The sequence below is a fragment of the Sceloporus occidentalis genome, unplaced genomic scaffold (assembly GCF_023333645.1).
Source record: "Sceloporus occidentalis isolate IW3139 unplaced genomic scaffold, rSceOcc1.0.p SCAF_7, whole genome shotgun sequence".
Classification (NCBI taxonomy): Eukaryota; Metazoa; Chordata; class Lepidosauria; order Squamata; family Phrynosomatidae; genus Sceloporus; species Sceloporus occidentalis.
The window spans coordinates 68310211-68434453 of record NW_028316987.1 but is presented as its reverse complement, the minus strand read 5'-3'; the positions used below and the strand labels follow the sequence as shown (position 1 = coordinate 68434453).

The window sequence follows — 124243 nt, the reverse complement described above, 5'->3', positions numbered from 1 at the left end:
GGTGGGATTGGGAGGAAAGGAGGGACACCCCGGGGGAGGAAGGGGAGATCGAAGGGGAAAGGAGCAGCACCCCGGGAGAGGAGGGGGGAGATCTGGGGTAAAGGAGGGTCACGCAGTGGCAGGAGAGAAAGATCGGGGGTAGGAGGGACCCATGGGGAGGATTAGGAGCTCAGGGGGGAAGGAGAGACCCAGTGGGAGGAGTGGGAGATTGAGGGGAGGAGGAGGAACCCAGGGGAAGGAATGAAAGTTTGAGCGGGGAAGGAGGGACCCAGGGGAGGAGGGGGAGTTTCACGGGGGGAGGAGAGACCCAGGGGGAAGAGGGGGATATCAGGGGGGGAAAGGAGGGGCCCAGGGGGAGGAGGGGGTCATCGGATGGGAAAGAAGGTACCCAGGACGAGGAGGGGGAGATCGCGGGAAAGGAGAGACCCAGGGGGAGGAGGGGGAGATTGATGGAAGGAGGAGGGTCCCAGGGGGAGGAAGGGAAGTTCGAGCGGGGGAGGAGAGACCAAGGGGGAGGAGGGGGAGTTTGAGGGGGAAAGTAGAGACCCAGGGGAGGAGGGATCCAGTGTGAGGATGGGGAGATCAGGGGAAAAGTAGAGACCCAGGGCAAGGAGGGAGAGATCGAGGGGAGAAGGAAGGACCCAGGGGGAGGAGGGGAAGAGACCCAGGTTAAGGAGGGGGGGAAAGAAGAGACCCAGGTTAAGGAGGGGGAGTTTGAGGGGGGAAGAAGCGACCCAGGGGGAGAAGGGGGAGGAAGGGGAGTTCGAAGGGGGAAAAGAGTGACCCAGGGGGAGAAGGGGGAAGAGAGCCAGATCAGGGGAAAAGGAGAGACCCAGGGGGAGGAGGGGGAGATCGAGGGGAGAAGAAGGGACCCAGGGGAAGGAGAGGAAGTTTGAGGCGGGCAAAGGGGGGAACCTGGGGGAGGAGAAGTTTGAGAGGGGAGGAGGGACCCAGGGGAAGAAGGGGGAGTTTGAGGGGGAAGGAGAGACCTACAGCGAAGGGGGGGAGTTCAGGGGGAAAGGAGTGACCCAGGGTGAGAAGGGGGATGAGGGGGAGGTCGAGAGGGTGGACTTAGGGAGGAGGTGGGATCAGGGGAAAGAAGGGACCCAGGTGGTGGCGGGGGGATTGGGGTTGAAAGGTGGGGCCCAGGGAGATGAGGGGGAGATCAGGGGGTAAAAGAGGATCCCAGGGGGAAGAGCGGGATATCAGGCGGGAAAGGAGGGGCCCAGGGGGAGGAGGGGGAAATCGGGGAAGGAGGGAACCACAGGGAGGAGGGGGAGATTGATGGAAGGAGGAGGGTCCCAGGGGGAGGAAGGGAAGTTCCAGTGGGGGGGGAGAGACCCAGTGTGAGGATGGGGAGATCAGGGGAAAAGTAGAGACCCAGGGCAAGGAGGGAGAGATCAAGGGGAGAAGGAAGGACCCAGGGGGAGGAGGGGAAGAGACCCAGGTTAAGGAGGGGGGAAAGAAGAGACCCAGGTTAAGGAGGGGGGGTTTGAGTGGGAAGGAGTGACCCAGGGGGAGAAGGGGGAGGAGGGGAAGTTCGAGGGGGGAAAGGAGTGACCCAGGGAAGAAGGGGGAGTTTGAGAGGGGAAGGAGAGACCCACAGCAAGTAGGGGGAGTTTGAATGGGGGAAAGGAGTGACCCAGGGTGAGAAGGGGGACAAGGGGGAGGTTGCAAGGACAGACTCAGGGGAGGAGGTGGGATCAGGGGGAAGTAAGGACCCAGGAGGAGGCGGGAGGATTGGGGTTGAAAGGCGTGGCCCAGGGAGATGAGGGGGAGATGAGGGGGTAAAGGAGGAACCCAGGGGGAAGAGGGGGATATCAGGCGGGAAAGGAGGGGCCCAGGGGGAGGATGGGGAAATCGGATGGAAAAAGAGGGACCTAGGGGCAGTAGAGGGAAATCGGGGGGAAGAAGGGACCCAGGGGGAGGAGGAGAAAATCAGGGGGAAATGACTTACCTTTTAAGCAGAAAATCTGCAAAAAAAAACCAGGGTTAGCTTTGATCACTTACCTGATAAATATTTTTGCCTATATAGAAAAAGAAAACAGGGATGTGGAAAATACTAACCTACCACACAGCCCTACTATGAAATCCCAGGGAGCATTTTAAGGGAACTGTTTAAAAATAAAATTCATTCCTTTTCTATTAGCAAACAATCAAAACAACCAAATTTCATTCCTTCTTTATTAGCTTGGAGGCATTTCTAATCTGGCCCAGTTTAACTCTTTCACTCTCTTCCTTTTTGTTCATCTGACCAAGTATTGTTTCCCCAAAATGCATTTAATTATCATTTATGAAGACAAACATGATTATTGGCAATTTCTTACCTGGTAGATGGTTTTGCCTGTCTGAGGGAACACAACAAAAAAGAATGCAGCCAAACTTTCAACAACTAAGTAACCCTTGAAATACTGTAATAGTAACTTTATTTCAATATAATGCATAGCTAAGTTGATTGGAAACTTAACTGAGAAGAATTTGGGGGGGGGGGGGGGGGGAACCATTTAAAAGTAAATCTATAACCATTATCACAACCCAGTTTCATTCCTTCTTTAACAGCTTGGAGGTAATTATAACCTGGCCCAGTTTAATTCTCTCTCTTTCTGTTGATTTGACCAAGTGCTATTTCCCCAAAATGTATTTAGTTATCATTGAAAAAACTCAACATACAAATATGATTATTGGTGATTTCTTACCTGGTAGAAGGCTTTGTTTCTAAGAGAGAACACAGTTAAAAAAGAAAGACACCAAACTTTCAACAACTAAGTAACCCTGTGAATATACACACCCACGATATAATGAAAGAGAACTTTTAATATAATGCATAGCTATACTGACTAGACACTTAACAGGCTAAAATTGGCAACACTTTCTTGTTTCTGGACCACATAATTTTTATAAACCCTGGGAGGCTTACAAATGTCGAACTGAGACTCGTTTTGAGTTCAAAATCTACTCACAGAGACCTCCTTTGGGACCAAGCCCTTTGCCTGCAGGAAGGAAGACAAAATGATGGAAGACAGCAGCCTCCCTCCCTTCCCCGCTCTCTCAATCAGGAGGACTCTTCAGTTGGAACTGCTAGTCAGCCCTACAGAGAGGTCAGGAAGCACAGAGAGAGAGAGATCAGCTCTGACCCTAAGGAGCTATAAGAGTTAAAACTAAACCCAGATTAAACCAACAGGTAAAGATTTCCAAAAGAGCTCTCTCTCTCTCTCTCTCTTCCCAACTGCCCAACATGCCCAACTGCCAACCAGAATGCCCACCAAGGGGAGGTCAGTTGGAGCTTCCAGGGTATTGTTGAGTAAGCGCCATTCATGGTGACCTCAGAGGCATTGTGGAGGTCAGGATTTTAAAGGCAGATGGCTCTTTCTCCATGAAATAAGGCAATTTCTAAACATGCAATAAAGGCAAAGGGGAAACATGATCACAGCAGTAGAGGAGCAATCATTGTGGCTGTCTTGCTGCTAGCCTGGTGGTTTCCTCCAAGCTCACTGGAAGAGATCTTTGGGCAAAAATCAGAATGTATGGCTTTTGAAGATGCTGCTGGACTGCCAATGCCAATCAGCCCTTACTATGGTTGAAGAATGATGGGAGTAGCAGTCCAGGAATGATGGGAGTAGCTATGCATGCTATTCCTGGGTTAGGGGCTGCATATTTTAGGCTGGGAGACGTGACCTTGCAAAAATGGCAAAGGAGTTTAAAAATTTTTAGTGGTGGAATTCTTTAACATTGACTCCAATCATACATGGAGAAAGAAATTCAGAGGTACAGGAGGGGTTCAGGAAAGAAAGAGGCACTAGTGACCATAGTGCAAACATATGATGGTTAATGGAACACCCCAAAGAATTCCAGAAAAATAATCATCACGTACTTTATAGACTATAGCAAAGCATTTGACTGAATAGACCATGAAAAGCTATTCAGAAGAAGGAAGAATGAAGATAGGAGGAAGGAATATCTACAATCTATGATATGTAGATGATACTATTAGCAGAACACATCACAGATTTGGAATAATTACTAATGAAAATCAAAGAAGAAAGTGCAAAAGTAGGCTTCCTGATGAACATAAAGAAAACAAAAATAATGATCATGGAGGATTTACATAAATTCAATCAAGACAATGTGGAAATTGAAAGAGTTAAAGAGCTCCTGCACCTTGGATGAAACACTGATCAGAAAGGTGAATGCAGGACCAAAACACATGGGCAAAATGATGCGGCTTCAGGCCATGTTGGGGGTGTGCCATTTATATGATGCATGTTCCAAATGTGGCCTGAAGCTGTGCCAGGGCCATGTCATTTGCAAAGAACTGGGCCAAGAAGAAGTGGATAGAAGCCGCATCTTCTATCCACGGAGGACCACGGAGACAGCCTGGATTGGGACCAGGCATCGGTTGCTGCAGTCCTGGTGCAAACGGTGCTGGTGCAGCCTCCTGCAGCTCTATGTCGCCCATCTGTTTCTGGCCTGCAGTCAAAAAATTAGAAGAAGACTAGGAATGGGAAAGGCAGCTATGAAGAATCAGACGAAATTCCAAAAGTGTAAAGATACAGTGTGTGGATATATTTTATGCAGCTTCCAGCTCATACGGAAGCTGCGCATGGAGGAAAACAATGGTGTGTGTGCCAATGGCATGCACGCACCATGCCGCCACATGCGCGCGCTCCATTATTTCCTATAGGACTCAAGCATAGACGAATTTCCCCTTATGCAGGGGGATCTGGAATGGATCGTCCACGTAAGGAGAGGGCCCACTGTATAAAATTTAGCATTAAAATTAGAATAGTCCAAGTCATTTTTTTTTTTTTAAGATTGTAAGCCTGAGGGCAGGGAACCGTCTATTATCCCCTCTGTTGTAAACCACCTGGATTCCCAGTAATTGGGCGGCATATAAATAAATCCTATTGTTGTTGTTGTTGTTGTATCCACCATCACCATGTATGGATGCAAGAGCTGGACAGTGAAGAAAGCAGATGAAATGAACAATTAACTCATTTGAGATGTGGTGCTGGTGAAGAGATTATGGAGAGCCAAAAGACAAACAAATGGGTCCTTGAACAGATCAAATCTGATCTCTACTTGGAAGCCAAGATGATCAAACTGAGGCTGTCATACTTTGGTCACATCATGAGATGTGGTACGATTCATTAGAAAAGACAATAATGCTAGGAAAAGTAGAAGGTACTATAAAGAGAGGAAGCCCACACATCAGATGGATAGATTCAATTAGGGAGGTTGCAGACATTAATTTGCAGGACCTAAGAAGGGCAGTGGAGGTCAAGGGGCCTTGGAGATGTCTCATCCACAGGGTTGCCATGAGTTGGGGTAGATTCCAGGGCAGTTAATAACACCAAGAAATACAATTTTATAAAATTTTACTGAATAAATTAAAATTCATAGGCTGACAGCATTCCTTGACAATACATGTAATGTAAGATAAGAAATGCATTTTGTCAAGGCTTAAAAATCCTTTCCTTGCCACAGTGAGTATCTGCAATATCAATCTCAGTTGTATTTATCAGCTGCAGATGGTATGCCAGGTATCAATGCAATGCTAACTTTGAGGTCAGATTACTGTGATGAGCTCTATGCAGGCTGCCTTTCAGATTGTTGTTACCAATCCAAATTTATTCCTAAATGCAGTTATGAGTCCCAACTGTATTAATGAAAGTTTAATAAACCAACACTTACATAAATATCATTGATTGGGATTACTCTGGTTGGGATTTAAGGTTTTATTCTTATCTCAGAGAGTTCTAAATACATTGGGAGCATTTTGTCTTTTCCTATATTATTCTGCCTGCCCACTGAGATCATAGAATCAAAGAGTGGGAAGAGACCACAAAGGCTATCTAGTCTATCCCCTGCTATGCAGGAATTTACAATCCAAACACTCCCAACCATGGGAGATCAGATCATATCTTTGTTAGTGGTGCCATAAATATCCATTATCCAAATGACCCCCTTTTAGCCAACACATGCTAGCGATTTTTTTGCCTACTGATTTAAATAACTGTTTGACTTGTTAACATAGGATGTGGGAAAATCTCCGTCCTACCAACTGTTGATTGCAAGTAGGCCATATTATTTATATAAATCTTTGCAGAATGAGTTGTTTCTGTTGTTTTAAAGCAAAAGGCTCATATGTGAACTCTGTCCTGAAAGCGAACATATACCACTCATGTTAAATGGGAGAAATGAAGGCTGCATCCAGGCAGGCATACCTAAAACCTTCTGTCGCCTGGCTTTTTACTCCCAGTTGGGTGAGCCTGCCTATTTCCCCCTTTGATGTTTTAAAGACAGCTGTTGTACAGATGCTCATTTATCTCTAGCCATTCAAACCTGACAGAGCTTCAAGTCTTTCACCATACATGTTTCAGATGAGGGGTCTGCTATTAGTCTAAGTGTTATGTGAATGTTCATTTATTACATGCAAATCTCACTTGACCAAAGATGTGATGGCAGCATACATGATTCTCCTTTCCCATTCATTTGCTTCTCACAACAATCCTGTGAGGTTCTTTAGGCCAAGAGAAAGTGATTTCCTCAAAGTCCCTGAGTGAGCTGAGTGGCTACCCCGTATTGTGCACAAATAGCTCTACCGCATTTATACATGTGAAAGGGAGTCTTAGTAGATCACAAGCTAAACATGAGTCAGCAGTGTGATGTGGCAGCTAAAAAAGCCAATAGGCTGCATCAATAGGAGTATAGTGGCTAGATCAAGGAAAGTAATAGTACCGCTGTATTCTGCTTTGTCAGACCTCACCTGGAATACTGTGTCCAGTTCTGGGCACCATAGTTCACAATATTGACAAGATGGAATGTGTCCAGAAGAGACAATGATAAAATGTTTGGAAACTGTGCTCTATGAGGAGAGACTTAGGGAGCTGGGTATGTTTAGCTTGGGGAAAATAAGGTTAAGAGTTGATATGATAGCCATGTTTAAATATTTGAAGGGATGTCGTATTGAGGATGGAGCAAGCTTGTTTTCTGCTGTTCCAGGAACTAGAACATGGAGCAATGGATTCAAGCTACAGGAAAGGCGATTCCACCTAAACTTTAGGAAGGACTTCTTGATGATAACAGCGGTTTGACAGTGGAACATGTTGCTTTAGAATATGGTGGCGTCTCCTTCTTTGGTGGTTTTCAAACAGAGGCTGGATGGCCATCTGTTAGGCAGGGGGTTGAACTGGGTGCCCTTGTGGTCTTTTCCAGCTCTTTGATTCTATATCACATAAAACCAATTTTCCTTGAGCAAGATCCTGGAAAATAATAGGCATGTCGGTCAGCAGCCTGGTTAATACAGTCCCAGAGCAGAGCAAATGCTCTTTTTGTTTTGATTTGCATGTTTATGCTCCCCTTGTATAAAGACTACATAAGATGGTACTTTTTATGTGTGTATCATTTGTAGAGCATGTAAGAGCAGACACTTTGCCTGGCACCAGTACGAATTATAAATGTCTCCCAAAGTGTCTGTCATTAGTTAAATATATATAGGCTCATATCACACCATGTGCAAATATGAGAGAGATAAGCTGTAGCCATGGCTTCAGAAATTTGCAAGGTGAATTTGATTGCTTACTTTCAGGAACAGTAAAATTGTGTGCCATAGATCAAGTCCTGTGTTTCTAATTAATGTTTTAAAGAAACTTTGCCATGTTTTTTTAGAGTACTCAGCAGCATCCAGATGGAGGATGACCACATGCTAGAGGAAGCAGAAGGAATGATTAGTTTGCTCAGACAACTGCTTTTCCCGTTTCCAGGGATGGGACGATTTCTTGGTGTGTCTCCTAGAGAGAGACCTCTGAGTTGTAGAGCTGAGTAATCTATCCCACTGCAGATAGATCATTAGCTCCTGGATTGTGTCACCTGAAAGAAAGGATGTTTATACCTTGTCGCTCCAACCATTTACCATTCAGAACTGATCTCATGACTTTACCTCACACAGAGGGGAAATTATTGGTAGACATTCCTTTTCCCTCCATCCATAGGGGGGAAAAGTGGAGGTCATCTCAGAGACCAGAAATGTCCCAGAATGGAAATATTAAGCAGTTGTCTCTCCCTTTCCTTTATACCCTTCTTTTACTCATACTCACTTCTCTTGTTCATTAAAGATGAGGAAAATTTATAGGTATCTATGATTCCTCTCTAGTTTGAGAGGAATCAGAAATGGACAAAGTTGTGCCACTTTTTACTTTCATGATTTTCCCAAAGGTAAAAAGTGGGTCAATTTTGTGACTTTCAGCACAATTAACCCGACATTGTCTGAAAACAATACTGTGATATTCCCTGATTTACATCCCGTTTATCCATGGGATTTGGGGGCTTCCCTCCCATGTGATAAGGTTCCTAGTGATGCCACTGTTCAAAGGATTTATAGTTCTAGATAACATCTCTGAGCTGTAGCACAGGCTGCCATAGAATTCAGATGATATTGTTTGTATTACATGCTTCTTGTACTTATGACTGACCTTTGTTGTTGTCATGTAGGTTTGTGGTATGCAAGATAAGAAATTATCAGCTGTTGCCTTCTTTTATAAGTATGCTGATATTGACATCATAGAAAGCAATAACACTGAGTCTGAAGGTCACTGGTTAGAGGAAATAGTCCATGTTGATGTTATTTTAAATTTTTTTGAATTGCCTCCTTGAACAAATTGTGCCTGTTAATTTCATTTAAATATAGCAGATGATTCCTTTGTAATCTAGAGTAAATATCAGGCAAAGAACTGTTCTAAATATACAGTGGGCCCTTGGTATCTGTTGGGGTTTGATTCCAGGACTCCTTGTGGATTCCAAAATCTGTCGATGCTCAACTTCCTTTAAATACAGTAGTAAAATGGTGTCCCCTAAACAAAATGGCAACATCAAGGTTTGCTTTTTGGTTTTTATTTTCTTTAAAAATGTTTTCAAGCCATTCATAGTTGAATCCGTGGATAAAGAATCCGTGGATACAGAGAGCCGACTGTATATGATCTCTTAAATTATTGCATGTAAGCAAATGAACCAGTACTAAGTGTACACATGTTTGAAATGTATACACTTGGGCAAAAAACAAAAACAAAAAACCACTGTCCTTTAAGAAACTGTTGATTTTACCATGACTGAACAATTCTCTATCTTTAGAGGTAGCTGTTTTTAATTTAATTATTTTGGTGTGACAGCATTTTGTGGTAGTTTAAGCAGACCTTGGAAATATTGGACTACGTCTTCCAAAATCCCTGAGCTGGCATAGTTACTCCAAAGCTGTAGTCAAAAAAACCCAAAACAAAACAAAACAAAAAATACACCTGGGCATGGAGTCATGAGTAAACTGCAGTACTTAAGTCTACATCATCTTCTGTTGTGCCACTTGAATTCTAGGAAGCAATGGTCTCAATTCTGCATTAGCAAAATCCCTGTCCCATCCCATAAGAGCCCAAAATTCATATAGACAGCACACCTGACAAGGGATATGAAATCAACCAATCCATTTTCTCTTCCCTCAGTTATGTGGTTCTATATTAAACTGAGTGGATATGCTGACCTTAAGATAGAGGGCCTAGGCATACGAGGGGGTTAGCCCACAACATTTCCCATTCGCTAGAGTAAAAAAGCAGCAGCAGCAGCAGCAACAACACAATTAGCTGCTAACTTAAGGTAACAAAACCAATGGCTTGACGTGTCTGTCTCACTTTTTTAAATGGGATTATCAGCCCCTACTGCTTATAAATATAAATATTAGGTTAACTGAATCGTAGAATTCTATAGAGCTGGAAAAAGAAGAAAGCAGATGGAATATAGAACCAGAGCTTGTCAAAAGGTAGGTAGACAGGTAGACAGACAGACAGACAGACAGAGATATATTTTGGATTCCACCGATTATGCTTTGCTGGGCAGGGTATTTCCAAAATAGGGAATCCAAAAAAAAGTTGGGAGTCCAAACCTTTGCTCATAGCATGACCTAGGATAACGAAACTGGACCTGTTTGGGCTAGATTAGGATTTCCTGCCTCATGGGCTGTATCTCACACAATTTTAACTGCCTGGCGCCAAAGGAATTCTGGGAATTGTAGTTTTTTGTGGCACCAGAGCTATCTGACAGAGAAAGTTAAATGTCTCACAAAACTACCCAGAATTTCATAGCACTGAGCCATGGCCATTAAAGTAGTGCCAAACTGGATTATTTTTGCAGTGCAGACACACAAATGCAGTCAGATCTGTTGTAGCAACATATTGGCTTCCAAGTTCTGGTTCTTTTTAATGGGGACTTATTCTTTTTTCCTCACATACGCCGCAATCTTATACTAGCTGTAAAAGATATTTCAGCATAGTTTCACTGGATCCCACAGTTACACAAGAGTTCAATAGCTTTAACCACCAAATCAAAAGTGTGACAGAGGTCTCTGTATGTGCTGCTGGAGCAACTATTTGGGCTACAGACGTCATCTGTGCAATTTTGGTAAAGCACCAACAGCTTGCACTATTTTTTCTCTAGCTTAATGCTCCAACATCATTCTGACTTGTATTTAAAAGCAGAAGATTTCTTATGAAACAAATATAATGATATTTAATTGTATATATAAGCTCAATTTGTGAAATAATGTGAAATAATACAGATATCGTTGGAAATAAATTCTGAAAATCTTAACAGGTTTCTTCGTATTCATGCAAATACAGATTTTTGCAGTTTTTTGCTACCTTCACAGATTACAATATAAAAACTTGAGAGTGTTTGTTTTTATATTCATATCCCATGGAGTCCACTCCCCCCCTCCAAGATTGAGAAGTGTAATATTTTTTCTAATGTAGCGCAAGAGCTTTGTTTATATTTTTTCTTCCAAGGCATCAAAGTATTTTCCCCTCCAGGTTGTGGGTTTCATTGTAAAATTGTGACCTATTTTTATTTCAGTTTGTCTGAAAGCACAGAACTTTAATCAGTAGTGATTATAGTAAATCCCTTTGTACAACTGACAGCTGCTGTCTATGTTTATCTTAAGCATAAATGGCTCAGTTCTTTGTATTGTAGAATCCAAACAAGCTTGTGACATGTAGCATAAAGCAAAATGGTAATAATTTAGTTTACTTTAATGGAATGGCTACCAGATCTGTAAATTAACTGCAGGACAATGGGTTAAACATTGCCATCATTCTGCCAAGCTGTTTTCCTATATAGCAAAAAGGGAGAGATTTTACATGATTTCTGCCGTACTTATTTGCTCATTCTTTCATGGAACAAAATGATGGATCTCTTTGATCTAACCATATCACCCCCAATTCTGGTAGAAGAAAGAAAATTAACTTTAAAAGTTGCCTTGTTTAATTCACTAACTATATAATCTCAAATGTACATATCCAGGAGAAAGCCTGGATAAAGTTTTTTCTTCTGAGTTTTATTTATACATAGCAATACACATAATATGTGAGATTAACAACCATAGATAAGAAAAAAAATTGAAGGACAAAAACAAACACAATAAAAGAGAGGGAGGGAGGAATACAATATTTTATACCACAGGTCAATATATTACAGTGAATTAAAAAGAAAGAAAAGAATAAAACAAATGGTTACTTTTTAGCTGATATTTTGATAATTTTGTATAGTTCAGATTATTCTGTGCCCAGAAATAATGAAACCTCTCCAAACTTTATTCTACGAATCTAAGTACTATAGAAAACTGTGATCTGTTAGAATAGAGAACAGATTATCAGAACAGACTGGGTACAATAGAGAAAGTCAGAATAAGTGTGCACAGTAAATGTTTCTTCTGGCCTTCTCCCTTCCAAACACGAATATGGTCTACACTCCTGTATCTTTGTTAGTACTGTCTCAGTGAGCACCATTAGATTCACTACAGAATGCATATGTTTATAATTATGCAAAGAATATTTGATTTATGATTGCTCAATGTGTTTCTACTTCTAGGTTTACTATACTCTTATTTAGTTTGCTGTTATGTGCAACTTTTGGTAACCTAAGATCCTGTTACAGAGTTTTCCTGGCAAGCTTCTTCTGAGCAGGTTTGACTTTGCCTTCCTCAGGGGCTGAAAGCATGTGACTTGCCTAGGGTCACCCAGTGGGTTTCTATGGCCGAGCCATGTGTCAACTTTGTCAACATAAATATGATTGGTAATACTGTACCAGCAATCTGAGATGCTCAAAGGTGGGGATGCAACAAATTCATAGGTACAAAAAAGGACTGAGAGATTATTCATGTAGGTGCAAATTATAAGGTCCATTTTCATTAATTCCTACTTAGCTGTTTGGTTAACAAAATTTCCTAAGGTAATTTGCTTTCCCAGGCATAGTACATATACACTTTGTTTAGATAAAGAGTGAAGAGGTCTCTCACAGGACTGTCAATGCCACGAACTGAAGCTGATTTGAAGGCAGATAACAACATACGACATTTGTTGCAGAGCTCACCTCTGATTTCTCCCAAAATAGTTTTTTCTTCCTCCACCCTCAGGTCAATCCTCAGTGAGTTTATCTATGTTAACATGAAATTATAATGCAGTTTTATGAAGAGGCACTGGAGAGAAGCATTACTTGTGCCAAAGCTGCTATGCGTATCACATCAGGCAACTCTGTATTGCAAATGTAATTCTATTTTATATTTGTTGAACTGTCATAGGTTCCTGGAAGTTACAATAAAAGATGCTATCTGGTGAGACATGCCCTAGGGACACTCTCCTTCGTCCCTAATATGAATTTTAGCACAGAGGACATCAGTTGTGTGTGTGATGCTGGAGTGCTTACAATGGATGTATTCATTCATTCTTACCTTTTGGCATAATTATTACCAGGATGTGGGTTTCAGCTTGGCTTTCAGTCATGTTGTTGTAAGCACTGCATGTGTATTCTGTTTTCTGTGTCACCTTTTCAGCTGCAACTTCCAGAGATCTTCCATACTTAATGGGATGCGTTGAGTTTTCTGCTCTTTGGATCCAGGAATAAATATTTGGTGGGTTGGAGTCTGCTGAGCAGTAAAGCTGGACTGCTTCACCTTTATCGAGTGTAAACACCCTCCCTACCTTCTGGCCTTTGTCAGTATTTATGGTAAGTCCATAGGGTCCATCTTCATGAATTGAATGATAATGGGGGAGAAAGAAAAAAAATCAACTCAACAAAGAACCATAATTTATAGCAAGTGACTGCTGTTACATCAGTTCTTCAATTATAAAACTCCTCTTCCACATACTTATTGGCACTAGGAAAGGAAAAAGGTGAACAAACATCCTTACACAACCAGTCTTGATGCTTCCCCAAGTAATTTCTGGAGGCACTTTATAAGTATTAAAGACTGTGATGATTGCAAAACCTGTTTATTTACAAATATTTAGGTATATCCAGATATACCAGAAGCATCACAAGGGCCAAACTTGATGTGGTGTTAAATGAACATTTGAAGGAAGATTTGTGTGTGTAACAGAAGAAATTTGCATCAGGACTGGTTGTGCAAGGATGCTTGTTTTACCTTTTTCTCTTCCTAGTGCCAATAAGTGTGTTGTTTTCTAAGGTGAATAACAATTTGGGGGGGTAGTGGTTTTGTGGGAATCATAGTAGGAAGAATGATGTGCACAGTGGTCCTCAAAAAAATGCCCCCTTCCTGGCAGCTGTTAACAGAACAAAATATGCACACATATGCACATAAACACCATGGTCTCAGATCCTCCACATCTACCCCAAACAACCACATGTTCTGTAGCTCTCCAAGATTGCTGGTTGACAGTCACATGCAAAAGCTCATGCTTGTTTTTCTTGGCAGATTCAGACTGCAAATCTATTTTTTTTTACCCTTGCCATTTTGTTTTTAGCCACCAATATGTTAGGAGGATGTGACTTGCATTCCAAATTGTAAAAATATTATCTATCCACCTGTGCCTATGAAGCAAGCATCTTTCTTGACAGCACTATATAAATAGTGAGGAAAACGTTCATCTCTTTATTTTGCACAGTGGAATAACATAGCTGTATTACTAAAATACAAACTTTCACATTCTAAACAAGGGTGAAACTCTTATATTTACACAGCAAGGCAAATTGCATAAGATTTCTATTTACAGAAAAAAAGATCAGTAAATTAGTTTAGGAATTGCTTTAGGTAAATAGAGATTATACTACTTGCAGCTGGTTTCTTATTTACTGAATAACCACTCAGTAGAATAGAAACCCAGAGATACTATCTCTGTTTCTCTCTAGGCTTCATATGGCCCACTCTGTGTGAGGCCAAATACAAACTGCATTGATCCTTACTCAACCTGTTCATGTGAATAAAGTGGAAATCTCTTGGGACTGTGCAAATGTAAGTGTCAGCATCCAACTGAGACATAGAAAGGAACATCAATATTTAACATAGGCCCTACAGTTGGTCTGCGGTATGAAGCACCTAGATTTGTTGAGATTGGTATAAGCATTAGCAATCTTCCATCTTGCCATTGCTTCATTTCCTTCTGTTGGATACATTTCCTTTCCTAGCACCAATAACGAAACTCAGAGACTCTACTTTGGGTTTAGATTTGCCTACAGCCCCCCACCCCCCCCCCCCGACTTGACTCTTTTATTCCTGACATGTTTGTCTATATCTGCCCATGTGCAGAGGACTCTGGAAGGGCTTTCTTTATGTGAACCTCCTAGTAGGAATGAGGCAAGTTAAGGTATGAGCTTGCATACACATGACAATAAGGCTAAAAGAAGAATGGCTTAGCACTGCCTCTGCACCAGAAAATGGGAGTTTGTGGTAGCATGCGTTGCAGTCACAAACATGAAAGCGTGTGTGGACTGAAAACCTTTAGACTTAAGAATAGTGTGTAGTGACGTTGCTATAGGAACGCCACTGAAAAAAAGGAAGAGTATAGAATTTGTCTTAATAAATTCAACAGTTGTTGTTGGGAGTCTATCTGGATTGTTCATTGCTATTGCATTTTCAGAGATGTAGCAGTTCCTGGGTAACTTCCCCTCAGTCTCACCTTCTTTGCTCTAATTTCTGTGTAACAGTTTTGACTGGCATTGGTAAGAAGCATGAGGCACAGACATACATCACCATATTATACTCTTACAGTGCTGCTATTCCACTTTTACTGCTCTGGCTGCTTCCTGTTGGATTCTGGGGTTTGTAGTTCAGTGAAGTCTAAGTACTTTCTGGCTGAAAATTCTAAATGACCTTCCCTAAACTACAAATCCCAGAATGCAACAGGAGGAAGCCAGAGCAGTAAAAGTGGAATAGCAGCACTATAAAACTATATAGTGCAGTCATCTCAATGCTTGCTTGTTCATGGTGGAACTTGAACCCGTCCCTCTACTCTGCTGATGTGATATCTCTGACTGGTTACCTCGCAGCACTAGGGTGATATTTCAAACCAAATCCCAGGCCTTATGCAATTGTTACTGTACTGTATATAAAATATTCTGACTCTCTTCGCTTCCTTCTGTCAAGATCATCTTGTGTTCCTCTGGTCACTGGTCATTGCCAGCCCATAACATCTGCCCTGGCAGGAGAATATTTATTTATTCAGAGCAAGGACTAGGTAAATATAAATTTAGCCTTTTTTTAGTTTTTACCATTTTGATAATAAGCACTGTTTCAGATACATGTGAAGTATGTCTTAGAGTTTGGCCTTGCACTGCCCCACCAGAACCCAACTGGGAGGCTGCACTGTTCCTGTTCAACCCCCCTCAGTTTTGCTGTTGCCAAGAGAATTCGGCAGCAAGTGCGATGGCTTTCTATAGGCGAGTTCCAGAACACTTTTAGCACCATATGGCCTTACCACTCTTCTAAGCACTTAAAAGGAAGGAAGGGGGGAAAGATGAGACTTTTCCTCATTTCTGCATGAAAGCATTAGCATGTGCACCACCCTATTCTAGACCAATAGATCAATTCATGGCAAGTTCCGGTATCTAATCTCCATGAGCTCCAGTTTAATTGAAACACAGGCTGCTGTTCACAGACTTCCAGGAATAAACTTGAGTCATATATGTATTGACTCTGAATAGTAACATGTTGTATTAAGAAATTCTAAGAGCACTGGTTCACTGTACTTAGGGGTTTTGGTACATTCATGCAATGTATTAGATTGCGACTAGAGAAACTTGAGACTGCAGTAGTTTCCCACTTGTGTTAATGACAGACTTTGACCAATCAGGGTCACTTGCTGAGCACTTTGTCCTCCAGTGGGTCACCTCCTACCTGTGAGCTCTGAAAAGGATGACTAGACCCAGCTACTTGGCACTGCAAGAAAAGAGACTGTCCAACTCACCAGGCTGGTCTGGTTGGTGTGGAGGGGGAGCCGTCATGCTGCACTGGTCTTTGGGCCCTGGTGCATTGGGCCGGGCTAGAGAGGCCCAGATTGGCTGGCTAGGCTGGGAGGGGTGGCGCTTCCAGCTCAGGGGGCCAGTTCTACAACTTCCAACATACACCGGGAGCAGAAGTGCCGCCTCATCGGCTGGTGCCAGAGTAAGGAAGCAAAAGGATTGGTTGGAAGGCTGGAAGAGGTGGGAAATTCTGGGCCTCCAGGCTTTTGATTGGTGGTTGGGCATATTTAAGGCCATGTGGTGTGGGTGGCCAGTGCCATTGCAGCTCAGCTCTCCCCACCTGCCCTTCCTTTATTTAAGCGTAGGGATGTGCTGTCACAACTTTCCAGGGGCAGTAGCATGGGTCTTGGATCTAATGGGTGTGGTTTCCTGTGCCGTGGAGCACTGGATTGGGAGTCCCTCAGAGGCTTGGGGGTGCTGAGAGTGTTGTGGTCTTGCCATTGAGGGGACAATGCCAAATCAGCATCCCCCGGTAACAAGGGGTAGAGATGCATACGTGTGATCAACTGGTTACTGGAGATGCAAACATGCAATCAGTGTCCCACAGTAACAAGGGGTAGAGATGTGTACATGCGATCAGCCGGTTACCAGAGATGCTAATATGCGATCAACCAGTTACCCCTTTTGTCATCCCAAAGCTTGGCTGTGACTAGGCAAATTGGTTCATCGATCAACAGGCGGGTGGGTCGATGCCAGATCCAGCCCTTATGTGTTTTTGGCTAGCCATAACTGTCAGCTGTATTCAATAAAGTTGTGGTCTTTTCCTTTCAATTGGGCGTATTGTGGTTATTCATTGTTGCACCTCCCTATCCATGGCAAAAAGTAAATAAGGGAACTAAGACTAAATCAGGCTTGCTGGTCTCAAGATATATTATATGAGAGAAGAGTTAATTCAGCACAGATTAGCTGCTCATCTAAAACTCTACGTTGAATGACATCTTTGGCTATGTAGTCCTGCTAGTAGACTAGTTCTAGACAATTTTGCACTGTTTTCTTTCTGCACAAAAGTACAAAAGTGTTTTGATTTTCCACCTTCCCTCTCCTTTTGCAACAAATCGACAAATTACATATAGACCATGACCAGTACTGGTAGAAAAACCCAATCTAAAAGCATTTTAAAATGTTTCAGATAGCATGTACTTAGGTTTTAAGAACATTTTCTACATAATTCTTTCTGGAAATGCAACTTCTTTCCCAGGAACAGTTCTCAGCAGAGGGGACCTTTCAACTCAGTAAAATCTATTTACTAAATGACTTGTAAAATAATAAATCATCATTTCTTAGCAACAATTTACTTCTCTCTGGGAACATGACCAATTGCTCCTGTCACCATGAAACTATTATCCCTCTTGTTTCTGAACAGATGGTGGGTATTTACTGTGAGTGACCTTTATTATTACTGAAACTCATCTGGCAGCAGTGGCATATGGTATGCATAGACCCTGGAACCTGTACTGGGTTCTTATTGAGCCAATGGGTAGCTGGCAAACAGGGTTTATTAGTGTAGTGAATTTATATGGCCTGAAAGCAAAATTCGGTAAATGAGGTCATTGCATGTAATATGCTTTTTGTGCTATTACATGGAGACTTTTCTTCTTCCTAGCCATTGGCTCCATATTTGTGTAAAGTCTTGTCCCAAACCCCCCAAACAAACTCTAAAATCCTAAAATCATTAATTTTGTAAGAAGGATGCTGAATTATTTATTGATATCAACTCTCAGACTTATTGTAAAATTATGAATAGAGAGAGTCACAAATTAACAGCAGCATTTGTAGTAATCCGGATGAACAAATATGACAGTTTTGCTTTCTTCCATATTCATTTTTTTAAAAAAACAACACAAATTAAATTAATGAAGAGAATTGCAAATGTTATCAAAAGCAAAGTGAACACTGATCTCAGCCACATCTTCACAGGCCAATTCAATAGATATAGTTACTGCCACCATGGAGACAATTACGTCATAGGTATCTCACGTGTGGCTTTTAAAGATGAAGAGCCTGTCAATAAAAAAGAAATACTACCATAATGCAGCATCACAAACATAGTGAAATATAGGGATTCATAGATAAACTTTAAAGGTCTAAGCACCCCAGCCCTTTTGTCTGTATGGGTGGATCTGTCAGTTTTAGTTTCTCTAACATTTGGATTTTTAAACTAGTTCTTTCTGTTGTTATTATGAAATTCTTTTCAAAATATGGACAATTTGTATTTTTTTTTAAAAAAAAATAACAACCAGAAAAGAATTTTGTCCATCACTAGCTGTCCTGACATGAAAGTGTGTATTATCAGTTAGTAAGAATGTAGGAAGCATGAAGACAAATCAAAGTATCTGCTGAGAGAAGAATTCATGGTAATGTATGGGGTGTAGATACCTAGAGTGAGCTCACTCAGTGCTGGGTCAGGGGGAATGAACTACAAACTACAGAATTAAAAAGCTAATAGTGTGGTCCAAATAAATTTAGAGTTAGGGCCCAAACAGACAAGCCCCAATAAAGCTGCTTCAGGTCACTTTGGAAGTATGCTGTTTAAATGACACATGCATCTTAAGAGGCCAGAAGCTGCACTAAGGCACGGCTTTGGCACGGCTTCCGGCCTCATAGGAGGCATGCAGCATTTAAACAGCATACCTCCAAAGTGACCGGAAGCAGCTTTATTTTAGCCTGTTTGGGCCCTAAATCATAGTAGATTATGAGGGTTTACCAGAACATGGTATGAGAGTTATTTCATAGTATTATATTGTATAACATCTGAGGTTGGCCCTGTGTTGGAAAACAGTCTCCTAAAGACTTACACTGAGCAGTGCTTGTTCTGAAAACATTTCAAACTAGATTTTTAATGTATCTACAATGTTAGCCCTCCTTTAAGAAGGCTTGGTCACTTCATACCAAAGCTAGACAGACAAACTACAACTTTTTGTTGGCATCAATGTGCTCCCTAGTGTATTGTCTATTATACATTTCTGCCATCCCATTATTTCACATTCTAGAATACATCAAATATGCATCTGTGGAAGTAGGCTCAAGTCTACGAAAGCTTATGCTACCAACTTCTTTCAGTTAATCACAAAGGTGCTACAAGATCCCTTTGCATACCAATTTTCCAGACTAACATGGCTATATCTTTGGATTCTGGAATACAGGAGTTCAAACATATCTGTCCCATGGGGGGGGGGGGACCTAGTTATAGTTACATGCTGCTACATTGCATTGTGTATGTGTATGTGTGGACAGCGTGCACTACATTTTCCAACCCCAGGCTGCATCCCCAGTTGCAGAAAATATTTTTCCCTAGGCCAAAAACAACAATAACAAACCTAATTATTTCAAATGCTTGGCCAAAAATAGAATAATGATCCCTATTTCAGACTGTACAAGATGGTGAAAATTGACCCCAGCTCCTAGCTGCATTATATGGATGAAAAAACAATTGAAATTGTTTGGAGTATGCATGTCCAAACTAATTTTTTAAAAATGTGGTTCTTGATATAATCAATTTACCATATGGAGTAAAGCTTTTTCATTTTATTTTCTCACCTTTCAATATTTCAAGTCCACATTTGAATAAATTATCAGTCTTTGACATGCTTTTCAGAATATGTTTCCAACACCTCCAGAGTAAACAAAGCTTCTTTCAAGAATGGATCAAGTAACCAGTTTACTTACAGCTTGGTTAAACAAAGTTATTTTTCATCACCTTTTATCATGTCCATAAAATCTTTCCAGTATCCAAAATAATATATACTGTATAATTAATGTATATCACCAACCTAGCATGCACTGTTATCTTTTGTTATGTTGTGTATTATGGTGTGTCCAAGATTATACAGATACTTAATAATCTTTACTGCCTGGATAGTCCTATTTGTTTCACAGGTGTCATTTTAAGCAAACATACAGAATTGTCTGCCATCACTGCATATGGAAATAAATGATGATAACAACCTAGGCTTATTTCTCCCTTTGTTAATATAAAATATGGTCTGGCATGAAAAAGGTACTTTAGGCCTCCCAAGGGCTTAGGAATGCTAGTGGACTTCCTCTTTTCTTTTCTTTTGGATGTTTTCTTCAAATCATATTCCCTTTGAATAGCATCCCCTTTCCACTCAATAGCCGCAACTGCTTTTCAGGGTTGATGCTACTATTAGGTAGACTGAGGTGGCCACCTTAGGTGGTGCGTGCGTGCGTGCATGTGTAGCTGGGTAGAGGGAGCAATGTGAACTGCCCTCCAGTCATTCCTTTTGAGCATCACACTAATTTCTGCAGAGTTCCCTATTCATTCTCCCAGTGTCCTTAGCCTGTCACCCTCAAATGCGACAAATGTATTGCCCCATGCTGAAGAAAGACTGCACTTCTAATCCATTTTGGTTTCTGAATTTCAAGCCTATGTGTGTCTTGGTTCACCTTGACTTTTGGACCTAAAACATGAGATGTTCCATATGATATAGGACTCCTGGGAATCCTAGACACCAGGTTGCTGTGAAGTTATAAAAAGGGGAGTGTCAATACTGTATACTATTTGGATCTTTTTGGAGGAAAGATAGGATATAAATGTAACGCATAAATAAAATCTGATGACAAGATACTATTTGTTCACCACGGCATTCAGTTTTTTCTGCTAGCTCTCTTTCATTCTCTCAAACCAGTGAGTAAGCTACCAAAATATATCAGCTACTTACAATATATAGTTGGTGTGATCACGTCACTCTCCATGGCACTGACTGGATTGGTTGCTAAACAACTGTAGTTTCCAACGGCTTCTTTAACAACAGGGGCAATTGAAAGTGTATCTTTGTTTACAGAAAAGGAGTAGTTAGTGCTGGCTTCAATGGGATTTCCATTTTTCATCCACTCGTAAACAACATGTGTCCCCTTTTCCACCGTACATTTTAAAGTGATGTTCCCTCTTTTTTCTACAACTCCAAAAGGAGGGTCAGTGTATATCCGTGGCTTTGTGACAGGAACTGGAACATAAAGAATATCAGAAGTTATTATCAGGACATTTTTGTTGTTAAAATAGGGCAGGTCATTTGCAGTTCAGTGAACTGAGGATGTGTAAGGGCTGGGGGATACCAGATGCATGCACTTATCAGTCTACAATTGCCCAAGAAATGGCTAGCACTATGAATTGTAGCAGTGAGACTCACTTGTCTAAGAGCAATGGGGATATGAGTGCAAGAGCTTCCTTTTTTCAGTCTAATGTCAGGAATCATGCACACACAGATACATATTTTTTGCATGAGGTGTGTCTGTCAGGCTAGATTAATAATAATAAATAAATAAAATTTTTATTTATATGCCGCCCTTCCTACGATCAGGGCGGCTTACAACAATTTAAAAATATACCATAAAATATACAAAAATGCACAGTTACATAATTAAAATCAAACAACAAGCAAAAAAAACCCCATAGCCCAACCTCTTGGCCATGGAAGAGGAGGGAGGCCCACAGGATATTTATTCGGGGAATGCCTGTTGGAATAGGAAGGTTTTAAGATCCTTCCTAAATTGGGCCAGGGTAGTAGACGAGCGGAGCTCTGTGGGCAGCGCATTCCAAAGGGCTGGGGCAGCTATGGAGAACGTCCTCCGAGTGGTGGAGGCCAACCTAGCCCCAGGCACCTTCAGTAGCTGCTGCCCAGACGTTCTGAGGGTGCGGGGCGGAATGTACGGGGAGAGGCGGTCCTTTAGGTATCCTTTAGATTAGGGGTGTGAACCTCCTGTTATTGCTGAACTTCAATTCCTGGCATTTCTTACCATTGGTATGCTGGCATTTTGAGCCCTGCACAGTTCCAATCCCTGGTCAAGATCTGATCAATACTTGTAAGGTTTTGGTTTGTCTGATATTGGTAAGACTTTGGTTTGGAAAACATTTTAAGTCTGAAGCTTTACTAGTAAGATAATATTATGTATTCCAGATTCCCCTCAATGATGGAAAATAAAATATTGTAACCTGTCATCTCCCAGCCTAAATTCTGTCACACTTAACAGAAAACTTTAGGCAATTGGTTCTATTGCCAAATTGTTCTCAATGTCAAGAGGTGCTTTCTAATTGTCAGTCAAAATCTATCCTCCTATAAGTTCAAATCATTAGACCAATTTGTACCCTTGGAGACAGCAGAGAACAAGCCAGCATTCTCCCCCCGTTGTGGCAAGCCTTGAGGTATTTAAAGAGTCTGATCATGTCATTCATCAGTTTTCTCTTTGCCAAGCTGAACATGTCTAGGGGGCAAAACAGATGGCCTTGAAGTGGTGACTTGACGCCACCTCTATCAGCGCCGGACTGGGGCTACAGCAACTGCACACCACGGACTGGATTTGGTACTTTGCTAGCCCTAAAAGAACTGGCAAAATGCTGCTCCTTTTTAGAGCAGCAAAAATCTGCCTTTGCTGCCGTGGTGGCAGCTTTTTTGGGTTTCTTTGGCGCAGTGTGTTTAAACGTGCCAAAGAAATGGCGTGATGCCACCCACCATGTGGGCAGGCAGGTGGGTGGGGTGACATTGGCATTAGGGCAGAGTTAGGGCATGTAGCGTGTGGTCAACATGCCCCCACTCCACCCCGATGCCAATGTTTTATGCTGGTCTGTTTAGACTGTAGGTCCTCCATCCTCTCCTCATATACTTTGTTCTCCATACTTCTTATCATTCTCACTGCCCTTCTCTGAACTAGTTCCAACTTGTTTATGTCCTCCTTAAAATGAGATGCCTAAAACTGAACATAGTACTCCAGAAGAGTTCTGATGAGCACAGAATACAGGGGGACTATTACTTCCCTCTACTTGGAAACTATGCTTCGATAATGCAGGCAAAGTTAGTGTAAAAATAAAAAAGAATAACCCCACCTTAAAAAGAGCACAGTCCTGATCCAAACAGACCCCTGCCCCCATAATAGCAGCTTTTCCAGTCCCTAGAGATCCTTGTCATAGATCTTCCATAATACATTGAGTTGCCCAGTGGATCCCAACATTTTACTTTACTTACCATGAACAGTAACTTGAATAATTGCGCTTGCTGATATTGTCCCATTTCCGTGGATATTGATTTTGACAATGTAATTGCCTTCATCATTTCTTTCTAAAGGCTTTATTAGCAAGGATGCATTCGGAGGCATAAGTGTAAATTTGTACCCAAATTCCAAGTCTGCGATAACTGATTGATTCACAGAGCTAATCAGATATTTTGAGACCGGTGGCTTCTCAAACAACCATATTATCTGAATTTTAGAAATGGTCATGTTGAAAGTGTAGTCAACAAGAAGTCTGAGCGGTTGCCCTTCAGTGCCATGAATTGTATGGGAAGGGACTGTAAGCTTTAATGCAGAACATATACCTGCAGCAGGAACAAAATAAGAAGAAAGATTAAAAAATCTGAAATCCAAAAGGCTGCAAACTGTGTTTGTTCTAGGAAGCATAGCAGTAAGATATAGCATGTCTTGAACACTTTCAGAAACTATCCGTAACGTAGAAATCTCACATTTGTAATAGCTTTGAAATGTCTTTTTTCTTACCACTTTTCACTTCAGCCATCCACATCAACAATTTATAGCACAATTTATTAGTCACACACTGTCTTTTTCAGTTTTTATACTTAAGGAGTTGGAATTAGAAATTAAGCTCATTTTTGCTTGGTTGAAATAAATGGAACAAGCTTGTCAAGATTGACTTAAATGATATTGATTTCAATGCTTCTAAAGCATGACTAACATAAATGTTTATTCAGAAACCACTCTCATCATGGGAGATGGTCATTTTTTGCATTCAGCAGAAGGCACGCTTTGACAACTGTCTCCCCTTGGGAAGAGAACAGAAGTGCTATGACTCCATGTGGAGCAGCATGAAGAAACCCACTACTCTCCAGATTGGTTTCACCTTTCTTTTCTTGTGTGGTAAATTCCCAAGACAGAAAAGTCTGTGATAGCCTCATCCACAATAATTGGTTTTAGCTTATTCACCAGCTTCTGTCTTTCAAGCTAACTGTCCTCCTCAAGCGACACTCTCACTTGTCATTCTATCTGCACTCCCATTTGGTATCCCTTTCCTGATATCATTTATTCTTCTGCTAAGCTAGCCATCTTCGCCCTGTTTCTTTTTAAATGTATTCTTATTTTAACCCTTTGCTTCTGATGATTACACCCACTTGCAGTATTATATAATGAAAACACAGTTGAGCCGATTATCTTTGATGAACTTCTCTGATGCTTAGAGTTCCCAGTTTAAGTACCTATAACATAAAGCTGTGGTTCTAAACAATGGTGTAAGCTTCATGCAGAAAACAGTGGAAACTCTGTATAAGTTAGCATAAACTCATATTAGAGCCACTCTGAGACCCTAAAACTTCCTGTTAAGGGGGACTGGGTTGGCTTTGCATTATTTTTCCACCAGCAAATAAAGGCCTTCCCCTCCCCCCAAAAAAAACCCTCAGGCATGAAAACTGGTTTTCTGCCTCATGTTGAAAAGGCCATGTCTTTAATTTTATTTGTTTTTGTGTTCTGTTTTGAATCAAATTTTCTTCTTAAGCTCCATTTTATTATTATTAATCACCTTGAGAATTTTTTGGTGATCTAAAATAAGTAAAAACATAACAAGCACATTTAGGCTGCTTTGTGTTGAGGACTGCAATCCTTGCTTTTTTCGTTAGATTTCTGCTGGAGCTCTGACCAGCCCCAGTGACAATACTTTGGAAGATCTTCAGTACAGTTGCAGTTGGTGGATCAATGTCAGTGGAGTGATGAATTTGTTTTGGGTTTTAATATGAACTTTGAAAGAACTGTCTCAGGTGATAAAACTATTTTGTAGATTCAGCACCCTAGACAGCTCCTATAGCAACTCAGAGTAAAAACTGGAGCACATTCTCCACCAGTGTTTGCAAAAATGTTGTGCTGTTGGGGAAAATCCCAGAGAAATAGAGAGGGTAGGAAAGTCTGAGATGAAGTGGCAGATAATTTTGTCATCACTGCTAATGATAATGTCATGGTGCTCTATTCCTGTGAGCTCTGGCCTGAATATGCCAGTGTTTATAGATGATGTAAAATAGTAGTTCTATAGCATAAGCAATAAACACACACATCAGATTTGAAATCTCAGCCCTGGCCTGTATTCTCACCTAGGGTGGCTTTGATAATATGTTCATTTCTCAGTTTCAGCATTTCCTCACCACTTTGGTATATGAAGGTAATTAAGACTAGCTTCCCTCATAGGACTGTTATAAAGATTATTGATTGAAAAATGACATTCTAAGGCCCTAGAGGAAGTGCAGCATTCCTGTTTTATTGTAAATGTACCCTTTCTGTCTGAAGAGAAAGGATCACATTTATTATGATCTACAAAGAAACCAATTTTAAAATCTAAATTGAAGACCAGTAGTGATCTGAAACGTGGATACAGATGCACATTCTGCTGCTTGAGCAAACCATGCACTTTCTTAGCTCCTTCAAGGCAGTTTCTCTGTACTGGATATAAACAAGCTGTGTTTTCCAAAGTGACCTCCAAGTGAAGCTCAGCTTGCATTTTGCTTCTACATCCGCCTTTAACTATTATTAAGCAAAACATCACCCTTGTTGACTGGAAACACCCTTCAGCTTTTCTGTTTAAATAAAAAACGGTGACACCATATTTTGAGTTGAAGGCATAAACTAAACTCTCCATGGGAAAAATTCTCTCTCCTTTATTTTTTTAAAGTTCTTTTTACTATCTATTCTAGTAACATCTGTTATAAGCCCAGGTTTAATGCTCTACTTTTAAAGATATGTTTGAGTTTATAGGCCCAGACTTAAAAGTGCAGAATGCTATCACATCAGAATACTATTGTTTTGCTTCTGCTTTTGCAAGATATAGCCTAATTGATATAATTTAACAGCAATAGCAAGTCAGTACTGTGCATACTGTCAGGGGCTCTTCCATGATTTAATGTGCTGAAGGTTGGTCAAGGGAATCACATTGAGTCATATGATCCTTAACTCTTAAAATATTTATAAGGTAAAGTTGTTAGTATGAATTTTCTTGAGGCAACAACAAAAGCCTGACAAAAGACAGATTGTAATATTTATTTATAATGTTTAAGTGGGAATTAGGAGTGCCCAAGAGGATATAAACAGCCCTCCTTGGCCTGCTGTCTTGCAGATATGTTGGACTGCAACATCTATGATCCCCACCCAGACACTCCTGCTGGGCATGATGATTATTACAGCCAAACATCTTTGGAGAGAAGCACATTGGAGAAGGCCAGCATAGGCACTGGTTGAATATGATCCATTTTATCACTCTCCAGTGAGGATGGGAAGCAAATCTGGTTTGTGAGTAAGCAGGAAACAAACGATTTTAGTGAGAGACAGAAAGAGAAAGCGAGAGATGAGTTGTTGGTATTCCCCTCCCCCACGAAATTCACATGCATGGCAGCCTGTATGTATCTGTCAGACATGGGTCTGTCATACATGGAATCAGTCTGAGATCACATTGTAAGAAATATCTGATTCCTTTGACACAGTAAAAAGATAAGGAAGATATTATGTATAAAAGTCAGAATTTCAGTGATTATCTCCTGTTGGTTTTGTGGTACGAGGGATTACTGCCTCCCCCCGCCCTGCTCTCACTTTCACATATAATATAACAAACAGTGGGTGTGGAAATATGTATTAACTGTGTCATGTTTTGTAACCATAGCCCAAATAAAACAAAATCACATTTAACAGAACATCAGATTTATCTTTGTAAATTGTAATTGTAATGTGTAATCATTCTAATAAATATAGAAAGCAGTATTAGCCATATTGGGCATAAGACTAATTCCAAAATCTACCTTAGGTTAGTACCTTTATTAGGCCAACTACAAGGGCATAAAATGTCTGCAAATGTCTGGAATCTGCAGGATCTCTTTGTCAAACAAAATACTGAAGTCATATTGTTTGTGTGGCATATTAAGATGCTGTATACTCAAATAGGGCTCCATCCAACAATGAGATGCTATTAATTTTCACTTGGTGTACCCTTATGGCATATAGGGAATGCAGAAGGCAGAAAAAAATGCTCTTCCATTTTTGAAAATAACAAATTCCACTATAATGTCAAAATTGTCAGCATACTGAAGAGAAACATTGGCCAGGATGGAGACAGTTCTGAGTTATAGCAGGATCCAGTATGATACGGGTGAATCCAGGTGAATCCCAATAGTGTCACAATACTGGATAGAGCCTGATAAGAGTTTCTGCAGACCTTACACCCTCCATTTCAACTTAAGATGCCATGCAGCTAATACAACTTTAAGACAAGTATTTCTCTCCCTCCCTATGCTTGATTTTTGTAACATCTTGCCTACAATACATTTTACTTCAAAGAAAACTTAGCACACTTTGCAGGAATGATCTTACTGACTGTTTGTACTTTATTGAAAATCCAGTAACTTAATTTTTAATGCTGAATGTTTCTTTGTCGATAAAAAGAATCCATGCAACTTTAAGAAATATTGTCATTTTGTTATCATGTGCCTTCAAGTCAACCCTGATTTATGGCAAACATATCCTAGGGCTTCCTTGGCAAGATTTATTCAGAGGGGATTTGCCACAGTTTTTGTTCATGGCTAAGAGAATGTTACCTGCCAAAGGTCACCTAATAGGTTTTCATGGCTGATCAGGGATTCAGACCCTGGTATTCCAGAGTCACAGTGCAACACTAAAACAACTACATCCCACTGGCTGCCCTTGAGAATCACAGAGTTGGAAGAGACCACAAGGACCATCTAGTCAATCTCCTGTCATGCAAGAAGATTCGATCAAAGGACTTCTGACAGGCCCTCCAGCCTCTACTTAAAAATCTCCAAAGAAGGAGACTCCGTCACACCCCAAGGCAGTATATTCCACTGTGGAACAGCTCTTACCATGGGGAAGGTCTTCCTAATGTTTAGGGGAATTTATTTTCCTGTAGGTCGACTCCACTGCTCTGTGCCCTGTTCTCTGGAGCAGCAGAAAACAAATTTGCTCCATCCTCAATATGACATCCTTTCAAATATTTAAATGGGTATCACATCGCCTCTTAACCACCTATAATATTATCTTATTAAATATGGTTTCCTGAAGACTAACAACATTACTTGCCCAACATATTTTCAGCAAAGATAACTGATAAGTGAATTTTTCCTACTGCTTTAAAAACCTGTCAAGAGATTATATATGGTACTCATGTGAATTATAGTATTGTCCTATACATTCTTATGAAGAAGAAACTCATAAGAGTTCAGTCGTGCCCACTCAGCATAAAATTGCAGCCTCCTTAAGTAAAAATGCTGAGATAGTATAATATTCAAGGGAAAGCTTAATACCAACAGTGCCCTTCGAAGTCAATAAACGCATATATATTTCTGTGGAAACTAGTTATAGATTAAGATTTTAAAAGTTCCAAACCAGCTCAAAACTGAGGTTCTGACAGTTTTATATCTATAAAATCACTAAAGTTAATATAACACTGAAAAGTATAATATAAAACCTTACATCTGAACGAAACAGCAGACACAACAATAAGGGATTCAGGATCTTACCTAAGAGTAGAACGTAGATTTTGAATGGCAAGTTATAAAAATGTGGTGCTAAAGGGCTCCATGAAAGCATCCTGCTTCATGCAAAAGGACCCCTTCCTTCTGGTGCACAATGAGAGCTTGGTCCAGCAGCTGTGGGGTATATTTGCTAGGGAAATTAGCAGGGAGTTTATCAGTGTCTACCTTGTCTTGCCTTAGGTGATTTGAATATGTGTATACAAAAGACACAGGGAGTGGGAACACCTGTTGGATTAGTGTTCGACATCTTCATTGCCTTTGACCCTATCATAATTCCCCGCTCCGGTATGTTCACAGCAAACACAGCACATGACAAATGGGGCACAGTGTATGAATCACTCAGTACGGATAAAAAATAAATGAGCCTGGAGCACATATGCAGGTAATGCTCACCTTGGCACAGCATACAGCTGAAGAGCAACAAGATGTGCATGTACTAATTTAGAAATGAAAGTGTTCTTTTAGTTATCTTATCCTGTTAGGAGCAGCAACATATTTTTATACCCTGATTAAGGAATAAATATAAAAGACATTGATTCTTAACCCAAAGGGGAAAATATGTGTAAAATTTATTGCAGTTTAATGTGTATTTCTGTGGTTAATTCTAATGCTAGCTCTGGGATTAGCCATTGGGAAAGATCTCTTCAATTGGAAGGAAAAGGGTGGCAAAAATGAGCAGTTTATTGGGTTAGGAATGACAACCTTTGAGATAAATACATTTGGTCTCTGGGTGGAGGTTTAACAGAATCACTTGTTTGGGGAATGTAAAAAAAATAAGGTGAGGGAAAACCTTTGTTTCTGTTTTTGTTGTTGCTTAATTCTTGAAATAATAATAATAATAATAGTAATACCATAATGGGTATCTGGATGGGGTCTATGGATGGACTAAAGCCTGGAAAAGTTATGTCTTAGCCATCATGAAATTATCTTTTACTAATGAGTTTCTATTGATGTTACTATAGTGCCATTAAACATACAACAAAATGCTTCCTGGTTCACTCAAATTGCCAATTCAGACATCCTCTATTGAAATTCAGACATCTTACCTTGAAAATTCTAAGAAAGATGTGAAAAATACTGGAAGAAGTTCTTTCCTAGCAATTTGTTCTCATTCAGATGCCTTGGATCGTACCTTTCCCAACACAATCCAATTATAGATTGAATTGCTATACTAGCTTGTTACAGGGTGCAGAGAATTAATTAACAATGCCTTTGGCTGCACATGCAGAAGTAATCATTCATGCAGTTCCTCATCCTTCTCTATCTTCCTCTCTCCGAACCATTTGGCCTAAGGTCTCTTTCATGCTACATAGTTATAGTACTTTGATATCACTTTAACTGCCCTGGTCACTTCCCATGGAATCCTGGGATTTGTAGTTTGGTAAGGCACCAAAACTCTCTGCTAGAGAATTCTAAATGCCTCGTAAAAGAGGTATTGGAAAGAGAGACTTAAATCCTGTGCCTAAGCTGGCCACAGAGATCCAGAGAAGCACCTCCTCTTCTAAACTCTCTAAACTCTTCTAAACTTCTAAACACCAAATACCAAACCAGGCAGTGCACAGCTTGTGCTGCTGTTTTAAGCAGCCATCCCAGCAAGACAGCCATCTCCTCTCACATCCCACTTGCACTCACTATGGACCCTATCTCACAGGGTTAAAACCTTGGTTTATCCTTCCCAAATTGAGTCCTAATTTGGGAGGCAGCTGGGTGTTATCGCAAAGAAATGGTAGTTTGTTGTGGTACCAGAGCTTTGCTGCTGGGAGTAGCAGTGAAACAACATCTGGATGGTTACACAATCCCTAAGAATGCCCTAGGGACAAATGTATTATTCCTTCAGCTGAGGGTGTTTCCAAGTTGATCCTTTCCGAATTTCTTCTGTAAATAAATTATGCAGGAAATAAGAAATAGTTGCACTCATTAAAAGGTGCATTTCCTTCTCACTGCATACGCCTGGGCTGGAAGGGGAATAGAATTATATATTTTTTTTAAAAATGGTCTACATCAGCTACATTCAGTGTTCAAGTAAAATTCAACTGCTAGTCCAGCCAGCTTCTGTACAATGTGAGATGTATGAAGCTGCCTTCTTGTCCTTTATCTCAACCAATAAAATGTCTTAGGCTGGCTCTGTCCCAGATCTGCAGCAGAATGTAAGTGTAAATGGTGGTGGTGATGGTTGGGTGCCTTCAACTCCTTTCTAACTTATGGCAACGCTAAGGCAAATCTATCATGGAGTTTCCTTGGCAAGTTTCTTCAGAGGGTGTTTGCCACTGCCATCCTGAGAATGAGAGACTGTGATTTGCCCAAGGTCACCCAGTGGGTTTGCATGGCTGATCTAGGATTTGAACCCTGGTCCTTGGAGCCATAATCCAGCACTCGAACCACTACACCACATAGACTAAATATTTCCCTGCCCCATTTTTCGTTTCTTTGCAGAAACACAAAGATAGGAAATAGTTCACCTTCTGGATCAGTTGTACATTTCAGAGCTAGGAAGTAACTGATATACTAGTTACTGTTGTTAACTGTGTATTTTTGCTGTAATGAGCTGAAATGTTGTCACTTTTTAACCTGTAATGTCCAGGGCAGTAATTCACTACTTTTCAAGGGGAAGACAGAAGGGGAAGTGACACACTGAAACCATGAACTGCACTTAGCAACCCAGATCGAATGGATACACACACAAACACACAATTTTTAAAACGTTAGCCTGCCTTTTCTGCCTTCCGCTGTCCTGTTCAAACAAAACAGACTACTTCTGTTGACAGAAATAGAAAGAGAGTCACAGGACCCTATCACATGGGGTTAAAACCCCAGTTTACCTTTCCCAAATTCGGTCCTAATTCAGGAGGCAGACCGTTGTTATTGCAAAGAAAATGCCACTGAATCGTCACCCGGATCCATCCTGTAAGCCGCCTCAGTGACCATTTTTAGAAGTTCATAGAATCATAGAATCATAGAATCGTAGAGTTGGAAGAGACCACTAGGGCCATCCAGTCCAACCCCCTGCCTTGCAGGAAATCCAGATCAAAGCATCCCTGACAGATGGCCATCCAGCCTCTGTTTAAAGATCTCCAAGGAAGGAGACTCTATCACCTTCTGAGGAAGTGCATTCCACTGTCGAACAGCCCTTACTGTCAGGAAGTTCCTCCTAATGTTCAGGTGGAAGCTTCTGACCTCTAAAAATGGCTGCTGAAGCACTTACAGGACCAGGCTGCACCTGGGATGGACCTGGTGCATTCAGTGGTGATTCTCATAATTCCATAGCATTGAGCCATGGCAGCTAAAGTAGTATTGAGTCAGATTATGTCTGCCATGTGGATGCAGCCTCAGGCAGCGTATTGTACTGTTGAACCACTCTTATCACCAGGAAGTAATTAACATTTAGATGGAATCACTTTTCCTGTAGCTTGAATCCACTGCTCTGTGTCCTGTTCTCTGGAGCAGCAGAAAACAAGCTTGCTCCCTTCTCAATATGACATCCCTTCAAATATTTAAACAGGGCTATCATATCACCTGGTAATCTCCTCTTCTCCAGGCTAAACGAACCCAGCTCCCTAAACCCATAATTCATGGTTTCCAGACTTTTCACCATCCTCTGGACACCCTCTGGACAAATAATGGCCAGAAATCCACCATTCCTTATAATAAGAAATACCCGGCAACTTTAGTGCCTCCCCCCATTACCCCTTTTGTTACTTAGTTCTTTATACCCTACCTTTCTCCTGATATAGGGACGCAAGGCGGCTGTCATGCCTCCAGAGCATCTTTGATGCTCTTGAGACATATATTTAGTTGAGATTATATTAGCTTTTCTATGTATTAGTTTAGAAGGGGAAATAGAGATCCACAGCTTTAAGAAAGGCAAGGATTGTGGGAAATCCCAGGGTCTTATGCTGTCTCCCTCTGGTTAGTTTCAGTGTGTAGTAGATTTCAGCCAAGTCAGACCTGGAGAGAGTATTTTCCTTTGACAAAAAGATAAGTCCACAAAAGAAGAAAGATAGTCCTCAGAAGAAGAAAGATAGAATCCACCAAAAAGAGAGCAAGGTATTTAGGAAGGACTATTGAGAAAAAGGAGATCAGTTTCATGTTTTTGTGTTATAACCAGTAAAGCTTTTAGAAACTTAAGAAATTTGTGGACAAGTCTTTTGTTCTGGCTGTGATCCCGAGAGCCAGAGGCCTTACTACACCCAAAGTCCATAGTATTGCTCTTGGGACAAAACAGCGGCGAACAACAAATTTAAAACAGTACAAGTTAAAAACAATAAAGAAGCATTTAAATGTAGATACAAAGTTTTTTTTAAAAAAACAACCCAATGAAACAATTTTATAAAGTTAAACACATTACACATTAAAAATTAAAATGTATTAAAAACTCTATACAAACCTTAAACTCTGAACTGCACAACATTTAAAAGCCCAACCCTCATTAGCAGTAAAGGTCTGATAGCCCAAGAATGGTTTTACTTGATGGCAAATGGAGAGCAGGAATGGGGCCATGCTGGGAGGCAGGGAGTTCCAGAGCCTGGGAGCAGCCACCAAGAAGGCCCTTTCCCTTGTTCCCACCAAATAAGCCAAAGAGGGTGGCGAGACAGAGAGAAGGGTCTAAACATTGGACTAGTAAATGTTGCTTTAAATTTAAACATTTAAATTTCTATAACCAGCTAGAAGCTCTTTAGCATAAGAAGGCTGCATCCACACGGCAGAGATAACCCTGGTTTGACAGCACTTTTAATTGCCACGGCTCAAAGCTATGGAATTCTGGGAACTGCAGTTTGTTGTGGCAACAGAGCTTTGCCAAATGTCACAGTTCCCAGAATTCCATAGCACTGAGCTCCAACAGTTCAAGGTCCAAAGCACACTGCAGCAATATTCCAGTTTGAAGCTGTTTTTAACTGCTCTGGCTCAGTGCTAGGGAATCCTGGGAACTGTAGCTTTGTTTGACATTTAGCCTTCTCTACCAGAGACTGTAGTTTATTGTGGCCCCAGAGCTTTCTGACAGGGAAGGCTCAATGTTTCACAAAAACTACAGTGCCCAGAATTCCCTAGCATCGAGTTAAAGCGGACTCAAACTGGAATATTTTTGCAGTGTGTTTTGGACCATTGATGTTTTAGGCTGTAAACTTTTTCTTTTAAATGTGCCTTCTGTTTCTCCACTTGATACTTATTAAAATGTGAGGATATTTAATAATAATAATAGTATATGTGTGTGTACACACACATATATGTGTGGATATTTAATGTGTGTGTGTGTGTGTGTGTGTGTGTGTATATATATATATAAAATATAAATATATATTTATAATTTTATTATATTTATAAAATATATATTTATAATTTTGCTTATAATTATTATTTATATAATACTATACATATATATGATGTATATATATATATATATGTATGCACATACATATATATTTAATATATTAATATATATATATGTATATTTTTATATTTATAAAAATATAAAATATGTTTATAATTTTATTTATAATTATTTATAATATATATATAAAATTATACATATATATATATATATATATATACACACACACATAATATATATATGTATAATATAATATATATAATAAAAGATCTGTCATGAGGCTGAAGAGATTAAATGTTAAATATATTATATATTTAAAAGTTTTATATATATATATATATATATATATATATATAATTTATTTAACTTTTAAATATTTAACATATTTAACATTTAATCTCTTCAGCCTCATGACAGATCTTCTTGGGCTCATTATAGAATGGTGGTGATTCAAATACATCTGGCGCCTAAATGGTGCTAAAGAGGATTATCTCCTCAGGGAAAATCCGGGAAACAATGCCCGCAAACCTTTATGGGAGTTGTAGTTCTCCACCGAATTTTTTTCAGGCAGAGCTGAGGGAAAAGGGCCTCCTTCCGGACTACAAATCCCATGAACCCACGGGAAAGTGGAAGACAAGCAGGTCAGGTGACGCACAAAATGGCTTCCCCGTGTCAAAGAGAGCATCACTGAGGCCGGGGCTTGACAGGAGCTGGTGAGAGGAGGGTCGGGTGAGGCTTCGCTGCCATGCAGAAGATCAAGTCCCTCATGACCCGCCAGGTGAGGCGGGGAGAGGCTGAAAAGGCTGAGGCCACAGAGAGCCTGGAGGGATTTGGAGGAAAGGAGCCGCAGCAAGCAATGCGGGGTTGGGTTGGGCGTTGTTGCTGCAGCAGAACAAGGCCGGGACTCCTGGGAAGGGGGCTTTCAAGGAGGAAGGGGTCCCAAGGGGTGTGGGTTAAGGGTGACCACCAGGCGTCCTCACTGCAAAGGAGGACGAGGCGCCATGAAATGGAGGACAGAAATCATTGCTTTTGATTTTAATTTGTATGTATAGTGTTGGTATTTTAGTTTTGAGTTAAGGGATAAGTGGGGATGTAATCTTCAGTTGTTTGTATTATGTATTTATTTATGTATTGTATTGTCACCTGCCTTGATCCTTCTGGAAAGGCGGGATATAAATAAAACCTATTATTATTATTATTATTATTATTATTATAATCAAAGCTGAACACAGCTGTAGAAATATACACTCATGCTTCTTAAGTCATGCTCCGAATGGAGTGCCTTCAAGGAAAGTGTAGGATGTGACTAAAATGCAAGACATGACTCATAGAAGTGTAAACCCATAGTATTTCTCTGAAGATGCCAGCCACAGATGCTGGCGAAGTGTCAGGAAGAAACTCTGTTAGAACATGGCCACATAGCCCGAAAAACCCACAAAAAACTATGGATGCCGGCCGTGAAAGCCTTTACATTGGAATTCAGAGAACTTTGAATCTCTGCGTATAGGAAGGAGTTGAACTAGAGTCCAAGTACAATTGGGGTTCCTTCCAGGTCAATGATTCTGTAATTCATATCTGGGCAAATTTACTTATGGGAATAGCTGAAATATGTATAGGTTTGGTTCTCAAGTGTAGGTTAGTTAAACTATTACATGTCTAGTGTTGCAAAGGAAGGTGGTAAATAAATTTCTTATGTCTTTTTTTCCGTCCCCAAGGGTCTCAAAAGTCCTCAGGAGAGTATTCATGATTTGAGCCCCCTTGAGAACTTCAGGATTCCAAGCAAGGTATGACTGACATATGGATTATTGAGCCCTATCTGTTTTCAGCACTTCTTTGGTTTTATAATGTTCAGTCAAAATGTAATATTGACCTGTTACACTTGTGATTGGTAATGGATAGCCTATGGAAGGGTGGTGTATGGGAGGCTGCTGATTGTTTAAGTGGATCATGATTGTGTTTCTGTCAGGATTTCCACTGTTTTGAAGCAATGCCATCCAGCCAGTTTTATATCAACTGACTTGAGCAACTGGAATGGGAAGAACAGCATAAAGAAAAGGGGAATCAAATGTTTGGTAGCTGGACAACCATGAAAAGTGTGATGCTGATTCGGGGGTAAAAGAAAGTGGTGAAAGATGGCCTGAATCCTATTTACAGTCCTAACTTGAGAAGGCCCATTGAACAAATGGGATTTCCCTGTGTGTTGATGCAATGGCTTTCAACTAATCGACAGTATTTCAGCTGATATTTATGGCATTTCGCCAGATGAAGCAAGTTCACACTTGTCCTTCCTAATCCTTTTCCCAGTATTTAATTAATTAATATCCTGCTTTCTCCCCAGCCCTGAAATGAGACTCAAAGCAGGTTACAGCATAAATTAAAACAGAGCACTTAAAACAGTATGAATTATAAAAGTTTAAAAAGCAAAACTTAAAAAGATTATATTTTGTCAGACACAGACTTTCTAATGGAACTTCATCTGCACTTTCAGCATTTTATCCCATCCTGTTTAATTGAATCTCACATATGTTTATTTTTAAGTTTGGAACTGGGAGGATGGTGACTGAGAATAGAAACTTCTCTGTTGTTGAGCTCCTTGGGAGACTTGCCTGGCACTTCTAGGCACCAGGCAAATATTGTTTATCATGCGCTTTTGAGATCTGTGGGTTTTGATTTTGATCTTTTGATTTTATTTTGAGTTGAACCTGTTTTAGTGCCTCTCAATGATTAATCTCTTGATAATTATTATTGTTGTTCTATAGATTGTGTAGAAAGTCTTTCGACTATAAAGTGAGGTATAGATCTGTGATATATATATATATATATATATATATTGTTGAATCTGCTTTTGTTTGTCTTGCATGAGAGGAACAAAGCCTTCATTTGTAGTACCCTATTCAGTTGTTGCCTGCTTAAACTCACTCTCTCTCTCTCTCTCTGTGTCTGCACATGTGTACATATATATACATAAGTGATTCCGTGTGTTGCCTGCAACAAAGTGTTTTCTGTGTGGAAAATTCCTCTTCAACATACTGGTTAGGATAATTATCAGTTTATCAAGCCGTCTTCCAGGATACACCATTGCATTACTTTCCTGGTCCTCTACAGAGAACTCAGTCTTCTTTAGCCTTTGAACATGCTCAGCTTGTACAGAACTGTTATGAGATTGTTGAGGTTTTGCACCTCTTACAAATTCTTTTTTTTTAAATATCTGCAAATGTTGCAGTTCTCAGCATGCTGGCACCGCCCTCTTGATTCTCTGTGAATCATTTTGTCTTATTGACACTTGCCAGATGATTTTGCATTTGCAAGGCGAGATATGCAAATTCCTTGTATTTCTTGGCATATGCATCTGAGTGCAGGAATTTGTGTGGCTGGTTATGCTGGCATGAATGCTTGAGTGATGAAGGAAGGTCAATATAACTTGGTGGAAGAGTGCATACTATACTTACTTAATATCAGATGAGTAGGTATGCAAAAGTGAGTCTGTGAAGTTTTGAACAGCTACTTTGAATTTTCATGAAAAATATTGTTTATGAACGACTAACACAATCCGATGATATCATTTCTGAGCAGTATGCCCATCAATCCAGTTTAAAATGAGTGTTATGACACTCATTCCACTTGTTGCTTTTTTCTGAAATCAATAAGCATTTGTCACATTATACAGAATATTGAATCTTGGCTGTTGTCAGTGTTCAATCAACATAATAATTCAGTTTGTTTTAATTCTCTGTGTATATTGTATGTCTTCAGGTTTCTGAGTTATAGTGCATTTATGGGGTTTTCTTGGCAAGATTTGTTCAGAGGAGGTTTGCCATTGCCTTCCTTTGATGCTGAGAGTATGTGACTTGTCCAAGGTCACCAAGTGGGTTCATGGGCAAGTAGGAATCGAACCCTGGGTCTCCAGCGTTGTACTCCAGTGTTCAAACCACTACACTACTAGACGCAATATTATACTGTATGTGTGGTTTCTCACTCTGTTTTTTTGTATAACTTATTTGGAATACACATTTAGTTGAGAATAATGCCTTTCCATGAAAACTTATTAATGTTATGAGGAACAAGATTATGCTATCATGGCTGGAAATGAACTAATTTCTATTTAAATTGTATTATTTTTTGATACTGTATAAGCAGGATACATGCATGAATAACATTTGGTAGATAACATAAAACCTTATCAAAGATTATCACATATTGTATATACTCATGTATAAGTCTAGAAATTTTAGTCAAAAAATTGACCCAAAAAACCTTAGTTGACTTACCCACAGGTCAGTGTAAGTACTATATTTTAACTCTTATATTAAAAAAGGAAACATCCTCTGGTGAAAGCCAAGAGTGTAATCTGTCCTGGAAGCATTGTGTCCCCTTTACTCTCTCATCCACCCAGCGTTTAGTATGAACATAAACAGTTATGCCTGCTGGGATTTTGTAAGTTCTTTGACATTCTTTTCCTTTGCTTTATCCTTTAGATCCTTTGCTACATGCCCTTAGGTGTTATCCTTGACTTATCTATGGGTCATAGCAAAGTCTATAATGTTGGCCCCAAAGCCTGCACCACTGTAGTGATGCTACTGCCTTTTTCATGTCTTTAAAAACATCTCAGTGTTGCAAACTATTGGGTTGTGGCACTAAACAAGTTCTCTGCTTGTCCATTTCGTTGCCTCAACCCCACCACAGTTCAAAGCACAACCTGAGCCAACATGTGTACCGTGTGATATTCTTCCACTATCATTTAGTGAAGCCACATGGGCAGGGCATGTGATGAAGCCACATCTCTTGATGGAGATGGCTTTCAGTGTTGTCCTTCTCCCACTGCTGCAGTACATTTTACCCCTGTTGCTGCCACAGCCACTACCATCACTTATATTGGCATAATTTTGGCCCCCAAACCTACTCACATCTCATACATGAGGTCGACCTATAGTTTAGTATATATGGTATTTTGACAAAACAAATAGTTAAAGATTGTATTATCTTATAGTTGCCACAGGGAAGGCTAAAATCTATTCCTTGACTTCAGAAATGGTTGTTATTTGAGGTTCTCATGTAAAAGGTAAATGATAGTCAATAACAGAAATTTGCTTCAGCAGTATAATATTAATGTTGGAGTTGAAAAAAGTATAACTAAAATGGGTGCCTAAAAATATTAAACTTTCTTTTTTTTTAGGAAAAATGTGTTTATTGGAAGGCAACAGTATGTACAAGATGGTCACTGGCTCAGGTGGACAGGGCTAGATTTTATGGGAAGTAACTCAGAAATCTCACAGCTACAATTAAAGCAGTCTGCAACAGTTGCTACCTCACCATATCAGAACGAGGTAGTCATGGGAGGGGGTCTCAGGGTCCTGCTGGCATTATGCTCAAGGAAGGTGGCCTGGAAAGTGGTATTGACAGAATGCCAGTCAAGTCAGCAACATTTCTTTTAAGTCTTATCTCAACGGTTTGTATAAAAATAGAAAAGGCCTAAAGAATTCCTCATTACAAAGCTTCGGACGGCAAATCCTCTGTGTTTTGGAAGTGGACGTCTTAGTGCAGTGATGTCCTGGCTCCTTCCACTACCAGCAGCATTAGCTTTTGTCTCTGGCCTTCATACAAACAATAAAGGAATAGCATTTTTTTCCTTCAGTAATTCGCATAGGGGCCATCCAGGGTTTTACTTCATTAAACATCAAACATTTTACTTCATTATGTGGGTTGTGTTCTCATAGGTGGGCTCCCTGCTCTCATCTGTTAATTAACCAAATTATTGATAACTTTCTCAAATAACTATTGGAGATACCCAGTAGTGCACGCTAGGTCTGGGAAATACAGGTTGAATATCTCTGATCTGGAATTCTGGAATCCAAAATACTCAAAAATCCAAAATTGTGTGGCTGAGATAGTGACATCTTTGTTTCATGCACAAAATTATTAAAATATGTATAAAATTACCTTCAGGCTATGTGTATAAGCTGTATATGAAACATAAATGAATTTCATTGTTAGACTTGGGCCCCATCTTCAAGATATCTCATTATGTATGTACAAATATTTCATAATTCAAAAAGAATCTGAAATCTAACACACTTCTGCTCCCAAGCATTTCCGATAAGGGAAGCTGCTGTATGTGGCCCTCCAAATGACTGCAGTTAGTTGTAGTTAGCATGAACAATGGTCAGGGATGATGGAAGTTCTGGACCAACATCATTTGGAACCTTACAATATGACTAAAGTATGACTGCTGTCATTCATTGGTCTCTGGTATTGCTTTCAGATGACTTGTTAGAAGCCATATTTCAGTCCATACATTCTTGTTCTTACATGCCTTCAAGGCAGCTCAGGCTTATGGCAACCCTATCCAAGTGTTTTCTTGGCAAGATTTGTTGTGATATGGTTTGCCATTGCCTTCATCCAGTGGGTTTCCATGGTTGAATTAGGGATTTGATCTCCTAGATTCCTAGTCCAACATTCAGATCTTTTATCACAGAAAAGATTTAGATTAAGTGGAAAAAATGTATAAGATAACTGGAAAGAGATCTAATGGGGGGGGGGGGGGATGAAGAATTCATATAGAGGCAGAGGATCAAGAAGTAAAAAGGAAACGAAGGTCTGATGGACTAAATTAGCTCCAAATCATCAAAGGGAGGAAGTATTATGTAATGATTTGTAATTTGTCAATTTAGGTAGTTGTGTAATTGCCTCATATAAAATCAATAAAATATAAAATGATTTTTTTAAATCACAGACTAGAGATAAACTGGCTAGTTTCTAAGCGGTCACAGAACTGCTACATAGATTGCATAGCTTGTTCCGTCAGGTAATTGGAGTTGAAATTGAGTGGAGAAAATAAAAGTGAGGGATAATATATCTATTTTACAGTCTACTGTGTGTTTGTTTGGATGGCTGTGTTACGCAGACTTCTTGCAAGAAGGCTGAACAGAGCAATATGTACCATATGTTTTGCACAGGGACCATGAGAGCAGCAGTACAATGGTGGCTGCAATGGAAAGACACTCTCTTCATAGGCTGCATCCGCACTGCAGAAATAATCCAGTTGGATACCGCTTTAAGTGCTCCACTCTGGTGCTGTGACAAATTCCAGTTCCCAGAATCCCATGGCCTTGAGCCACGGCACTTAAAGCAGTGTCAAACTGGACTATTTCTGCGGTGCAGTTGCAGACATAGTCCATCAGGTGATGCCAACTGCTTCTCCATTTTATCTAATGTACACAGAGATATATTTTTCTACTTAGATTTAAATGTTGGGCTACAATGCCCTTTGTTGGTGAAGCTTATGCTGACTCAGAATGGCAGGGATAGTGCTTTTGTTTTTGTTTTTTTCACTCAGTTGCACAAGAACTGTAACCACTGGTTGCAATATCTTTTACCTGTTCCAAGTTATGGAAGGAAGCAGGCTGAGAAGGTAGGCTGGGGAAGCCATCTGAAACCTCATTGTATTCTTTGATTGCCTTTAGGAATGTGGTTTGAGTAGTTGGTCTACATTAGTCAACCATTTGCGTAGGGTTTGGTAAAAATGAACGAGGCAAGTTAGAAAACATGCCCAGTACTTGTCCAGATTTAAAGCCCATGCTTTCTTTTGTTTTGCTTGGTTACTAATCTCAGGATTCAGTTTAACACAGAGAACTGGTGTACATCAAGTGCAGTAAAAAGAATAAAAAATAAAAATGAATACAGGAATGTAATAATATTAAACTAACACTAAAAAACAGTAGCGCCTGAGAGCCAGCGTGGTGTAGTGCTTTGAGTGTTGGACTATGATTCTGGAGAGCAGAGTTCAAATGCCTCCTCAGCCATGAAACCAACTGGGTGACCTTGGACAAGTCACACTCCCTCAGCCTCAGAGGATGGCAATGGCAAACCCCCTCTGAAGAAACTTGCCGGGGGAACCCTGTGATAGATTCGCCTTACTTTGAATAAGTTTGCCATAAGTTTGAAATGACTTGAAGACAAAACAACACACACACACTAGAAATTTAATGTTCCTGGAAATTTTGAAACCATGAAGGACACACACACACACACACACACACACACACCATTTCCCTATTTTTTTCAGGGGGGAAATAGAAAAAGTGCTATTAGTATCGATACACAGATTGAAAATCACTTCCTTACTCAGCAAGAAAAAAAAGGTGCTATATACAAAATATGGTCCATTAAACAATTTTTAAAAATATTGTTTGAAGTTTGATATGACTTTATCATGTTTGGCATATCAAAAATACAGTTCAGACAGACAATATATATAAACTGAATTCTCTTTTATTTTTATTTTTATTTTTAAATTTATTTGTTTGTTTTTCTTATAGTTAGAGCCACAAAGTCCTGAACTGTAAGGAATCTCTTTGGTTCACATTATTAGGAGCAAGCTAAAAATGTAAACAATACAGAAGAAACCATCAACATTAATAAAACAAAGGGCATTATTTTGTCCCCTGTCGTCTCTTATAGTGTCAAGCAGATACAAAACATTTCTTTCCATAAAAGGAACTGAGAAAATGATCCCAAGACCAAGAATGCCAAAGATCATACTGTGCATTGTAAATCTCACATACAGGTCCTGCTGTTATATAGGGTATTTTTGGAAATAATTTTGTAGGATCAAATGTATGAACTCTGTCCTATTTCCCTGTTTTTTCACACTTTTATGCAATACAGTCCTAGAACAAAATAACATAATCCAGGATAACACAGAAGAATATCATGTTGTATATTGGGAAAACAGTATGGTAAGGAAAAGAAAACTGCAGAGGCATTTTAACTAGTTCCTTCTTCAGTGGCACTCAGCGTGTTTAGCAATTGTAACCAAGCCACTAAGATTAAGGAGCTTATCTCATGAACAAATAATAAATAATAAATAAATAATGAAAGCTTTATTTTTACCCCGCCTCTCTGCCAGAAGACAAGTAAGCCAATTTACCTCGTTCAGCTTGAATTCAGGATCTGGGATGCCCACGGATGTTATCATACCTAAGTCGTCGCCTATCTAGCCAGGATACTGCCACCAGGATGCATCCTGGGTCAAAGCCTCTCTCAGCCAGCACTTTTTCGAAGTCAGGGAGCTTCCAACTTCAAAAATTGGCAGCGGCATCCCTGCTAGATAGGTGGTGATTTTGGTATGATAACATCCAGGGGCATCCCGCATCCTGAATTCAAGCCAGAAGAGGTAAGTTGTCATATTTGTTCATGAGATAAGTGTAATAACAAACCTTTAGGTATAAATATTTAAACAAGGAGAAGGCCAGAGCTTGTCACCTCAGGCTATGGCTAGGCTATTCAGTGCCATATCCTCTGTCTTACAGCTGAACACTTTAAAGCCCTGAGGAGCTCTAGTTTGAATTTTTACACTGAAGAATTTAGTGTCAATTTCAAAGTTATTATTTGCTTGGTTACTACAACAAAACATATTATACGCCATAGAAGAAGTGGTAAGTTGAAAAACATTTGGTTATTTTCTTATTTTGGATGATGTTCCAATATTTCTGTGTTATATTCATATGAAGTAATGTTTTTATGTCTTTCCTATCATACTGTATTTCTGTGAGATTTACATTTGAATGTTAAGTTTTTATAGTATCAAATTCCAGTATTCATTTTCCTGGCTGTATTTGTTGCTTCCCAATTTAATTAGATTATTTCATGTTGGGTTTTATTTTTTGTTTGTTTTTGTACTGATTTCAGGATTTCATAACATTCAATGCAAGATATTCGAATTATTGCTGGCTGATAGATATTCTTGTCATACTAATGGCTGGAGAAATAATTTGTGCTATTCCTGTTATACTTATATTTGGAGGAGTAATTTCTGCTATTGTTTTGGACTTTATATCTGTAATCAAGAGTGATAATATTACTTGAAATCAAAACATTAATGAATGAAATTAATACCTTTACAGCTCTGGAAGAATTTTGAGGAGAGTGAATTGGGAGTACGGTAGTTATATTAATCTGTTACAGCAAAAACAACAAGGAGTCTTGTTGCAGCTTAAAGACCGACAAGTTTTATTTGGCATAGGCTTTGGTGAACTCCAGCTACTTTATCGGATGAATAGACAGCTGTTCATACACATATTTGGTGGAGGCATGCTGGGGTTATGATATTTTTTCCATTTCCCTTCTTCCAACAACCTCCTCCTGCTCCATGTATATATATATCTATCTACCCAGGATCCTGTTACACTACACAGTTATAGCAGTATGATGCCACTTTAACTGACATGGCAACATACTGTGGAATTCTGGGATTTGCAGTTTGGCAAGACAGCGAAGCTCTTTGGTAGAGAATTCTAGGATATCCCTGTCTAAGCTGCAAATCACAGGATTTCATAGGATGTTGCCATTGCGGTTAAAGTGGTATTATAATACTATAAGTGTGTAGTGTAAAAGGGCCATTAGAGTCTGCACAAGCTTTGGCCAAATAACATAATATTGTAGCACTTAGTCTAACAAGTTTTGTTCGTCTTGGCATCATTTTCTCATTTCTTGTGCCACAGTATTCCGTTGTTATTTTAACCTATCTGTTGGATTTGACAAAAAACATTGATATTAAGCCAAACAGCAGTTTTCTGTAAAACACTTAGAAAGGTTAAAGATGTATATTCATCTAAAATACTGATTTTGCAGACTTTCTCTTCTGTAATGTCCTTTTCTTGAGCAGAACAAGATGTAAATCCAGTTAGCTTTCTTGTTTGTAAAGCATAATACAGTAATGTAAATCATAAACAATGTAAATCATTGTTTCAGCCTGCTAATGTAGTTAGGGTGGAAAGTCACAACAGTTCTTGTTTCTAGCAAGTAAGGCCCTTGTGAATTTTTATTTCATAGATGAAATAAGCTGCATGGTGATCGTGACATCAGTTTCAGTACTTATGCTTTATTTGCTGTTTTGTGTCACAGTGAACTAGCAGTTTTATTTTTCTTTTGTGCTATCTCTTTCCACAATTTATTTTGGAGGATGCTGCATGTTTACTTTTGTCAGTATTAAGCGCATTCCTCTTATACTAAAAATGTGGTGGGTTCATAATTAAGGTTCTAGTGCAAGTGCTGGCCTCCCAGAGCCAGAGGTTCTTGGGTGAGACAAATTATAATTATACACTTCAGTCAAGTTTCACGCTTGGCTATGGGACAAAGAGAGCTTTGGTCTCCTTGGTGAAAGATCTTCCTACGAATTGGGAAGAGGTAATGTGTTGCTTTTGGTTGTACTGAATCTAGGAGTAGCTTTAGATAGCATTTGCCATGGTGTCCTTCTGGTCTACTTTGCTAGGATGGGACTTGGAGGCAGCATTTTATGGTGACTCTGTTCCTTCCTAGAAGAACAAGTTAACATGGTGGTGCTGGAGTACTTGGTTGATTTCTAGGCCTGTGAATATTTGGCTTGTGGAGTCTCTCATGATTACACTTATCCCCAGTACTATTTTCTGCTTGTAACTGCTGAGAGATGTTGTTGAGGTTTGGGATTCATTACCATCAGTATTCTGATGATGATTAACTACAGTACTTCTCTTTTCCTCTGAATTCTAAGGAAGCTGTTTTGGTTCTAAAGCAGTGTCTAGCATTAGTAATGGGTTAGATGAGGGCAAAGAATTTGAAGCTTAATCCAGACAAGAGAGAGGGGCTGTTTGTTAGTCAAAAGGCAGATTAGGCAACAGAGATCTAGCCTGTCCTGCAAGAGGCTACACTTCCTCTAAAGATAAAGACTTGCAGTTTGGGGGTACTCCTGGATTCAGCCCTGAGCCTGGATCCACAGGTTTCTGCAGTGGCCAGGGGTGCGTTTCAACAGTTACTGCACCAACTGTGCTGGATCTTTTAGAGATCTGATCTAGCCACAGTGACACATTCCTTAGTTGCATTCTGTTTAAATTATTGTAACATGCTCTATGTGAATAGGATTCAGATCCTTCCAAAGGATTCAGAGAGCTGTGGCCAGCCTGTTAACTGGAGCTGGTTATGGGAAATTCATATGCTCCATATTAAAATACGGTAGCTCCACTGGGCACCACTCTGTTTCCAGGAACAATTCACGTGCTGGTTATGATCTATAAAGTACTATACACCTCAGGTCTAGGGTGCGTGATAGACTGTATTTTCTGGTACAAGGCTGCTTAGGCATTGAGATCTTCACAAGAAAGGTCTTCACTTGGTCCAGCCACCTACATAGAGATGTCTAGTGGGAACACTGGAAAGGACCTTCTCAGTAACTGCCTCTGCAGTCTCTTCTTAAGAGCTAAATGAGCTCTCAATGCCCTTTGTTGGAAGATAGATACTTTTTTCTATTCCACTAGGTTTTCAGGAATTAACTGATTAAGCTTTAATAGGATGCTGTACTGTTTTCAATTGTTTTTATGTTTTTCCCCTGTTGGGTTTGATTTGATTTGTAAGCCACCTTGAGTTCTGATTCTGACAAGAAAGGTGAGATGTAAATAAAGAGGAGGGAAGTAATAATTGCAATCATAAAAACGGTTTTTAAAGGTCAGGTTTCCCAGATCCATTTGGCCCACACTGTTTAGAATAACAGATTTAACCTACCTGACTTCACACAAAGACTTATTTTTAAAAAGGGAATTATCAATCCTAACCATCACTACCATCACCAAATTCTGACATTGTATCTGTTAGTTATTAATGCCTGAAATGAATTGTCAGTGTTATCAGTGTACCTCTCTGCACCTATGGGGAACATGTGGTGGAAAGAAACACGGAAGGCTGTTAATTAATGTTTACAGAGTTACAGCAGGAACAATATACATTACAGTTAAATTCATCCAAGAGTATTTATAATCTGGGACAGGGAAAAGATGTGCATATGAAGCTAGTCAGTCACTTTCATTGTGTTGGGGTTTTCAGATGTAATTGAGTATGTGGGAAGCATCTTTCACCTCAACATTAGGAAGAACCTCCTGATAGTAAGAGCTGTTTGACAGTGGAATACACTACATTAGAGTATGGTGTACTTTTCTTCTTTGAAGGTTTTTAAACAGATGTCTGTCAGGGCTACTTTGTATATTCCTATGTGGTGGGGTTGGACTGGGTGGCCCTTGAGGTCTCTACCAACTTTATGGTTCTATGATTCTATGATCTTCTGTTGCTTTGATTTTTAGCATGAACACAATAGAAGTCACGCCTGTGCCACTGCTGTGTGCTGATAGGTTTGTTTTTATAGGCTAACTCCATGTCTTCATTATTCAAAGGACTGGTTGCATGTATTCGTCCCTCAGGTCATTCCACCTGGCCATTTTCAAGTAAGGCATTTCGCAGTTTTAGTAGCATGGTGGGTAATATCTGGGAGTTTGGAGGTACATTGGCTACATGGAGTCTCTTTGCTCCCCCCCACTCCCACAGCATAGAAGAAAATATTGAAGAGGTTTACCTTCAAGAATACACCCCCCCCCCCAAAAAAAATATCCCAAGGTGCATGCTCTCTTCACTCCATACGAAAAGATTAGCATTTCTAGGTGGATTTTGGGACCATAAATCTTCATGTAAACAGAACCTGCGGTAGCGTATGCATCTTTAAATGAAAATTGCACTCTTAACAATAAAATGATCCTTTATTCTCATTTTTCTCTAGTGGGCCAATGATGGGGGCAGAGTTTGGAGTGATGCAACTTATCCTGCACACACAGAAGCTCAATGTGAAACTGGCTGAACACCAGAATAGGGAACAGATTACCAGTTAACTTCCATCAGATGTAGCTAACATAGTTGTAAAGGAAGATGGGAACTGCACTCTAAGAGATACAAAGATTTTCCCTGCCTTACACAAATGCATCTGGTGACAGCTGCACAGGCTCTTTGGTCTACTAGTGTCTTGCTGGGTGGGGGATTCTGGGAGGTGAGTTGTAGTCCAAAAATGTAACTGGTCCAAGTTTGTTTTGTCAGTGTGCAATCCAGTTCATTTCAGATGTGCTTGCACATGACAGCAAATTGCTTAGAGAACAAGAACGAGAACAAGTTCATATGTAAATCGTGCTCTCTTGGTGGTTCAGAATAGTGGTGGCTTATACATTGCATATTGCAGACTGGTGAGAGTAGCGCAGGCAGTAGTAGTTGTAGCATGACTGGACAACAAACAAAGGGCTCATGGACCTTATCATGGCAAAGTCGTGCTGTCTAGACCACAGTTCTGGACAATGTCTTGCCATGTCCTGTAGTTTAGTGCTGGACAAAAAGCAAAACTACGCTAATGCATTTAACAATGGAGAGAAATTACAGTGGGTCTGTACAGCATCACTTAGGGTACTGAAATGGCAATAGCTTGCATTTTGAATGTGATTTATGCAGAGTATTGCCCATGACAAAATGGATGTTGATTTCTATAACTAGGAAAGAGCTACTTAAATCATTGAGTGTGCAATCTTACAATACTTTCCTGGGAACAGATCTTGCAGAACTCAGCAGGATTTACTTCCCAATAAATATGCATCATGTTGCATAATAATTGGTTTGAATTATATTTCCCATTGATTTAAAAACAAGAATGGTCCAGTTTGGTGTAGTGGTTTGGATGTTGAACTAAGACTCAGAGAGACCAGGTTCAAATCCCTGTTCAGCCATGAAAGTCGATTGGGTGACCTACGGCAAGTCACATACTCTCAGTCTTAGAAGAAGGCAATGGCAAAAACCTATGGTAACTAAATATTGGCAAGGAAACTATGGCCTGTTACAGACAGCCAAAATAAAGCTGCTTCGAGTCACAGTGGAGGTATGGTGTTTCAATGATGCATGCGTCCTAAGAGTCCAGAAGCTACACCAAAGCCACGCTCCAATCCTTAGGGCTGGAGTGTGGCTTTGGTGAGGCTTCTGGACTCTTAGGACTCATGCATCATTGAAACACCATACCTCCACTGTGACTCGAAGCAGCTTTATTTTGGCTGTCTGTAACAGGCCAAAATGATAGGTTGCCATACGTTAGAACTAACTTGAAGGAACATAACAACAAAGAAACAATAAAAAATGTATTTGGTTGCTGCAATAAATAGAACATAATTGTTTTCTACTAAATAAAGTTTTTCCATGATCTCAGAACAAATAAAAAAATTTTAAAAAGGTAATTTAGCAGACATTCCTTTTGTTTTGTTGAATTATACTTCTCTTTGGACAAAGGATTTGTCTTGCACTTTTTATCCTTGAAGGATAGTAAGGAAAATGCTATCGCTGGACCCTTCATGTATAAATCTCATTTAAAAATGTAATTTGCTTCCAAGTAAATGTTTATTTATGCATTTATTTCAAAATGTTAAATAACTGTTTTAAACTGTAATTTCATAGGTAATCCACATGATGGCACTTTAATAAAACTAATGAGGACATCCAAGCACTGACTAGGAAGTCAGAACATTGTTGCATAAAAAAATAGATCAACAGACTAGTTGAAGATGCCACCTCTTATATTAATGTATTCCCCCCCCCCCTTTATCTCACAATATGCTGCTGAATCAAAAACACTTATAAATCTCTCCCACACAACCAAATTAAGCGCTGATGTTTCTTTCCAAATTACCACTTGAATAGTTACAGTTTGCTTAGTTGTCCTCTAGAACAATTTGCATTTTATAGGGTAGGTTTTCAGGGAAGGGATGCTCATCCTCTATTCTGCATGGCTCCATTTTAAAAGTGTTACTATGTTTCACATGTTCCCTTTTCCCTCTCCCTCATGATAAGACTAGAACTGAGAGAGGGGAAAGTAAAATGCTTCTGCCATTCATCAGATGATGGCAGTTATACATCCATTTGTCACAACAATAGATGAAAAGAATATTTGGGGATAGACCTGGTTCATTTGCTGCTTGAGCAGTGCCAAGCCTTCAGTAGGTATCCAGTAATGATTCCTGGTCTTAGAAATTCAGAGTACCATGTTCGCTTGCACACTTCTTCCCCTTGCCCCTAAATTCCTTTTGAAGCTAACCATTGTGTAGTGTGCAATGAAGTCCTAAGCCATAGTAAGGTTTAGATCAATTGTTTTTGCAGGTCCTGGCTCCTGCTCCTGCTTGAATGGGTTTGCTGACCATGATTCCTATTAAGACTGGTATAGATGTAAGAGTGTACCATGGTTGGGTCCAGGGAGGGAGAGGAGAAGGAATTTACATGGTAGGTGTGAGTAAATGGAAAAGAAAAAGGATTGTACAAGCTTGTGATGTATTTCCAATTGCGATTAGGAATGTAGGCATGTTATGTTTCCTATATGCCAAAATCTTGGAAGACCTCTCTTTTTACAAGAGAAGCAGCAGAGAAAAACTGCTTAAAGCTCCCTTTCTTATTATTTTGTTCAGTATTTTTGCTCTGTTTTAGACACCTCACTTTTCTCAGCTAATCTACTATTTAAAGCAAACTGCCAATTATTATTGGGCATCATATAAATACTATAAAATATACTCGGCTCTTAGATGTTTTACTTTATGTGCTTCCATGTTACCAATAAAACCTAGGATAATCAGTAAGTGGTTCTGATTTCTTCTCTTTAATATAAAAATTGAAGTTTCATTGTGCGGTTGCTGTTTTTAGTGTCTTCCTGATTGGTTTCTATTTGGTTAAACTGTAAATTAGTCATGCAAGCAGAAATCAAGTTGAAAAATTAATGCAGTAGCTTTTAGAGGAGTCAAATGAAAGCTTTAGGCAAATGTACCATGATAATTAAGCGAATGGAAAATGATTTTATTGCAGTCAAAAGTCTAATTAATATTTAGATACATTTAATTAAACTTGCGATATTGTGGAACTGTTGTTCTGTTTTCAGGTAATATGATATGCAGCTATGTAAAACTTCAGGGTGACAAATGAAACATCTCTGTTTCTCATTAAATGGGTTAGAGTAGCCACTGGCAACTTTAGTGTTGCTAGGCATAGACACTGCTGTGCTAATAAGAAAGAAAATTATGTGTTGATGTTTGTCTACACAGGGATTGTACAGTATAAGGGGTAGCTCTGCTCCATATTCACTGCTGGAGAAGCAAGAGAGAATGATTACCTTATTTTTTCTTAATAGAGGGGGACAAAATACTCTAAAAATTTTATTCTTCTTACAATAGTGTGGCAAAGCAAAATCACTCTTGAATTGGCAGGAGGAGATAACCTCTTTGCTGCAACTTATTATATTTTGGGTATTAGATGGTGTCACTTTAGGTTTCACTGTAAGGTCTGACAACCATTTGTGAAGCAGTGTCCGAACTGTTTTGAACCATAGAGAAGTGGGGAGGCTATGGGATGCTTCTCACAATTTAAACTGTCAGTGCCTAAACCTATAAAGAACCAACTTTTATTATTGGCTCTTTTGGTAGTAGAGATCCACAAAATAGCATTCCATATTGCAACCATGTGTGAGACAGTGACATTTCTTAAGATTTTGCATAAAGGATATACCTTTGAACAAAGTAAGAAAGTTACAGCTCTTTCTGTAGTGTTCATAACCCCTTTCATGCGCTACATTTTCTAAGTGGCCTTTGGAAAGTAAATTGGATTAATGATCCTATGCCAATATGTAATGCTTTATTCATCTATCTTATGTGTTTAAGGAGGAACTTAGAGAACTACGGGAACAACCGACTGATCCTCAGGCACAGCAAGAAATAATTAACAGCATTGAAGAAGTTTATTTTTCCAATGATTCCTTTGATATTGTGAAGCATGAATTGGAGGTAAGAACTATCTTTGAATCAGAATAACAAGTCTTTTCAAGAGAATTTCTGAAATACATTTTATTCTTCAGTGTACTTGATGTATATTTTTGCTTTGTCTCAAAATAGAAGCAGTCACCTTTTTATTTTTGTAGGTCTGATCCAAGTCATGCCCTAATACGAATTTTCATTAGTCCTTTAATTAATCTTGCATTTGGGTGACTTTTATATTTCCTTAAACTGGATTTTCTTTATTGTTTACCTCTAGAAACTGCCTCCTGTTCTTAGTCTACAAGAACTGGAAGAGAACAGAGATAAACTAAAGCAGCAGCAAGCCGCTGTAAGTAGGAAACGCCTTCTCTTTTCTCTTCTCTGCTCCGTTTGGTGAGGTCTATTAAATTTCCTGAAAGCTTTAATACAACCTTAAAAATAATTTCAGATTTCTTCAGTATGAGCTTTTTAAATTACAATTCAGATGGTGGCCATTCATTCACTCTCTTTTCTTCATCAGAGCTTTGCTTCTGACCAATCCCTGGCTTCTGGTGCACTATTTGTTGTCTTTGTCCAATAGATCATCTTCTGTCATGTGGTCCTCCCTGCTGCAAGGGCAGTTTCCTTTAGCACTGTGTAGTTGAAACTTCAGGAAGGAGATACATATTTCCATGACACAATGCAGTATTTTCATGTGGAAATTCCTAACTTCACCCCCCCCCCCCGTGTTTGGTTGAAGGGTTCTGTGACAGATGGATACTTAGGATCTTGGAGAACTGTTGTCAGCGCTAGATGCAGGATAAGGCTTTCGGTGACATCAGGCATCATGGCTGTTTGTTGTTATGTGCTTTCAAGTCTACTCTGACTTATAGTGACCTTGTCACAAAGTTTTCTTTGAAAAAATTATTCAGGGTAGTTTTGCATTGCTTTGCTGTTAGGCTGACGGCTATATATCATCCCAATTATCAACCAAGGCTAATGAAAGACACTTTGCTGCTTGAGGCAGGGCTACAAAAAGCATCATACCAAAAGACAGCTGTGTTGCGTTTGGAACATGAGACAGAGAATTCCACAAGGACCCTTCTCCATCTCTACTAGTAGAAATGCAGTGATAAAAAAGTAAATGATTTACAATTTTCTGTCCTTTCATGACATCCCAAATCTGTTAGCTGAAGTATCTGCTTGGTGCCAAATAGTAGTCAGCCTGCCTCTGAATACCAGGTGTTGGGATACATATGCCAGAAGGCATTATGACTCTTGTGTCCTACTGGTGGGCTTTCCATAGCTGTCTGTTTAGCCACTGTGTGTATAGAATGCTGGGTTAGGTAGGCCTTTGTACTGATCAGCAGGGATCTTCCTTTATTTCATTATTTCATTATTTATTTATTTATATTCTGCTTTTTCTTGAAATAGTCAAATTTAGATTTAGATTGGGATGGGCAACTTTCCCATGTCTAGACCTCTCCCTGGATCTTCATCACTCCAAGTATATTTTTAATTGAAGTAGGCTTCTACAGCCCCTAGGGAATGCCAGGATATATTGTGAGGTCTTTTTTTTTTCAGGTGGTTGTTGGGACTGACTTATTTTAGGCCCAGGACAGTGATGGTGAACCTTTTCGGGGCCATGTGTCTCAAATAATTTTTTTCCAGCACTACGTAGTACCTGGTGCTAGGGGCAGGACTTCTGGGGCAGGACAGCTAGAAACCGGGGAAGGTCTGGGAAGGGGGCAATGGGCGCACACCAGTTGCTCCTCCTCCCTCTGCCCTTCTCCCTGTCCCCAGCTGTCCCTCCAAAGGCAGCGGGTAGTCGGGAAAGGTCCCTGGGGAGGAGGAGGAAGAGGGAAGTGCTGTTCCTACTCATCCCGGACCTTTCCCTGTCCCCAGCTGTCCCTCCAGAGGCAGCTGGGGGTTGGGAAAGGTTCCTGAGGAGGAGCAACTGGTCGCTCCTCCTCTCCCCACCCTTTTCCCAGCTTCCATCTGCCTCTCTGAGACAGCTGAAGGCTGGGAAAGGTCCGGGGGGAGAAGCCAGCAGCACACGCTAGTGGCTCCTCCTCCCCCTGCCCTTTTCCAGCTTCCAGCTTTCTTGGAGAGATGGCTGAAGGGCAGGAAACAGTAGGGGTGAGGAGCGATGGGTACATGCGCGTCTGTTTCTCCTTCTCCCTGATCCGTGCCAGGCAAAATGGTGTCACATGCAACCTGTGGCATGCGTGCCCTAGATTCGCCATCATGGACCTAGGAGATGTCATTCTACAAAACAGGAAGTGACTAGAAAAAGACCCTGCCCTAAAAATATCATGGAGAAAAAATTGGTAAAATTTCTCTCATGATCTCTACAGGAGTGGCTTTTTCAGTTAAAAATAATGATTTGATGTTGAGGAGGGGTTCCTCTGGCCCTGGAGGCTACCTGCTGTATTTTGCCCAGTTAGATGAACCGTCTCATTCATTATATACCAGCTTCTCCTGTTTTTGTTCATCTCTTGGTTAGATGCCCAGAGGCTCTATTTTGCCCACTGGTCTCATTCAGTACTCTTGTTGTAAGTGGAAACATAACCAGAAATTGGGAAGGAGCAAATCATTTTGGTAGTGCTGTCATTTGTTGCCGTAGTATAGCACTAATGGCAGTTTTTCATTTGATCTCTTCAAATCCCTGTGGCAATAATACCATCTCACATGGGCTGCCCAGGCTGGATTTTCTACTGCAAGAATGGGAAATTTTGCTATTGCTGGGGTGTGTGTGTGTGTCAAATTTTCATGTGTAGCACCTGTCATGAACCACTTTAGGTCCAAAAGCAGTTTAAAAGATTCTAAAATTATAATCCTCCCCGCAACCAGGCATCACCAGATAGTCATTTTCTGTTTCAACATTTAGCTTTTTGGAGAGAGGGTATTCTGTTTCTCCCCCTTCCTGTTCATGCAAAACTCTCCTTCCTGGATTCTTCTGGGAGTGGCAAAACTCATGTTCAGTTATCCCCCCCGCCCAGTAATGTTTTTGTTTGTAAGGCATGTTGATAGGGGTTTGGTTTGGTATGGGTTGAACATAAACAAAATAAAAATAATGACCACAGAAGAAATACATAAATTCAACCTAGACAATGAGGAAATCAAAATAGTTAAAGAGTACTTAGGATCAAACATTGATCATAATGGTGACTGCAGTGAAGAAATAAGAAGACTAGGAATGGGAAGGGCAGCTATGACAGAAAAGATCCTGAAGAGTAAAGATATATCTAAGCACTAAAGTTAGAATCGTTCAATGCATTGCATTCCCCATCACCATGTACGAGTGTGAGAGTTGGACAGTAAAGAAAGTAGATAGAAAGAAAATCACCTCATTTGATATGTGGTTTTGGAGAAGAGTACTTAGGATATCGTGGACAGCCAAAAAGACAAACAAAGGGGTCCTTGAACAGATCGAACCAGAAATCTCCTTTATTCCAAGATAATCAAAGTGAGGCTGTCGTACTTGCCCACAAAGTGAGAAGACACAAATCACTAGGAAAAATAATAATGCTAGGAAAGGTAGAGGGTAGTAGGAAGAGAGAAAGATGGTTAGACTCAGTCAGGGAGGTCATGAATATAAATTTGCTGGAAATAAGCAGAGCAGTAGATAGGGGATCTTGGAGATGTCTCATCCATGAGTTGGGGTCAGCAACAACAGTGGGTTGCAAAAAGCCATGGTGGGGGCTGTGTGCATCTCACAGGCCACACTGTGCTCTTGTCCATCCAGTTGTTTTGCGGTTAGCTAGCTTGTTTGAGCTACCTGTTTTATTTGGTCACTCTGTAGCCACCTTTATCAACTTCTAAGTTAGCACACCAAGCATTATTAGTCAGTATTACTAGACATTTTTACTAGTTCCCTAAGAGTAATGTAGGCTAAGATCTGATGCTGCTCTTGAAGGAGGGGAATCCCCCCTTTACATAATCATCATGGGCACAAGGATTTAGAGGACTACTGTAGTAAAAAAATTTTTTGCCTTTTAGCAAACAGGTGGAGGATAGTGATCTGCCCTTTTCCCACTAACCCTCTTATCTGCATGGAATTCCTTGCTGCCTTTGGCTACTAGAAGAGCTATTATATATATAAGGATGCTTTGACTTAGTGTTAGGTGGTGTTGAAAGTCCTGCAGAACATCCATTATCATTTGAATGGTACAGGCAGAGTTGCAGAAATTAATGTTGTGAGGCAGGGAACTAAATGTGTTGACTATCCCTTCCATTACTAGGTATGATTATAGGTGCTTATTTTATTCACTGCTGGCTAAGTGCAAAATGTAACCATATTACATTTACTGGAACATAGAAGTCATGAAAGAAGAAAGCATACTGCTTATTGAAAGAAAAAAAATTTTTTAGCATGCTAATAGTAATTGCTGTGCTCTGTAAATTGCTTTTAGGACAATATGTCTATTTTTTAAAAAATGGTTTCTTTAAAATACTTTAGAGGCGCATCATTTTTCATTATGTACTGATGAAATGATAAATGTGCTATATTAAGCTTCATTGTCCTATGTTTATCATTTAATTTTTATTTAAAGTGAGCTATTCATATTAGAATGGGATGGGAGGTCAATTTCTATTCTGCTCCTTATTTCCAATAAGAGTCTGTAATTTTCCTTCTCTTTGCTTTTTAGCCAGAGATGGCCATAATTTTTTCTGAGTGTATATCACTTTTACCTGCAGATAGATGGCTTACTGAAGATTTTCAGAACTCTTCAGAATACTTGATACAAATTTCTTCTTTTCAAAGGTTGTAACTCACCTTACTTTAAATATTTTCTTTAAGGTATCTAAAAAAGTTGCAGACTTGATACTTGAGAAACAGCCTGCATATGTCAAGGTATGTGTGTATATTTCTGTTTATTTTTAAATTGCAAGTACCTTGTGTGATTTATCATGTGCTGCATCCAGTGTTAGCGTAAATCAGCGTAACAGCTTTTATTATAGTCCTCTTGTACAGCCGGCAACAGATTCTTTATCCACAGCTTAAAAATAAATATATAAATTCCAAAAAGTAGCCCTGATTTTGTCATTTTATATAAGAGGCATCCTTTTACTGCACTATTTTCTTTAATAGTATTTGAGCATCTATGGATTTTGCTATCCGTGTGAGGACCTGGAACCAAACCCCAGCAGATACCAAGGCCCCACTGTTTATGTTTTAAGACATTTATATCCCACATTATTTCCAAGGAACCCTTGTCTGCTTATAATTGAGTCAGTAATTTAACAGTTAAAACATCTGTCCAATTTGTAGCTTGTAATGTAATATATGAAAACATCAGCAGAACAAATGCCATAGCAATCAAAATATTGAATACCACCAAAGGAAGAAATATTGGTGCAGAGGTATCATGTGTCTTGTATTTCCAAAGAATGTTTTAGTTGTTTTTCATCTTGCTTCCAGAATGGTCCATGCAATATAGTGGGACATTAATTCCCAGCAGTAGCCTGTCAGTCTTTCCCTCCAACAAATTGTTCCACAGACACATGGTTAAAAATGTTTACCATTAGAATACGGATTGTTCTGGCATCTGATCGCCCTGTCCTTGAAGAGAGACTTCATTTTCTCTTATAGCATCGGTTCTCAACCTATGGGTCCTGACCCCTTTGGGGGTTGAGTGACCCTTTCACAGGGGTCACCTAAGACCATCGGAAAACACATATTTCTGATGGTCTTAGGAACCGAGACACTGCTCAGGGGGTCACCACAACACGAGGAACTGTATTAAAGTGTCGTGGCATTAGGAAGGTTGAGAACCACAGTCCTATAGGAATGCTCATTTGTTCTTGTCTGTCAAGAACTGCACTTGGGAGACATAAGTCTTGCCCCTGTCTTGGCGCTTAGAGTCAAGGTTCAAGGTTTCCCTGGACAGAATTCTGTTGGTGGCTTACATGCCCAAGAGTTTCTCTCTTTTCTTTAGACAGAGCACAGGAAATTATTGTCTTGCCCTTTGTACCCCATCTAAAATGTCCCCTTTCCTGGCTGTCAAGCCCCTGGAAGGGCTGCTGGTGGTGCTCCTAACCAGTAGGGAGAGGAGGGAAAGGGGAGCAATTCGGAGGAGGAGGAGGAAGCAATTGTATTTTGTTCTGAAGAGAAGAAAAGGGATGGTGTACTCCATCTGGAAGTGCACACTCATTTCTTCCCTCCTGTGAGCCCAGACCAGCTGCATCTTCTTCTAAACTCTTTCTTCTCTCTCCCCTATCTGTTAGTAAGGAACAGTGGCAGTGGACTTTTCTGGAACTTGACAGTTATTAGTGTAGGAGGACACAGAATGGTGCAGGCAGTACATTACACTACTCCCACAATAGAGGATTTTGGGCCCTGTGGGCAACCAGACATTTCCCCTCTCTCCACCTCATATGTCCACCTTCTTGGGACCATATCCTCTTTGTTGTTGTGTGCCTTCAAGTCATTTCCGACTTATGGCGACCCTAAGGTGAACCTATCATTGGGTTTTCTTGGCAAGTTTCTTCGGAGGGTGTTTGCCATTGCTATCCTCTGAGGCTGAGAGAGTGTGACTTGCCAAAGGTCATCCAGTGGGTTTTTACATGCCCAAGCCAGAATTTGAATACTGGTCTCCAGAGTTGTAGTCCAGTGCTCAGACCACTGCAGCATGCTGGCTTTCAGCCTTATACTGTATTTATTTGTTTGTTTGATATCCCACCATTCTACTAAAATGGGATTTAATTTGATACTCCAGATGTAGGTCTGTAGTTCCCAATGGTTCTAGCCTACAGAGCTAGTGGTGAAGGGTAATGTGAGCTTCAATCCAACAAAATCTGAAGGGGCACACATATGCAGTGCCTGTTGTAAGGTAACATGAAACAATGGGACAGCTGTAGAAGATGGGATTCTGGCAACTGCAACAATGAGAAACTGCATCTGCTTACATTTCCTTTTCCGCAAGGTACTGAAGCTGCCAGAGCTCTGTTAGCCTTTGCATCATGTTTTCCTCAATATGCCTTGTCTATGCCTGAGGTTCAGCCTGTGAACTGATGGGCATTTTTATCACAGTTATTTGCCTTCATCATGTCTTAGAACTAATGAATGATAAACACAGTTGAATTTCAAGACTCAAATGTGGGGCAAAAAGCCACATTTGCTGATAAAAGGCATATGCGCAGTTGGCTTTTTTCTTTCTGTAATACCCCATTTCTCAGAAGCTATAAGCTGGGAATTAATGTCTCCTAGTTTGCACAGTTAATTTTAAATGTCAATAGGAATCCTTTTGTAAAACACACAGAAAAGGGATTTAATGTTGCCAGCAGCAACAAAAACAACTTAAACAAAAATAACTTTGAACCTAAATTTACACTGGAGCATTGTACTCTAATTGTTCCAAAGAAACTGTTTTAAACCCTTTCAAACCAATAAAAGCTGTTTCTGGAAGTCACATGTGCACATTTACCAAATTTAAGTTGAAAGTGGGTAAACATATTACAACCATAGATCATGCAACCTTATCTGGGCAGTTTTGTTAGGTTGCTATGGCATGAAAAGAATGGATTTGAAGGTTAATGCTTAAATTTGTCTGCTGACACTGTCAGAGTAAGCTGGTGGATTCCCAGTGGAAATTAGTTTCCCTGAACTGTATGGGAGATTTCTTGGTGCTGCATCCTATCCCTTCAGAGGTTCTTTACTGGCAAAGGTCCTGTCTGAGTCAGAGCAGCTGTGGGAGGATTGGCAAGAAGATCAAGTATGGAGTCACCATCCCCATAGGGTAGATCCACTAGCGCCTCCCGTTTGAGGGAAATCTTCCTGGTTATTTCATTGCTCTTTTAAGCCATATATAATTGTTGACTTTAACCATTTTTCATGATTTAGAATATTACTGAGTTATTTTTATAGATAGGGCAAACATCTCTGTCACTTAGAAAGTTCCAGTATGACAGAAATGGATTCGAAGCTGTGCACTTCCTGGTGTAGCTTGTTGGTTTTAAAAACAAAGCTATAAATGGTAGAATTTTGCTTTGAGGGGATTGTAATCTCTATAAGACTTTCTGTTTGCTCCAAATCTTTTCTGTGTTTCTTGCTTGGTATCTTGAATGGCCTGGGTGAAATTGATAGCTCTTGGTGAAGATGATGAATCATTACAATTAGATTACTTACTTTCATGGTTTTGAAAAGGCACAGGCTGATGGAAACTAACTAAACAGATCACAGGCATCTCCATTTGATCCAATAGCTTTGTATCCTTGGAGAAGTAATTGATCTCATTACATTCTGCAGGAACTTGAACGAGTTACATCCTTGCAGACTAGCCTTCAGCTAGCCGCTGTCATCTGCACAAATGGAAGAAGGTACAGTACACTTCCTAAGGATACCATATTATTTTAGAAGAAAGAAAATAATAAAATAAATTGAGTAGTGTTTTTGAAATAGTTTTCTGGCTGCTTTACTGTACATTTGTTTATTTATTGGTCACATTTGTAAGTTACTTTTCTTCCAAGGGGTTTAGGGTGGTGTGTGTGGCATTCTCTTTACTGTTTTGTTTATCTTCACAAGGACTTTGTGAAACAGGTTAAGCAATGGGTTGTGAAGACTTGTCCAAAATTTTCCAAAGGTCTTCTCTTTTGAGGGAGCTAAACCAGAAATTAAAACTGGAACTCTACCTTGCAAGCCTGAACTTGCTGTGGCTTCTTCATTTTAGTTTATATCAAACTGAATTTTGATTCAGTATAGACTTTTCTAACATAAGGCCCTCCTTAAGTTTAGTACTATAATTGTCTTTATCTGTGGCTATTTTCCATTCCAGGAACTGGAATATCTCATTGGCACTTTGGGGAAGAATGTATTCAAAATAGTTAAATTTGCTTAATTATGTTTGGTGTAATATGTGGATGGAATTTAAAAAAAAAAGCAGATATTTTTGCTTTTGAAATCTATGACTGGTATCCTGTTAGTGACATATGCAGATGTAAGTCAGTTTTATGACTCCATATGTCTCTTTTTGGTTGATGTGAAGGTTGGTTTTCCCTTATTCCCTCTGCACCAACCACTCTCTAGCTTACCATGGAGTTGCTACAATCCCACTATGGCAATTCAGTGGCTGATGGGGTGGGGGAATCAGATCAGTGCCTTGCTATGTCCCTGTAGTTAGATGTGAAATGAATGCATCATCCACTAAGACCAATGAAAGACCCCACTAGACCTTTGCAGAGGATGTAATCATTTTGCCTCTGACCACAGGGATATATATCCAGACACATCTCTAAGCCCCTGCCTCTTCAGCAGACATGGAATGGCTATTGGGGGCATAGTGAGCTCGGGGGTTACCAAACGGTCAACCGTAGTGCAGTTCAGCATTCAAAATTACTATGTTACCCTGGACCACGCAGGATTGTGGTTGAAGTCTGTTTGGATATGATACTATTCTTTTAATCTGGATATTATATTATATTATATTATATTATATTTATTTTGAACACAGGTGTAGTGTAGTATTATTTTGGTTCTAGATAACCCTACATGTATTTTATAATAGATTTTTTTAAAAAAAATGTTTGCAGGCATTTGAATGTAGCAAAAGAAGGTTTTACTCAAGCCAGTTTGGGGCTTCTTGCAAATCAGCGAAAACGACAGTTGCTGATGGGACTGTTGAAATCTCTGAGAACAATAAAAACCCTGGTATGAACAGAATTTATCTTTAATTATCAAAATAGTTTCTGAATGCTGGTATTATGTACAATGATTTTTTTCTCCTTTAATTTCTAGCAACAAACTGACGTACGCTTAAGTGAAATGTTAGAGGTAAGAGTATATCAGACTAGAATTTCATTGTGGTTGAAAGAACCTTTCTCTACCCCTGCAGACATTCTAAATATAGAATATAGATGCTGAAGGCTGCTGTAGATCTCTGAAGAATTAAACTTATTTGTCCTTCTAGATCAGACCCCGAGAGTGTCACTAAAGAGGCTCTCTATAATCATTGCAGAGGCTGGAGAACTGTGTCACCCTCCTGCCTCCAGCCTCACCATAGAGCTACAGCTAAAGCAAAAATCATCCTTCTCAGAACTTTCCTTTTTGTATAAGCCTGGGTAGCAATCTCTCAAGATATGGACTTTTTATATCTCTGTCTGAAGGCCTGAAATGTTGCTTTACTAGCCAGTTCAGGTTCTGCATGCTTCATTGACCAGCATCTGCAGATTAGCAACATCTAATCTGCAAACTCTTATTTTTTGTTGGAAAGTAGCAGTCTTGAGCAGATGAGCAAGCCCTTTCTGATTATATGAAAAGACACTTTAAATTACAGCGACGCCAATGGTTTTGCTTTTATTTTCTCAATATATATGTTCTATTTCTCACAGGAGGAGGATTATCCAGGGGCTATACAATTGTGCCTCGAATGCCAGAAAGCAGCTAGCACTTTCAAACACTACAGTTGCATAAGGTAAGACAACAGGCATTTTACAAAGCTGATGCTGCCCTTCATTTAAGCAGGGACAAGGAAAGAACATGCTGTACTTTACGGGATTGCTAGCTAATTTGAATTACTGGGCACCAGTGCTGGAAATTAATTGTCTACTTTGGGAAAAAAGACATGAAGAGGTGTGTGTGTGTTTGTCTGTCTGTCTGTCACTTTGTGCTTTAAAACAGTTCTCATCCAGTGGTGCTTGTGCTCCTCTGTCATATCAGGATTTCGGGGGAGGCATGTGTAATTTGAATATATATGTGTATGTATGTATGTATATATATATTGTGTGTGTGCGTAAATTTGGAAAATCAGGAGAAAGCAGATACCAATTGCGTTCTTACTGACCAGTTTACTCCATCATCCTGTGATGCAAAATACAGTTGGCCTTCTGTTTTTGCGGGGGATCTGTTCCAGACACCCTCACAAAAATGGAGGCTCATGCATATCCAAGCCCCATAGACCTGAATGGGGCATGTGACCACCACTGTGTGTGAATGGTGATATTCATCAATCAACTCCTTGAAGTTCTCATCCACCTAAACCCCTGTTTCTCCCAGTCAAAGTTGTGATGTTGCAAATTTCAAAGGAAGCATGTTTGATTTATATATTTATCAGAAATGGAAATGGGTTAAAAAAGCTTTAGAAACATTGCAAAGTGAAATGACATTTTAATGGTTTGAGCGTTGGACTATGACTCTGGAGAGCATGGTGTGAATCCTTATTCGGCCATGGAAATCCACTGGGTGGCCTTGAGCAGGTCACACATTCTCATTTGCAAAGGAAGGCAAAGGCAAACTCCCTCTTAACAAACCTTATCAATAAAACCTCATGATAGCCTTAGGGTCACCATAAGTCAGAAATGACTTGAAGCCACAAAACAACAATCGCCAAGTGTATACGATGGCTGCTATGTGTTTACTTCAATAAGAACACAGGGTGAATCTTAAGTGTCTTAAATTTTATGGCCCTTCAAAAGCTGTACTTTGTTCTTTGCATATTCATCAGAAGGTTATGACAATCTTGGCCACAAGTCCTTTCTTGCCTTTTTTCCCTTTATAGCAAGGGGGTCTGTAGCTTTGAGGTCTGAAAATTTAAGGTAACAGACAAAATGGAATATCCCTTTGTTGTCCTGCCTGTCTAGTTATTTTCTTCCCTCCAAATCAACTTGTGGGTCTCCCAATGTTGTTTGATTGCTATTCCCATTGGCATGGGCTGGACACAGCCAGATTGGTTTGTTCTTGTTTGTTACTCACTTGTGTAGTTTTTTCCTGTGGAAAAACGAAAAGCAGGGTATAAGAATAAATACAAAACTCATTTGAAGCAGTGGTATCTCATAAATATTCAACCAAACATGTTTTATTTAAATGCATTGCACTTCTTGAATAAGTATTTGGTGTAGATAAATTGGATTTTCTTTAATATATTAGACTTATACCTTTAGGCTTTGCTGCCTTTTTACTCACTGGTATGGTGTTCCCTTCTGATTCATGTTAAGCTAACAGGTGCAGGTGACCAGGGCCCCTCTTAATACATCTTAATTAATTGGTTGAAATGAATGATGTGAATTTACAGGTTAGCCTATTTAATTGCCTCTTTGAAAAACCAAATCAGTATGCCTTGTGATGGTTATACGTATTTGATTTTGCTGCATGTTATGGCTATATTCTATACACCATGGATTTCCATCAATTTACTCTGATACGAAGCGGGCAGATTTGAGGTGTGTTCTCCTCCCCAAATGTGATGTGCCAAAAAAACCAATTTGTCCTGAAAAGAATCAGATCTAAATGGAATATATTATTTTCCCAGATTCTTTGTGTGAAAGTCTAGCTTGAAATAAGTAGAATAAAGAATGGGGTGGGTTGTCAGATAGATGCCCACTTTTTCTGTTCCAGCTGCCTAGGTCTTCCCACTGTGAGAAATGAATCAAATGTTTGTAACAGTTCTCTGGATACTTATGTAATTGAGTTGACATAAGAGAAGGCCCTGAACCTTTTTGAATGGATGAATGGATGAGGTGTCAGTTTTAAATGGATACATTTGGCATCTAAGAGAATCCTGTGCTGACTAAATGGATGTTTGTATTAGGTCCTGGCTTTAAATGGATGTATTGAATATTTATACTATGCAGTAAATAGCACTGCAGGTGCCTCTCGGCTGTCATTGTGTACCTCACTTTTGAAGAAAGTGTGTGGACTTTATTTGGGGCACTTTGTCCAAGAGTGGTCTCCTTTCAGGACTCTTCTCCATGTTTAGTGGAACTCTAGTATTAGTGTGTTGTGTTCTCACCTTGAGAGATAAAAATGATTGAAGTCTTTTGGAAATGCTGTTTGAGGAGAAAAGAGGAGTCTCTTTTGGATCACTCAACTAGCACAAAATATATTGTGCACAGTATTTATTAACTTACTTTAAATAATGGTCTTCAAAAAGTCTGCTAAATTAAAGTAATTTGGCACAACATTCTTCTTAGTCTTGAACACCTCCATTTAGTTTTAGATCGTTTAACATTGGATTTTATTGTTTTGCAGTGAATTGAATTCAAAATTGCAAGACACTCTGGAGCAAATTGAGGTGAGAATTGACTATATTGATTTTAACTGACAATGATTGTCTTGACTATAAATGGCCCCAGCCATTTGGATGATTAGATGGCATTTTGCTTTATTGTGACCAGAGAATATCTCAACATGAATTATTCAGAGTATATAACTTACATTATTTTTTCCTTTCACTTAATGTTTGTCTTTCAACTTGACAGGAGCAGTTAGATGTAGCGCTTTCCAAAATCTGCAAGAACTTTGACATCAACCATTATACTAAGGTGCAGCAGGCTTACAGACTCCTTGGAAAAACACAAGTAAGGAATTTGTTTAAAAATATGTCAAGTTATAACATGAGGAGGTGATCTTACTGTCTGGAGTTCTGGACTTTCTGTCTCCATGGCTAAGAGTAGTTATAAAAGAGGAGAAAAATTACCAAAGTATACAAATCTGTTATCTGAATATTCACTACTAATAAAGTACAGATAAGTATTCCTTGTCCATAAGTAATGTGCACGCACACACACAAATCACAACTAAATGAAAATTGATTGGTCTCTTGGTTCATTCATGCATGTTCTGCATGCACACATATACTGTTAAATGTAGTTAACTGCATTTAATACTCCTTAGAAGGAAACATTGGATACTCCAGCTGGCTGTCTTGGTCATCTTAACAAGATATCTCAATTACTGTAGCTTAGGCAGAAAAATATTATTTGTTTTTTACTGGACTGCAGACAGATTTACTGTTCTTCATCTCCAGTTATTTCTTTATCTTTGCCAAAACTGATTTTAGTTACATTATTAAATCTTAGGTGTTTAGTGCCAGTGAGCATATAAGCTAATGTCTCAACATACATACAACCCACTTAACCATGAAATTGTACTGATTGTCTACTCAAATGAACTTGCCTTAGAGTTAAAGAGAACTTAACACCAAGTAAAGTATTGTATGTATACTATTGCAGTTCTGGGGTATTTTTCAGAATTGCACATCCTGCATTCATTTTTCCTCCTTTTTCACTGTTGTTTTGATTGATTGTACAGCCAATATTAATCATCTTGCTTCACTATTGTAATTTTCACCTCATGACCAGAGTTGGGAAGATGAGCAATTTTTTTTAAAAAAGGCATTTTTCTCAAATGTCAAGAAACTTTGATGAGAAGAATCCTGAAATTACATCGCTGGAAACTTACACTGCTCAAAATTCATATGTGATTGTTTTGTGCAGAAAACAGCATGTGCAGAAATATTATTTTCTTGAAGAAAATACTGTTTCCTGTGCAGGAAAGTGTGCAAAACAACCAGTTGCTCTTTTGTTCAGGATAAGTCCCAAAATGTGAATAGTCATCGAAACTGCACAGTTTCGAAGATTTTCTTGCAGCAAGAAGAGAATTGCTAAATTATTTGCTACTTCTTTTGAGAAGAAAATTAGTGAAGAATTACATCCCTATCCAAGAGTTCCCTGTTGGTGGGATGCCACATTTTCCTATTCTCGACAGTAATCCTTAGTGTCCATTATTATTTTTTACTTTGGTAAAAAATGAGGACTGCCCTTCAGGAATACTATTTAGGCCCTGGTTGCTGAACAGGTATCTCGACTGAGCTCCCTAATTGCAAGCTCTATACTCTATCCCGTAGTAACCACTGGATTCATTACATCATGCATAGGGTGAGCTGTTGGGTTGATTTTGTTATCCTAAAGAAACATTGGGTCTACACTCTTGATCAGCATTCTCAGCCTGGTGTCCTCCAGATATGTTGGAATAATAATAATAATAATAATAATATATTTATTTATTTATTTATTTACTTATACAACTTGCATGGCCCTCATCCAGCAGTAGCCATGCTGCTTTGGATGATCAGAGTTGTAATCCAACACATCTGGAGAATGCCAGATTGATGAATTCTGCTCTAGGGGACTGGAAGGGCTCATTGTTTTGGACCTGGAATATGACCAAAGAAAGAGAATCAGAATTGGCTTCTAATAAGATGTGTTTGTGATTCTTCTCCTTTCTCCCCTGTTCTTCAGACAGCAATGGACCAACTGCATATGCACTTTACTCAAGCCATTCACAACACGGTTTTCCAAGTTGTTCTTGGGTATGTAGAGCTGTGTGCAGGAAACACAGACACCAAATTTCAGAAACTTCAGTACAAGGATCTCTGTACGGTATGTGTTTGTACAATGACTACAATGAAACATTTTGTATTTGCTTATATTATTGTGCCCATTTACTCCTTCAAAGGAGACCCTTAAATACCCCCATGCTAGCTGTTCTGGAAGAACAGATGTTTCATAGTAGTGAGAATTATCATTCAGAGAATAGAAGGTTGGAAACAATTAAGGAATAATTGATCCTCTTGAGTAATTAACTGAGATTAGCCATACAGTGGTACAAAATTGGCCCTGGCAACATTATGTTGCCAGTCAGGGCCTCAGACTTAACACCTCTAAACTCTGTTCAGGCTTTTATTTAAATTTTCTCCAATAACATACTTGCTGGTATGTAGTCACTCAAAATAACCAATAATTTAAAGATATGAAATGATCCTCTTGTTAATCTACTTTCTATCTTGTTAATAAAATGTTTGCATTTTTTGTAATTCCTCCTTACTTCACAAATTCTTTTTTAAGCAGAGATTCTCTGAGTGAGAATCTTCTTCATAGTTACAATTTTGAGATGGAAGTAGTTACGGTGGTGGTAGAAAAGGCTTTGGAAACTGTTTTTAACTCTACCATCACTCTTGCAAAGCAGAGAGGCGAAGATGCCACTGTTTACTGCCTCCTTCTATCACCCTAGATGCATTGCAATGTAGAAATGATGCAGTTTGCCACTGCTTTAACTGCCATGGCTCAGTGGTATGGAAGCCTGGGATTTGTAGTTTGGTACAGCTCTAGAGCTCTCTTACATAGAAGCCTAAATATTTCATAAAACGACATATCCCAGAATTCCATGGCATTGTGCCATGGCAGTTAAAGTGATGTCAAACTGCATTATTTCTGCAATGCAGATGCAGCCTCTATCCTCCTCAGCAGGTAGCAGATATATTTTGCCCTTTTTTTGTCATAGGCTTGTGCATTCTTCCTCTCCAGTGCCACAGATGCAAGAAAGATAATGGAAGATTCTGCTTCCATTTTTTATTTATCACGTCTATATTTAATTAATATTCTATCTTTCTCCCAATATGGGATTACAAGTCATGTGTAGTTAAATTCTGCCAAAACATGGATAGTTTTAAATATCATTTGTGGAAGAACACAGCTTTTATAAATTATAGTGTGTAGTTGGTTTGTTTCCACTAAAAATAATTTAGATTCACCCCTGTTTCTCAGGTTTCAATGACATAACAGAGTGCCATTAATAAAAATGGAAGCAAATAAATGAAGATTTTAAAACTGAAAAAGGGTTTGTATATCTTAAAAGAAGTAGGGAAGAGGTTTGTTTCTCTTTCTGTGTGTTCCTTCTTATGTGATACTTGAATGTATCACATTTTGCTGAAGTATGTGTGTACTTTTTTCTGTGTAGATTTTTTTATTTTTTGCATTTGCTTTTTTATATTTGGCACAAGCTATTTTTTTTAAAGCACAAGGAAAATTCACAGCTTTTTTCTTGTTGCTTAGCACATTACTTCGGACAGTTACATTCCTTGTCTTGCTGACCTCTGCAAAGCCCTATGGGAGGTAATGCTCAGTTACTATCGAACCATGGAGTGGCATGAAAAATATGACTGTGGTGAACCGCCTCCATCTTCTGGTAGGACATGGTTCTTACTATTTGCAAATACTATCTGTATTTAAAAAAAATATGTTCCAGGTTTCACTTTCATAACATTAAAATGTCAGTCTAGCATACCTGGCCTCCATGAGCAATAGTGACCCTCCACAAGTGATCATTATGGTACTGTAACCTCCTTTTCAACTTCATTGTCATTTTCTTCAAATCTTCTTAGGTACAGGATGTTTTTTGTTAATAATTTGAAGATTACTATTTTAGAGGCTCAATAAGATTTAGCAATGATACTCTAAAGAAGTGTTATAGTGCATAACTATCATCTCAATATTATATGGACACTCTGAGGTCTTACATGCACTTGCTAGAGAGTAAGTCCCACTGCACTTAATGGAAATTGCCTCTCAGTAAGTAGGCAAAGGATGGAACTGGACACTTTGTCAAAAAACGACAACTTTATATTCTCTTCAGATGTTAGTCTGAATCTGAGAAAATGACGTGCAACTGGTTTGTGGATCCACTGTTGGCGTTTTCACATAATGAATAAAGTTGTTTGTCTCCAAGCGTGAGATGGGCTATAAGTGTGTGACAACTAATATTCAGTAGTAAACTGATGCTAGAAAGGAACCTCTATAAACAGAAGTGGCAAATAAATAGCCCTTCAGATGTTATTGGACTGTAATTTCTGTCAGGCAGAGGCAGCATGTCCAATGGTCAGAGATTATGAGAGCTGTGAGCCAGCAACAATGCTACACCAGTGAACAGTGAATAGTGAACAATGTGAGGAGAGTACTATAGGAAATCGGAGTTTACTGATGTATATCACATTAGTGACATTATAATTGGGAAGAGTATATTTTTGGCAAAAATCTTAGACACTTTAAATAAAAGCAAATAGTCTTTACACACACCAAAACAGCTTGAATACTGGATCTTTCCCTATGTCCGTATTCTTCAACCCTTCCTGAAGGGAGAAGTTGTGCCATTGTTTCTGCATGTTGCAGTATTATTCTCAGTATTAAATGGATGCTTTCAAAATATTCAAACATTCTGAGAAACCAAGTGCTTAATCTGCTTGATGTGGCTCTTTATCTAGAGGCCTGATCCATTCTGAGCTGAATGAGAGCAAAATCTTCTTATTGTTGTATGCCTTCAAGTCATTTCCTGCTTCACCCAGTGGGTTTCATGGCTCAGCTGGGAATCAAACTCTGGTTTCCAGAGTTGTAGTCCAACAACACTCAAACCACTATGCCATGCTGGCTCTAGCAGAATAATATACAGTTTGATTGCAAAGATGAAAAACAATAAATGCAAAATAAAGCCATACATATGCTCAGTTGTTGGTGTATTCACTCGTCAGTTCTTGTGGTCCTAATTACCATGGTGCAACGGGATACTGCTCCATGGGCATTGATCTGTGGATAGCTGACATGTGTGCTTCCCACAGAAAGCAAGAGACAAGGCAGGCTACCAAAGGTTTTATAGGATTCGTCTCCCCAAGTTCTAGAAGCCCTAAAAGGTTGGTGAAACAGGTTAATTTCCCTGGCTTCAAATATAAATATTCTTGTTGTGAGAATAAATGAAGGAGAAAGACGTTTTCTGTAACTGGTACATGCTTTTGTTTCAAGCTCTGCCTACCTGGTGTGGTTTATGCTTTTTTTTTTTAAAACACTTTCTGTCATGACTACAGCATGGCTACTATGTTAAGAATTTTGTGCAAGTTCACTATCCCCATACCAATCTTTTTTTACTCTTGATTCCAGTTCACAGGGTATTTTATTTAATTTCTTTCTTTTCGTGAGTGTGAAGATGTTGAAGTGTGTACCTTTTTCAAGTTTATACATATAGTTGGTTTCTTGTCTCTCTCGTCTGTTTCTTGGAAACAGGTGGGAATAGAAAAAAGCTTTATTAGTGAAACTAACCAAATGTAAGGCAACTCATATTGTTAATCTGCAACTCACATCAGTCCTAGCCAGCATTGCAAGTGGTGAGAGATTTGGGTTTTTTGATCTAACAACATCTGGAGAGGTTGTCTGATGAACTATGTTATACGTAATGCAATATGGTCTAGAGCAGTGATGGCGAACCTATGGCACGCGTGCCAGAGGTGGCACTCAGAGCCCCCTCTGTGGGCACATGTGCCATTGCCCCAGCATAGAGTTTGCCAGAGTTTGTTACTAGAAAGCCAGAGGGACATGGCACTTTGTAATAAATAAGTGGGTTTTGGGTTGCAGTTTGGGCACTCGGCCTCGAAAAGGTTCACCATCACTAGTCTAGAGGCACAGCCTCAGAATGAGATCACAGCCCTCTTACCTTTCTGTTAGAGCTGTAAGAACTGGTGAAGAGAGAGTTATTGTATCACCAACTGCTGGTTTAAACCCAATCAAACTGGTGTGTTTGCAACCTTTTACATTTTTCTTTTCACCATGCTTCCTTCTCTTGTCCTGGACTGAGCACACACTTGATACTGCAGCTGTTCCAGTGTCATATCTCAGGCTTCAGAGAAGTCAGAATTTCTCTACACAAATCACTTTATGGGATTTTGTATAGTGTTCTTAACATGTAACTTCCTCTTATTAGTGCTACTGTATAAATGCTTTTACATTTTGCAATGTTGCAAGTCCAGAGTAAGTGAAATGATCCTAGGCTGAGCAAATTGTTATCCGCTTCTCTCTCTGGCAATTTGTGTGAAAATATTCAAATTATCTTCCAGATGGAAGCAATGTTATGGGTGCTGAGGAGACTGCTTTTGACCGCAGCTATGTCAAAAAGAAACTGGAACATGGACTATCACGAATATGGCAGGTTTGTTTTGAATATGGCACAGTGTTTTTGTTGCCTCTCCCTGTGCTCAACCTGAAATTTTTTTATTTCCCTCCCCCCAATCCAGTTAATGTCAGGGTACATGATAATACAGTGAAGCTTCCTTATCCACGGATTTTTTTATCCATGGATTCAAGCATTCACAACTTGAAAATACTTTAAAAATATACAAATTACCATAGGCAAATCTTGATTTTGCCCTTTTATATAAGGGGTGCCATTTTACTTGCCTTTGTATTTAATGTGACTTGAGCATTTTGGTATCCACGGTGGGTCCTGGAACCAAACCCCAGTGGATATCAAGGGCCCACTGTACTGTTATCTTCTGTCATCAAGAAAAGATTGCTTCATTTCTATTGCTGTAGTTTCATTTTCTGCAAACAGAATTTAAAGGGCATAAAACAATGAAAATGTGTTGCCAATATGTCTGAAATAGACAGTAAATGTAGACGGAGCATTCTTTTTAAAATAACCATCAGACTCTTCTCTTTGTGTACATTTAATGCTGTTTCAAGATTTTAGGGGTCCTCAGTTTTAAGCTATGCTAAAGTTTTGTTTGAATTTTGTGATGGAATATAAATGAAAGAAAATTCTCCAGCAGCCCAGTATATGTTCCACATATGCAAAAGAACAATAAAATCCTAAAGTTTTTATGAGGTTGTTGTCATGATTTGATTCCAAATAAACTATTAAATTTGGAACATGAAAGCTCTGTATTGATTTGTTTACTAATCAGACGTTATTTTGAAACCACTGATTCAGCAACTGGTATATGTGGAAGCTGTAAGTTCTTCATATTTTGAACATATTTTTAACCCAATCTGCAATTATATTGGGCATTTGATGCATTTAAATTTAAGATTGACATCCAAGTTTATTCTTAGCATCAACATAATAATCAGTAGTAAAAACATGAAGTGGTACATTTTTGAGATTCTTTAATATTGTCCAAAAGGTAGAAGAGGCAACAAGGGGTTCAACTATTCTAGATCTTATCCTAACCAACAAGGATGACTTGGTTAATGGGGTGCAAGTGGTGGGATCCTTAGGTGGGAGTGACCATCTTCTCCTGGAGTTTGTTATACAATGGAAAGGAGAAGCCAGGCAGAGTCAGACACGCATCCTAGACTTTAGGAAAGCTGATTTTAGTAAACTTAAAGAAGTAATGGGTGTGATCCCATGGTCAACAATACTAAAAGAGAAGGGAGCTCAAGATGGATGGGAGTTTCTTAAAAGGGAGATTCTGAAGGCACAATTTCAAACAGTTCCAATGAGGAAGAAAAATGGGAGATGTCTCAAGAAACCAGGATGGATGACTAAAGAACATTCAGCTGAGCTAAATTTAAAAAGGGACATGTATAAGAAATGGAAAAATGGGGAAATCACCAAAGAGGAATTCAAAAAAATAGCAAGCACATGTAGGGGTAAAGTCAGAAAAGCCAAAGCACAGAATGAACTCAGGCTTGCTAGAGAGGTTAAGAACAACAAAAAAGGCTTTTTGGGATATGTCCGCAGCAAAAGGAAGAAGAAGGAAACGGTAGGGCCACTGCGTGCAGAAGATGGCAAAATGCTAACAGGGGACAGAGAAAAGGCAGAATTACTCAACACCTTCTTTGCCTCAGTCTTCTCAGAAAAGGCAAAGGGAACTCAACCTGACGATAATGGAGCAGAGGACAGAAAAGAGGAATTTCAGCACAGAATAAGCAAAGAGTTAGTACAGGAATACCTGTTTAACCTAAACTAATATAAGTCTCCAGGACCAGATGAACTACATCCAAGGGTATTAAAAGAACTGGCAAATGTAATGTTGGAGCCATTGACAATAATCTTTGAGAAGTCCTGGAGAACAGGAGAAGTGCCAGCAGACTGGAGGAGGGCAAATGTTGTCCCCATCTTCAAAAAAGGGAAAAGAGAGGATCCCAACAATTATCGTCCAGTTAGTCTGACATCGATACCAGGAAAGATTCTAGAGCAGATAATTAAACAAAGTGTCTGTGAACATCTAGAAAGCAATGCCATAATCACAAAAAGTCAACACGGGTTTCAGAGAAAGAAGTCATGCCAGACAAACCTGATCTCTTTCTTTGATAAAATTACCAGCTTGTTAGATGAAGGGCATGCTGTGGATATAGTATATCTTGATTTCAGTAAGGCCTTTGACAAAGTTCCCCATGATAGTCTTGCAAACAAGCTTGTAAAATGTGGGCTAGACAAGGCAACTGTTACATGGATTTGTAATTGGTTGACCGGCCGAAGCCAAAGAGTGCTCAACAATGGCTCCTTTTCGTCCTGGAGAGAAGTGACCAGTAGGGTCCCACAGGGCTCTGTTCTGGGCCCAGTACTATTCAACATCTTTATCAATGACTTGGAGGACAAAATTGGGGGCATACTTATCAAATTTGCAGATGACACCAAATTAGGGGGAGTAGCTAATACCCCAGAGGACAGGATCAAGATTCAAAATGACCTGAACAGACTAGAAAACTGGGCCATAGCTAACAAAATGAAATTCAACACGGAGAAATGTAAGGTACTGCACTTAGGGCGGAAAAATGAAAAGCACAGATATAGGATGGAGGACACCTGGCTGAATGAAACAACGTGTGAAAGGGATCTAGGAGTCCAAGTAGACCATAAGTTGAACATGAGTCAACAGTGCGATGCGGCAGCTAACAAGGCCAATGCGATTTTAGGCTGCATCAATAGAAGTATAGTGTCTAGATCAAGGGAAGTCATAGTGCTACTATATTCTGCTCTGGTCAGGCCCCACCTGGAATATTGTGTCCAGTTCTGGGCACCACAATTCAAAAAGGACATTGAGAAACTGGAGCGTGTCCAAAGGAGGGCGACTAAAATGGTGAAAGGTCTGGAAACCTTGCCCTATGAGGAACGACTCAGGGAGCTGGGGATGTTTAGCCTGGAGAAAAGAAGGTTAAGAGGTGATATGATAGCCCTGTTCAAATATTTAAAGGGATGTCATATTGAGGAGGGAGCAAGCTTGTTTACTGCTGCTCCAGAGACTAGGACCCAGAGCAATGGATGCAAACTGCAGGAAAAAAGATTCCACCTCAACATTAGGAGGAACTTCCTGACAGTAAGGGCTGTTTGACAGTGGAACACACTTCCTCGGAGTGTAGTGGAGTCTCCTTCCTTGGAGGTCTTCAAGCAGAGGCTGGATGGCCATCTGTCGGGGATGCTTTGATTGTGATTTCCTGCATGGCAGGGGGTTGGACTGGATGGCCCTTGTGGTCTCTTCCAACTCTACGATTCTATGATTCTATGATTCTAATATCCTTGTTTTTGTATAGGATGTCCAACTGAAAGTGAAGACCTATTTGCTGGGCACCGACATGTCAAACTTCAAATATGATGACTTCATCTTTGTCCTAGATATTGTCAGCAGGTATTTTGGGAGGCTATCAATAGGTACACAACAACAAGTTTATTGATTAGTCAGCTGACCCTATCAATAGAATACTAAATACAGCTAAAAAATTACAGCATGTAAAATACAAGATAAAAATATCAGAATGCCTGCGTATATACAAAGATAAAACTGAGTCACACTGAAAACTCAAATAAGGGGTTAAAACTGACAAAGACTAACTAAAAGCAAATTTAATAAAGTAGGATACAAAATGAAATAGTCTAAAATAAAACTAGCTAAAACAGAGTGGGAGATAACAATGAAAGTGTTTAAATGAACTCATCGCCATGACACGAAACCCCGTTTTGTACTATAAATTGATCTCTCAAGTGAGCAGCATTGACTACAAATTTAGCTACACATCGCACTATATGTATGTTCTCTCCAGAGAAAAGATAGGATAATTTAGCTGAAAGGTCCCAGTAAGTAATTCTATTCAATAATGGTTGTAAAAAGTGCGATCTCTCCTTATCATATAAACAACAGTCAAACAGGATATGTGGAGTATCCTCAATAGCTGGGGCTCCACAGATACATAATGTTTCATAATAAGGTATTTTTTGAAACCGTCCTGTTCTTACCATTGAGTTCAATTGTTCGAATCTAGCTCTGGTGAAGGCTGTTCTCTGGCTCTGTGTTAAATGCAACTCAAGATATTTTTCAAGGCCAAATACAGTTTTATTTTTAGCTAACCAGTTAAGAGATTTACGCCCAGCTAACAAGGCTATATCTGATTGTGCGCTGATGTCCCAGGTCCTTCATTTTAGGGATTCCTGAACTGTGTGCCCAGCTGAAAGAAAATAAGGAGAAAAGCCTAATTGGAACAAAACTAGGGATAGTTGACAAACCCAAAAGTTAGGGTGCCCAATAACTAGCTGTTCTTTTAGGCAGAGTTTGGGGAATCTTCTAGAATCCATTTTGGAGATCTTTAGCCAGTATTTAAATGCTTTTATCCTTAGTGAAGAAGTGACAAAGTATAAGTTAACATTAGAAAAAAAAGTTGCTGTTTAATGGTAGGAGTATACCATTTGATCAGATGGAAAAGCGGTATACAAATAAAATTATTATTATTATTTATTATAAAAAGAGAAAAAGTCCCATGTGCTATGTGATGGTCAAAATCCTTTTATTTCTTAAAAAGCCCATTGTGTTTCGGCCTTTCAAAGGACAAAGGTGGCAAAAAAATCAAATAAATAAATAAATAAACAAATAAACAAATAAAATGATCACAAACTAGTCTTCTTCAGGGGCTATTATCAAAAATTTCTGGAGTTGTAGTCTGCACTCTCAATCAAAGTGGATCATCTGGATATTAGAATTCTAACTAAGAATTCTAATACCCAAAGGGCCCACTTTGAGAGTGCAGACTGCAACTTCAGAAATTTCTGATAATAGTCCCTGAAAAAGGCCCGTTGACCAAACACGTTGGTCTTTTTAAGAAATAAATTTTTTGGACCATCACATAGCATGTCAGACTTCGTCTCTTATACTTCTAGTGTGAATATGTACTTTCCAGTGTGTTTGCTCTGTTCCTGCTTAATGGTAGGAATCAGAAAGATAAGTAGTCCCAATTAAAGTAGACCCATAATTTTGAATGGTGAGTTAACACATGTGTAAGTCCCTTTAATTCATTTGGTTTACTCTAGTTGGATTTAGGCCAAAGTGATGTACAACCAGTTTTTTTTTAAAAAAATTATGGCTCTGTACAGACCAGTGGTGTAGCGTCTGTATGCTCGACGCCATGACCCTGCTCCATGGTGCCATTTTGGTGCATGCCCATTTACACAATGCGCCAAGATAATGCCACTCTAGTGCTGCATCTACACAATGTAGCACCAAAGGGGCGTCATAATACTGTGCCATACTGTGCTGCCTATGATGCCCTTTACAGGACGGAAAAAGAACATGCTCTTTGTGGGTTCTTTTTCCACCGGATTGGGGTGTGGCATGCAGTTGCCGCATCCCCAACCCAGTGCTTCCGAGGGTGGCATACAGCCATCCCTTACGGGCTGTCTATACAGTCCCTAGGTCTGCTTAGATAGAAGTTATGTTGGTGGTCAAGAGGGCTGTCTGTACAGCCCTTATGTCTGCTTAGATAGAAGTTATGTTGGTGGTCAAGAGGGCTGTTTCTATACTTCCTTCATTCCTTAAAGTTCCAAGAGCTATCATTTATGAGGTTTTAAGTCGAAAAATCCCAATTTTAGTGGTTTGAAGAAGCAAATGCCTTAAAAGTCAGATTCACCTTGATTTCCACTAGATTTAAGGCAGATCTTCATTATAGTGCTAGGCCAATTTGAATGTTAAGTTTTACGGTTTCTTTAGGGAGCCTTGGGCATTTTAGTTTGTTAGCCTGTTGAAAGAACCTTAAAAAAGTATTTCACATAAATTCAGTTTTAGGACTGCAAAAATGGGGAAACAGTGGGAATCAACCAGACTTAAGTTTCGAAAGTGTTCTCAGCTGCTACTACATGCCAAAGTGGATATGTAATCAGAATATCATTTTCTATAGGCTGATGCAAGTTGGAGAGGAATTTTGTGGCAGCAAATCAGAGGTTTTACAAGAATCCATTAGAAAACAAAGTGTGAACTATTTCAAGAACTATCACAGGTGAGATTTATGGTATCTAGTATCAACTGTTCATATCATTTTCTTTGTCATAAACACAAACTTCTTCTTTTGCAGTATGAATACCCCATAGGAAATGTTTTAAATTTTCAGGCAGTGTTATATAATGGTTTGTTGGGCTAGGACTCTAGGGGAACAGGATTTGAATCCCTTCTAGGCCATGGAAACCTACAAAGTGACCTTAGGCAAGTCACACTGTTTCAACCTGAGAGGGAGACAGTGGCAAAACCTCTCTGATCCAATTTTGCCAAGAAAACCTCATCATATTCACCTTAGGGTCACCATAAGTTAGAAAGGACATGAATGCACGCAACAGCTATTGATCAAAATTTCTCCTGGAAACTTTCCAAAGAGTGTGATTGTTTATTTCAACAGGAAATGTGTGTCCGATCAAAACATATATTTTACAGATGCATCAATAAATTCTTGCCTTGTGGATGGATCCCATTGACTTTCTTTAGGGGAGAGTTACTTTTATGACTGTAACGCTTAAGAATTCCCCTTGATAGCATGTTCACTGACAATGCAGGTGGGAGAGCATTTTGTAAATTGTAGTCCAAAATAGTACAGTAAATTTTCTAAGCTCTGCATTTTGTGCAGTAACAACACACTCAGGCTTCCCACGGAGTACAAGAACATAAGGAACCGCCTTGTATTTCTTTATTTATTTTGTCTACTTTGCCTGCTGGCAGTTTTTCAGGATCTGTCCCATCACCTACTGTTTGATCATGTAATTGAGATGCTAAGAATTGGATCTAGGATTTTTTGCATGCAAGGGATATCTTTTACTACTGAGCTAAGGTCTACTGTAAACGTATGTGTACCTACATCTCAGAATGTATCTTTAGGATGGAGATAGGAAATGTGTAGCCCTCCAGATGTTATTTGACCAGCTCCCATCAGTCCTAGCTAGTTCATCCAATGGTGAGGGATGATGAGAGATACATTCCAACATGTTTGGAGGGTTGCATCTTATTTGAGCCTTTAAGAGAATATTTACCTATATTGATAAAAATGTACAGAACAGAAAATACAGCAAGAAGACTTGTTTAAAAATAACTACCCAAAGGTAATGTTAAAATCGTATATTACTTTTTCCCCATAAATTAGATAAGGAGAAGGTTAGGATTTTGGCAGAAAATATTTTTTGTCTGTTTCACTCCTTTTGCCAGGGACTCATTACCAAGAGTTAGTTTAGATGCTTTTTCAAAGGTGTTAGACAAATAAGGATACTTAAACTTGTTCTGACTAGTCTGAGCAAATAATTCCTGATGGTGATCATTGCAGATTGATACTGAGTGGGTGCCATAGAGATTTAGCCTATTAATGCTTTGCAGGGCTCTTTGAACCTTTCAGACTATAAAAATATTATACATGGATTACAGTGTGAATCACCTAAAGCTTTTAGGAGTTTTAGCTCCCCTGTTTGAAGTACATACAGCTCTTGCTTCCCATTGTGTGCTTAATTAAGACATGTTAGATGTTATTGAAGATGCATTAGTGTATATAAGCTTTCCATCTGGGAGCTGTTCAGTGAGTGTACTCATACATTTGTTCACTTTGACATAGAGACAAGTGAGCTATAGATACAGTGATAAACGCAATATAATGTACTGTAAAAGAGAAATGACATCAGGAACACTGATTTATATAACCTTCAATACTGAACGAATGAGCAGAACATTTAACTAGAGAATATGATAGTATTTGACAATGAATGTTAAGTATCTAGTGTATGGTAGGAGAACAGTAACTGGGAAGCTTAGCTATAAACAATCCAATTGGGTAAGAGTAATTCAGATTTTGAGATGGATTTGCTTTTCCAGTGTCAAAATGAGATAATTTTAGGCTCACAGAAACAGAGGATACATGATAAGCAGAAGATGAAAGTGTGGTATAGACAGTCTTAGAAATGTAGTTGAAAGTTACCCTGACAATCACCTAATCCAACCCCCTGCCAATGCAAGAAGTCTGCAGCTAAAGCATCCCTTGCAGATGGCCATCGATCAGTGGTTAGAGGTCTAGACTCCGATCCCAGTTCAGCCTGGGTTACCATTATTTCTCAGAGTGTCCATCATCATATTCAATCTTAGTTCTGTGAAGGCTTTCTGAAATTGTACAAATGTTAAATTGTTAAGGTAGTCTGCATGTTCACAAATCTCCTTGAGTTTATGATATAAAGGTGCACATGGGGGAAAATAGACAGTATTTAAATCCCTTTGTGTGACTACTTCTCTTATTCTATTCTTAATGATCTTTTTCTGTGCATCTGGCTGAAGTCCTTTAAGCTCATCTGATAGGAGACCATGGCACGTTACAGACCATCCCTTTGGGGTGGCCCATACCCGCCCCTTTCCCCAACGGATCGGGGCCTCAGCTGCAGCCCTGAGGCCCCAATCCGCCGCTTTTCCAGGCCACGGGAAGCGGCAAAAGGCCACTTCCCGCGGCCTGGAAAGGGGTGTCCTTGGGGCTTCAGCCCCCAAGGACACCCCAACAGCGGCGGGGAAAGGAGAAAGGGGCCACTCTGGCACAGCTGTGTAAAGGCTGCACCAGCGCCACAAACCCAGGAAGGAGCTCTGTTTCAGACCTCCTTCCTGCACTGTGGAAAGGGCACCACAGGCGCCCTTCTGCGGCGCCAGGACGTCACGTCCGCGCCGCCCCGTCTGGAGGCGGTGCGGTCATGACGTCCTAACGGCGGCAGCCATGTAGAATGGGCACCACCATTTTGTACGTACTGTGTACATAGTAGGGTTGGGGGCATCAGAAAGAGACGCCCCTGGGCAACCCTACTACGTACACAGTACGTACTAAAAGGCCCTTCTGGAAAGGGCCCATATATGATGTTGAATTGGGCAGCATAATGCACCCAGTTTTTAATAGGTATGTTGTTGGATAGTTCTATCAAACATTTTTTGGGTAGCCTAGTATTTTCCATTCCCTGTACCTAAATCAGTAACATATAATTCTTTTGTCTTCTTGGCTCTCTATGCTTAGCATGCCCGTTTCCAACCTGACCATGGCAGTTAAAGCATTGTTATGTAGACCTAACAATGACCTCAAAAATAATTCTGAGGGGGTTCTAAACTTTATATTTTTGATGGACTTGGAGTGCCCCAGATCTCAGCCCCATAGAGGGATTGTGCCATTGTTTTGGCTTTATATATAATCAGGGCAGGGTTTACTAAATTGCCTCCTTTAGTGGCAGCAAACTTCAAAATTGCTTTTGTTGATCTATAAGATTGTACTTAGGGCGGAAAAATGAAATGCACAGATATAGGATGGGTGACACCTGGCTGAATGAGACTACGTGTGAAAGGTATCTGGGAGTCCAAGTAGACCACAAATTGAACATGAGTCAACAGTGCGATGCGGCAGTTAACAAGGCCAATGCGATTTTAGGCTGCATCAATAGAGGTATAGTGTCCAGATCAAGGGAAGTAATACTGCCACTCTATTCTGCTCTGGTCAGGCCCCACCTGGAATATTGTGTCCAGTTCTGGGCACCACAATTTAAAAAGGATGTTGAGAAACTGGAGCGTGTCCAAAGGAGGGCGACTAAAATGGTGAAGGGTCTGAAAACCATGCCCTATGAGGAACGATTTAGGGAGCTGTGGATGTTTAGCCTGGAAAAGAGAAGGTTAAGAGGTGATATGATAGCCCTCTTTAAATACTTGAAGGGATGTCATATTGAGGAGGGAGCAAGCTTTTTTTCTGCTGCTCCAGAGACTAGGACCCGGAGCAATGGATGCAAGCTCCAGGAACAGAGATTCCACCTCAACATTAGGAGGAACTTCCTGGCAGTAAGGGCTGTTTGACAGTGGAACATACTCCCTTGGAGTGTAGTGGAGTCTCCTTCCTTAGAGGTTTTTAAACAGAGGCTTGATGGCCATATGTTGGGGATGCTTTGGTTTAGATTTCCTGCATGGCAGGGGGTTGGACTGGATGGCCCTTGCAGTCTCTTCAAACTCTATGATTTTATAATTCTATGGTTTAACATCTGTTCTTTCCAAGAAGTTTTATCTGAGTAAACCAATTCTAAATATTTGAATGTTTTCACTTGTTTTATGATGTGTCCATCCAAATGTCAGATGTCCTTTTCGGGGTGCTTCCCAAATACCATAACCTGTGTTTTGTCATAATTTATTGTCAATTCATTTATCTTACAATATGATGAAAGCTTTGCAAGAAGTCGCCTTAAGCCCACCTCAGTTCTAGATACCAATACCAAATCATCTGCAGACATTAACAGTGAAAGTTTTAAATCAAGAATTGTGACTGAAGCATACAGTAAACCATCCAACTTCTTTACTATATCATTGATGTAGAAATTAAACAGGAAAGGTGCTAATATGCAACCCTGCTTAACTCCTACAAAGGTTCAGCCTGGGTTACCATTATTTCTCAGAGTGATATACTTCACAGCATTGTTGTGGAGTTAAAACACATGAGGGAAGGAAGCATGTGTAGTATACTGAGTTCCATAGAAGAAAGGTGTAATAAAATGTAATTAAACAATGAAATAAGAGACTTAGGGCATGAATGTGGGAATCTGCATTTATTGTTTAATGGCACTGTGGCAAACTCTTTGCTTAGATCCCTGTGTATTTTGGTGTGTGTGTGTGTGTGTGTGTGTGTTAATGAATCTCTAGTTATGTCTTGCACTTCAAAATTTGGGATTATCCAAACATTCCAGGTTTGCACAACTTTCAAAGGGAGAGATAGCTTGCTTTTATGGCTGTGGAAGAGGTATAAATACTCTAAATAAATAATAATACAACATTAGCTTTGTTCCCAGCCTATTTAACAGAATTTGTTTTCTCACTCAGTGGCCTTTTCTTTCTCCAGTGGGAATTGATCCCAACAGAGCTGTCTTCCTGCCTCAAATTTAATGAATCTGTTGAGATTCTGAATATCTCACAGCTGCTGTATTTCTCTAGAGGACATGGCAAAAGAAACGTGTAACTGTGCCCACATCTTGAAATTTGTGTTCCTGAAACTACTTTTTGTTTTTGGTTGAGTAATTCAGTAGGTGTTGATCTTTGCAGCTTACTGCATTGATGACTTGTGTACTTTTTTGTCATGGACCACTAGGAAAGCACTGACTGTTACGTTTGTTGTTCAAAATTAGTATTAGTTTTTAAAAGCTTCAATGTGCACTTGTTATCATTTCATAATTATAATTCATAAAAGCTGAGGTGGATCGAAACCAAGCATCTTGTCTGTATCAGATGTCCTTGAAAAGACCACAAGGAGAACATCCTGCCAATGGTGTTCTCCGATGCTTAATGTTACAAGAAAATCTTCCTGTCATGACTGCTACTCATTGTTGTAGTAGGACTAATTTATACATACATGCATGCATACTTACACACCCTAACCTTTTCCCAGTCCTGGGACTCAAGGTAGGTTACAGAGGTAAAACAAATACACGTAAAAGTCCTTTTATGATTGAACTCTAAATAGAGTTGAAAACAATTTAAAAGCATACCCTTAAATAATACAGACTATACACAATATTATTAAAAGTCCTTTCCTCATGAGCAGTCAGCTCTCAAGAATCTGTTAAACCAAAAGTATTTTCCTGCCTCTGGAAGGACACCGTGAGGGCACCAGCCTTTCTTATCTAGAAAATGACTTCCAGGGCTTATAGCCTTAAATGTATCTATTCCCTGCTTTGATACTGTCTGAAGATGGTGATTACCATCCCAACTTAAATCAGTGAATTCCACAATTTAGCTAATGTGAAAACCTGTTTCCTTTTGGGTGCCCTAAATTTTCCACAATTCAGTGTCATTACATGGCATTGGATAATAATATTATGAGAGAGAGAGGGAAAAGGCCCTTTCTTTCCTCTTTCTCCACTATGCATACTTTTATATACCTCACTGATGTACTGCTCTTCCCCTGCTTATTTGACTTTCCCACTCTGTACTAAAACGCTACAAATAGTGTGAATGTCTCACTGCTGTAGCCTTCAATCTCTTCATTTTTCTTTATATTTTTGGACTTTTTGGAACAGTTTTCAAAAGTAGGGCTTCCTTTGGATACCATTTGTCTAGTCATAATTAGCCTATTGGATATGACTACTAATAAGGTCAATTGTTATTATGCCATGCTTACCCAAATTCCAGAATTCTTCTCACCACACATCAGGGCAATGGATCAATGTCACTAACTAATAATGGGTCAGTGTCAATAACTTGTCAAGTAATATACCAACTTGACAAGTTAGTGACATTGGCCCATTAGACAAATGGCACACATTTGTATATATTTTGCATTTTAATACTGTCATCAGCACCTTAGGTGGTAGCAATCAAGTCATGGACTCTGAGTTTGTAAGACCTCAGTTTGTAAGACTTAGCAGGGCTGTTAATAACAAGGTGTGTCAGAGATCTCTCATATAGGATGTTGCCATTAGTCAAAGTCGACAGCACACACCATCACTCCACTTTGCATGGTATGCCACCCACTCACTGAAGGCTTCTTCTGTCTCACATTATTTTTCTTTGTACCCACATAGAGTTGTTCAACTTCATGGCAAAATACAGTTTCCACTTATCACTTCATCTTTTATCCTACTATTTGGTCCTCTCTGTGTGTGTGTCTGTCTCTGGCTGTAGTTTCCATTTGGAGAACCACGTAGCAGAGGGAAAATATCAGCAGCTCCTTAGTATAATTCAAGTATAACTCCAAGTGAGGAATGTTGTACCTGCCAAATTTTTGGATTGCAGCTCCCATCAGCTCGAGGCAGCAGAGCCAGTGGTGAAAGGGTTTAGAGTCCAAAACTCCAAGAGGGCCATAAGCTTCCTGCCTCTGATTACAATGGAATGTTCTGAAACTGAAATGCAACTAGATTCATTCATGTATTTTTCATTTTGTGATTGTTCATCGTTGCTTAAATATGATTAACATGTTTTGCTTTGTGCCTTTGCTGACATTAAACTGTTTTAGAACCCGACTTGAAGAACTGCGAATGTTCTTGGAAAATGAGACGTGGGAGCTTTGTCCTGTTAAGTCAAGCTTCAGCATATTACAACTTCATGTAAGTTTTTGAAAGGAGGAATGGCCTTATCTTATCTTATTAAAGTCATCTTAGGTCATTGAAACATTTGTTGACATCCCAAATTTCACTGTATGCTTGGGCTAGTTATTTATGCATTGTAATTCTTGTTGCTCACTTTTAAGCCTCTAGTCACGTAAATCCTTACAATAAAGTAATTAATTTAATCTATGTTGTGAAAGGCTTTCATTTTCAAACCACAGGATGTGTTGTCTGAGATAATTGGAACAATTTAGTTAAAATTATACAAGCATCAAATTATCCATTAAGTGTAGAGACTAAAAAAGAAAAATGTGAGAATGAAAGCTATGTTCATTAAAGGATGACTGCTGTGGTGCTTGTGAAGTACTCTAGGAAACTGATTATTACTTCATTATATGGATCAATATTTGGACGTCATGGCAGAGTCCATAAATTGTCTTCTTATTCATATTAATAGGAATTTAAGTTCATGGCACAGTCACGTTCCCCTTCGGTATCACCAAGCAAGCAGCCTACTTCAGAAATAGAAAGAACTATCACTCTGTTTGAGCAGTACTGTAGTGGGGGGAATCCCTTTGAAATTCCAGCCAACAGCAAGGATGATGAGACTGAAGATGTCCTGGCATCTAATGGGGTAAGGAAACACTTTTATAATACTAATATACTTTAGTGCCAGTTCATAAGACCCTCTGTGTTTGTTCTGTTTCTTTTTAGGAATTGACTGCAAGGAACTTTTTAAATGTGTCCTCTCCTTTCAATTTTTATTTTCCAACTTTTACTAGATTTTTAAAAGGTTTTAATTCTATAGATTGTTTAATTGCATTTTAAATATAACTTTTAATAATGTTATTGTATTCTTTTAATCTGTATTTGTTTTAAATCTGTAAACCACATGGAAGCCAAATGTTGGGGGAAAGGCAGGATATAAATGACTTACTATTATCATTTTAAAAAAAATCACTATTCCCCTTTGTATCATTTGCAGAACTGCCAGTGTTTCCGAAAGCTTTCACCTAGGGAGAAGTAGGAAGGTGCAAATTTATTGTGTGGCAATTAGATTTCAATAACTTTTCTATAGTGGTAAATCTGCTTATGTGGTAGATATCAGTTTGTTCAGCTACCTGTGGTTCAGTAAAGAATTAACATGACATCTTAATCTGTTTGTAGATTTTTGTGTATAAATGCACATTGTGGAATCTGTTTATTTTACAATATTTATACCCCATTGTTTCATTCACTAGCCAGGGTCACTTAATATCAATAAACAAGTAAACTTATAAAACCAGAGCACAGCAGCAATATTATCACTACCAAACCACAGGAAGGTAATGATCTGATACTAATACATAAGCAGAAAAACTGCAGAGTTAGGTGGAGTTGTAAAGAATAATAAATGTTCCCGCGTACCCTTGAGAAAGTAAGGATCTTAACTTGCTGCTTAAAACCCAGTAGTGAAGGAACCAAGTAGGCTTACTTTGGGAGGCACCTGCATACTCTAAGGACTGCCATCATATCAGAGAAATCTGAATTTAATTGGGAGAAATCCTGAGAATGACTACAGAAAAGGAATTCTGTTTGTTTCAGCAATTGTTTTGTTTGATACTATTAGTTTTGAAATGCCTTTCCATCATTAGTTACCATCAGTCAAGAGTAGACTACTTGGAACTTGCATCCATCTATTTGTTTCTATTCTTTGTGTGTTTTGTAGACATTTGCTACCATCTCTTATGTTAATTGGAACAGGAAAATATCTTCTAAAAGCAAATATGTTGTTGTTTCTATCTCTTCTTCTTCTTCTTTGTAAGAGTATACTTGTTTATCTCTGGATGCAGATGACCATTTCATTCATCTGATGAAGTTAACTTCACAAAATGTATGCTGCAGTTAATGTACTAATCTTTCTCTGTGACTTTTAATATAATAGATTAGTAGATTAGCTGCTCTATGATCTTCCATTCATTCATGGTGTGTTTTTGTGTGTTTGTGGCCTTTAAAGTTGTTGGTAGCTGAAGGACAAATGACCATCTGTTGTGTGTGCCTTAATATTGGGATATCTGTGTCTTGTAAAATTTCTGAGGAGGAATTTTTGTTGTTTGTTTATTTTTATGTTAATTTTATGCTACTGTTCTCCCATAAAGGGAGCCAAAGCAGCTTCCAAAGGGAATCAGTTTAAATACTTTAATAAAGTTTTAAACACAATTTAAATTTCCCCATTATACAATGTAAAAATCATTTAAGAGACATACAAAAGGTTTAAAAAGATAAAACACAGATCTCAATTAAAACCTTCCTTGCTTTACAATTAAAAGTCTGCTTAAATAGAAATGGCTTTGCCTGCTAACGAAAGAAAAGCAGAGAGGAGGCCAGCTTAGCCTTCTGCAGAAGAGAATTCTAGAGGATGGGAGCAGCCATTGAGGAGACTTCATCCTTATGGTAATCCTAAGGCTATCACAAGGTTTTCTTAGTAAGATTTGTTCAGAGGAGATTAGTCTTTGCCTTCCTCCGAGGCTGAGAGAGTGAGACTTCTCCAAGTTCATCCAGTGGGTTTACATGGCAAAGTCATAATCCAGTGTTCAAGTAATTACACTATATACTCTTAGTTATGGAACTTGTTGTTGTGTGCCTTTGGGATTTCCTGTGGCTGAGAGAATGTGACTTGCCCAAGGTCATCCTGTGGGTTTCCATGGCTGAACAAGGAATCAAACCCTGGTCTCCAGAGCCCTAGTCCAGTGCACCACTACAAACCACTACATCATGCTGGCTGTCTTATTATAGCTTCATAAAAGCAAAAATATTTTGGATATATCTGGATAATAGCAGAATGTAATCACTAGGGGGCAGAATGATCACATTTACTGGCAATTGGCTATATTGCATTTTCTAAGTGGTGATACCCTCTTCTTCAACCTTGTTTTGGACTACATAGACGGGTAATGCTGCACTGTGTTCTATTTATTGTAAAAATTGGCAGACTTGGCTTTGGCAGGTCCACTCTTTTGCCTCATTTTTATTATTACTTGCTGGTGTGCATCCCTATTTTCAGCATTTTGTGTTAATAAATTCCACTAAGTCTGACATGAAAATGAATTTGTGCTTGGTGATCTTTTGGCTCCTCTGTAGCACTAACAATACAGAACATTCTGTGAGGGGGAAGTTGGAACACTAAAAAACAATGAGTTATATACATGTTTTTCTTAAGTCTGATTGGACAGTAGTTAGAATTGCAGACGTTATAAATGGGTGTCATCAATCTTACATGTGGCAGTAATTTATTTCCAGGCCCTTCACTAGTATTGGTAGTGATCTGAAATTCATTACCGTTTAAGAGCATCTCATACTTACTTTATATATTCATATATAAGTCTAGAAATTTTAGTTAAAAAATTGACCCCCAAAACCTGAGTTGATTTATCCATGGATCAGTGTAAGTAATGTACTTTAACGCTTATTTAAAAAGGAACCAGTTGTGCCAGCTGGAATTTTGTAAATTGATTGGCATTGTTTTCCTTCCTTCATTCTTTAGATCCTTTCAGTTTTATCCTTGGCTTATATACGGGTCATATCAAAGTCCATCATTTTTGCACTAACACCTACCCTCAACTTACACATGAGGTTGCCTTTTAGTCAAGTATATATGGTAGATGACAGTTTTAGTTGCCTTGTTTTTCTTGCTGAACAAAATCTGATGTTAAGAAGTGGTTCAATGTTTAAAAAAAATTGAGGAAAATACTGATTATTTTTTCCTTTATATTTCTAGTCTCTCATGTCGTTCAGGGTGGATAATGGTGGTTTATTTTATAAACATCCACTGTAGACAGTATAGGAAACCCAGCTTTTGTACCCTCTCTTTTATAATAGATACCTAAGCCAGGTATATGTTGCTGTTAAAACATCTATAATATTGTAGTTTGTGTTTGTATGTGTATGCATATATACACCCCCTACCTCTTTGCTTGTGAGCAGCACAATCTTTCTTGACACCAGAGTGTTCTGTGTAGAGACTTTAAATGTTGAGGCATTTTATGCACATTCTGGAGTTGTTGCGAAGACTCTGAAAGTGCCGGTGTTTTATTTTGATAGTATGAATCGGATGAACAAGAGAAGAGTGCCTATCAGGAGTATGACAGTGATAGCGACGTTCCTGAAGAACTGAAAAGAGACTATGTTGATGAGCAGACTGGAGATGCTCCTGTAAAAAGGTACCTTCATGCTTTGCATTTCATGAGGATGTTATTTTTCATGACATGTTTCAGCATAAATGCCTACTGTCAACTCGTCCTCATTGACTCATCAAAAACTATAGAGCAACATTTTCCAAATGTTTCAAGGAGCTTTTTATTGTAAGATTTGTCACAGGCCTAGTATTCCAGTTAAGCAGCTGATTTGAGATACCAAGGAAAGGCTGAACATTTATTATTCTGTTTGTGCATACTGTCAGGAAGGAGAAGAGATGTATCACTCAGGTGCCAGAATAATTCTGCCTTAGCAAAATGTCCTGGCCCAGCCCTAAGGAAACTATCCCTCATTGCATGTGCAGAGTGGAGTGTGGAAACCATGAGACCTATGTTCTAGGTCTCTGTTTAAAGTGATATCCAGCCAGGTTTGTTATCTGTCTTTATTTTGTCAACCCTAATACAGACCCTTAAAGATATGAAACAAGCTTCTTCAGCTGCAGTTTCCATGGGAATATGACTAGAAAAGGCCAAGCTACTGTAAGGGAAGATTGTCCATCTTTTTTTTTTCTCAATGAGGAACCTGATAAATGGTGTTTTCTTTGTGTGGTGTGGCATACATCTTTGCACTTACACCTAATGTATTTTCAATCCAGCATATCTCGAGAAACCCTGAGGAGCAGGAAACGATCAGATTATTGTCTCAATAAAGTGAATGCTCCAATTCTGACCAACACTACCCTTAATGTCATCAGACTTGTTGGTAAGTGAAACTGTTTCTCAGCTACATGTTTAAAGCATACTGCCTTTTGTCTCATTCATAGATATCTATCTGTGATTCTGTGTCTATCTATTAAATAAATATTAAATACAGTGGACCCTTGGTAGCTGCTAGGGTTTGGTCCCAATAAATACAATTGCATAGTAAAATGGTGCCCCTTATATAAAAGGGCAAAATCAAGGTTTGCCTATGGGAATTCGTATATTTTTAAAGTATTTTCAAGCCGTGAATGCTTGAATCCGTGGGTAAAAAATCTGTGGATAAGGAGGGTTGACTGTAATCTTATTCTAAAGTTTGTAAAAGCAGTTCATACTAAGAACCTAGTATTCACATGTTTCAATAGTTCTGAAAACAGATTTTCTTTTTGTTTTAATAAAGGTAAAGGAGCTTTTTCCCTCTTAATGATACATGTAAGAGATAGTGGGCTTCACAGAAAATAAGAAAGGAGAGTGCAGAAGGGAATGAACTGTTGCTGGTAACTGAAAATTAGTGGTTTGGGCTCTTCCTAATTGAAAGATAATGCTTTGGATCTTACCTTCAATTCCAAGAAAAGTTTTCATGCCTCCCCTTTCCAGCAACCTGTATGCCTCCTCTCCAATATGCTTCCAAGGATTGGCTGAGCCTTGGTACTAGCACCGGAGGAGGCTGCAAATAGAGATTAGAGGTGGCTGTGTCCTCTCCCTCCATATTTAAATAAAAGGGTAATTTAACTTTGAGACCATTGAGGTCAAATGAATATATTTGATTTGGACTGAAGAAACATGGGCTTCTTCCTTGCTTGGCTATGAGTTTGAGTGTTGGATTTTTGTTGTTGTTGTCTTAGTGGAGCAGAAAACAGAATGCGTTCATTCTTAGTCCTTCCAAAAATGAAAATAGCAAAGACTGTAAAGGCTTTTGTAAATCAAGAAAAGCGTTGTGTAAATGAAAAATAATTATATCCCATTCACTTGAGTGAGTGAGTCTCTTGTGGGAACAGAGATAAGACAGATAAATATATAAAATAAATGAGGGTCTGGTGTATAGCCAATGAAACATACTTTGTTGGGGACTATTCCCCCTGGAAACCCTCCCTGGAAACTCCCATTATTACCCAAAGATGCAACCTCTTCTGTCTGATACCATCCACTGCTGTTGAAGTCCTTAAATGTTTGTGGTCTTTTTATTACCTTGATAACTTATTCTTCCTACAAATTTTAGAAACATTAATTATTAGTGTCATTAGCTTAATCCATATAGTGTGGGCAAATTGATTTTCCTCTGGTGGACACAAGGGAATGTGGTTGAATAGTTTTAGGTGGATGCTCATTTCCATACATCTTCCTGTTCTTCCTGAGCTGTAACCCAAAACTTTCTTATGCTTAGCAAATATTTGCATTTATTAAGTCAGGCTAAATGTCATGAGCTGCTGTGATATCCCCTTCTGGGACATTGCTGTAATACATTAATAATTATTGCTCAATAGTTCTTGGCCAAATGCATATCGTTCTCTGAGCTCACAGTCTGTTGACACATCTTGTTTGCCTGACAAATTTGTAAAATTACCACCTAAAAATCTAAATAGGCTTGTTGGTTTTTTAAAGCACTTCACAAAATTTAGATGAACTTGTTATGATGTTGTTCAGATGTTTGTAGGCAAGAATGTTCTTTGGTTCCCCCCCCCATTATTTTTTAAAGTTATCTCTATAAAGGCTACCCCTAGCTAGGTCGGTAGGCACATGGCAGAGCATTTTGCCCGATATTCCAGCTTAGTTGTGGATTTCTGGTATGTGTTCAGGAAATACGTTGAGAATACATCACCTAAAAGACAGCTGACCAACTCTTGGCCTTCAGATCCAAACACTGAGTTAAATTTAGGTGACTCTGAGAATCCACACCGCATTTTAATCACAGCATCATTAAAAGATTGCCCCTGGTTTCACTTTATAAGAAAAGACCCCCCCCCCATCCCTCAGTGGCATATGAAAAAGTAGTTTCCCACTCATAAATGTTTTATTTGACTTCTGTATTTTATTTGTAATACAGTTGGTCCTCCTTATAGGCGAGCTTGGCTTCCGTGGCTTTGAGCTTACGCAGAAGGCAAGCCCTGGCAGAAGTAATGGGGCACATACTCACACCGTGCACCCTGTGGGCCTTTGGTATCCACTGAGGATCCAGGTGGGTCTCTTGTTCCAGGAGCCGCCGTGGATACCAACAACTATGGATGCTCAAGTTCCTTTAAATACAATGGATAGTAATTGTTAAGGAAAAAGCAGCATGGGACATACAGTGAAAGAAATAAAACATGTATGTGAGAGTCAGGATGACTCAGCAAAAGCAATTAGAAGCCACACAGGTGTAAAAGGTAATGTAATTAGAAAGTCCTAAATGCCAAGGACAGAAATGCAAAGTGGATAATTGAACACACCTGAGAATTGTTAAAGTGGACAAGGTGAAATGATGAAATCATTAATTGTGGGTTGAAACAAAAGAACCAATGAAAGTGGTTGTACACGCCCACTGGGTGGAAACTGACAAGAGTGGGTGGTGTTTTCCAAGGGCTATAATAATGGCTATGAATCCCAATGTATTTTGTGGGTAGTAGTGGAGGAATATTGGAGTTGTGTTGGATAGTTTTGGAGCTGTATATAGTAGAATAAAGTAGATCTTTTATATAAGACTACTGAGTTGTCTGGTGTCTTGAGTGAAGATACAAGAGCCAGCTGGATCCTGAAGAAGTGAGAAGACTTCTGAGAGAAGCAAGAGTGAGAAGGTTTGGAGAGTTTGTCAGGGTCTTCAGCCTATTCTCTGTAACTCTGCTGCCCTAGAGCAAAGCTTTAACCACTGGCCAAAACTGGTCAGCGCCGGTGCGTAACAAGGTGGTGAGTTCGAGCCAGAGGTGAAGAGCTACAACTCCCATCATCCCTGACAGTAAAATGGTGTCCTTTATATAAAATGGCAAAATCAAGGTGTGTGATCAAGGTCTGTCTGTCTGTCTATCTATCTATCTATCTATCTATCTATCTATCTATCTATCTACACACCATATATACTTGAGTATAAGTTGACCTCATGTATAAGTCGAGGGCAGGTTTTGGGTTCCAAATTATGGATTTTGATATGACCCATGGATAAGTCAAGGGTAAAACTTAAGGTCATGGAATGAAGTATGTAAAGGATGAAGCAAAGGAAAACAATGCCAAAGAACTTACAAAATTCCAGCAGGGATAACTATTTGTGCTCGTACTAAAGGCTGGATGGAAGGGGCCAGAGCTTTTAGGGTAGATTAAACTCTTGCCTTTCACCAGGGGATGGTTATGTATGTGTGTGTGTGAGTAATTTATGGATAAGTCGACTCGGGTTGTTGGGGTCAATTTTTTAACCTAAATTTTATACATGAGTATATACAGTGTCACATACATATACATACAGTTGGCCCTGTTCCAGATCCCCCCACGTAAGGGGAAATCTGCGTATGCTCGCATCCCATTGGAAACAATGGGGCGAGAGCACACAGCGGCGTGAGCATCACAGGCGCACACATCGGGGTTTTTTTGTCGTGCGGCTTCTACTTAAGCCGGAATCCGTGTATAGCGCGCCTGTGTTTGGCACAGGCGCTCTCTCTCTCTCTCTCTCTCTCTCTCTCTCTCTCTGTGTATACGTATACAGTATATTCAAGCTATGGGTGCTTAAATTTGTGCATAAAGAATCTGTGGATATGGAGAGCCAACTCATGCAAATTGAGACACTTGGTTTTTGCTGGTTATCCTGCCCACTTAAGCTTCCCAGTCTCCTGTGTTGCTATTCCTGGGGGTTGGGAACCATCAGGAACAGAATGGTTTAATAAATGGGAATAGGAATGATCAAACATCAGATGCCCCTGCTTGTATGAATGAAAGTGCTTTGTAATTTTCTGCTGAAGTACATATGTACCATTAGAAGGGAATCCCATAGTGCTAGATTTTGTCTCTTGTAACTTAAAACAATTAGACTTGATCCTACCCTCTAGGGCAGTGGTCCCCAAATTGTGCTCTTTAAGAGATTTTGGACTTCAGCTCCTAGAAGCCATATTGGCCAATAGTCTGGGATTCTGCGAGCTGAAGTCCAAAATCCCTTAAAAAGCACAGTTTGGGGACCACCGCTCTAGGGTAACAGTGGACAAACCTGTACCCTCCTCTCTGTGACAACCATTTAGATATTTTAAAAGTGCAATGAAGTCATTCCTCAGTTTTCTTTTCAACAGGCTGAACGTTCCCAAAACTCACTCCAGTTTATATATGTCATTGCTGTGTTCCTTTGACTTATGGCAACTGTAAGATGACCCTATCATGGAGTCTTCTTGCCAGTATTTGTTCAGAGGGGGTTTGCTTTTATCTTCTTCTGAGGACGACAGAGTATGACTTGCCCAAGGTCACCCTGTGGATTTCCATGGCCAAGTGTGGGTTAGAATCATAAATTCATAGAGTTAGAAGAGACAGCAAGGGCCATCCAGTCCAACCCCCTGTAGGAAATCCGAATCAACGCATCCCCGACAGATGGCCATCCAGCCTCTGTTTAAAGACCTCTAAGAAAGGAGACTCCACTACACTCCGAGGGAGTTTATTCCACTGTCGAACAGCCCTTACTGCCAGGAAGTTCCTCCTAATGTTGAGGTGGAATCTCTGTTCCTGGAGCTTGCATCCATTGCTCCGGGTCCTAGTCTCTGGAGCAGCAGGAAAAAAGCTTGCTCCCTCCTCAATATGACATCCCTTCAAGTATTTAAAGAGGGCTATCATATCACCTCTTAACCTTCTCTTTTCCAGGCTAAACATCCACAGCTCCCTAAATCGTTCCTCATAGGGCATGGTTTTCAGACCCTTCACCATTTTAGTCGCCCTCCTTTGGACACGCTCCAGTTTCTCAACATCCTTGTTAAATTGTGGTGCCCAGAACTGGACACAAAATTCCAGGTGGGGCCTAACCAGAGCAGAATAGAGTGGGCACTATTACTTCCCTTGATCTAGACACTATACTTCTATTGATGCAGCCTAAAATCACATTGGCCTTGTTAGCTGCCACATTGCACTGTTGAATCATGTTCAATTTGTGGTCTACTTGGACTCCCAGATACCTTTCACACGTAGTCTTGTTCAGCCAGGTTTCACCCATCCTATATCTGTTCATTTCATTTGTCCACCCTCAGTGCAGTACCTTGCATGTCTCCATGTTGAAATTCATTTTGTTAGCTTTGGCCCAACTTTCTAGTCTGTTCAGGTCCTTTTGAATTTTGATCCTGTGCTCTGGGGTATTAGCTGCTACTCCTAATTTGGTGTCATCTGCAAATTTGGTAAGTAAACCCCCAATTCTGTCATCCAAGTCATTGATAAAGATGTTGAAAAGCACTGGGCCCAGGACAGAACCCTGTGGGACCCCACTGGTACTTCTCTCCAGGATGAAAAGGAGCTATTGTTGAGCACCCTTTGGGTTCAGCCGGTTAACTAGTTATAAATCCATGTAACAGTTACATTGTCTAGCCCACATTTCACTAACTTGTTTGCAAGAATGCCATGGGGAACTCTGTCAAAAGCCTTACTGAAATCAAGATATACTATATCCACAGCATTCCCTTCATCTACCAAGCTGGTAATTTTATATATAAAAAAGAAGAGGTCAGATTTGTCTGGCATGACTTGTTTCTCTGAAACCTGTGCTGATTTTTTGTGATTATGGCATTACTTTCTAGATGTTCACAGACTCTCTGTTTAATCTGCTCTTGAATCTTTTCTGGTATTGATGTCAGACTAACTGGATGATAATTGTTGGGATCCTCTTTTTTCCCCTTTTTGAAGATGGGGACGACGTTTGCCCTCCTCCAGTCTGCTGGGACTTCTCCTGTTCTCCAGGAGTTCTCAAAGATTATTGCCAATGGCTCCGATATTATATTTGCCAGTCCTTTTAATACTCTTGCATGTAGTTCATCTGGTCCTGGAGACATACTGTATATTCGTTTAGATTGAACAGGTATTCCTGTACTATCTCTTTACTTATTCTGTGCTGAATTTCCCCTGTTCTGTCCTCTGCTCCATTTTCCTGAGGTTCAGCACCCTTTGCCTTTTCTGAGAACACTGTACACTGAGGCAAGAAGGTGTTGAGTAATTCTGCCTTTTCTCTGTCCCCTGTTAGCATTTTGCCATCTTCTTCATGAAGTGACCCTACCGTTTCCTTCTTCCTTTTGCTGTGGACATACCCCAAAATGCCCTTTTTGTTGTCCTTAACCTCTCTAGCAAGCCTGAGTTCAGAACCCTGGTCTCTAGAGACATACCTGTAGTACTATGCTCAGACCATTACACCATGATGAATTTTTCTGTTCATCTTGTATGGAATTTTTTAAAGACATATTGTAAGTTTGAAAACATGCCATTCAACATGTCTAAGACACTGGACCGCTTTCTGTATGTTTTGCTGATTAACTTCTCTCTCAGATGTTTATCACACTATACTCTTAAAGTGCTACTATTCCACTTTGACTCCTCTAGCTGCCTCCTGTTGCATTCTGGGATTGGCAGTTTTAAGGAGGGGTATTTAGAATTCTCAGGCAGAGTTCTCTGCCTGAGAATTCTAAATACCCCTCCTTAAAACTGCCAATCCCAGAATGCAACAGGAGGCAGCTAGAGGAGTCAAAGTGGAATAGTAGCACTTTAAGAGTATAGTGTGATAAACATCTCAGACTTCAGAGCAAAGTTAAAGATTATCTTCTTTTTTGTCAGACTGGCTTCATTGTAAAAGCCTGGCTTCATTGACTCCTTTGCAATCCAGTTGTGATAAGCTTACTATGAGCAAACTTCTCTTGGACAGTTACAGCTTGTTTGTGTTGGAAAAAATAATAATATTGGAATGAGCCAATTGTTAAAATGGAAATTTTAACTGATATTTAATACCTGCAACATTTCTTTTTCTAAAGTTACTCATGGTCCTGAAAAACGAGTATTCCAAAATGTATTAGTGTTGTCCAGAACATAATGAAATAATTCTAAATATCTCCCTAAGCATGTTGCAAAGTACTGTATATAATAAAGATTAAAAATAAAACAAAAGGCAACCCCTACTAGTGACCTTGCTGGCTGCAGCATATGGGAGTTGTAGGTGAAAACAACTGGAGGGTGAAAGATTCCCTAAAGTTCCTTTAAGTTAAAATATAAAGATCTTATGCTTTTACTTGGAATTCTTAGTATTGTAGTTAGTATTCTTAAGTATTTCTAAGAAATACGTGCTAGTACTATAACATTTATCAGGAAAGCATGTGTGTGGCCAATATCTTTGGGCATGTCTCTTTTGAATGAAAATGTTACTTCTGTTACCATTATTCCATTAAAAAAAACACAACAAAAACCCTCTGATGCTTGTATTATTGTTGAATCTCCTGGTCATAACTGCTTAAAATACCTGTGTAGTGCAAAATGGTTGCTTAGTAGTTTTATAGAAGATTTGAAAAATTGGCATCATTTTAGAGAAGAAACAAAAAAAAATGTTCTTGGAATATGAATAGTGTCAAGATGCAGAATGATGCAGTGATAAAGAAATGTTCTTGGCATCTAGTGGAAAAAAGATTTTACAGGGACAAGATTTAGGTGAAGAGTGCCTTGTTTTGCCCCTAGTCTCTTAAGGGCTGTCCTGCATATTTTCTGTTATGCAAATATGCCATCTGAAGAAATTTATGGAAGACCAAAGAATGGTTTAATTTTATATTGCATGTAGATTTTTAAAGAACTTGGGTGACTGTTGCAGTACACAGCTAGAACTGCAACCATTAAGAAGTACAGGGCAAGAGAAGATCTTGTGTTCTAGCTTCAGAGAACACAGGGAATCTAGATTTCATTAATGAATGTATACGTTATGTACTGTTTAGGTTTTTTATTTGTTTATCTAAATCGTTAATGTACTATGTATTTTTATGTAATTTTGTAAACTTCTTTGATCTTTTTGGAAAGGCAGTATATAAATTAATTAATAATAATAATTATCATTATTATTAAAATAATTGTTAAAATGTATATGGTCAAACAAAGTGTAAGCAAATGAAACTACTCCTTATACTTCCAACAGTAAGTGCTGGATGGGTGCATGAATCCGCTTCCATTGCCATACTGTAATTTGAGAAAGAGAAGACACTGAGTTCATTTTCTGATAATCTAAAACAAGGGTTGGCTGTTGCATGCCAAATCATTCTGAACCTTCTCAATCTTCTTCATCATCTCCCTCATCCTTTATCCTTCATTATGGTATCTAAGGCAGACAGGAGTTGCATTCCAACAACATTTTCAAGGCCACCTGTTCTCTTCCTCAGTATAAAACCATTACTAGATGTGCCATAAATTTATGTATGGCTGTATTTTTCCACTTTCCTGCCACCTCCTCTCTTAATCTTGGGGGAAATAGGAACTAGTCGAGGTCCCCTGTTAGAGAAAAGGGTATGAACAAAAATTTCTATTCATTATTACTAGCCCCTAAAGCCAGCACATTGTAGAGATTGACATCTCTTCTACTACAGACAATTTGATGTGTGCTGGGCTTCACCAAATACTATTTCATGTACCAAATAGGTCCCTGAATTATTTACACCCAGTAAAAGAAAACCAAGTATGGAGAGCTACAGCAAAAAAGATTAAGGGGCTGTATAGATTGGGAAGAAATGGCGGCGGCAGGGTGGAGTGGAGGCTTGGCGGCTGTTGTCTGCCCCAACTCCATCTCCAAAGTGGCATCACGCCATCTGCATGACCTGATGGCATGCGGCATCATGTTTCTACGGTGCAATGTTTACATATGTTGCGCTGAAAAAAGTGGGAGAGCTGCAGCAACGGCTTTTTTCTACCCTAAAAAGGCACGGCATTTTGCAACTTCTTTTGGGGTTGGAAAAACACTGGATTGGGCCTGTGGTTGCCGTGGCCCCAATCTGGCAAAGTAGGGGCACAGAGCTGCTCCTTTAGGGCCATAGTTTTCCACCTAAAGGTAAAAGTGCTCTTTTGAAAACAGAAAGCAAAACCCCTGGGGAAAATGTAATGGGATATTGGTAGCAACTACCTGATTCACTATCCAGAGAATAAAACCATTTGTTTTAGGCAAGGGTGAAAGAGGAAACAATTTACTTTAAAAATCATTTAATGGATTTTAATATTTTCATGTAAGTAAGATGGCAAATCTGCTGACCACTATATTTTCTTCTAAGAATGGAGGGCTAGCTCTGAGTCCATTATGTTTCCGTCTAATAGCATATATACCACTGAGCTTCCTAACATCCCTTTACATGCACCTTGCCTGTATTATTATCGGCATTTCACTGGTATCTATTGTTCATTAATTTTTTTTAAAATGTAAAATTTCTTGAATTTAATGAGCAGATACATGTCTACATACAAATGACTACATTTTGTTGGCTAACTTCTTTTGGTTACTTTTTGTCTTCAAAGGCAAATACATGCAGATGATGAACATTTTGAAGCCCATTGCATTTGATGTGATCCACTTCATGTCCCAGCTTTTTGACTATTATATGTATGCAATATATACGTTTTTTGGACGGAATGACACAGTAAGTAAATATTACCATTCATCAGTGTGTTCTGGCATGATGAAGGGGAGGAAAAAGAAGGAAGCACTCTTAGCTGAGACAGTAAATTACTCTTGAAGTTAATTATTATAAGACCCATAGAAGAGCTTGTGCTTAGCTTTTAAGATAGCACAGAAAATGAAATATTATGAAGTAGTAATCTGAGAATTATTCAAAAATCACTTTTTATTTCATAACATTGAGGAAGATAGCACCCATGCTACAATGACATATTTTGCTGTTTCAATTGCTTTTAAAATAATGTGCACACGTTTTAAATTACGATTTGGTGCTCTCATAACATGTAATAGAGAACAAAAATTTCCCCTTAGGTTTTTCAGAAGGGAAAACCCATAGGCAAACAAATGAGATGAGTTTATGTGGGTCATGTAGGCTGGTGAGTGTGCTCCTACAGATTTATAAAAGCTCCTCAATAATTTTGAATAATTAAGACAGTCCAATTTGAGCTATCTTTCCAAGCATCATCTACCATGGGTCATGAAGCCAGAAAGAAGTGAACACATCTCACATATCCCTTCCCTCTCATCCTCCTGTTGCATACTGACTTTGGCACAAAGATTTTGGCTTGTATTAAGCTAGAGTTCACCATTACATGTGAACTGGAGAAGTATAACTTCATTAACCAACTAGAAATACAGTCAGCCCTCTGTATTGGTGGGCTAGCCATCCACGGATTGAAGCATCCACAAATGGCCCACCCAGTATTGCAAGTGGCAGTGCATGCATGTGACCGCACCAACACAGTCATGGGCACATTGCATGTCCATTGGCAATAATGGGATTTGAGGTTCCACAGGGGGTGGGTAGAATGGAACACCTGTCAATATGGAGGGCCAACTGTATAAGCAGGATATTGATAACAGAGCATAGAAACATCCATGTTAAACGGCTAAAAGCAATCAATTGGTAGTGTTGAAGAAGGAAATTTTAACATGATTTCAATTAATTTCTTCATGAGTTGATTAAATTAAAATAATTTAAAGTAGCCAGAACTGAAATAAAATTTCAATCATATACAGCTATGAAAGCAATAATGGTTGTTGAAATTTTTAACAAATTAAGGGTAACACATTATTTCCATTTTGTAGTCATGTGGACAAGTTGACTATGGTTTGAAATCAGTGAGAATTTTAGTGTAGCTAATGGAGGCTGAATCCAGCCCAAGGAGATTGGTCCTGAAGATACAGTCTGAATTTTAGAAAAGTATAGTCATTGTAAGAGTGTAGAGATGGTAAGCCATCCATAGGTCTCTAGGCCTTTTTCAAGCTACACAGGGAAGGCATTACAGGGAAATGTTATTGTTCCTTTGGTAGCTGTCATTAAGTAGCTAGGCTTTCACTAAGCTGGTTCATTGTGCACATACTATTCATCATTTACTTTGAGCTTATACATTTGCAAGGTATGTTTAGAATATCAGTACAAACAAATTAAGGATATTTTCCATGTTATAGAAATTTCAAAATTGATGTAAATGCTAGGATTGGCTGCCCCATGAGCTTTAACAAAATAGGATTCTAAATTAGGCATTTATTTGCTTGACAGATCCACACGTGTTACTAAGTAGTCTTGGCTGTTCTTTTTGGCAAAAATAATACATTTAAGGTTGTGTTGTTTACAGGACTTAACAGTAAAGATTTATCTTAAAATGACTTGATTTTCTTTGGCTATTTCTGTTGTTCTTTGTTTCAACTTTTTCTATATTGCCTGTTTATATTTTAAAGCTTTTACCCTGTTCTATACTTTCCACATTAGCAGAGAAATACACAGAACTAGGCAGGTAAATGGGGGGAAAACCCACTGTATGAGGGCCTAAATACCCTAAAGGCACTAGATTTTGTCTTGCCTAATCAGGGGCAGCCTTGTACTTGGATGGGAGACAGCCAACGATACCAGGTGCTGTAGGCTATATTTCAAAGGAAAGAAATGGCAAACCCATCTCTGAGGATTCCTTGCTTAAGAAAACCCTATGAAATACATGGGGTTACTATAAGTTGGCAGATGACTTGAAGACACCACACACACACACGTTTCCTAGAAAAAGGAATATCTAAGCATTCTTATCTTACAGAACACATTACAGATTGGTGAACTGTATTCTGCTTGGTATGTTTCAAGATGCAATAGCTTGAGTTCGTCTGTGTGCTTGCCTTTCCAAATCTGGTGCCATCCAAATGTGTTGGATTACAACTGGAGTCATTCTTAGCCAGCTGGCTAAGGGTGATGGAAACTGTAATCAGACGCTTATCTGAGGCACCAGGTTTGGAAGGGCTGCCAAAGAGCAGCAGAACCATCTTTTAAAAATAGCCTGAAATGCTTGCTTGAGTTCCCCAAGAGCTGTTTTCTCACCCATAATGGTGTGTGGACAGGCAATGTGTCACCTGCAGGAATTACATTGACTTTCACTTCTCCCTGTCCATCTCACCTTAGTCGGCAATAGTTTCCTTTTCTCAGTATTAAACCTGACATATTCCACAACACCTCTAACACCATCCCTTAAAAATAACATGTTGATTTTGTCTGAAGGCTGTGCATTCTTCATTGAGTCAACATCTGCCAAGTAGTATTTTTTTCTGCTCTTCTTGCCTCTCCTTACAAGGAACAAAGATACAATTTTTCTTCCTTTTCTTTTTATTTCTGATGCAGTGTTGGCCAGTTTTAGTTTCCTAAAATTTCAGAAGCTGTTTATAATTTGGAAACCAAACCTTCACATTATCTTAGCAGTAATTAATAATCAAATTGAAACCTTATCTTCTGCAACAAAGAGGATTTGGAAGGAAACATGGGTGGGTTACAGACCGCCCATTTGGGGCGGGCTGTACCCGCCCCTTTCCCCGGTGTATCGGGGCCTTAGCTGGTAGAACGGCAGCCGCTGAGGCCCCGATCTGCCGCTTTTCAGGCTGCGGGGAAGCGGCAAAACGCCGCTTCCCCACAGCCTGAAAAGGGGTGTCCTTGGGGCTTCAAGCCCCAAGGACACCCCACGGCGGCGGGGAGGAGGAGAACCCTTGCTTCGCTGGGCGCAGCTGTCTGAAGGCTGCGCCCAGCAACGCAAAGTGGCGCCACAAACCAGGAAGGAGCTCCGAAATGGAGCTCCTTCCTGGTCTGTGCTAAGGGCGCACTAGGCGCCCTGGCATGGAGCGAGGACGTCACATCCGCGCCACCCCGTATAGAGGTGGCGCGGCTGTGACATCATGGCGGCGGCCGTCTGGAATGGCCGCCGTCATTTTTTACGTGCGGAGCGTGTATTAGGGTTAGGGAGGTGCGGAAGCACCGCACCTCCCTAACCCTAGTACATGCTCTGCACGTACTTTAATGGCAGTGTGTAACCCACCTAGGAGATTTTGCTGCAGTTGTTTTACAGTAGATGACTATTCAGTGGATAAACTGTAAATATTTCCATGTAAGGGGAGAATGTTATATTCTCTACCTTTGTAGAAGACCTCCCACTCATCACCTACCTCCTTGCTAATGTTTATTTTGTAGTGTACCAATGTACAGTCTTAACTTCCAAGGGCCTTTGCTCTAGATTGTTGGAATGTTCAGCTGTGCAATGAAATTCTAATAGAAAAGTATTTTGAATGTGGGTCATGTTCTTACAGGATCTGTACATGGGATACTGAACTGTTAAGAAAAGCATACAATTGAATACAGTTTATTATCTACCACTCTGAATGCACCAGTCTTGTCTGATTTTGAAAGCGAAGCATATAGAGCATGAAAAAAATTCTGCCCAAAACTTCAGAGAGCTGGGGGTTTAGATGGATTAATGGATTAATAGTCTAATAGGCCACATCCTATATTCCTGAATGAACAATTGTAAAATGCTTTTGACATGCTTTTAGTACCCATTGTGAACTTCTGAAAGCAAAACCAATCCTTGAAATTCATGAAGCACTAAAGCAGTTTTGTAAATAATTCTAAACAGTATCCAAGTGTGCACTTGCCTTCCAGTTGATAAGTAATATCAAGGTTTTCTATTCAATGACATGTCTTCACCTTTAGCAATTCAAACAGATAGCATAAGTGCAGCCTTTTAATAAAAGGGATTGTTGACACAGATTCAACTTCAGCAAATATGCATTGCTTCACTCCTGATTTGTTTTTTTCATCCAAACAGGTACAGAACATTATACATAAGGGTTCACAATTTTTTAGTTAAACACAACACATATATTTGATGCATTTTAAAACAGTGTTAGTTGTCCACTGTAAGCCAAAATATGACAGTCAAAATAAAATGGGTTGTATTAATTCAGCCTTGTTCTTAGACATTTGATGCCATCAGTATTGAGCAAATAAACTCAGAATTCTGCTTAATTGAAAGGTCAGCCACACCAAACTGAAATAGAGATAAATCTGAACCTTTGAATAAAGTTAGGTACTTTTAAAATTACATTTTTTCCAAGAAATTCTGTCTTCTGTATAAGTGTTCTTTCTTATTCATTTCTCCATGTACAGTAACTGTGGCAGGAGAAAACATGTTCATAAAAAGAATAAAAAGATAAAGGTAAAGGTAGTCCCTTGACATGAAAGTTTAATCGTAGCCGACTATAGTAGGCAGTGCTCATCTCCGTTACTAAGCTGAAGAACCAGTGTTGTCCGAGGACTGTTCTGGTGGTCATGTCACCAGCATGCCTGCACCAAAAGCTGTTATCTTCCCACCAAAGTGGTACCTATTTATCTACTTCAATTTGCATGCTTTCGAACTGCTAGGTTGGCAAAAGCTGGGACTAGTGAAAGGAGCTCACCCTGTAATGCAGCACTTAGGCCTTGAACTACCAACCTTCAATCTTCCAATCATCAGAATTGGTGTCTTAACCACTAAGCCACTGTATCCATAAAAATAATAAGCTAACAGATAATAAACTAAAAAATACCTGTGAGAAACCATTTATTTATAGACTTCTCTGAAAGTTGATCAGATATGTGTCCGTATGACTCTGATGACTACCTAGCAGACATTCAAATGTTCAAAGAGCTATGAAGTCCTCTATTGGTGGACATTTGTTTTTTTGTTGCTACAGTAGAAATCCTTTAGTTATTGAAAGGGCAGGAAAGACAATTTCGATTGACTAAAAAAGTTAATTTCTAAGGTATGAGAAAATAGGTCAAGAATAAGTGTGCAACATGCACAGATTGCTACAAAATATTAATTCTACAGATAGCCCTTTCTTTCTTTCTTTTTGTCTCAAAAGGTTTTTTTTCTCCATTTTTTTAATATGACTGTAAAAATATTAATTGGTACAAAAAAATAAAAATTGCAGGTGCCAGACAATTCCATATTTGAAAGTTCCAGGCTTTTAATTATGCAAGGCCATTTGTTTACTTCAAGCCAGGTAGTAGTAGTAGTAATAATAATAATAATAATAATAATAATAATAATAATTTATAGCCTGCCCAATTACAAGGAATCCGGGTGGGTTACAGCAATAAAAATACAGAGAATACAATAAAATAAAATACCATAAAATAAAATGTGACGTAAGTCACAGAATTTACAGCTAGAACTGGGCCTCTTTTTCACTCCCTGCCAGGTCTGATGATGACAATAGGTACAGAGGGAGAGTTCTTCTTCTTGAGGCAGGAATTTTATTTTAATTAATTTTAATTTAATTCTTCTTATTAAATTTAAGAGAAGAATTGGTGGATAGAGTGACGTAAGTCACAGTAAATGGGGAGAGGAACTAGGTAGGGAAGGCCTGCCAGAAGAGATCTGTTTTAAGAGCCTTCTTAAAGGCTGTAAGAGTAGAGAGTTGGCAGATCTTCTTTGGCAGATCATTCTATAGCTTTGGAGCAGCAGTGGAGAAGGCCCTCTGGGTAACTGAGGTTAGTCTAGATTTTTTTGGCTGAAGTAGAGTCTTCCCTGAGGACCTTAGAGTGAGGGACGGACAATACGGAAGAAGGCGTTCCCTTAAGTATTCTGGACCCAAGCCATGTAGGGCTTTAAATGTAATCACCAACACCTTGTACCTTGCCTGGAAACTAATTGGTAACCAGTGAAGGGATTTCAAAACCGTTGTTATGTGATCGTTACGAGAAGTACCTGTAATTAACCTGGTAGCTTGTGTATGGCAGTGTAACACTAACTTGGCTTATGTAGGACATTAGTGTGTTTTTTGAATGACACTTCTAAGCGTAGAAGGGCCATTCATTTGAATTTAGACCAAAGGAATATCTATTTCAAGAACTGTATTCCTGGAGTAAAACACATACCAGTATTTGGATAATATGGTGGAAGTAGACCCTGAAAAGGTGTGTATGGCGGGTTACAGACTGCCATTGTGGGGCGGGCTGCACCCGCCCCTTCCCCCGGTGTATCGGGGCCTTAGCTGCCAGAACGGCAGCCGCTGAGGCCCCGAGCCGCTGCTTTCCGGGCTGCGGGGAAGCGGCAAAAGGCCGCTTCCCTGCAGCCTGGAAAGGGGTGTCCCTGGGGCTTCAAGCCCCAAGGACATCCCGCGGTGGTGGGGAGGAGGAGAAAGGGGCCGCTTGGCCCCTTTCTCCTTTGGTCCGCTGGGCGCAGCCGTGTGAAGGCTGCGCCCAGCGGACCAAACCAGGAAGGAGCTCCGAAACGGAGCTCCTTCCTGCTCTGCGCTAAGGGCGCACTAAGCGCCCTGGCACGGAGCGAGGACGTCACGTCCACGCCACCCCATATAGAGGCGGCGCGGTCGTGACGTCCTCATGGCGGCGGCCATGTGGAACGGCCGCTGCCATTTTGTGCGCGCAGAGCGTGCACTAGGGTTAGGGGGTGCGGAAGCACCGCCCCTTTCTAACCCTAGTACGTGCTCTGCGCGTACTTTCCTGCCCGTTTGTAATGGGCCTGTGTTTCTTAATTCTCATCACAGTGCAGTTACCTGAACAGTTCTGTAGCAATCTTTATAGTTAATATTGGGTTTAAAATTAGGTATGTAATAATAGCTTGTGCTAATCAACATCATGCATATAATGGCCTTAATACCAGTTAAAACTGGGCCTTGCTTTGAGCCTTACAATAAACTATGGCATTTTTCTTCTTCTTGATTCATACTACAGGTATTTATGTAGGTGTAACTATATTCAGTCTTTTCAAATGAAAATCTACCTTACATAACTGATTATCTAAGTGTATGAAAATAAATGCTATTAAATAATACCTATAAATACTCAAGTTGATTTTCAATACTTTTTCCACCTGGCAAAATATCCCGTAATGTTTGATGTTGTTATTCTGATCAGTGCAATGTCCCAAAGTAACCATGTCAAGGCTGTTCAAAATTACATCTTATATGATGGGTAATTCTTGTGTTGGTATGAATTGTGTGTTGTTATTTTAGCATATAGAACATCTTTTTGTTGTGTCCATTGTTAAGTGCATTGATACCATCTTTATTAAAAGATTTTTCCTCCAATTTTGGGGTTTGATTGAATGTGCTTTTATGCAATGGGACATGAGTAAACCAAATTACTTGTCTTTTACCCTAATCGTCTTACTTAGAATTGATTCTTATTTCCAGTTTGAATCAACAGGACTTGGCCTCAGCAGCAGTAGGCTTCGCACCACCCTGAACAGAATCCAAGAGAGTCTGATTGATCTGGTACGTTATGGAGCTTTGTTAGAATTTTGCATAGTGAAGGAATACGATAAACCTGCTCAGCATTTGCTTTTGCACCATACACATTCACCATCCTGTTTTCAGGTTTATCTTTTCAAATTATGAAAAGAGTGGTCACAGGGCCTACACAAGATTTTGTTCCCTTCTCCCTCATTCTTCCTATGTAAATCACAAAATTAATTTCACCTGTCCGTAGAGCTTGGATAATTATTTTGAAAGTTCTTGTCCTGTTTCTCACACAGTTAATTATAGTTGTAGCTGCAGTTTCCCAAAAATAGTGTTATTTTCCAGTTTTCACAGATCATGAAAATTGTTATCTTTCGCTATGGCTGCATCTGCACTGCAGAAATAATGCCTTTGATACCACTTTTAAGTGCCATGGCTCAATGCTATGGAACTTTATAATTTGTAGTTTTGAAATATATTTAGCCTTCTCTGCCTGGTGCCACAACAAACTATAAATCCCAAGATTCTCTAGCAAGAAGCCATGGTAGTTAAAGCAGTTAAAACTTGAGGCAGTGGCACAAAACCGATTCAAGTTAGCACTTGATCCATTTGATATTTTTTCCTCTATCACTTCCTGATTTCAAATCCCCATAACTATAAAAATAACTTGAAAAGTTACAGTTGCATTGCAAAAAAGGTGACATGGCCTCTTGTCAGGTTCCAATCATAATGTAGCTTGGTTATAGCTTGGTAGTTTGGAATGAAAGAACTATAAGCAACTGGTTGTTTGTAATGAGTTAATTCTGAGCTCTGCAAACCCTTATGTAGTGGGTATACTGCAGCATTCTAACACTTTCCAATTCTAGTGTGCCAGTGCTCCTTTCACTCCAACTCCGGTTTCTTTGTCATTTATCTAAATTATGTTCTAGGGGGAAAATGTTGGAGATTAGACCCCCATGGCTGTTTCTACTGAAGCATATGCAATGTACAGTAAACATTCTGAATCGATTATTGTTGGTTATAATTTGAATAACACCCACCAACCTTTTTTGTAAAATGTCTTTGACAATGTGGAAATCCTACCAGTACTCCTAAAAATATTTCAGGAAGGAAGAGGCAGAAATGTGTCATAAAAACACAGCAGGAGGCAGGAGTTTTAAGTGTGGGTGGTAATGGTACAGTAGTAGAAATATTTTCTGATGGAACTTGTTAGCAATTTGTTCTGCTTGTTTCTACAGCAGTAGATTGCCCAAGTTAGTTCACCTGATGGAAAGATCTTAGTGTTGATGCAGCCTGTGGCTATCATGCCACCTTTTAGTAACAGCTAAATATTAAGCATTTAATAACCTTTTGAATATGGTGATAAAGAGTAACAGATGGAACAAATTCAGCCTTGGTGTTTTGCAACTACTTAACTATGTTAAGATTTTAATGACTCTTGGGCAGTGGTGTGGGCTGCAAATATTTTTCAAATTTCCATTACTCAGTTGTGAATTTTTTCCCCATTTCTGAAAAAAATAAATTGTCACCCGACTAAAGATGGAGAAATGAAATAGGTTTTCATTGCATATTGAATACTTTAACAGAAAGTAATTTTCAACAAACCATGCTGTATACTTATATACTTTGCAATTAACATCTTGACCATACTATACCTTATCCATACTACACCATACTATGCCTGGAGTTTTGGTACAAATTATAGAAATGGAATTAGACAGTTGGCATGGGTATGGACTGTCTTCCTCTCAGAAGCCCATTTGGCATCAACGCTGGTCTATTTTAATTTCAAGTCACAACACGAAAATAAATCTCTTGTGCTCATTGGTATTCTCAGTGACATTACCATTGATTTTAATGTATGTGAATGTACAGTTTTGTGCAGAAAAGATGCTCTCACTATATGGGGTCTTTTGCTATACAGCTGTGATATTGGCATAGTGATAGCCTTTCTCTATCCCTTTTCTTCTTCAAAGAAACTCTGTAATGGATGTTGGCAGCTTTCTTGTTTTCAGTTCGTTCCATCAAACTTGTATCAAAGTCTCTCTTATCAGAAATTTCTGCAGTCTTTCCTTTGACCTACTGAAGAAGGGCTTCAGTAATAGTAACAAGCCAAAATGTACTGGGCTTTTAAACTGTGAAACATAACCTCTTGTTATGCTTCTCCTCTTCATGATAATTGGTAATTACCTCAACACCTAGCAAATACTATATGTAAATGTTAGAATTTGTTCTGTTTAGTAGGAAGTACAGTTGGACCTCCACATTTGCAGTTTAGACTTCTGTGGATTTGATTCTTTGCAGGTGTGATTAATATGTTATTTCTAGGAATCTTTAGGTCCCCTAGTGCAACTCTGCCAGAGGCTGACCATAGAGCTGTGTTGGAGAACCTAGAGGTTTTTAGAGAAAACACCTATCTGGGTATTTTTTTTTATTGGTAGTTTTCCCACATTCATGGGGGGTCCTTCACCACTAACTCCAGCGGATGTGGAGAGACCACTGTATTTATTTCCAGATAGTCTCAGTTTTGACTTGCAGTAGTACAGAACAGCTTCATGATGGATAAAGAAGAGAGCCAGTCTCTTCTCTGTTGTCTTCAGCTTATCTGAAGGTTTTTCTAGGTTTAGAACAGGGGTGGGCAATCTGCAGGCCTTGCGCCAATTTTTATTCTTGCTTTATTTTAGACAAAAATACAGAAACTAGTGTTACTTTAGAGAGCCCTGGTGGTGCAGTGGTTAAATGCCTGTACTGCAGCCATTCACTCAAAACCACAAGGTTGCGAGTTCAAGACCAGCAAAAGGGCCCAAGCTCGACTCAGGCTTGCATCCTTCCGAGGTCACTAAAATGAGTACCCAGACTGTTGGGGGCAAATTAGCTTACTTGCTAATTAGCTTACTTGCTGTTCACTGCTATGATCTTTGGAATAGCGGTATATAAATAAAACAAATTATTATTATTATTAGTGGTTCGAGTGTAGGAGTGACTCCCCATCATATCTGTTGTATGGAGGTATGACCATTCCCACAGAGGTTCTCCTCTTATTTGTCCTTCTGTCCTTACTTTTCTAGGGGTGAAACCCACCCACATAACACTCTTCAAAAGACACAACCCCAGTGTTTTTCAGACATGAGTGGATACAAGGGCAGGAACAATTACTATGAGGCACGCAACTCAGAATAGCTTGACATTTACTAGGACTATTGACTGTTTAGACAAGCCCTTAATGGCTGTGTGCAGCTGATGATTGTGTGGTATTCAATCCCTGCCTAAGGTATTGTTTGGTATTCAATTCCTGCCTTCACATGATTGCAGGTTCAGTCTCTTGGCAATTCTTAAATGAAATATCTCTGGTAGGAGAAGTGGTATAGAGATTGAAGAACTTCTTCTGGTCAAAGCGGACAGTGTTGATTTAGATAGCCCTATGCAGATCCTAGAAACATTAACAATATATGGATATGTTAAAGTTATATCACTGAGGAGATCTAGTTTATCTCCAGCCTTTTTAAAATTCATTGATTACTTTGCTAAATCCTTAAACCTAAAAAAAAGCCACTTAGAATTGCTGGTGACTGCCATAATGAGTTAACATAATGAAAAACGTTAAAATAACAGTGTTTGGCCTTGTAACAACTAAATTAGCAAATGTTAATTGCTGGAAAATGTAAGTAATTGAGATACTGACTTAATTTTCTAATGAATTATTTCTCTCTTCTGGTCCAGATAGACAAAGGAGGGTGAGGTTATTAATGGCTGCTCATAACGATGGCTATAACCTCTAGTACCAGAGCCAGTATACTTCAGTCTGCCAGTTGATGGGGAAGATGAACAAGATGGTGCTGCACCCATGCCCTATTTGTGGGCTTCCCATAGCTGTTCTTTGAGTATTGTAGGAATAGAATATTGAAGTAGGTAGGTGTTTGGTGTAATCCAGTAGGACTTTCTAATGACTGTAGAAGAATCTGAGCCCAGATCTTCTGATTCTGAAGCCTAAATCCAATTGTCCTTCTTAACTATATAAATCTATTGAATCAATATGAATTTGGTGAGGAACAGTTATGTTAGTTCCATTGATTCTGGTCTATTTGAAGTTGGATTTAGGAGAAAATCAGTAGTTGACCACTTTGGCTTTAAGCTAAAATACAGACAGTTTTGTGTTCAGGTGAAAGCTCTCCATTATTTATTGTTACCTCAAACTGAGATTATTGTTTTCAGTGAAGTCCTAACGTCTATTGTATAATCTTTTCATTGGCTTAATTTGTTTAATACTAATTTCAAAAGGAATTTGTATTGTAAGACTGATAGGGGAAAGGAGACATTTTGGTTTGCAAAATTGCTCTTGCCCAGGAGAAGCATTAGTACGTAAAGTTTTAATTAACATCATCCATCACCATGAAGGGTGAGGGATTAGTTCCTGTACCTGTGCATGTGTATTGTGATAGTTCTGCTTGGATGTGCATGCAGATGTAGAATGTCTCTTGTAGAAAGAAGATATAAATTTTTAGATTATCAGGACAGAATATAATTGGGCTTCTGAAATGTAAGCAGCAGTCTCCCTGTCCTGTTCAACAGGCGTATTTGTGTAAGACAAAGTTTGAAATTTTCCTACCTAAGAAATAGGCTTATGAAAAGTCTAAAACTGCATCTACACTGCAGAATTAATGCAGTTTGACACCACTTTAACTGCCATGGCTCAATACTATGGTATTCATAGTTTTTGTAGATATTTAGCCTTCTCTGTCAGAAAGCTCTGGTGCCACAATTTATTTATTCATTATATTAATTTGTATTCCACTTTTCTCCCAAAATTGGGACCCAATAAACCACAAATCCTAGGATTTCATACAATGGAGCCATGACAGTTAAAGTGGTGTCAAACTGCATTCATGGTGCAGTGTGACAGCAGCTTGCGTTACAGTTAATGAGGGTTAAACTACTTAGGTGTCATATCCATATAACCAGTGTGGTTCAGATGGGACACTCATGTGTGGGGGAATAAATCATTTTCGTAACTCTTCAGTCTTGCTGTGGCTCCAGGTAAAAAGCCCACCAGTGTGCCCACAATGGAAATAATGGGCATGGAAAAATAAAAACTCATCTAGAAGGAACATTTCCTTACATGCAAATAGCAAGGGACTCATGTGGGACTGCAATGGGAGGCAAATGGCAAGAGTTTAACCCCTCAGCGCCAGTCTCTTCAAAGGGCATGGGATCAAGCTCATGCCCTATACAGTATATTTGAGAGGACCTTGTTTATTCTCACTTTCAGAGTTTGTAGAAGTTGTTGAATATTTCTCTAAGATTAAATGTGGCAAACCCCAGCCCCCATCTGGGAACATGGGTAGTTAGAAGTGTATGTTTTCCAGTACCTTTAAAGCTGTTGGAGGAAAAGTCCTAGAAATTTTTGGAAACTTGGGGGAAGAAATGTAATATCAATATCCTCAGAGTACAAGTCATAAAATCATAGAATCACAGAGTTGGAAGAGACTGCAAGGGCCATCCAGTCCAACTTCCTGCCATGCAAGAACTCTCAATCAAAGCATGCCCGACAGATAGCCATCCAGCCTCTGCTTAAAGACCTCCAAGGAAGGAGACTCCACTACACTCCGAGGAAGGAGTGTGTTCAATTGTCGAACAGCCCTTACTGTCAGGAAGTTCTTCCTAATGTTGAGGTGGAATCTCTTTTCCTGGAGCTTGCATCCATTGCTCCAGGTCCTAGTCTCTGTAATTTTAGGCACATCAACTCTGTTACGTATAACATGGTTTGGCATATACTGTAATTATCATGTTTGCTGTATTGGAGGCATAGTTTAGTCATAAAATGTTTATAAATAGTATTCACTTTTTAAATTTTTATTTTTTTCTTACAAATGGAGTTACAAGGGCCCGAGAAACCTCTTTGATTTTGCCAGTTTGTGAGAAAAACTCATAGGTGTTAATGAACCAAATATATATTTTTCTCCTTTAGTCCTCCAAAGCATCAAGCAGACATAAAACATTTATATTCATTAAAAGAACTGAAAAGAAATGAGAGAAGGAAATTAGGATAAGGAATTACAAAGATCTGATTCTACAGTGCTTCTCAAGTTATTGAATTGTGGGGGAAATGGCACCCCCCCACACATTCTTAAGAAAATAATCTTAATCATTCTTAAGAAAATAACTCATTTATTTCCGTTTTTTTCTGGAAGAATAAGGCTTTGGGGAAAAATATGGAGAGAAAATGTCCCCCCCTAAAGTTTTCATGATTTTCCCAAGGAACTTCCTTTCCAAGGAAGACTAAACTGTCTTTTTATCAGCATGCAAATATTTTGTCATTCTTGCAAGCTTTAAGCAACTGTCTGTTAAGAAAGATATTTGAGTATATTGCTGCTGTATCCTAGCCCTCCCCATGTGTTTAAAGCATATATTTGAAAAATCCTTATATAGAGCATTAATGCCATGACCATTCTATTTGTTTTTGTTTGCACCTGTTTGACTCTATTTTGAGTTCTCTAAAGTTTTAGTCCTAGAAGAAAGACAGAAGTCATCAAGTCATGTCAAGTCAATAAATAAACAAACAAATAAATAAATAGACAAATAATGCACCTGTTTCTATGAAACTGTCACCAATACTTTCAAAAGCCTATTGGCAGACTTGAATTGCACAATATAGACACATAATCTAAGCAGTCTCAAATTGGGAATGGATTTATATTCTTGAGCTCCAGTTTGTAAGACCTATGGCATAGCTGGCTCAGCTTGCATTTTCATTGTTTCAAGTATGAAACAATAAATTAATAATTTTTATCTGGTGATTCCAGTTATCAGTGAAGGCCTTCATTGTTGTTGCTATTGTTGGTTGTTTAAGTTCCCAGCTCCTGACTTGCAGGCCTTATCTTTTGGCTGAAAGAGTTAGTCAAAGAATGATGGTGTTGTCTTTCTTAAGTGTAATGTACAGTACAGCTAGAATTGAAAAGGAGCTGTTCAATGAGGCTGTTCCTGTGTCCAGTGGAGAAAATTGCACACTGTTAATATCTTTACATCGCAGCAATCAATGATCTATCTCCCTCCTCCCTGATGGTAAGTAGTGATACTGTACTAAAGCTGCCAAAGCTTGATGCCTCTTCCCCTTGAATGGCACCTATAACCCTGACAGTTGCTCAAAGGTCTTTCTTGTTTTCCTGTTCAATGAAGAAGAAAATGAAAGAAGAAAATGTCACTCTTTTCATTGTGGGAAACACTTGAGACACAAAAAAGCACACCACTTCTCATATCCTTCTTGGATTTTAAAGCACAGCTGCTATCACCATAATGAGAGGCCTCTTCTCATCTCCATCTTCCCCTTTTCTGCCTTAAAGATAAAGTTCCTTAGTATAATGATATTGTAGAAGTGTGGAACGATATTCTAAAGGAGCAAAATGTCATTGTGGGTCATGTAGTTGTCATATGTCCTCAGTACGTTGGATCAATGGGTTATATTTGTTCAGGAGTGTTGTGTCTAGCATGGGGGTGCAAAAAGCCTTCCTGTGTTTTGCTTTTTCTTTCCTTTGTATCTTGTTCATTTGCCAGCAAAGCACCATTGCTAGGGCAGCAGTGAATGTTCTCTTGTTTTAATTTTAAGGCCAAAAGGACTGCCTTTAAATGGCTACTACCCCCTCACCACCCTGTTCACTGCCAGTGTTGCCTTTAACTACTGCTGTTCTAACACCAGTTTTCTTATTCTTCCAAATTCTCTGGTGATCCCCTCATCTGTTAGTCATATGGTTAATTCAAGTCACTAAAGTCACATAATACATGGGATAATTTCATACCTGAGGTAGCAGAGTTTGCTGTCATTAAAGTACAATTTTTGGGTTAAATTTTGGGAATTTAATGGGTGGTTGCTGTATTTTTACTAGAGATGGGAAGAAATGCTTAAAGGTCTGGCTCTGGGTGCTTTGTACAGCAATTTGGGTGAGTAAGTGACTGTTTCTTGTAATTCCTCAGACAGAAAAATCCCTTGGACTGTCCCTGACAATGAAGCTTTGCAAATGTTTCCTACATTTTGTAACTTCACCACTTTTGATATGTGATTGGTATATTCCTCACCTGGAGAAATTTTAGTCCTTTAATGATTGAATCATGCTAACAAGTGGCATTTTATGTTATTGACCTATTTATGTCAAAAAGGGGTATGTGATGTGGCATGAGAAAAACAATCCACTGGGCCAGTGAAAGTGATTGTGACATTGAACACTGGCCAATAACTGCTCTGTTTTATCAACACAGTGCTTATCTACAAGATATCTACTTTAGGCACATCTTCAGTACTAGTTTCTAGGAATCACCAATGCTCCAAATGTGTCAGTGATGTGTGTTTTCATTTAATTGTAGATGTAGGTAAAAAGAAAAAAAAAAGAGTAGCTGACATCTGTATCTAATTATTTGTAAATCATTCACATTAACTATAGGTTTTTTTTCTGTTGCAAATGAATTATTAGTTGTTTGTTCCTAAACTATTATTGTCCATTATCTTGACATTTTCACATCACCTGTTTTATAATAATTTCTTCCTTCAAAAAATTTCATAAGCTTTACTTGCTTTGAGGAATAGGTAGCCAGGGAATGAGTGATAAATCTTAATTAGCTGCAGTCAATGGATAGGTTCTTGTCTCATTTTTCATCATATCAGTTTAAATGTCATGAGAGTGAGACTTGAGCAGAAACAGGCATTTTTACTGGACAAAGCCAAATTGTCATTGCTTAATCCTTCGTGCCATATATATATACATTGCTTGTGAAACACAACAAAAGCATGGATTTCTTGACTACCTATAAAATAGCTACAGCTTGAATTTGACTAATCAAAGTTATTTTGTGTTCTTGCAACAGGCATGTGAATTTTGCTACCTCTTGAAATGAGGAGCTATCTTATTAATCTTCTCAAATCTTAGGTCTCCCTGCTCTACAAGCTTATTCAAGTGTATGTGTTCTTGTGATCAGATTATCTGTCCGCTAGAAGCTAAAAGGAAAACAGTTGTGTGTTGTTAAAGTTTGGCCTCCAGAGATTTCTGTGTTGCTGTTGAAATTCAGCTGGGTGAAAGTCAAACGTGCCAGTTTCCATTGTCTTTACACTTTAGCTGTGTTTACGAAATTGTAGTTATTTTAATGTCTGTTCCCCACTTTCCTCGCATTCTACTGTTGCAGGATGTCTCCTCTGATGCTGCTGGACCTTTGACTGCTGCTGAAGAAAGAAAAGAAAAGGTTCCAATCCCACATCTCAGCCATCTTGTAATCTTGACATCAAGCAACACACTCTATGGCTTGGCAGAAAGAGTAGTAGCCACAGAATCCTTGTGCGTTAAGAACCTTCAAACCATATTTCTTTCAACTTTTTGGAAGCAGTTAGAAGACAGGTTGTTTTCACTACGGGCTATATGAGCGCAGAGAATCTTGTGTGATAGTATACATCAAGAAACTTTAAGTATCCTGCATTTTAAATAGTTATTTCAGCATGGAAGCTTGCCTAATTACTTCTACTTATGTGCTTGTCACTTGACATCTTAACATGTAGGTTAAAACAGTTTAAAACACATTTAAAACAATCGAAATGATAAAAGCACAGCACACCCAATTAACAGATCCTCATGTTACAATATGTTAAGAGCCAAAGGACCGCCTAAATAAAAAGGTGTTTGAAAGTGGGCTGACCAAACTTCCCATGGGAGGGAGATGCATAGCCTGGAAGGAGTCGCTGAGGGGACTTTATCGCCAAATGTGCCTGTAATGGTGTTGGGACAAAAAGAAAGCTTTCCCCCAAAATCTTATGACTTGGGCAAGCTCATGTTGGGAGCTATGGATTTTGAGATAGTCTAGAACCAAGCTGTGTAGGTCATAACTAGCACCAGTTATACAGGGAAATGAACTGGTGGCCAGTGAAGCTGTTGCTACATGGGAGTTACATATTCCCTGTACCCGGCTCTGTTTTCTTTTAATTAGCCCAAGCGTCTTGTAATTTATGTATCTCTCTCTCCTAAATACTCTGTATTTTCTAGTAGAGAAAAAATGTACTAGCATGTATTTTTTAACTGATGTATTCATGGTTTCCTTGTGTCATAGATACAGAATTGTCTAATGTTGTACCGGGGTCACCATGGATTTTCTGTTTTTGCCCCCTTAGAGTATTCTTAGCAGAGCAGTTTGAGTTCCTTCAGTCTCATCTTGATGCTGTAATGCCTCCAGCCAAGAAGCCTTTTCTTCAGCAGTTCTACTCACAGGTCAGGATTCTGCACAAATTTACTAGTTTAAGGGTAGAATTCACTCATTTTCCTGAATGATATCACCTTAGGGGCAGCATAGTCTAGTAGTTTCAGCATTGGACTACAATTTTGTAGGTCAGGGTTCAGTTCCCATTCAGCCATGGAAACCCACTGTGTGACAAATCACTCTGTCTCAGCCCCAGAGGAGGCAAAGGTAAAACCTCTCTGAACAAATCTTGCCAAGAAAACCCTGTGACAAGTTCAGGTTAGGGTCACCATAAGTCAGAAACAACTTGAAGGCACACAACAGCAACAAACATACCACATGATTACACTTTATATACAGTGTTTGGTGTCCTCTAGGGTTTGGTTTCAGGACCCCCCTCATGGATGCCAAAATCGGCGGATACTCAAGTCCTGTTATATATAGTAGCATAGTGAAATGGTGCCCCTTATATTAAATGGCAAAATCAAGGTTTTCTTTTTGGAATTGATTTTTTAAAATATATTTTCTGGCCATGGATGATTGAATCCGTGGATAAAGAATCCATGCATAAGGAGGGACAACAGTAGTTTAATTGAGATGTTCTGTATTTTAGAATTGTTTAAAAATATTATTAATATTAATTTGTTTTGTTTCACTTGTATTCCAGACAGTTTCAACAGCCAGTGAACTACGTAAACCGATATACTGGATTGTAGCTGCTAAAGCAATTGATTATGAACAGATGCTGCTGTTAATGGCAAATGTGAAGTGGGATGTGAAAGAAATCATGTCACAACACAATATTTATGTAGATTCCCTTTTAAAAGTAAATATTTTCTCCCTCATATTGTGTAAAGAAATTATTTCTTAAAGTGTTTTTGTTGCATGCTTAATTTCTTTGAATTTCTTCTTTGAATGTTCTGCTTTCTCCAGTTTTTTGTTGCTTTTGTTATATGGTCCTGATCCAGACTGGCACCTTGCCTGGCCTGGCCACATACTAGGGTTGCCCGGGGAAGGGGCATCCGCACGCCTCGCAACTCTAGTACGTGGTGGCAGCATCATCATGGCGGCCTCCCATCTACACAGGGGCCGCCATGATTACATGACGCATGCACCGCATCCAAGCGGCGCGGCACGTGTGTGACATCTCCACGCTGCCCCAGGCCGCTTATGGCGGCCTGGGTGCGGCACAGGAAGGAGCTCCAAAACGGAGCTCCTTTTTGAAGCTACATCATTCCCGCAGCAACTAAATGGCTGTGGGAATGATGCCAGGGATAAAGGGGCCAGGCAGCCCCTTTCTCCCATGGCTCTGGCTCCCGGGCTGTCCATGAATCCCCAAGGACACTCCTTTTCCGCGCCATTTTGCCACTTCTCCATGGTCTGGCAAAACTCTGGATTGGGGCTGCAGGGCTGCTGGTGAGGTTGTCCTGCCCCCACCTGGAGATAAAAGGGGCGGTCTGTACCACGCCGCAGTTATAGTGAAAAAATACATATTAATATCCAGCATTAAAGCTGGTTGCTGTTTAATGCATGATTTGCCAGCATATACTTCACAGGGGTTCAGTTCAGATTATGCATGGACATCTAAAATAAGGGCATGTAGGATCCTCATTGTTGGAAACCTAAATAGCCTGTCCCCTAAGAGACCACAGAAAGAAGAAAACCCAAGCTTGTTTAATTAATAGTGTTTCCAAGATTTAGGCAGACTGACTGAGTAGGAATTGGTTGCAATTTCCTTCCATCTAGTCTCCATTTCATTATGAGTTTCTATGGCGCATTACAGACTGCCCCTTTCCCCGGGGTATCGGGGCCTCAGTGGCCAGAACGGCAGCCGCTGAGGCCCCGATCCGCCACTTTCCAGGCTGTGGGGAAGCGGCAAAAGGCCTGGAAAGCCCCAAGGACACCCCGCGGCGGCGGGGAGGAGGAGCCTCTTTCTCCTTTGCGTTGCTGGGTGCAGCCGTGTGAAGGCTGCGCCCAGCAGCGCAAACCAGGAAGGAGCTCCGAAACAGAGCTCCTTCCTGCTCCGCGCAAAGGGTGCACTAAGCGCTGTGGCGCAGAGCGACGACGTCACGTCTGCGCTGCCCCGTATAGAGGCGGCGCGGTTGTGACGTCGTCATGGCAGCCCCCATGTAGAAGGGGCGCCACCATTTTGTATGGACTCAGTCTGTACTAGGGTTAGGGGGGTGCAGAAGCACCGCACCTTCCTAACCCTAGTACGGACTGACTCCGTACTAAAAGGCCCTTTTGTAACGGGCCTATGAATCCCAGGCTGCCTCAGAAAACAGTATCCCTTTAAGAATTCAGTCCTAAGCATTTTACTCAGAGGTGAGTCTTACTCTTTTCAAATAAGTGTACATTTTTTGGGTTGAACCAAACTTTATCATTCTTTGAGTAGACCATTGAAAATCAATAAGAATTGAGTTACTCATGACTGACTCAAGTCCCGTTGGTTGCAGTAGATCATAGAATATGACAAGTCTGAACTGATCCTTTTGTATTCTGTTTTTACATTTCATTTTCTGGAAAAGTGACACCAGTAGTTGAAACGTGAGGATTTTTTTTGTCAATTTATTCATTTCACAAACTCATAGCAAACAACAAAAGATATTACAGTACAATAAAACACAATAAAATGTCCATGAACACATTACACACCATCCAATATATTAAAGTAACAATAGCAACAAGGGATATAAAATGGCAATGGCATTACCATACAATAAAACAAAATTTTCATAAGTTAAAACACATGATATGCATCTACAGCACATTAAAACAACATTAAAACATCAATGTACATTTTCATTTGCTACCATGTATCATTTTATTCCAGGTGAATACTCCCCCTTTTAATGCTTAATTCAGCCTGAAACAATTGTAGAGGCATAGTAGTGGATTGGCAGATATGCCACCTGTAGGGTAAAAATGAGTAGTGTGTGCATTCTTAAGGAAGTATCGCCAGTACTCTTTCACCATCACTGACTAATACATGTTTTTCATTTACTAGGAATTTGAAAAGTTTAATAGGAGAATGAATGAAGTTTCTAAGAGAGTCCGCATTCCATTGCCAGTGTCAAATATTCTTTGGGAGCATTGTATACGACTAGCTAATAGAACTATTGTGGAAGGGTAAGTGAACTGAGAGACTTTCCAAAGAGAAACAGCAGAACAGATTTTTGTCTTGCAAGCTCCTCTACTGTAATGTCCATGGGCCCATTTATACTATGCATTTCTAGCACTGTGATTCTACTTTAACTATTATGGAAACCTCCTATGGCTTTGTAGTTTGGGAAGGCACTAGAGTTTTCTGGCTGAGAATTCTAAATACCCAACTTTGAACTTCTAGCCATAGGATGAAAACATGTAAGTTAAAGTGGAATTATAGTGCTATAATTGTATAATGTGAAGTGTCTCATTTTTCCTCGATACCCTTAAATTTGGGAGATGAGGTCCTAACTAATAAACTAATTTCTTTGTTCTTTGGACTGAATGTAGTTTCCATAGATCTTGAGAAAGGTTCAGGGTTCTGTCCAAATTATGCAACAACAATACTGTAATGTCATGTGATGTTTCTGCATATGGCTCATGTGGAACAGAATCCTTGAAATGACCCAAATCACATAACTACTGTATATGTATGAGAATACTATTTGTTGAGGAAAACTCTTCTTTCATCATTTTGTTGCCACGAGGGTCTTCTGACGTTACATTTGAGCAATATAAGCATTTATTAGTACAGAAGTACTGTTTTATGCTATTTAAATGTATTCCAGATTCACTTCCTAGTTTCACATTCAGAAGCTGAATATTTCCTGTTCCAAACAGTATTTCCAGTCATGTTCCTAGAGTATCTTGATACGTTTAACTGAATTCTACACTAATTTGTTACAACATCAGAGTAATCCCTATGCAACCACAAACACTTGCTTATCTGTTGCTTCTCTGCCTTAGTTATGCAAATGTCAAGAAGTGTAGCAATGAGGGTCGTGCCTTGATGCAACTGGACTTCCAGCAATTTTTAATGAAGCTGGAGAAGCTCACAGATATTAGACCGATTCCAGACAAGGAATTTGTTGAGACCTATATCAAAGCTTACTATTTGACTGAAAATGACATGGAACGCTGGATCAAAGAACACAGGGTAAGCCCTAATATATTCTCATTGGATGGAAATTATGTATTGGAAGGGGAGTGGGATATGCTTGAAGCAGCAATATTCTTAACGAAACCAGTTCTAAATATTCAAATGTGTTCATGAAAAGCAATACCTCTTGTGTTGCCTTAAGTGTAGATTAAATTAGTCCTTTATGGGAACCCTGTTCTATGAGGTTGAAGGCCACAGCTGTTAAGGCCCTGCTTTGCTTTAGTATTGATTCAGTTCCTTGTAAAGTGCTTTTAGCACAATTTCCCATGTTCAATCTTGTATGCATGGATGCCTTTGGGTATATTCTGTGGCTGATCAATGAAATGTAATGTTACATGGTCATCTTAAAAATGGGTGGGGGAGATGTTATAGCTTAAGTTGAGGGACAGAAAATATGGGATCTAATCTTTTATGCTCTGTTGATAATTCAGCCAAACTGTAGCACAATAATTGTGACTGTATGAAGTTTATCACATGAAGGAGATCAGGAGTTTATTCCATGAATATCCCAGAAAAATCGTGTAATTACACGAAAAGATTTCACATGATGTCGCACAAAACCTGCCATTAAAGTGGTCACAAAGAAGCATTAACGTGTATCTTTTTTACTTTCGAGATTTTAGCAACAAGGCATATCCAGTATCACTTTATTTGCTCAATTGCATGTGATAATCATTCGGGCAATTACTCGCCATTTTCGCTTTATTTGTGGGATGCTTTAAATGTGCTTTAATCTCTGTTCAATGCCAAAATTAGGCCCAGTGTGATAAACTCCTATGAGACATTGTGGGTGGTAATAAGTTGGAAAGGAGACCATATGCTACACAAAAGGAGCCCTGGAAACAAGACTAGTTACACATGCCAACACTGTGCACATATCAAGACATCTGTGGCACATAGTGTGAACCAACACACCAAAGGCCACCAATTAATCATCTGAGCAAAAAACATTTTTTTTAATTAAGCTGTAAATTTTACTCCCACTGCATGTTTTTTTTAAAAAAATGTTCAGTAGCAAAGCCAAAAAGTCTCCAGAAGCATGCATTCTTTTTCCTCCCATGGCATCCACAAATCTTGTTTTAGTCTCTTTTCTTTTTCCAAAGAGCCTGTGCCAAAACTTGAATAGTTATGTTAGATGTGGGACTATTTTTGCACTATTTTTGTTCAACCCTCGCTTAGTGACTATTGTAGCTTGTAAACAAAGTCACTTTCTTCACGCGCTAGTTGGAGCTATGCATAGCTGCAGTTTTAAAACTTCCAAATGATACACTAATTTAGTAATTCTGGATGATTTTCAATCTGGCTAGACATTTACCTGGAGAGAATTGAACTCATTTTGAGAGCATTCCCACCATTCTCCCTTACCCAGGAGAACATTAAAAGCCTCTGTTAAATAATCATTCAAACATTCTGGCACTGTCAAAGGAAGAGAGTTCTGTTTAAATAGGCAGCAGCATCCTGGCACATTTCAGTCTTTTCTCTTTTTTTGGTAGCATTAAACTCTGTGTGTGTGTGTGTGTGTGTGTGTGTATTAAAAAGTGTGCATTTCATTTGATCCAAGACAATATTGCTAATTTCATTTTAAATCCTTTTAGGTACTGCTAAATTGGAAATGTGAGCAGAAGCACTATAAACAGATTTGTTAAAACATTTTTTTTTTAATATTTGTTTTCATAGCTCTTTTCAGTCTTAGCCAGGATCACATATTTTCCCCCAAAGAATGGAAAATAAATTTTAAGTGCCTTAAGATGTTTAAACATTCATGGAATTCCATCTAGCGCTTGACTAAAATTGTAACCATTTTCCCATTATAATCCGCTGGGCTTGTAGTAGAACACCCTTCTAAGCTTAAAAGCCACAAATAGTATTCATACATAGTTTTTCATTATTATTTTTTTCAGAAAGAGACTGGTTCTGTCCTTGGTTAAAACTTATTTATTTTATTCAGATACTAGCACTATTTTTAATGGATGGTTTTATTCTATTTCCTTGAAGCTAAACCTATGATTTGCTTTCTTTGGCCAGGAATATTCCACCAAGCAACTGACTAATCTGGTGAATGTTTGTCTGGGAACCCACATCAACAAAAAAGCAAAGCAGAAACTATTAGCAGCTATTGATGACATAGATCGACCTAAAAGATAATTGGGAAAACACTTCCCCTCTTGCTGAATTTTTGACCATGTGAAGAAATCTCTCATGGACTGATGGGGTTTCATTAAATGTGTGTCTTTTTTCTTATTGGCTTCAAATACACTTTGAATCAATGTGTGGTCTTCTCAAATACAATTTTTATAATTTACAATTTACAGAAATTTGGATTTTTTCTTTTGTTGTCTGGAAGACACTATTCTGCTATTCAGGACTGTATATTTTCCTTAATTGTGTATTATAAGATATATGTATATATATGTATACATAGCTGATTAAAAATAGAAGGAAGCAGTCTGAAGTAATATATTTAGTACATGGTTTTATGCTTTGTTTTATTTTGTTTTTTGTAAAGGGACTACTAGTAGTACTCCTTTCTGTGCTCAGAAGAAGGTTATGAACTCATAGAAAGAGGAGAGCCTTGTCCAGAATTTTCGCATTATGAATTGTGCATGTCCTTTAAGAGTGTGCATCAGCAAGCTAATACTGTAATGTTGAAGCCCATCTCCCTTTTATGTACTTTTAAGTGGAAGTTCATTTCAAAATTAATTCTGTCTTGTCAAAGGAACTGGCTACCAATTATGAGAAAGAAATAAACACTGTACACTAATTGATGGACATATGGATCTCTTCTTGGTAGCTACTATTATATCTTATAGTAGTCCTTCCTAATACATAGTGACTGTACAGGATACTAAAGTTCTCTTTGTAAGTTGGCTTGAAGCCATTTGTCCCAATCTTGGAAAGAAGGTGTATACAAAATTGGTTTTCTCCAGAAAGTGTCATTCCAATAGAATTCTTCCACCCTGACATGTCATGATAGCCTTCTTGTCTGTGGTAGCCAGGTCAAGTGTTGAGCTTGACTTCTAAGTGAACGTAGATAATAGATGTTAATGGGTCTCAGAAGCTGCATACACGGATTTTGTTATGTTTTGCAAAACATAGCTAAATATCATTAACTCTGAATGGTGTCAGTTAAAATGAAAGATAGCAACTAGCAAGAAGCTTTTATTACATAGTATAACTGGATAGGATGGTGTAAAATGGGGGGGGGGGAACCTTTAGTTCTAGGAAAACTGTTTTTTAGGAATGCCAGGGAAACGAAGATCTAGATTTCACATCTTAAAACAGATTACAGCTAGATCCATCATAAAGCCAAAAATTGCACTGTAGATTGATTTTTTGCTAGAATAGCAATAGGTAAGTCAACTTCAAACACTCCTCATGATAGGAAGCCTGATTTAAAATGTTGTAAATGAAATAAAACTCTTTCATATACCAAGCTCCTTTAGCATATGAACTGCA

At 39.3% G+C, this 124243-nt stretch overlaps 2 protein-coding genes across 2 annotated transcripts in view; one reads left to right on the top strand and one right to left on the bottom strand.

The window, feature by feature from the left end:
• The window catches only part of HEPACAM2 (HEPACAM family member 2), a 52560-nt gene extending 23679 nt beyond the window's left edge, over positions 1–28881 (bottom strand). The window contains exons 1-4 of the mRNA XM_089534018.1: positions 28812–28881; positions 23268–23615; positions 20970–21254; positions 12764–13057 (exon numbers count right to left, since the gene is read on the bottom strand). Of these exons, the coding sequence (XP_089390144.1) occupies positions 12764–13057; positions 20970–21254; positions 23268–23615; positions 28812–28881 (997 nt within the window). The remainder of the gene's footprint in view (positions 1–12763; positions 13058–20969; positions 21255–23267; positions 23616–28811) is intronic.
• Positions 28882–34811: 5930 nt separating this feature from the next.
• VPS50 (VPS50 subunit of EARP/GARPII complex) lies at positions 34812–123549 on the top strand. The gene is made up of 28 exons (XM_089533212.1): positions 34812–34930; positions 35868–35936; positions 51666–51788; positions 52036–52107; positions 56542–56595; positions 59989–60059; positions 61269–61386; positions 61474–61509; positions 62067–62149; positions 64702–64744; positions 64932–65030; positions 66753–66893; positions 68346–68478; positions 71168–71259; positions 74586–74680; positions 77214–77312; positions 84285–84375; positions 84833–85009; positions 88456–88574; positions 89204–89310; positions 98748–98869; positions 106396–106476; positions 115606–115754; positions 116579–116675; positions 117311–117469; positions 119651–119772; positions 120595–120784; positions 122813–123549. Exons 1-28 carry the CDS (start codon positions 34898–34900, stop codon positions 122930–122932), a joined length of 2895 nt encoding a protein of 964 aa, XP_089389338.1. The 5' UTR covers positions 34812–34897; the 3' UTR covers positions 122933–123549.
• Positions 123550–124243: the final 694 nt, after the last annotated feature.

Coding starts and splice junctions, on each gene's coding strand:
- VPS50 (XM_089533212.1), top strand. CDS start 34,898: ATGCAGAAGATCAAGTCCCTCATGACCCGCCAG. Junction 61,387..61,473: donor TGAGAACAATAAAAACCCTG/GTATGAACAGAA, acceptor TTTAATTTCTAG/CAACAAACTGACGTACGCTT. Junction 84,376..84,832: donor TCAGCATATTACAACTTCAT/GTAAGTTTTTGA, acceptor TCATATTAATAG/GAATTTAAGTTCATGGCACA.